Source organism: Chiloscyllium punctatum, chromosome 23 (genome assembly GCF_047496795.1).
Source record: "Chiloscyllium punctatum isolate Juve2018m chromosome 23, sChiPun1.3, whole genome shotgun sequence".
In the NCBI taxonomy this organism is placed as follows: Eukaryota; Metazoa; Chordata; class Chondrichthyes; order Orectolobiformes; family Hemiscylliidae; genus Chiloscyllium; species Chiloscyllium punctatum.
Window position 1 is genome coordinate 23,543,557 of NC_092761.1, and position 144,179 is coordinate 23,687,735.

A 144,179-nucleotide genomic window follows, 5' to 3' on the forward strand; every position below is an offset into this window, starting at 1 on the left:
TAAATCTCTGTTTTTGGTGCACCATGCTGGTGAGAAAGGCCAAATGGATATTCTCCATGAAGAGCTTACGACGACCCAACAGACCCGGGCGGGGGGTGGGGGAGGAGTTTGGGGGTTTTGGGGGGGGGGGGGGTGGTGATTCAGACATCCAACACAACAGAATGCTTTTCCTAGCACAGAAACTAAGGATATTCTTTCACTTGTGCATCTGTGTAAAGTACCCTGGGCAGGCCCAGGAAAAGAGAAACCAGGTCCATCTCCAATTCAGTCCCCTCGACCCACTCTATCACACCTGATACAATGCTCCAATATATATGAAGCCTGCAGCAGGACCACATGCAATGAGTAAGAGTGCCTGTATAGTCATTCTGCATTTCGGACATGCTGAAGATAATCCCATTTTGAATTTTGGGAGGTAATCTAGGGTCAGATAGCCCATATGAAAAATTTCCAACTGCATGGAAAGGGTCCTATTACAGATGAAATTCTTCGAGCATTTTCACAAATATCCTCCTATGGCTCCGAAGTGTTCTGAACACCCAACTCTCTCTCGCAGACATCACAAAGCTGCACAGTCTCGTCTGAGGGGACACTCTCCAACTAATGATGAAGGGTACTGTGGGAGAGTGTATTCTAAGCAATAAGCACCCTCTTCTCTCTATTGGATCTGTAAGAGTCTGGTAAAAGTGTGTTTTTTTTAATCAAATCTCTGATCTGGAAAAGAAAGAGAAGAGGTCTCTACTAGCCAGTCCATACGTACGAGTTATTTGATCAAATGACATCATTGTTTCTCCCTCAAAAAGCACGAGGTGCCTCAGTAGTGAGCATTGCTGCCTCACAGCACCAGGGTTCCGAATTTGGTTCCGGCATTGGGTGCCTGGCTGTGTGGAGTTAACATATTCGAGGCCTGTCTGTGTGGGTTTCCTCCCACAGTCCAAAGATGTGTTGATTAGATGAATTGATTACTGATAAATCACCCATAGTGTTCAGTGATGAGTAGGTTGGGTCATTATTCAGGGGAAATATAGGATGGTACGGGAATGGGTCTGGGTGGGCTACTCTTCAAAGGGTCACAGTGGACTTGCTGGGCCCAAGGGCTTTTATCCACACTGTAAGGATTCTACTAATTCTAAATCACTCAAGTAAGACACACCCCTTGTTGCCCACAGTTTAAACCTGGAATCCATTATCCCAGCATGACAACCCGGCATACCAATTATAGGCGTAAGAAACATGGTTTTGACTGTATTGCCCTCAATCTGACGCATTGTCATTCATGCTTTAACAGTATTGATAATTATTGGGTTATTACAATACTCCATAAATATTCTCATTTTGTCTATATCAAGCAGACCAATAAGGGTTCACTTTGTCTGAGAGGGTTCAATATCTAATCCTATTGACGCCGAGTCCTCAGCGGCCCAGGCACTAACATAGGATAAAAAAGACCTGAATTCATAGCTTTTAATCTGGGAGATCTACTCCCCACAATGTGGGGTAGTTAAAATTTGGTTAGCTTGATATAGAGTCGCTTATGGTTCCCAAATGTCTGTCTGGGAAACATCAAAGGAAGCTTTCACACGGGTTACAGTAAATGAGGAAGAACATTCATTTTAAGAACAGCTATCCGACCGAGCCAGGATATTGGAGGTGCCTCCCTTCTTTAAAGGTCTTGTTAAATTTTTCAAACAAATAGACATAGTTCCTGTTAAATAAATGATCAAAAACGGATGTAATGAATATACTGAAATAGAGAAGCCTCCCTCCCCCCACCCACCCCCGTCCATTTAAAAGGAAGACAGGATTTCCCCTCAAAATCTGGTATTTCCCTGAGGCCTCCCATAGGCATGGCCTCCAACTTTGTAAAATTAATCTTAAAGCCCAAAAAGGTGACGAGCGAATTAATGCATTGCATCACATGAGCTGCCGAAATTGCGGGATTTGACAAAAATATAAGACATTCATCTGCAAACAACATAATCTTATGTGACTTCTATCCCATTTCTGGAGCAAGTATGTTGGGGTAATATTCCCAATTGTGCAGGATGCCAGCGAACCTAAGATTGTTTCAGGGATGGGGAAGAGATCAACCCTCGTGTGCCACTTATGCAGGTTCAAGAAGAAAATAAAATCTCTACTTGTGAAGTAGAACTGCCTCTAGACATCCACCAGCTCTGATTCTGCACACAAATCCACTAATTACGTACATTATAACGAGGGTATTGGGGACCTTTGGACATTCTGTCCACCGTTGAAATATCCTCTACAATAACGTGCCACGATGCAAGATAACTTAATTTGGGAAATGCATCTACCAGGATTTTAAGCGGGTGCACTGGGTGGCAATTCAAAACACTGTATTAATTCCCATAGTTCAAGGCTTTGAGGATTATGATCCTTCCATGAGTGCTTAATACAATCTAGTGATTTAAATGGAAGATTCTTACTATCCATTCTGACTTTTCCCCTACTCGTAGTAATAAAAGACGCGAAATAAACCCGATCAACGCCGCCCTGCTGGAACATCAAATGTTCCTTGTCATCACGGTGCATCTCCTGCAATAGAACAACGTCCACCCTCTTTGATTTTAAGACGAGAAATTACATTTTTCCTCTTGACTGGCAGATCACTGCCCTTAATGTTTCAGGTACACCATTTAACCACATAATAATCCATAACACATTGCAGCAACATTTGAATTCGAGAGAGTTTCACATCGAATTACACATCGCTGAGCATTAATGATAAAACACTCAGCGACCCTAAAAATGATACAAACTATTACTACTACAACTAACAAGCTCGCAAAACTTTCCAAAGCTAAACACATAAAAAAAACAATGAACAAAACAAAATCCCAAGTGCCAATGACACTTTATATGGAAATTTACCCCGCCCATTGGGGGCACTTACATATCCCAAAACTTTATCTTCTCCCCCCTACCAATATGGCATTCAGGGCAATTGATAACAAAAAACAGGCTTCAACCGTCCTTAGGTCAGCAGTTTGTCATCACAACTACTTTTGTAACTCCCTCCAGCTTGAGCCACACCTCCGACACAAGCAAAGGAAGAGAAAACAAGTAGTAATCCTAATGAAGAAGTTAAAAGTGTGCACTCTACCCATCCCCGACTATAATTTAACACTGGTTAATACCAGAAAAATCCAACAAAATTTCTTTAAGGGAGAAACATGATTATCTAAACATCCAGCTTTCTTTAAAATATCCACAAAGTTTTCCCTTTCTCTGGAGAATGAGACGAGTTCATTGACCCATTCAAAACAATACAGAGCACTGCTGGGAACATAAGGAATACTGAATCCCGAGTTCCCTTACTCTTCTCTTGATATCATCAAAAGATTTTCTTTCCTGAATCACCGATGCTGAAAAGTCATAAAAGAACATAATCCTGGAGCTCTCGTGAATTAAAGCCATCAGAAACCACACTGATCTTCCATCAGTCTTTGTTTATCCCTGTAACTATGTAACCGCACATGATAGGGCAAAGGCGTTGGTCTGAGTCTTACCACCGTGCCGTAACCCAATGAACTTCAGCTTCGAAGTGAAGGAATCACAGCAGCCAGATCAAAGCTGACCACCTGCCGTCTGGCCCAGCAGATCGACGATGCGAACATTCTTCGTCCTCTCCCTGTTCTCGAGGTGGTCATCTTGTTCAGTTAAGGTATGGACCTGTATTTCAAGGGGGATGATCCTCTCCCGAGAGGAATTGATCGCAGTCTCTGTCAATGCAGTTCGGCACTTGACATTGTATGTTCTGTTTCCAAGGCTGTCTTGTTGCTGCTCATGTTTTTGGAGCACGTCTGAGAGCGGTTCTAGCCACAGCTGGACTTCTGTTCAGTCATGCCTTCAATCATTTCACATACTTGGTGAACTCAGTGATGTGCGAGATAAGTGGCTGTCCGGCCCCATCTACGGCACTTTTATTTCCCTTCCCAGGAACAAAGACACGGAGGAGTCTGTCCAAAACTTTTTCAGTCAACTTTGCAAAGTCGGGTGTTGTTCCCAAAGGTACACACACACAAGCATAGTAATCTCCAGCATTATATACATGTATATGTGGGCTGGGTCTACTACTGCTGTCTTGACCAACGAGTGCTCGGATTCCCCACTGTTTTCCTTATTTGGGTTCTGGTGCCTGCGATTAGTTTATCATTCACTTGGCCAATCAGTGTTCGAGCTTCACATTCTTCCCTTATATGGATGATGTTGTACAACTGTGGTTAATGGCGGTCTCTCAACTATCGAGGAAAGCTGTTACAACTATTTCATTCATGTAAACATGGGGGAGGTCCGGCAACAGTTTCGAGTGTCTGCTTGTGTTTACTATAAGGTAGAAAAGACTAAAAGGCAGCTAACCGTTTAAAAATTACACTACCCCCTACAAATCCCCCGTGTCTTTTCTTACGGCCTGTAATTTTTCAACCGTAAGTTTCTTCTCCAGGGCATTTAATAACTCCCGAGCTTGTTCATCAAACTGCCCGTCTCTAATACTATCCCCGCCCAAGAGGGATTCACGTTGTTCCATCTCGAGATTTATTCGTTCAACCTGCCCATAGGGAACATCCCTCTTAGTAAGGGCGGTTTCGATCAGTCGTTGAGTTAATCCCCGGACACAGGGAATAACGCAACACCCAAGGGCAGTGAGTACCCCTGCCACCACTATACATGAGACAAGAAAGGGAACGACCACCCCCGTCTATTTACCGAACCAAGCTTCCAACCAGTCCGTGAGGCCAGAGTCGATGCCCGAGTTTTCGGCCAGTTCGTCCACCAATGTGGTGAGTCCATCCAGGGCGCGGGTGATGGACCCATCAGGGGCTGTGTTGTTGGGGATGAAAGTGCAGCACTGAGTGCCTATCATGACACAAACACCCCCCTTCTCTGCCAACATCTTGTATAAGGCCAACCTATTTTCCCACGCCATCCTACTAGTGGCGTCCAGTTGTTCTGCTATTCCTTTCACTGCATCCCGGGTATAATTAATGAACCTCTGCTGATTGTAGTAAATATAATTAATCCAATCCACGTTCTTATTGATGGTCACCCACCAAAACAGTGACGACTCAAAACCCGCCGCTATCTGGTTCCTAGCCTTGTATTCGTCAGGAACACCCCTGGGGACCCCGATGGCATCTAAATATATGTTATCATCGAAAGAGGTCTCCAAAGCTCTCTCAGTTCTTCCACTAGAACGGGGTCGCTCTTGTTTTTCGAATACCAGAGTGAATGGGATGGCCAATTGAACGATTGCACAAGTGCCCGTCCATTTTTGGGGCAGGGTCGGTCGCAGAACCCTACCACCACAGTACGACCAGAGGTCTGCCCTAGGCACATGAATGTGGGAGTAATTCCCGCCCCCGGTAGTTTCATTGACCAGCCGAATTGATCCGCTGCACTTGTCAAATGTCCCCACATCGTCGTCCCACTGTAGTCCCGTCCGAGAGACGCAGGCCTGGTGCGTACCCGTTACCCCTGAGAATGATGGCGGGCGGGGCGCCCCCTCAGACCTGACGGGGGGAAACTTCAAACTCAAGGGTCGACAAGTGGGGTCGTTCCAGGCCTCTCGGTCCTGGTACAGCCTTATCATGCAGTCCATGGCTCGTGGGTGTTTCTCCCATCCCAGCGGGAATGGGACCACCTGAGGGTTAGGGCGGGCACTCGTGCATGCGTAGCAATCACTCTTTTTCATGCTCCTCACAGTATATTTGACCCATTCCATCCAGGCATTCGCCTCCCCGTATCCCGTTTCTATTTCAAAGGTCTTTTCCAAATCCGTCACCTCAATTATTCTAATCTTTTCCTGCTTATCAGTGGTGGATGAGACCTAGACTCAGCTTCAATGACCGTGATATACGTGCAGCACAGCTGCATCCCCCCCCATCTCGCCTGGCCCCCAACTCTAATACCCAGTATTGTTCTATTAAGGTTCGCCCCCTTCTTTTCCAAGTTCTTTATGGTCAGATCGAGCGGATTGCACTTATTCTGCCCACAATCTCGTCCAGGGGTGATGGGATCACGGACAACTGACACCATAGCCTGGACCCCGGGGGCTGGAGGCCTATTTATGCCTTCCCTACCATGCAATTGTAATACTAACGTCTGACCCTGGAATCCCCTTTCTCTCTCCAGGTTCCGCTTAGTTTGATTCCGTTCACTTTTAGTCCTACAGGGCACCAACTCACATAGGTCTAAGCTAAATGTCTGTGTTGATTGGTTGGCAAGCACGGAGATGGAGAACCACTGACGGTCCTCTGCTTGTTTTATCCGGAGGCCAAATTGGGTAACACGCACACTATGACCCAGCCCAAGGATAATGGCATAGCAAGTTCACAATACGATTGACCGCATTTTGTCGCGACACCCGTAGCCCGAGGGCACAGTTCCTTTCGACTCGCCAAAGTCCGATTAGTTCGTTCTCAGGGTCTCTGTTCCTTAGATGCCTTTGTCAGAGAGGTTCGTTCGTCCTCCGTCGGTTGTGGCACTGGTCCCTTGACTCGAGTGTAATGTGTCTAGCCCTTTTCGGCCGTACGACAGCCGTTTCGGTCGTCAAAAGTACCAGGAAGGGACCGTCCCAAGTTGGTTCGAGGGTACGTTGCTTCCAGCTTTTAATCAGGACCCACTGACCCGGCTTGACGGTGTGCACCGCAAACTCGAGGGGCGGCGTCTGTGCCAAAAGTCGCTGTTGGGGTAAAAGAGATAGAGCAGACCCCAGAGCCACCACATATTTTTGCACAAACATATCCCGAGACTCGAATGCAGGAGGTTCCCCCTTCGGCCCATGGAACGGGAGGCCAAACAGCATTTCGAAAGGGGAGACGCCCAAATCCCGCCTTGGCTGGGTGCGAATTTGCAATAGGGCAAGGGGTAGGCATTTGGTCCAAGGCAGGCCAATTTCACTAGTGAGTTTGGTTAGCTGCTTTTTGATGGTCTGGTTCATTCTTTCGACCTTGCCCGAGGAGGGGGGATGCCAGGGGGTGTGGAAATCCAAGTCAATCCCCATTGCTTGCACTACATTCGGAAGGACGGTCGAGGTGAAGTGGCTTCCCTGGTCAGAGTCAATAGCGCGGGGTAGCCCAAATCGTGGGATGATTTGCTCGAGTAGAATCTTGCTAACCTGAGTTGTCGTTGCCGTGGTAGTGGGGAAAGCTTCCACCCATCCTGTCAGGTGATCTACTACTACTAATAGATACTTCAGGCGACCTATGGGGGGGAGCTCAGTGTAATCTACCTGGACATACTCAAACGGCCTATAGGCCGGACTCCTACCCCCTTGTCTTGCATGCTGCCGCAGCCCCCTTTTGTTAATCTTTCGACATGTTATGCAATCTCCTGTGACCTGCTTAGCTACCGTGTAGAGACCAGTGTGAGCATATCGGCGCAGGAAGGCATCACACAGTGCCTGGGCGCCCCAGTGACCACCCTGGTGTAGACGGGCAATAATGTCCCGCGTCAATGGTCGATTTCGTAGCTGGCGGCCATCGGGTAAGGTCCACTTGCCTTCCCTATCCTTTGTACCCCCCAGAGACGCAAGAAGACTTCCTTCTTTGTCAGTAAACGTGGGCACTTCGGTAATTTCGGATATCTGGGGAATCCTTACCAGGCAGTTTATTACTTCCTTCCCCATCCCGGCCAATTTTGCCTGTTCATCTGCCAATTGATTCCCCAGGGTCTCTATTTTATCGTCTTTCTGGTGCCCTTTCACATGTACTACAGCAATCTCTTGTGGCAGCAACAAATCCTCCAAGATCATGGCTACTAGTTCCTCGTGGACCAACTCCTTTCCTCGACTATTTATCATTCCCCTTTCTTTCCAGATCTTCCCAAAGGTGTGTACTACCCCAAAGGCATACTTAGAGTCACTGTAGATTGTCCCGGCTATTCCCTTTAAATTCCTCAGGGTCCGGTGCAAGGCGTGCAATTCGCACGTTTGTGCGGACCAGGCATTCGGTAGCCGTCCACTTTCCACTAATTCCCAACCAGTCTCACTAATGACTGCATACCCGTTGTGTCTCTTCCCATCTATCACTCGAGAGGACCCGTCAATGTACCACCGCCTTCCTGCATGTAAGGGGGTATCCCTCAGATCTTCCCTCACTTTACTCTGGTACTCTATTATGTCTGAACAGCAGTGTTCCAGTTCCTCCTCCCCTTCCCCTTTCCAAAGAAAGTCCGCCGGGTTCTGGCAGCCCCCGACTTCTATTCGGAGGTCTTCTCGGTCTAACAATATGGCTTCATATTTCAGAATCCTTGAGTCAGTCAGCCACCTCCCGGCCTTCTGATTCAGGATAGTTCTAACCTGGTGGGGAGTAGTGACTGTCAAGGGGGCCCCGAAAGTCAGCTTCCTGCTTTCCTCTACCAGCTTTGCCGTGGCTGCCACCGCTTGGACACACTCCGGCCACCCTCGGGAGACTGGATCCAGAATTTTTGACAGGAAAGCCACGGGCTTCCTTTTCCCCCCCCAATCCTGGGTCAATACTCCAAGAGCGGTTCCCTTTCTGGAGTTCACAAAGAGACGAAATGTCTTACTAAAATCCGGCAAGCTTAAAACAGGTGCAGCCATCAATTTTCCTTTTAGGATTTCAATTAACTTTTTCTCCTCTTCCTCCCATCTTATTCTGTTGGGTGCCTCCTCAATGAGTTTTAGGTACAAGTCTTTAGTAAGGGGGGCATAGTCGTCTATCCATAACCGACAATAGCCTAAGAGTCCCAAGAACTTCCGCAACTCCCTTTTGGTCGTTAGGAGGCCTAGTTCGATTATTGCCCGCACTCTTTCCGGACTTATTCGTTTCTGTCCATGGCTTATCAAGTGTCCCAGGTACTTAACCTCTTTATCGACATATTGGAGCTTCTTCTGACTCACTCTTAACCCCTTCTCAGCTAGGTAATTTAACAGGGCATTAGTCCCAAGTAGGACGTCCTCCTCCGCGGGTCCGGATAAAAGGAGATCGTCCACGTATTGTATAAGCTTAAGGGCCGGGGACAAGGTTAGTCCCTCCAATAATTGTTCCAGAATCTGCCCGAACAGAGTCGGGGACTCAGTGAATCCTTGGGGGAGCACGGTCCACCTGTACTGCTGTTTTCTGCTAGTATCAGGATCCTCCCATTCAAAAGCAAAAAGATCCCTACTGTCCTTGTCCAGGGGACACGCCCAGAAGGCATCCTTTAAGTCTATAACACGAAACCAGCCGTGGTCCGGGGGTATTCGCCCCAGAATAGTCTATGGGTTCGGTACCACAGGGTGCCGTACTTGGACAATTTTATTTACTTCCCTTAGGTCTTGGACCATTCGGTAGCTCCCGTCCGACTTCCGGACCAGCAGGATGGGGGAATTGTATCGTGACATACATGGCTCTACCAATCCATCTTTTATTAGGTCTTCCATAACTGTCTTCAGGCCCTGCCTCCCTTCCCAAGAGATGGGGTATTGGCGCACTCTGACGTCGGGGCTCTGGGGCTTTAATTTTACCTCCACAGGTCGAATTGCGAGTCCTTCCCGGTTCCCTTTGGCGACCCAAACCCTAGGGTCTATCTCTGTCAATCGGGACTCACTAAGGTATGACATGGTAACGGCTAATTCTTCCTCTTCTCCCACTTCTATTCGCAATCCGAAACGGACGATCAAATCCCGTCCCAACAACCCATAGGGAAGATGGGCGAGGTGAAGGAGTTCCACCTGGAGCTCCTCCTCCTCCAGCCGCAAGGGTTGTGGTTCGAATATTTTCGCACTAAAAACCCCACCCTTAACTCCTGAAATGTTTAATGTTTTAGCTTGGAAGCCAACCCCCCTAGGATGGAGGGGAATTGAGGACCTGCCGGCGCCTGTGTCAACTAAGAAGGTAACATCTTGTCTAAATGGGCCCACCCGTAAATTTACCAGGGATTCTTGGTAGGCCCGTGTTCCGATCCTCCCCTGACTTCCCTAATCCATTTGTTCACACTCCATTTCATACATCCCTTCTCTTTCCCTTTTAAACTCGGGACAATCCCTTTTGAAGTGTCCCAGTTTCCCACAATGGTAACATCCGGCCTTCTGAGGGCGCTCAATTCCATAAGATCATCCTCTCTCACTTCTGCCCCGTCTCGCTTCTCTCCCTCTCCAACTTTTCTTCGACGTTCCTCTTCTCACCCCATAACCTCCCTCCCCCATTCCGGTGGACTTACAAGCTTCCCGTACGGCTGCCACCATCATTTTTGTCTTATGTTTCTCCCTTATTACATCCCTCTGAACGTACATCTTCTGTGCTTCCCGTAATAATTCTGCAACATCCTTTTCAGCCCAATCCTCCACTTTCTGTAATTTCTTCTGAATGTCAGGCCATGACTTAGTCACAAAGTGCACCTTAAGCATGCCCTTGCCTATTTCCCCATCGGGGTCTAAACCTGAATACTTTCGCATGGACTCCCGCAAACGGTCTAAAAACTCACTCAGGGATTCATCCTTTTTCTGTCCAACTTCGAATGCTTTCGCTAAATTCCGCTGTTTGGGCACGCAGGTTTGGATCCCCCTGATTATAGGGCTTCTGAAGTCTGTCATATTGGCTCGTCCCCCCGCGTCGTTATGATCCCACCGGGGGTCCTCTAAGGGGTATTTCTGCTCTCCACGCTGAGGGCCGTCCTGATGCTCCCTATCCCAAATGGCCATTGCACTATTCCGGATCATAACAATTGCATCGTAATTAAATAGTATTCTCATCATGGCCTGCAGTTCAGCCCATGTGTATATACTGGGCCCCAGAAATTGGTCCAGTTGTATTCCCACACTGACGGGGTCGTCCAGTAGACGGGGTAGTTCATTACGGAGTTGCCGAATATCCCCAGAATTTAAAGGTTGTACTACAAAACCGGTCCGTTCGTTCCCAAACGGCACCTCTCGTAAGGGGTTCAGCTGTTCAATATTGTCACTCCTCCCAGCTCTCAATCTCTCTTCTCGACCTTTCCGCATCTCGAGTCGGACTGATTTCCTAGTGCCTGGGGTGATTTCTGCGCCCCCTCCTGTGCCCCCCCCAGCAGTCCCTTCCTCACTGGTCGTAGCCTGCTGGGACTCGGAATTATCTGTCGCAGGAGGGAGGTCCGCGCTGGACGCCTGGTCGTGCGCGGGTGGTATATACGGGGGCGGGGCAGACGGTGGCAAACCGTCGGTGAGGATGTCCCAAGACTTCTGGGGCTTCCTCGGGTCTGTTTGGGGAATCAGAGGATAGAGACGCGTGGGACTCTTGCCGTCGCCCGCCAACCAGGCGGCGGCGTATTTGCTCTCCTCTGGGTCAAACGGTTGTTTTCTGTTAACATATACATTTAGGATTTGGCACACCCAGTCTTCATCAGACCCATACTCGGGCCAAACTACCGAGGGGGCGCGGATAGGTTCTTTGGTCCATATAAAACAACAATATTTTATCATGGTCTCTTTCTTTAAGCCCTTCGTTCTGCTACTGTCCGTCCATAGACTTAACTTCCGACCTAATGGACTATCGGGGGGTACTTCTTTCCCATTTGCAGTCTTCCCTGACTTTTCCTTAGTAAATCTAGAAGTCTGATTTCCCGTGGTCTATCTTCGGTCCTGGTCTTAAACGCCCAAAGCGTTTTCACAGATGACCGTCAAAACCACAATTTCCCGTGGTTTATCTTCGGTCCTGGTCTTAAACGCCCAAAGCGTTTTCACAGATGACCGTCAAAACCACGCGGCCAACAAGGAAGAACAAAAGAATCTCTTACCTTGATCCGTGCACGGAGTTGTCTGGCCTTTTTAAATGTGTGTACCCCCGTGTATAGTCACTAACCGGTCGCCCCAGCACTCGTCCGTGTGTTCCTTTTCCAGGATTCAAAATTATTTTTAAATGAGCCGGGTCACATCCTCTCTTGGCCGACGGCCGACGGACCAAGCTGATCAGTGAGAAGTATAAATATATACTAGACGCGTCTTTGTTGTAATCAGGCTTGATCCGTGAGCCGAAGAGACTGCCCCCCCCGGCAATAATTCTTTCATCCCGGAGGAGCCCCCAATTGTGCGAGATAGGTGGCTGTCCGGCCCCATCTACGGCACTTTTATTTCCCTTCCCAGGAACAAAGACACGGAGGAGTCTGTCCAAAACTTTTTCATTCAACTTTGCAAAGTCGGGTGTTGTTCCCAAAGGTACACACACACAAGCATAGTAATCTCCAGCATTATATACATGTATGTGTGGGCTGGGTCTACTACTGCTGTCTTGACCAACGAGTGCTCGGATTCCCCACTGTTTTCCTTATTTGGGTTCTGGTGCCTGGGATTAGTTTATCATTCACTTGGCCAATCAGTGTTTGAGCTTCCCGTTCTTTCCTTATATGGATGATGTTGTACAACTGTGATTAACGGCGGTCTCTCAACTATCGAGGAAAGCTGTTACAACTATTTCATTCATATAAACATGGGGGAGGTCCGGCAACAGTTTCGAGTGTCTGCGTGTGTTTACTATAAGGTAGAAAAGACTAAAAGGCAGCTAACCATTTAAAAATTACACTACCCCCTACAGTGACCAAGGCCTGGTGAGTAACTGGGTCCATGGAACGAGCAGAGTGGGTTGTAGCTACAGCCTCAGGCCTGCTCGATGCTTCTGACGGGTGCACTGTGTGTTGGGACTTGATCGATCCTTTCCCATGTTTTGTCATTTCCACTTGACGAAACGGGATTAGTAAAGATTCTATTGCTCTTTTTAGTGTTGAATGTTAAGTAACTGGCTGGGATGGGGTCGGTTAGAGAACCACTTTGCCTGTGCTCTGATGCAGACCCCATTAAAACAGACCTTCCAGATCGCCACCATCTGGGCTTCCCCCTTAACATTTTATCGATATTACCATTTCGTTTTAAATTATATTCCTCGATGTTCTGGAGCAGTGTCATTTGGTACCACTGTCTACATTTACCCCCATACCGCATATTACTGCCAATCCCTGATAATCCTCGACACCGTTGTTATTTATGAACCTTCTGTCTGTTCCTCAAAATTATTCAATATCTCTGCCTCCAATGCTCTGTGGGGAAAAGAGTTACAAAGAACCACAACACTGAGAGAAAAAAAAATAAAACTCAAGATCTGAGTATGAGATTATTTTTTCTTTGTCTCCTTCTCTGAGAAAGAATATAATTACGTTAGAAGCAGTTCGGCGATGTTTCACTTCACGCATTCCAGGAATGAGTACCTTATATTATGAAGGATTTAACAGGTCACACTTGGAAAGAGAGATGATCTTATTGAAACGTTCAAGACCGAGATGAGAGTGGATCAGATAGATACCCACTGGGTATAGACCAAATTTCTTGCCATTTTCACAGAATCTCTACAGTGTGGAAGCAGGGCATCCCATTCATCAACTCCACACTGACCCTCCAAACAGCATCCACCGGACCTGCCCCCCTACCCTATCCAAGTAATCCTGCATTTCCCATGACTAACCTACCTAACCTACACATCCCTGGGCATGAAGGGCAATTTAGCATGGCCAATCCACTCTAAGCTGCGGATCTTTGGACTGTTGGAGCATTGGGAGGAAACCCACACAGAAATCTGCAGAGAGAATGCTCAAACTCCACACATAGCGTCGCCTGAGGTTATATTGAACGCAGCTCCTTGATGATGGGAGGGAGCAGTGCTAACCAGATATCCACCATGCACATCCGTCAGTTCTATTAGTTATTTGTGGCTGACTAAAGAAATCTGCCTGACTTGTTCCTGTCACTGAACCTGATGCAGTCTGAGAACTTTATGATCGGCCATATCACCAACCTGGTTACATTTAAAGTTTGCTAGGAGAATAGTTCATCAAATTTGCTAACACCTTCCACCCGACCTCAAATTTACCTGGACAGTCTCAGACACCTCTCTCCCCTTCCTAGACCTCTCCATTTCTATCTCAGACGACCGACTCAACACGAATGTTTACTATAAACCGAATGACACCCACAGCTACCTAGATTACACCTCCTCCCACCCTGCCCCCTGTAAAAATGCCATCGCATGTTCCTAATTCCTTTCCCTCCGCTGCATTTGCTCCCAGGGAGACCAATTCCAATACTGAACAACCCAGATGGCCTCCTTCTTCAAAGACCGCAATTTCCCCTCAGACGTGGTTGGCGATGCTCTCCACCGCATCTCCTCCACATCCCGCTCCTCCGCCCGTGAACCCCGTCGCTCCAATCACCAAAAGGACAGAACCCCACTGGTCCTCACCTACCACCCCACCAACCTCCATGTCCAACGTATCATCCTTCGTCATTTCCGCCACCTCCAAACAGACCCCACCACCAAGGATATATTTCCTTCCCCACTCCTGTCAGTGTTGTGGAAAGACCACTCCCTCCGCGACTCCCTCGTCAGATCCACACCACCGGCACCTTCCCGTGTAACTGCAAGAAATGCAAAACATGCGCACACACCTCCCCCCTCACTTCCCTCCAAGGCCCCAAGGGATCCTTCCATATCCATCAGAAATTCACCTGCACCTCCACACACATCATTTCCTGCATCTGCTGCACCCAATATGGCCTCCTCTAAATTGGGGAGACAGGCCGCCAACTTGCAGAACGTTTCAGAGAAAACTTCTGGGACACCTGCACCAACCAACCCAACCGCAGTGTGGCTGAACACTTTAAATACCCCTTTCACTCTGCCAAAGACATGCAGGTCCTTGGCGTCCTCCATCACAAGACGGTGGCAACACGACGCCTGGAGGAAGAGCACCTCATCTTCCGCCTAGGAACCTTCCAACCACAAGCGATGAATGCAGATTTCTCCAGCTTCTTCATTTCCCCTCTCCCCACCTTTTCCCAGTCCCTCAGACTCAGCACCGCCTTCTTGAGCTACAATCATCTTCCCGACCTCTCCACCCCACCCCTCTCCGGCCTATCACCTTCACTTTAACTTCCTTCCAGCTATCGAATTCCCAAAGCCCCTCCCCAAAAGTCCCTCCTCCCTACCTTTTATCGTAGCCTGCTTGGCACACCCTCCTCATTGCTGAAGCAGGGCATATGATCGAAATGTTCATTATCCTGCTCCTTTGATGCTGCCTGGCCTGCTGCGCTTTTCCAGCAACACATTTTTAAGCTAAATTTTAAATTTGTTGGGAGCAGTGGAGGAGTGGGATAAAAATGAAACAGTGACACCCTCCAACCTCAGTCAGAGCAGGAATTCGGGGAAATTCACCAAGTGGGAATTTATTCCAGTGGAAATTCTCTTTCCCGGAAGTTTGGGATGGCTTAATCTTTATACTATATCGAGGCTGGCTTCGATATAATATAAAATGATTTTCCGCAAACAGGTGCATCAGGGATAGTGGTGCATCGGGAGCAAAGTGCAGCTGGGAACACAATGAGATGAACCACAATCTTCTTTCCTGGTGGAGTAGTGTCAATTGGCTGAATGGCCCACTCAGGTCCCTCAGCGCCATGTTCTGATGTTACGTTCAACCCTTCGGACCTGCTACACAAAGGCACATCGAGGCCACTCCGATGGTGAGGTGTAGTTTCGGAAAACTACTTGCAAAATCCAGGCTGGGTCAGGAGCCCACCGCCACCCCCAAGCTTTCTTTTAGGCTTCCCCACTCTGTAACCTCTGCTCCAGATGTGGGTCATGTTACAGACTTAGATACGCTGGGTATACAGCCCCTATACCCCACCTACAGTTAACTGAAACAAATCATCTGTTGTCCCTGAATGCAACATTTTGCAACATGACTTCCAGGAAAATAACCTGTTAGTTTCCAATAGCGTAACATGTGAAATTAATAAATATGAACAGAAGTAGGTCATTCGCCCCCTCAAGCTAGCCCTGTCATAAAATAATAACGTGGCTGATCTACTCCAGGGCTCAACTCCACTTTCATGCTGACTCCTGTATCTCTCCACACCTCTCTGGGTTATGGAATTCCAGATATTCACTACCTTCTGAGAGAAGGCATCACTTTGCATCTCAGATTGAAATCAATGTTCCTTATTCGGTATCTATATCCTCGAGTTCGACATTCTGCCCAGGAATGGGAGCAACTTCTCAACATCTACCTTCTCAAGCCCGCTTTGTATCTTGTATATTTCAACAGTATCACTCTTAATTCATTTAAACCCCAATGAATAATCACCTCACCATTATAGAGATTCTGAATAACTCAACCCTTTCATCTCTGGAAGCCGGTTAATGATCCACCCTAGTTCCTTGCTGCATCAGCATGCTGACGTTATGTTTTATACTCAGGAAGACTCCAATCACTTTGTACTCCAAATTTTCTGGAAGTCCTCTCCATTAAATAACAGCCAGCCTTTTGGTTCTCAGTGTTTTACTGGTGGAGTAGTGTCAATGGGCTGAATGGAAGGGTTGCCGCATCAGAAACCAGAGTAGGTCACTGAATACAGGGCTGATGGGTGAATGGGTCTCGGTGTGAACTGGGGGACAGTCAGTAGAATTGAACTTTAGATATTGCAGCTAACTTGGATGTATATTGCACTCAGCTCCCTCCTTCAGGCTGTCAGTATAGATTGCAATAATTGATGCCATCGGACTGATATGTGTGGTGCTCCAGCAGATACACCTTTGTCATAAAGATCCATTAATCCTGACTCTCCGATTTCTATGTGTTAACCAGTCATCATCGTATGTTAATACATTATCCGTCATCCTACAAGCTTCTGGCTTGAGTAAGATCTTTTATTTTGTAATACCCTACGGAAAATCTCTGAAAAGCCTCTTTCTACTAGATCCCCTTTATCAAGTCCGCTTGTTATATTTTCAGGCATCTCCAGAAATCTTTGCATGATCTTACAGGGCAAAATATAATTTCTTTTTCACAAACCCACATTTACACTGCGTGAAGCTTTTCTTAATGTCCATGCTGGCCAGGTTTTCCAATCTAAACTAGCCCCATCTGCTTTCATTTGGCCCATAGGCCTCCAAATGTTTCCCATTTGTATGTTTGTCCAAATGAGTTTTAAATCTTATAGCTGTACTGGCATCGACCACTCTTCCTCTGAAAGCTCATTCTATACCCGTACCACTCTGTATAAAAACACTGCCACTGCGTCCCTTTTAAATCTTCCCCCTTTCACCTTAAACCTATGCCTTCTATGGTTGAACTCTCCCCTCCTGTAGAAAAGCCCTTGGCTATTCACCCGATGCGTACCTCTCTTGATTTCATAAACTTCTATAATGTCAGCCCACAACCTTCTACACTCCATCTGATACTAACTTCAAGAACAAGCATTTAAAGATAAGCGCTGCAAATTTGAAACGATATTAAACATGACAGTAAAACAATACTCAGTCAAAACTTCATACTATTATTTGTTTTTCTCCTTATTACAATACTGAGGCAGCATGAAACGCTTATTTAGTGCCAATAACAAGTCACGCACCTGAATTTATTTGTCTAACGGGGGTGATGATCTCGACAATGAAAACGTATCTATGGCCAGATCGATATAATAAAACATAGTCAACATTCCCCCTCCTGGCCTCCCAATGACCTTGTGTGCTTGTGTCTTCCTTATCTTGCACTCAATAGAGAGAACCCCTTTCCCCATCGCATCTTAATTTAAACTCATTTCAGAGAATCTTCTTTTATCTTTTGCCACACCCTCTTTCCCCTGTCACCCATTCCCCAACTCTGGTTAGGGATTAAAAGCACATTTTCCAATCATTTTGAGTTCTGAAGAAGTGTCACCCTAGACTTGAAACACTAATCCTGTTTCTCTGTCCCTGCAGATGCTGACAGACCTGCTGAGTTTCTCCAGAAATGAATAGTGGCACAGAACATATTTTCAATTACAAAATAACGATCGATACTGGAAATAAAAATATCAAAAATTGCTAGAGATTCCGGGAGCTTTTTAGAAGGTTCACTGGACCTGAAAGTTTATATCTGCATTCACTTCATAAAATGCTGCAACATCTTCAGCAATTTCTTCAGCAATTTCTGTTTTTGAACAATTTCCAACGACATATTGTCAAAGATGCTCAAACATCCTGTCCAACATGGAGCGCCGTACACTGGGAACTGAACGATAACACATGGTGACAAGTTCCTTAACTCTGGAACTGCATAAGGCTGGCATCACTGACACTGCAGTGCTCTGAATTATTGTCAGGGAGAAAAACAGAAGGAAACACATTCACTTCAAATACAGAAGATGGCATTACTGAAAGGAAAAGATTTAGATTAGTACCTAAAATTGATTGAGTTAAAGTAACAAATTGGAGGCGTGACACCAAGGAAAGAATTACTGCAGAATGAGAATATGAAAATGGAAGGGTTGCCGCATCAGAAACCAGAGTAGGTCACTGAATACAGTGCTGATTGGTGAATGGGTCTCGGTGTGAACTGGGGGACAGTCAGTAGAATTGAATTGTAGATATTGCAGCTAAAACTGGGTTATCATCTGATGCTGTAGGTCACAGCAGCAACAGCAGAAGCAGAATTGTATTCAATGACAATCTGTAACCTTTCCCTCAGGATAATGTCTCAGTCCACCATTACCCTCAAGCCGATCTATAGTTCAGTGACGAGTGTGGGTGAACATGCCAGGGTCAATACCATGTGTACCTTTATATGATGAAAACCCATTAAAGCTACCGCAATTGGCTGGTTTCTCTCAAAACAGCAGAACTAACATCTGGTACAGAGGCAGAAATTATACCACGAGTAACAAATCAGATCGAAGCACTGTCATCCTGCCAAATCCAAGCATAAATGTCGATGGACCATTAAACAACTTACTGGGGGAGAGGACTCCACAAATATCCCCATCCTAAATAATGGAACAGTCCTGTACATCAGTGTAAAAGTCAAGTATGTGGTGTCTGCACTATCCTCAACCAGACGTGTTGAGTGGATGATCCAACTTACCCTATCATGATGCCCACAGGATCACAGATGGCAGTCTTCAACCAATTCGATCCGCTGCACGTGACATGAAGAAACCGCTGAACACAGTAGATACAACAAAGGCAATGGGCCCTGACCCCATTCCTGCAATGGGACTGAAGACTTGTGCGGTACAATAAGCCGTGTCACTGGGGAAGCTGTTTCATTCCAGCTCCAACTCTGACATCTCCCTGGCAACGTGGAAAATTACTCAGCTATGTCCAGTTTCCTAAGAGGGGAATAAATACAATCTGACCAATTACCACCCCATCAGTCCCATCACGACAGTCAAATTGGTGGGGCTTCTATTTGACAGAGCTGTCAAGTAGCACAGAAATAACCAGCTCAGTGTGGTTTCAGATAGGTCTCCATGTGGAGATGATGCGGTCTTGGAATTGTCATTGGATTACTAATACAGACCAGGCTCATGCTTGGGCAGCTGGGGGAAGATAAAAACAATTATTAACATATCAAGATCTAAAATCTGGTGTCAGTAACAGTGATCTTGTGTCCAATGTTGATTGTAAACATCGATTTCCTTCCCCAATGTACTTTCAGGAAGTGAATCTCCCGTGTTTTCCTGGTCTGGCCTAAAAGTGACTCCAGACACACAGCCATGTGATAAACTCTTCAATAGTCCCTGAAACGGCCAAGCAAGACACTCAATTGTATCAACTGCTCCGAACTCTTAAACAATATACCCGGAGAGAACACCTGGCTCCAACTTTGGTGTCGGAAAAGGGAACGGGAAACATAGTCCTGTTGACCCTGCAGAGACCTCCTTCCTAATGTCTGACGGTTTGTGACAACACTTACTGAGCTTTCCCACAAACTGTACAGGAACTTCGGGAAATGAGTACGTCACACAACACATCGAGCTTTCTCTGTGCAAGTTAATGGTCGAACATCTCCTTAATGCAGTTTTACCCATACAATATTCATATCCCTTAATATGTTTAAACATTGTGAAATATAAAGTGAGAACTGCTGTAGTCCCTTCAGCCCATCAATTTTGCTCCTCTATTCAATATACAGGCAGTTCTCAGATAACGCGTGCTGATTAAATACAATTTGGCTGCAATGTGATTCATGAACCTTTTTCCATAAAGTGAATTCCCGTTCATTGTGACGCAATTCCTTGCCGGGAACCAACTGAACAGCAAAGCCCAGCCTCAGGATCCTCTGTCTGCAAAATGGACAACAATGTGTTCAGCTAAAACAGGAATGTAATCCGCTCGGGAAGCCTTGAAAATGAGCCTGAAACGGGGAATTGCAGTATTCATTTCGAAAGAACTTTATTTCAAACTGTGGGGAGATTCTTGAGGAGAACTGGAATCTCCCCATCGACATGACGTGGTCAGTCAGCCTCACGCGCTTTCTGGTGAAGAGTGTGGTGAAAGGTACACTGCTGTAGTCAGTGACCTGTATTTTGAAAGTGTTACATTTACAGCACTGTTCTATTACAATATGGGACTAGTATGTGTGTTAGACGAAATTAAATTTTTGGCTTTACTAATATTTTTGGGGGTTCGCCCCTTACCCTCTTTTTCCCATAGACCCCATTATTAATATTGCACGATTTTGCACAACATGGTGTTGCACAGGAACACAGCGACTGAGTTATTGGAGAACAACCTGGATTGATAGCTGATCTTCTATCTTCACACGATACTCCGCTCTCTCCCTATCCTTTTAATTTCCAGAAATCCTTATTTATATTCAGTGCCTAGGTTTCCACAGCCCGAGCTGGGAGATAGTACTCCTGGTTCGCCAGTCTCTGAGTGAAGACATATATTCTCATCTCAATGCAAAGTGGCCTGTCTGTACTTAATGCTGTGGCCCCTTGTTTCAGGCGTCCAAGCCAACTTCCAATCTGTCTCGCCCTGTCAGAGTTTTATATATTTCACCCTGATCACCACTCATTTTCCTAAATCCCATGGAATACAGGTCCAGTCGCCCAAAACTCTGCTCCCACAACAAGCCCGTCATCCCAGAGATCAGTCTGGTCATCCTTCCCTGCTCTCCCTCAATGTCAGGTTTGTCCTTTACTGGGTAAGGAGACCATAACTGCACACAATACTGTACAATGTTCGAGATGGGGTCTCACCAAGGCCCTGTACAGCTGCAGTAGGATACTCTTACTCCTGCACTCAATTCCCCTGAAATGAAGGTTGCATCATTTATCTGTCTAAATGTTTACTGCTCCTACAATATTGCTTTAGTGACTGGTGTACAAGGTGATCCAGATTCTTTTCAATGTTACAGCTCCCCACTTTCTGGGTCTATATACACTGGTCAGCGTGTCAATGCCATTCCCAGTATTGACTTATGGCTTAAGAATCACTGTCACATGTTCTCAGAGGGCTGCACGGCAATAAACGAAAATGCAGCTGAAGTTCCTTTATTGAACAACATGTTTCAAACATTCCCTTTTCAAATGAGAGGCTGCCATTCTATTGTTTCCATTAAAGTACACAACATCTCATCTCTCCCATTAATCTCCATCTGCCACGTATTTTCCAAGTAATTTCCCTTGTTTCAGTCACTTTGTAGCTTTTTTACATCTTCCTCACAACTCACATGGTGATATCGTTTAGTGCTGTCAGCAGACTTGGGAATATTGCATTTGAGCCCGTCAACCAAATATATGATGTGTATTGGGAATAGCTGGGGCCCAGGACACGATCCTTGCTATATCCTCCTCGACTTCCATTTAAAAAATATGTTGTTATATTCCTGTGCACTGTTTCCTGCCAGCTCTCCCATTCTAAAACCATGACCATACGTCAGACCGAGTCCCTCAGGATTCGAATTCGCACAATATGCTTGGGGCTTTATCAAAAATCTTTCTGAGATTCCCCTCGTATTACATTGATACCTTCTCCATAATGTTGCTAAGAGCCAGTTTCTCAAATATGATTCCCATTTCATAAATCTCTGTTGACTTTGTCTATGTACATTAATTACATTCCGATACTTTCTCTAAACTGTTTTGTTGTTAATTTCATTCTATTCCCTTTTTCTCACCAGACTAAAGATCCCTAGTATTGCTAGGAAGTTTTCTTTTTTATTTTGTTTTCCTCTGTGAACGCATAACTGAAACATTTGTTCCATTGTTCGACCATTTCCCGGTCCTCAATTATCTGACATCAAACTGTAAGAAAGCTGCACATTTCTTTCTCTTAATTTTGCCATTAACATATTTTCAGAAAATATCACAAGTTCTGTCTTATAAACTTTGTTAAGATATTCTTCAGAAACCTATCAAATCCTATTTTAAGGTCCTCACTGAATGGCCTTCTACAGCCATACAATCACAGAAGCAAAGACTCTGTACTATCAGAAATACGGCATGGTCTACATAAGGCCCACTTTCCGACACAATACGCCGAGCCGTGAATCTTAAGGCATTTCAAGAGCACGACCGTGTATTTTCTAATAATTTTGACTTTGCCATGATATCTCCCCTCTCAAGACGTGTACTTCAGACTCCAATACACACTGGCTGAAAAGCAATCCTCAAATCCTCACTAAACCGCAAACCCTTCACTTTAAAAGTGTGCCCCCTTGACTAAAAGGAATAACTGCTGCCCATCCACCCTGTCCTTGCTCCTCGTAATCCTATCCTTCAGAATCACGTCCCCCTCAGCCTCCTCTCCTCCAAACTAAACAACTCAAGCTTATCCAGCCTCTCTCCATAGCTGATATGCTCCATCCCAGGGAACATTCTGGTGAATCCCCTCTGCAAAACCTCCCATGCAGTCACATCCTTCCTGTAATATGTTCCCCGGAACTATACACAGTATTCCATCTTGGCCTCACCAAAGTTCCGCATAGCTCTTATAATCTGCGCCTCAATGTTTACAGTCCCTTATACTTTCCCAAATTGTGTATGGACCTGTCCACTCACATTCAGGGATGTGTGGAGAAGCACCCTCTGACCTTCCTAGTGTGCTACCATTCATTGAGTCCTCTCCTGTCTGGTTCCTTCTTCCAAAGTGTATCCCCTCCTATTTATCAGGGTTACATTCCATCAGTCATTGATCTTCCCAGATGACCATTCCATCTGTATCTTCCCGTAACTTAAGGCCGTCCTCCTCAATGCCAGCCAACAGCCAATCTGTGTATCAAACAGAAACTTACTTCTCACACTCCCCACCTCTCATCCATATTCACAGCTTCATCATTTATGATTACCACAAATATTCAAGTTGAACATCACACAACATCATGTTACAGTCCAACAGGTTTATTCAGAGGCACTAGCTTTTGAAGCACTACTTCTTCATCAGGTGATTGTGCGCTTTGATGAAGAAGCAGCACTTCGAAAGCTAGTGCCGCTGAATAAACCTGTTGGATTTAACCTGGTGTTATGAGATTTACAGCATTGTCCACCCAGTCCAACACCAGCACCTCCGAATCACAAACAATAAGAGATACAGCACTGATCCCTGTGGTTTACCATTGGACACTGGCCTCCAGTCACACAAGCAGTCAACCACCACCTTGTGTCTCCTACCACTAAACTTCATTTGGATGCAATTTGGCAAGTCACTAATGAGACCTACATGTTCCCTGGTTATTGTGTTCCGCTGGACACACTTGTAGAATATCTGGGAATTCTCCCTAATCTTGCCCTGTCAGCAGGTTTCCATGCCCCTGTGTTAGTTAGTCCCCAACACGTGCAGAATTCCCTCCTTATTGCAGCCTTAAATGGTCTGTCCTTTATCCTGCCATTATTTCCCTTGATTGTGTATTAGGCAGCCGGAGAAACATCCTGTTAATTTCCAACTTGTCACATATTTTGTGAATTTTATGCATTTCACAGTGACCCTTCTCTAATTCTTTGAAACTCTAGAGAACACAGGCCGAGTTTCCTCATCACACAAACTCACCAATTGAGGGATTAATCTGGAGAATGTCCATTGAACTTCCTCTGGGGTCGGTATATTCTTTCTCAGATTTGGTGACCAAAAGTGTACTCAATATTCCAGGTACAGAACTCACCAACACGCTGTTAAACTGCTCCAAAATGTCTTTACATCTATATTCTGACTCCCTTAAAGCAAGGCAATCCAAACTTTAACTTACCACTTGCATATATTCCTCCAAATGCCCTTCACATTCATTGCATTTATGAACTCATTGCGTGAGTTCTTACAGAAAGCCTTCTGATAATCTAAAATACGCCAATTGTACTGGTTCCCCATTATCGATGCTGTAAGAATCAACTTCAAACAATTCCAAAGCTTGTCAAGTATGATTTCCCTTTCAGAAATGCAGACTGATTCTCTCCAATGTTGCTGTTAATTTCTAAAAAACGAATATCACATCCTATATGATAGATTCCAACAGATTCCCCACAAATGTCAAGTTAATTGGTCTGTAGTTCTCCACACGATCTCTTCTTCCCTTTGTAGATGCTTGGATCACTACCGTACATCTATAGTGCTTGGATCACGTTTACTAATGTCCATTTATCTGCAACGGCTTCCAGACGATGCAGAATGCACTGGGTAAAAGAACACAGTCATCGACAATGCAACTAATACTTCTATTAGTGGTTTAGTTCTGAAGATTTCGGTATGAAGTACATCTGGTTTGTCAAGGTTAGCAATACTCAATCCAGCTGCATGTTCAAGTAGAGCCTTGATACTGATATAAATTGACTTTTTGTCTTTTGATCCATAAGTCCTAAATAATGACATTGTAATTCTGGGTGATTTTCTGGATCTTCCTCCATGAAGACAGATGCGAGGTAACTGGTTATTTGCTTGGCCATTTCCCAGTTATCCATAATAAGCTCGTCTCTCCTGATTGCAGATTTCCACATTTGACTATGCTTCTCTCTTTCCTTTGAAATATAGACCATAGATTTATGCAGTCTTTGTGTTCCTGTTTGTTTGCATGCATGTGCCCTTTTTGATTTCCTTACCCGTTTCATGGCACTGCTTTTCTGGATCGTAAATTTCTGAGAATTCTCAGGATTCCACAATGTGTGGAATTCTTCTGAAGTCACTTCCTGTGATTAATATAATCTTAATTTATTATGCTAATCATTGTTAACTCACTTTCTCACTCTTGGGTGTTTTACCTGAAATAAATAAAGATATTTTTCAGACTTCGTAGTATTTCTATAAATCTCCTGGTACTGACCAGATATATTCAGGAACACTGCAGGAAGACAGGAAAGAAATAGCGGGGGCCGTGGATGGTACTTTTGCATCATCAGTAGCCAACGGGTGAAGTCCTGGAGGACTGGAAGGTAGTGAATGCTGTGCCCTTATTCAAGAAGGGCTACAAAGAAAAAACCGGGGAACTATAGACCAGTAAACCTAAAATCTGTAGCAGGTAAGTTACTTGAGGAGATTCTGAGGGAGAAGATATACATGCATTTGGAAAGACAGGGCCTTGTGAATGGGGGATTATGGCTCACACATTTGCTAGAGCGCTTTGATGAAGTGACCAGTAACTTGGGTAAGGGCATGGTTGTATATATAGTCTATATGGATTGCAGTAAAGCCTTCAATAAGGTTCCCCATGGTACGCTGCTCTGGAAGGTTAGATCATATGGAATTGAGGGGGAGCTGGCAAATTAGGTCGAAAATTGGATTGATGATAGGAGGAAGAGTGTAATCGTGGAAGGATGCTTGTCAGACTGGAGGCCTGTGATGAGTGGAATGCCTCAGGGGTCGGTGCTGCGACCATATATTCATATATTACATATATCTATGATTTAGATGAGAATGTACAGGCATGATTTGTAAGTTTCAAGGTGACACTAAAATAGGTGGTATAGTGGACAGCGAGGAAGGTTATCAGAAATTTCAGAAATTACAGCAGTACCTTTATCAGGTGGGGAATTGGGCCGAGAAATGGCAAATGGAATTTAATTCAGATAAGTGTAAGTTCTTGCATTTTAGAAAATCAAATCAAGGCAGGAGTTTCATGGTGAATGGCAGGGCCTTAAGGATTGTAGTGGAACAGAGTGACGTTGGAATTCAGGTGCACCGTTTTCTGTAAGTGGAGTCCTAGGTAGACAAGGCACTGAAAAAGGCTTTTGACTCACTGGCCTTCATCAGTTACAGCACTGAGTATCGAAATTAGGGAGTTATGTTGCAGTTATACAAGATGTTGGCGAGTCCACACTTGTAGCGTCATGTTCAGTTTTGTTCACTTTGCTCGAGGAAGGATGTTATTAAACTGGAAAGAGTGCAGAAGAAATTTACAAGGATGTTGCCAAGACTCAATGGTCTGAGTTATAGTGAGAGGTTGAACAAGCTAGGATTTTTTTAACTTTAGAATGCATGAGGCTGAGGGGGATCTGATAGTAGTGTATAAGATCATGGGTGGCATCGATTCACTCAGTCTTTTTTTCCCTAGGATTGGGCAATCACGGTCTAGAGGGCATCAATTTAACGTCAGAGGGGAAAGAGTAAAAGGGAACCTGAGGGGCAATTTCTTTTAAACACAGGGTGGTATGCATATGGGATGAGCTGCCAGCAGAAGTGTTTGAGACGGGTACATTCACAAAATTTAAAATACATTTGGACAAATACACAGGTAGAAAAGGATTAGAAGGATACAGGGAAATGGCAGGGAAATGGGGTTAGTGTGAATGGACATTTTGTTTGGAATGGACCAGTTTGGGCCGAATGACCTGTCGCCGTACTATAAGACTATATGGGTCTAACAACCATTGTTCTCCTACTGAATGTTATATTGTATTTTCCCAATTCACTGGAGCGAACTTGACACTCTAACCTCTGGGCTTCCATGATGTTTGACCAGAATGTTCAAACATTGCACATTGAATGCAGACGCCGTGTAAAATACAACATATTAATGTCACTATTCCTCCAAAGCTGCTTCAGAGCAAGGTTAGTAATTAGTCCTTCCGACTACACAATAGACAAGAGACAAGAGACAATAGGTGCAGGAGTACGTCATTCTGGCCTTCGAGCTTGCACCACCATTCAATATGATCATGGCTGATCATCCTTAATCAGTATCCCACAACACCAAATCCGAAATGATCTGCTCTCTAGTTTGGTTCACAACATACTCTTCAACCTATCTGATATTCACTTATGGAATTTATTTTTCACAACATTAGCAGTCACTTAGTTAATTCAGTTTCGATGCAACTTGACACCATCCATTATTACTGCAGAACCCACGAGTATTTGTTACTCATTCACAGGATGAGGGCTTAGCTGGATACCTAGCATTTACTGGCCATACCAGACGGCAGTTATGAGTCAACAGCGTTGCCTTGGATCTGGAGTGACATGCAGGCCAGACCAGATAAGAACAGCCGTTTCCTTCCCTAAAGGACATTAGTGAACCAGATGAGTTTTTCCAACAATCAGGAATGGATTCCTGATCATCATAAACCCTTGATTGCAGATACTTATTGAACTCAAATTTCACAATCTGCCATGGCAGGATTTGAGACCATGTCCCCAGAACATTACCTGGGTCTCTGGGTTAAGAGCCCAACGATAATATCAGTATGTCATAGCTTCCCTTTGCATATAGTTGCATATATAATTTCCAGAGCATATGATGTAAAAAATTTGCACGTCAGTTTTGGTTCAGATATATAACACATCAAGTTTGTTTCTCCTTGCTATTTGTAAGACCCACCCAAACTGATTCTGTGGAATCTGAGGGACAGAGCCTGTGTCATTATTAGTGATAGACTTGAATAAGACATTCGGGGATGCTGAGATTATGTGAAGACATGTCCGGCAATACAGGACAAGCATCAATATCCACCCCGCTCTGTCAGGATAAGTGTCACCGTATATTCTCACTGCTCCCTCACAATCACTGTATGTCTCTTACAGCACCTATCCTTGACCAAGGCTCACACTCTATCTCCAGGTAAGGCTCAAGCACGACCACACTCACTGTTGAATTCAGCACCTTCCCTCCCACACATTTTCTGCCCCTGATGCAATAGCCCCGCACACTAATAGCACGAGATGGATACAACAATATGGACAGACTCCCTCCGGCCACCTCACCATGTCACACCTCACCTAGTCCAGCACTAACAACAGGGCCATCCACTCCCACCCTCACTCATTCCCTCCCTTCCTCCCATTCCAGGAGAAGCAGTCTGGAATAGGAGAGAAAGGGCCAACCCGTGTGGTGGAGGGCCGGATATCCGTTCCCTCATCCCCCTATCCTGGTATGTGGAGAGGATCCTGGAGAGCTCCGGAGAGCACCAGGAGGCCTTGTGTGGAGATTCTGAAACATCCACGTCCCACCAACCGAATAAGGAGCAGTGTTTAGTAAAGATGAGGATTCATAGGAATCTCTGTACAGCTCGAAGCAAAGGGAATTCAGACAAATCCAAATCCAACTGTTCCGGGAAGAAATCTGCATTCACAGACATTAGTGTGAGCAGAATAAATTCAAAGTCAGAAACATATTTGAGACACTCTATCATTTTACCATTTGTTCACAGTTCAACTTTCTGTGTCTCAGATTTTTCTAGAAAATTACCCAGTCCGATACCTATATCATTGGGCACAGCACTCAACTGGTTACATTTAAAATTTGCTTTCACCAATAGAGGAGTGGGAAAAGACATGAGTGACCCTCCAACATTGGTCAGAATAAGAACAAGCGATTCTCAAAAGGTTTTTAAGGTGTGAATTCCCTTCCACAGAAGATTGTGATGCTTGGATATTTCCATTTGTTCAAAATTGTCTATGTAAGACATTTGAAAGACAAATGAATGTAGGGAAATGGTACTGACAGTAAAGTGCTGCTGAGACCTTAATCAGATCATAGTGCATGGTAGAGCCGTGACAAAGTGTCTGATGACCCACTCTTGCTCCACTGTCCCGTGTTACCATGGTGCATTCAGCCTCTCACAGCTCCTGCAAGGTGCAGATGGGGGCCAATGCTCCACAGTAACACAGGATTTCATTTAATCCCTCACAACTGTCACACTCAGATTGGGATGGATTGGAAAATGTTATTTAGAAATCCAGGTTGGTTTTGAAAGACGCCTCTGGTATGTTTATAGAGCGCCCCCTCTCTACACCTTGTGCTTCATTTATTGGACTTGGTCTAGACCAGGATTCGTTATGAATAAAGCTCCATACCTCACTCAGAGATGACTCAAAAATGCTTTGCTCTCTCTGATTACAACATACAAATATAGTACATCCAGGAAAATTACAGCCGTTTACTTTGAAATTACAGAAAATGAAAACATAGGGAACAGGAATAGGTAATTCGGATGGTCAAGCCATTGTATATGATCATGGCTGATCTACTGTTAGCATTAACTCCTCCATAATGCCCAGTTCTTCACATATAAACAGCTCTCTGACAGGTCAAAGATTCATGTACCACCTCTTTAAATACCTTCAGTGATGTAGCTCCCCTAACTCTCTAGTCCAGATAATTCCTGACATTGATTACCCTCTGTGAGAGGAAAACACTCTCTACACATACACCGTCACCTATTGATTTGAACAAGAGGTGAACACAGGGGCTCAGGAAAGAGTGAATGGCCTTGATATCAAGGCAGTAGTTGACTGAGGATGTCATCGGGACCACCTACTTCTTTGAGCTTAATGAGAATCAGGTCTAACCTCCTCACTGGTTGGGGTCTTTCAGAGCACAAAGGAAGATGTTTGTGGTCGGTGGCCAACAATCCTCTCAGTCCCGGGACATCTCTTCAGGAGATCCTCAGATTAACTTCCTCGGCACAAACATCTTCAGCTCCTTCGTCAACGTCTATGTGCCCCCATTCCCGTCGCCCCTCATCTATCCCAAGATCAGAAGTGGAGTGATCACTGAAGATCACACAATATTCAGAACATTTTGTCCCCACTCAGCTCCTGAACAGGTCTGTGTCCATATTCAGCAAGACCCAAACAACATTCACGTTTGTGCTGTTAAAGTGTCGGTAACATTCATGTAACAGAACGGCCAGGCACTGCACATTTCCACAGTTAAAAGAGGAGCTCATTCAGCACCTCAAGCTGGTTACACCCGGATATGTGGAAGCTATTCAGCCCATCGAAATGACTGATCAAGAAGAGGGACAGCCCATTCAATCCTCCTGCCTGTTCCACAGGAAGAGGAGGCGTCTGGTCAGTACATTGAACTGTTAAACAGGAACAGGCAGAGTTCAGTAAGACCCCTAAACCTGTTCTATGGAACCAGGAGGAGACCATTCACCCCTCGAGACACTTATACAGGAATAGGAGGGTGTCATTGATGCTCCAACCTGGAAAACGAATAGAGCATAGACTGCACTCATAGACTGCTCACATTGCTCCTCGTGGCTCCATTGCCTGTGGAACAAATGATACTTTAACGTGTATTTCCGGCAGTGAGGAAGGAAGCTAAATGTTTTGTGCAAAGCCTCAAGGAGGCATCTTCCATCTCCAAGAAGACAGACTCGTGTTCTCCGTGGGGGTCAGAAGCTGGTGGGGACAGTTAACTGTTTTAGAATGAAGGTGTTTTGGCTCCTGTCGCGATGGAGGATAATGTGAAGTTCTATGTATGATCACACACCAAATGCACTGGATTAATGTTGGAAGAGTTTGGTTAAAGATTGGCTCTCTCTCTCTCAATCGAAATGGGGAGTGGCGTGGAGTGAGAGGAACATTCTCAGAGTCTTTTAAGCCATTGAGAATTATGTAAACCAATTTAAAAAAAACATGGAAGTTATCACCGTATTAGTTCTGTTTGGAATATAATGAGTGACTGTCCATCACCTTAAGTTTCAATGCAATCACCTCTTATTCTTCAAAGCGCTACAGATCCTCATGCACTCCTGATGGTACAATCATCCCAATAATTAGTCTGGTAAAACTCCTTTATTCTCTTTCTGCCAAGAGGATTATTCCTTACAAAGGAGAGAAAATCTATGCACAATACCCCAAATACTATCTCAACAAAACTCTAAGGTTGATCACAGCAATTCTGTTCCCTCACTTAGCTGTCTCAGCTTCTTTCCTGTGGTATAAAAAGCCATTCCTTCTCTCTGCACTGCGAATGATGTGGAATTTTGAAGTTTCTTACATCTGTACGTCAGTCATCACCAGAGGTGTCGATGGAGTCAGAGGTGTCAATGAATATCACGTTCAGAGGGAGACTCAATCAGAAAGAATTCAATTGAAACAGGGAATGGTCACCTACCTGAATGGAAATGACTTGCAGGAAAATGGAAATCAGGCAGAGAAAGGGAGTTTTCTTTCCTTTTGTTCTTCCCTCACGGGATGTGTGCAGCCTTGGGCAGGCCAGCATGTTATGCTGATCTTGAACTGAGTGGCTGATTCAGCTGTTGTACAGGATAATAAAGAGTAAACCACATTGCTGCTGGTTTGCAGTCACACAGAGACCTGATCATGAAAGGATAACCCATTGCCTTCTCTAAAGGACATGAGGCAAACAGATATGCTCCTGTTTAAAACTAGTGGTGATGATTTCATTTGCATTCCATCAACTTCCTTCATGAGACACCAAAAGATTGTTATTCTGTACCGCTTGATTATGAGTAAATGACTTGACCGCCATGCACTGCCTGTCCATCTGACAGATTCTGTGGAGAGGACAAATTAACCAGCTCAAGTGACGTAAGCATAGTTAGAAGGGACTTGAAACGGTTATATCTGAATTTACCAAAGGAACAAACGATGGATTATTCAGCAGCTGCATTGAGGCGGAGAAGGTGACTGAAATATCCTGATAGTGGTCTTGGGCAGGTTTGGTGAATGGGGAGAATATGTAGAAATGTAAATATGAATGAAGAAAAAAATATAATGGAAATTAGGAACAGTCTGGCTTCTCCTCGCGTATTGTTGCGTAAGCTGTGAATCGTAGTTTGCTAGTTATAATCAGTAAGGAATAAAATTTTTGACTGGACCTGAAAATGATGGCTTGCAAATTTTAAAATTTGAATATGAACAGTAATTCAGTACAACTCAGCTTAATGGTCAGATGGAATGACTTACCAGGAACACCAACTATAGCAAGGATGGGATAATAACCACCTTGAATAATCCAAAGGATATCTTCGATCCGTGAGGCTAATGATATCCAAGGCTGAGAAAGGTAGAAAAGACCCAAGGATAAACTCCTGTCTGTTGTAATATTCCAGTCTAATGTTCTCAGATTCTTATCTATCCTCCCCTGTCTCTCGAGCTGCTGATCCCTGTTAGTCCACTCATTGATGCTCCCGCCCAGACTGGGATAACACATTGAACCGAGTCCTTAATTAATAGAAGAGGCAAACCCTCCAGTGACACATCTCAGATCCACGGAGACTGACATCAATCACAGTCACTGAACAAATAGCTCCAGCCAACGCCTTTCAATTCAATATTGTTTTATTCAAATTCAAAACAATGATTCAAACTGTCATTTTCTGGATGGGATATGTGAGGGTGACTGATGGAACAAATCTTGAGGCCGGTAGATCAATTGAGTGTAACCATTCAATCTTTCTTGGATGCAGGAGTAATGCCATAAGTTTATCAGAAATTAAACACGTGTCTCTGATTATAAATGGAAACATACATCCTGGAACTATTGATCAAGCATCATAATTTCAATTAAACATTGAAACATTTTTTATAATTCATGATCTGAGGCGAATGCGTGTCTGAGAAACGTGGGATTGTAACAGACAAATGGCATGGATATGTTAACAGAGAATTGAACGTGGCGAATACAATTCAGATTGTTATTCCAGGTTTAGGGAGATGCAGATGAGGCCTGTGCTATTGATGTTATCGATGTTAGTTAACTGTGATGAAATGTTATTTACTGGACTTCAATTACAGTGTGATTATGGTATTGTGGAGGAGACAGAAAACAGAGAATTGTGGGACATGGCAGTTCAGACTGGAGGGAGGGACAATAATATTCCTCAGTCATCAGTATTGGAATGTTACTCTTTATAACTCATATGAAGAACAGATTCAAGGATATATCTAAAGTGAGGAATGAGGAGTAAAATTTGTTTATTGAACACAAAATACGGTGACAAAATAATTTTCTGTCCGTACTAAACTATGGGAAGTACAAAGAAATAAGATACACTCATGATATTGAGTTTCATAAATTGAAATGTGTATTAAAAAGCCACGGAAGTGGTGTGTAATCTTTGTCAATCATTATTTGGCTCACAGCTGAGATGCTGATTTCCCCTCTGTCAGTGATCCACCTCATTGAGATTCTCTGGTGCAGTATCTCAGTATCGAGTACGATTCTCAGTTCCTCCTGCTGTTCACCCAGTCTATTTATATTACATCACCTTCTCACTATAGAGAAAAAAAAAATCACTCGGCATTTTGGACTCTGTTTAACTGTCAGCAACTCAGCTCTGTGATATTACCGGCGATAAATGCTCTGGGACCATAGCCAGTATCCGCACAGTGCTCAAACGGTATGGCAATAGATAAAGACCTTGCCATCCGTGAGAATTTCTAAATAAAACTTCCATTTTCTGTCCGTTCCTGTCTATCACCCCTCATGCTGTTTCTGATCTATCTAACTCACCCTCTTTTAACATCCCTCCAATCACTCCCTGTTTCCAAATTGTGCGGTTGTACATCTTGATGTTTTGGCCATTTTGGAGAAATGGACAGATCAGGGACAGGACTGATTGTTGTAGGGTCCGCGGTTTAGATGCTTTAATAAGAACAAGGAAGGTACTAACTGTGGGGCGGGAGTGGGGTTGGGGTGGGGAGGGTGAGGTGTCATTAAAAATCAAAGACAGCATTACGTTGGTAGAAAGGATGCTTGATAAGGACTCGTCTAGTGAGGTCGTATGGGAAGAGGTGAGATACAAACACGGAGAGGTCTCTGCTGAAAGTTCTCTATTGCCGTCTGAAAAGTTCCAGCGATGTGGAGGAAAGGATTACAAAGATGATACTGGATAGGAGCGAAAAGAACAGAGTAGTTGTTATGTAAGAGTTTAACCTTCCAAATATTGACTCGAAATGCTGCAGCTGAATTACTTTATATGGGTCAGTTTTTGTCCAATGTGTGCAGAATAGTTTCCTGACACAGTATGCAGATAGGCCAACAAGGACCGAGGCCAAATTGGATTTGGTACTGAGTAATGAACCAGACCAGGTGTTAGATTTGGAGGTAGGTGAACACTTTGCTGATAGTGACCACAATTCCGTTATGTTTACCTTAGCGATGGAAAGGGACAGGTGTATACTGAAGGGCAAGAGTTTTGGTTGGGGAAAAGGCAATTATGATGCGATTAGGAAAGGTTTTAGGATACATAGGATGGGGAAGAAAACTGCAGAGGATGGGTACAATTTAAGAGTGGAGCTTTTTCAAACAACAGCTACTGTGTGTCCTTGATAAGTTTATACCTGTCAGGAAAGGAGCAAGTGGTAGAGTGAGGCTGCTGTGGTTTACTGAAGCAGTTGAATCGCTTGTCAAGAGGAAGAAGGAGGCTTATTTTAAGATGAAACGTGAAGGCTCAGTTCGGATGCTTGAGAGTTACAAGTTAGCCTGGAAGGTCTTTAAAAAAGAGCTAAGATAGCCAGGAGAGAGCATGAGAAGTCTTTGGCAAGTAGGATCGCGGAAAACCCTCAAGCTTTCTATCAGTACGTCATGAATAATAGAATGAACAAATGAAGATTAATGGCAATCAAGGACAGTAGTGTTAAGTTGCGTGTGGAGTCTGAGGAGATAGGACAGGCTGTATATTAATATTTGAATCAGTATTCACAATGGAAAAAGAAAATGCTGTCGAGGCCAATACTGAGATACAGGCTATTAGACTAGACGGGATTGAAGTTTGTAACGTGGAGATGTTAGCAGTTCTGGAGAGTGTGAAAATAGATAAGTCCCCTGGGCCAGATGGGATTTATCCTAGGATTCTCTGAGAAGCTAGGGAGGAGTTTATACAAACATCTGTTCGGATTTTCACATCGCCATTGTCTACAGGAATAGCGCCAGAAGACTGGAGCAAACGTTGTCCCCTTGCTCAAGAAATGGAGAAGGGACAACCCTGTTAATTAGATACCAGGCTTACTTTGGTTGTGGGTAAGGTGTTGGAAAGGATTATAAGAGATAGGATTTACTATCGTCTAGAAAGGAATCATTTGATTAGGAATAGTGAACAAGGTTTTGTGAAAGGTATGTCATGCCTCACAAATCTCACCGAGTTCATTGAGAAGGTGACCAAACAGGTGGGTGAGGGTAAAGTGAGGTATGTGGATTTTAGTGAAGCGTTTGATAAGGTCCCTCATGGTAGGCTATTGAAGAAAATATGAAGAGCGTGGTGTTGGAAAAGCCGAACAGATGAGGCAGCGTCCAAGATGCATGCAAGTTGATGTTTCTCTTGTAAGCCTTTCATCAGGAATAAGTTTTCTGGTCTGCAGCATCTGCAGTCTTCATTTTCTCCTCGCTCCTCGGATATTGCCTGACCCGCTGTGCTTTTCCAGCACTACACTCTCGACTCTGATCTCAAATATCAGCAGTCTTTACTTTCTCCCAGAAAATATGGAGACGTGGAATTGTGAGTAATTTACCGTTTGGATCACAAATCGGCTAGCTGAAAGCAGACAGAAGGTGATAGTTGATGGGGAATGATTATCCTGGAGTTTAGTTGCTCGGGGTATACTGCAAGGATCTGCTTTAGAGTGACTGTTGTTTGTACTTTTGAAAATGACCTTAATGAGGGGACAGAAGGATGAGTTAGTAAATTTACGGTTGACAGTAAAGTCGGTGGATCTGTCGACAGTGCTGAAGGATGTTGTAGGAACTTAGCTGTAATGTTCTATGTGCAGAGACGTACAATGGGCTAAGTAGCTTTCTTCTGTGATGTAACGATTCTGAGGTACTCTGGTCCACAATAAAAGCTTTCGGTGCCTGGAGAGACAAGCTGGTCCAGTAAAGGACACACACTGCCATCCATCATCTCTTCCTGTTCTCTGATATACAGCGGCCTCAAAATATCAGTCCACACAAATAGATTGATTCACATTCAAGCAGTCAGCAGGACGTTCACCCGAGGGGATTACCGTCAGAGGATTCAATGAATAATAAGGTTTCAGAATAACACAAAAGATAAAGCTATATCACAGCAGCATAATAATTGGCAGCAGAGTGAAACATATAGTTACAAATATTTCCCAGTTCAGCATTGTGTTCAGTTTTGGTCACCTTGCTATAGGAAGGATGGTATTAAACTGAAACTTTACAAGGATGTTGCCAGGCCTCAAGGGTCTGCGTCATACGGAGAGGTTGGATAAGCTGGGACATGTCTTTTTAGAGCGCAGGAGACTGAGGGAGGCATGAAGTGCTTCAAGAAGCTCGTCATGGTCCACATCAGTTCCAGTCTCCCAGCCTGCCTCGATCCCCTACAATTTTCCTACCAGTGGAATGGGTCCATAGCGGTGCCATATCCCTGGAACATCTGGACAACAAGGACACCCACTTCAGATTCCTGCTCATTGACTATAGGTTCACCTTCAACACCGTTATTCCCTTCAGACTGATCACCAAACTCCCTGACCTTAGTCTTGGCTCCGCCCTCTGAATTTGGATCCTCAGCTTTCTGACCTACAGTGCACAGTGAGTGAAAATAAGTAAGTGTGTCTCTTCCATGATAACATTCTATACTGAAATCCCAAAGGATGTGTCCTCAGCCCCCTAGTATACTCCCTTTTCAACCACGACTGTATTGCCAAATTTTGAACAAATGCCATCTACGTGTTCACTGATGACATCATCATAGTAGGACAGGTATTTAATGATAACAAGTCAAAATACAGAACGGAAATAGAGGACTTGGTGATGTGCTGCACTGAGACCATCCTCTCTTTCAACGTCGGCAGAACTAACCAACTGATCAATGACTTCAGAAAGAAAGGAGGAGAACATGCCCCCATCTGCATCAATGGAACTGAAGTTGAAAGAGTGGAAAGCATTAAGTTTCTTGGAGTGACGATAACAGATCTCCCGTGTAGATATGACAGCCGAGATGGCACAAGAAAAGCCTCTTCTTTCTCTGGCAGCTCAGGACATTTGACATGTCCACAAGGACCCTCACCAATGTCTACAAGTGCACCACTGACAGCAAACTATCTGTGTGCACAATGACCTGGTGTGACCACAGCCCTGTCCAGGACAGTAAGTGAAATGACAGAAGGTTGTGTGCACAGCCCATGCCATCACGGAAACCAACGTCCTATCCATTGTCTCCATTTACACAGCTCACTGCTGCAGAAAGGCTGATAACATTATCAAAGACACATCGCACCCTGGATCTCCTGCAATCTCTTCCACCATGCAGACAATACAGAAGCTTGAACACACAAACCAGCAGCTCCTGGACAGCCTCTTCCCAGCCATTATTAAACTGAGGAATGGATTCTCTTACTTCAAATAATGCTGATCTTGCTCACATTGATGTTGCCTATTGCTTGCCCTTTCTGGTGTAGCCTGTATGTCTCAGTCTAAGTATTTCCTTTTCCCTATGATCTGTATGTCCTTGCTTATTGTAGGAGGGAGATTGCCCAGCTAGGGACAAAGACTCTGGAGGCAGACAGGACACAGGCACGGAATGGACTTTAATTCAAGCAAAACCTGGTTAATGCTGGGAGAATACCAAAGGATCTTCCTCGAATCTGACTTTGACATGAGAAAACAATCGTTTCCTTAATCTCTAGCTCAGATCAGACGGCAAATCAATGACACACTTCGAGTTTACAGTAAAAATACAGTATTTTTATACGTTCTGTGCTGCAATGATCATAAACAACTTTGTCAGTGTACCCTCCACTCCCCTTCTGCAGAACCAAACTTGTTAAACAACTGATCATTGATGGACACTCCCAGGGACAGCCCGAGTTTCTTATTTGTTTCGGAAGTTTAACGATTGTTGGTATCTCTAGGCCTTGGGATCTTTCTATAATGTATTCCCAAAGTTCGGGGCTCTGCTCTTTTCAGTCATATCCCCCATTGTTTATCTTGAAGGATTGCATAAATTCTATTCTCCAATGGGCAGGCTATCTCTTATCAAATTCCGAAATCACATTTTACATTAAAAAGTTGATTCTGTTACAAAATTCGTATTGTTATTATTATTTCTACTGTTAATTTTTTTTCTTAGTGAATTAGACAAGACATGCCAGGCATCTCTTTAAGCTTTTAGAATTACGTTGAAAGCTCTGTCCACGATTATTTACCAAATATTTAACTCGGACTTATTATAATTGTAAATAGTTTCAAAGGCGCAGATAGCTTCTGAAAGATAACTTGAGTTGCTGTTTTTGTTTATGAAAAAAATCCTTACTGAGATGAGAATAAGTTACCTTTTGTAATGATTCTTCAAAGTTTTTGTGCTACAATTTCATTATTTCATCTGTGTTCTGTTAAAAATAATCGATTCATTAAAAAATAACTTTCTTTATCACTATGTTGGCATGTTTCAGAATCTTATGAATCAGATTATCCTTTATTTTGCTTTGGAATAATTCCCTTCTCAAAGGCCCTTTTTTCACTGATGCTGAAGCAACCTATTTTAATTTCTGGCTATTTTGTGGCTCTTCAAAAACAGACAGTTGAAGTAGACTTTTAAATTTTGGCCACTCCATGTCTCTAAAAAATGGCAGCTCCAACTCTCACTATGATCTGCCAGAACTGTGTATAAACAAAGAGTTTCACTCCACTTAGATACATACGACAATGACTCCTATCAAATCAAATCAACCCAAATCTAATGATAGAGAGAGAGAAATTGTCACAAGATCAATACACCCAGATCGAACTCTGCAGTCTGCCACATCCGGCCAAAAATCTTGATAGACGATTAAACAACTGACTGATGGAGAGGGCTCCACAATTATTCCCATTCTATCAATGGATCAGCTCTGCACATCAGTGTAAAAAACAAGGAAATAGTATCTGTACCATCCTAGCCAGGGGTGTTGAGTCGATGATTCAACTCACCGTCATCATGATGCCCACAGAATCACAGATCAGTCTTCAACCAATTCGATTTGCTGCACGTGACATGAAGAAACAGCTGAACACAGTAGAGACGGCAAAGGCAATGGGCCCTGACACCATTCCTGCAATAGGACTGAAGACTTGTGCTGTACAACAAGCCGTGCCCCTGGGGAAGCGGTTTCCTTCCAGCTCCAACTCTGACATCTCCCTGGCAATGTGGAAAATTACTCAGTGTCGGGGAATAATTACAATCTGACCAATTACAACCCTCTCAGTCTCATCACGATACTCAAATTGGGAGTTCGTTTTGATAGAGCTGTCAAGCAGCACAGACATAAACTTGCTCAGTGTGGTTTCCGATCAGTCCCCATGTGGAGATGGTGCTGTTTTGGAAAAGACACTGGATGAATAATCCAGACCAGGCTAATGCTCTGGCAGCTGGTGGAAGTTAAAAACAATTAATAAAATATCGAGATCTCAAATCTGGTGTCAGTAACAGTGGCCTTGAAGTCAATGTCGATTGTAAACACCAATTTGTTTTTCCAATGAACTTTCAGGAATTGATTCTCCCGTGCTTTCCTGGTTTGGCCTAAATCTGACTCCAGACACACAGACATGTATCAACTCTTCAATGGTCTCTGAAAAAGCCAAGCAAGACATTCTATTGTATCAAACTGCTCCAAGGTCTTAAAGGATAAAACCGGACAGAACACCCAGCCTCAGCCTCAGTATGGGAAAGGGAACTGGAAAGAAAGTCCTGTTGACCCTGCAGAGACCCCCTTCCTAACATCTGCGAACTTGTGACAACATTTACAGAGCTTTCCTACAGACCGCACAGAAACATCGGGAGTGGAATAGGCCACACAGCACATTGAGCCTGCCCCATTCCAGTTAATGTCTGAACATCTCCTCAATGCACTTTCCCCACACACTGTACACATCCCTTAATGTGATTAATCTTGTGAAGCTATAAAATAGGAACTGCAGTTGTCCCCTTGGTCTGTCGAGTTTGCTATCCAATTCAATATAATGATGGCTGACCCTTTATTTCTACGACATACTCCTGCTCTCTCCCCCATCCTTTCGGTGTCTAGACATCCTTATTAATCTTTAGTGCCTTGTCTTCCACAGCCTTATGTGAGAGAGAATTCCCAGGTTCACCAGTCTCTGAGTGCAGACATTTATTCGTATCTAAATGCAATGTGACCCATCTGTATTTAATACTGTGGCCTCTTGTTTTAGACTTCCCAGCCAAGGGAATTATCAACACTGCTTCCAATCTACCTAACCCTGTCAGTTTTTTATATATCTCACTGAGATCTCCACTCATTTTCCTAAACCCCATGGAATACAGGCTCAGTTGTCCCAAACTCTGCTCCACAAAAGGTCTGCCATCCCAGAGATCAGTCTGTTCATCCTTCACTGCTCTCCCTCAATGTCAGGTTTGTCCTTTATTAGGTACGGAGACCAAAACTGCACACAATACTGTACAATGTTCGAGTTAAGGTCTAACCAAGGGCCTGTACAGCTGCACTGAGACACCCTTACTCCTGGACTCAAGCCAACCTGAAATAAGGGTCAACACCTCATTTATCTTCCTGACTGCTTTCTGCTCCTGCAATATTGCTTTCAGTGACTGGTGTACAGGGAAATCCCAGAATCTTTTCAATGTTAAAGCTCCCCACATGATGGGTCTGTGTAAACTGGTCTGTGTGCCAATGTATTCCCTGTATTGGCTTCTGTCTTCAGAACTCACTGCCCTGCATGGAACTCAGATGTCTGTCCAAACAATAACAGAAGAAAAGTGCAATTCCCTTCATAGATGGACATTTCTCAACCACTCCCTTTTCCAATGGTTGTCTGGAATTTAAGTGTTTCCCAACAAAGTAGACAACATCACATCTATCCACACTGCTCTTCATCTGCCACATGTTTACTCATTCACTCCATTTGTTTCAATCACCTTTAAGTTTTTTTTCACATCCTCCTCACTTTCAAAATCCTAGTTCCGTCAGCAGACTTGGAAACTTGACATTTGTTTCCCTCAACGAGATGTTTGAGATGTATTGAGAATATCTGGTGCCCCGGCACCAATCCTTGCGATGCCCCATGAGCCTTCCAAACTGAAAACCATCCATTTATTCCTCCTCATTGTTTCCTGTCAACACTCCCATTTTAACACCATGTTCATATATTATCCCCCATCCCATGTGCTTTTACTTTGCAAACTAGGCTTGGGACTCTATTAAAATTCTTGCTGAAAATCCAAGTTCAATGCCTCTATTGTATTTTCTGTAATTGATCTACCAGTCAGTTTCTCAAATATGTTTCCCATTTCATCAATCTGTGTTGTTTTTTTTTCTATGCCCATTATTTTCAGTTCCAATACTTTCTCCAAATTAGTTTATTTACTAGTTTCATTCTACATAATTTTCTCATCAGACTCAGATTTTCTCCTATTGCTGGGAAGGCTTTGTTTATGTATTTTTCTGTGAAGACAGAAGTGAAGTAGCTGTGTCATGTTTCTCTGTTCTCCATTCTCCATTCCCTGGTTTCACTCTGTAAGGAAGCTGAAACTTTGACTAAAAAGAACAGCTGTTGTCTATTCACTCTGTCCATGCCCCTTGTAATCTTAAACCTGAATGACTTATCCGCTCAACTTCCTCTGCTCCAAAATAAATAACTCGAGCTTACCCGGCCTCTCTCCACAGCTCATATGGTCCATCCCAGGGATCATCCTGGTGAATCTCTTCTGCACCTCATCCAGTACAATCACATCCTTCCTGTAATGCGGCTCCCAGAACTGCACACAATATCTCATTTGGCCTTCCCGAAGTGCTATATAAAACTCGGATAATCTTTGGGTCAATAAATAAAGGCTTTACCTACAGTCATGCTGAACTCATCAATTATCATATGCAGTCACATTCAGGAATGTGTGGAGAAGCACGCTCTGAGCTTCCTAGTGTGATGCCATTCTTTGAGTACTCCCCTTGTCTGGTTCCTTCTTCCAAACTTTATCCCATATTTATCAGGGTTACATTCCATCTGCCATTGTTCTGTCCATCTGACCATTCTATCTGTATCTTCCTGTAACATAAGACCTCCCTCCTCACTGCCAACCACCCGGCCAATCTTTGTGTCAAACACAAACGTACTTATCACACTCCCCTTACCCACTTCACATTCACATCACTTATGAATACCACAAATAATGCGGAACACAGCACTGATCTCTACCGGGTGCACCGGGGAAATTGGGCTCCAGTCACACAAACACCCTTCTACCATGAAGTTGAGTTTGGATACAACTTGCCAAGTCACTAATAGGCCCTACATGTTCCCTGGTTGTTCTGTTCCACCTGATATACGTGAAGAATATCTGGGATTCTCCTTAATCTTGCCCTGCCAACAGGCTTCCACGCCCCTGTGTTAGTCAGTCCCCTCCAAGGGAAGAATGTCCTCCTTATTACGGTCTTAAATGGCATATCCCTTATCCTGTCATTATTTGCCTTAAATATAGAGTAGACAGCTAGAGAAACATCCTGTTTATTTCCACCACATCACATGAATCATAGATTTTTGAAATTTCACTGCGATCACCTCTCTTGCTTTGAAACTGGAGAGGTCGCAAGACAAATCTCCCCATCAGAAACTCTTGTCATCTCAGGAATTAATCTGGAGAATGTCCATTGCACGTCCTCTGTGATCAGTGTAATCTTTCTTGGATTAGATCACCAACGCTGCACTCAATACCTCAGGTACACTCTCACCAACATTCTATGCCACTGCTTCATGATGCCTTTACCTCTATATTTCAATTCCCTTGAACAATCTCCAACCTAACTTTAACTTTCCAACTACATGTATTCCTCCAAATACCATTCACACTAATTGCATTTACAAACTCACTGTATGAGTTAAAAAGGCATAGAGATGTACAGCATGGAAACAGACCCTTCAGTCCAACCCGTCCATGTCGAGCAGATATCCCAACACTATCTAGTCTCACCTGCCTGCACCCGGACCATATCCCTCCAAACCCTTCCTATTCATATAACCATCCAAAAGTCTTTTAAATGCTGCAATTGTACCAGCCTCCACCACATCCTCTGGCAGCTCATTCCATACACGTACCACTGTCTGTGTGAAAAAGTTGCCCCTTAGGTCCTTTACGTTTAATTACTTACAGTGTGGGAACAAGTCCACACCAACCCGCCGAAGCACAACCCCCCCAGACCCATTCCCCTACATTCATCCCTTCACCTAACACCACAGGCAATTTAGTATGGCTAATTCACCTAGCCTGCACATTTTTGGATTGTGGGAGGAAACTCACGCAGACACAGGGAGAATGTGCAAACTCCACACAGAAAATCCACACAGCCTGAGGCAGGAATTGAACCTGAGTCTCTAGCATTATGCAGCAGCATTGCTAACCACTGTGTCACCGTGCCACCCAACACCTTCTGCCTCTCACCCTAAACCTATGCCCTTTAGTTCTGGACTCCATGACCCCAGGGAAAAGACTTTGTCCATTTATCCTCTCCTTACCCTTCATAATTTTATACATCTCTATAAGGTCACCCCTCAGCCTCCAGCGCTCAATGAAAAACAGCCCCAGCCTGTACAGCCTCTCCCTGTAGCTCAAATGCTCCAAACCCATCAACGTTCTTGTAAATTTTTCCTGAACCCTTTCAATTTTCACAACATACTTCCAATAGGAAGGAGACCAGAATTCCATGCAATATTCCAACAGTGGCCGAACCAGTGTCCCGTATAGCCCCAACATGACCTCCCAACTCCAATACTCAGTACTCTAACCAATAAAGGAAAGCATGCCAAACGCCGCCTTAACTATCCTATCTACCTGCCACTCCACTTTCAAGGAGCTATAAACCTGCACTCCAAGCTCTCTTTATTTAGCAACACTCCCCAGGACATTGCCATTAAGTGTATAAGTCCTGCTAAAATTTGCTTTCCCAAAATGCAGCACCTCGCATTTATCTGAATTAAACTCCATGAAGTAAACTGAATTAAACTTCTCAGACCATTGGCCCATCTGATCAAGATCCTGTTGTACTCTGAGGTAACCTTCTTCGCTGTCCACTGCACGCCAATTTTGTTGTCATCTGCGAACTTACTAACGATACCTCTTAGGCTCGCATCCAAATCATTTATGTAAATGACAAAAAATAGAGGACCCAGCACTGATCCTTGTGGTACTCCACTGGTCACAGGCCTCCAGTCTGAAAAACAACCGTCCACTTCCACCCTCTGTCTTCAACTTTGAGCCAGTTCTGTATCCAAATGGCTCGTTGTCTCCGTATTCCATGCGATCTAAACTTGCTAACCAGTCTCCCATAGAGAATCTTGTCGAACACGTCCATACAGATCACATCTACCGCTCTGCCCTCTTCGTTACTTCTTCAAAAAACTCTGGCAGGATTGTGAGATATGATTTCCATGCACAAAGCCATGTTGACTATCCATAATCAGTTCTTGTCTTTCCAAATGCATGTACATCCTGTCCTTCAGGATTCTTTCCAATAACTTGCCCCCCACCGACGTCAGGCTCACTGGTCAATAGTTCCCTGGCTTGTCCGTACCACCCTTCTTAAACAGTGGCACCACGTTAGCCAACCTCCAGTCTTCTGCCAGTGCACCTGTGACTATCGATGATACAAATATCTCAGCAAGAGGCCCAGCAATCACATCTGTAGCTTTCCACAGAGTTCTCGGATGCACCTGATCAGGTCCTGGAGATTTGTCCACCTTTAACCATTTCAAGACATCCAGCACTTCCTCCTCTGTAATATGGACATTTTTCAACACGTAACCATCTATTTCCTGACATTCTATGTCTTCCATATCCTTTTCCACAGTAAATACTGATGCAAAATACTCGTTTAGTATCTCCCCCATTTTCTGTGGCTCCACACAAACGCTGCCTTGCTGAACTTTGCGGGGCCTTATTCTCTCCCTAGTTATGATTTTGTCCTTAATGTATTTGTAAAGAAAAACCCTTTGGATTCTCCTTAGTTCTACTTGGTAAAGCTATCTCATGTCCCCATTTTGCCCTCCTGACTTCCCTCTTAAAAGTATACTCCTACTGCCTTTATACCCTTCTAAGGATTCACTCGATCTATCCTGTCTATACCTGACAGATGCTTCCTTCTTTTTATTAATCAAACCCCCTAGTTAGCCAGCAATCCCTATACCTACCAGCCTTTCCTTTCATTCTAACAGGAATATACTTTCACTGGATTATTGTTATCTCATTTCTGAAGGCTTCCCATTTTCCAGCCATCTGTGAATATCTGCCCCCAATCAGGTTTTGAACGTTCTTACCAAATACCGTCAAAATTGACCGTTCTCCAATTTAGAACTTGAACTTTTAGATCTGGTCTATCCTTTTCCATCATGATTTTAAATCTAATAGAATTACGGTAGCTGGCCCCATAGTGCATCTCCACTGACTTATTTCCCCAAAGTGGGTCAAGTTTTGTACCTTCTCTTGTAGGGTCATTCACATACTGAATCAGAAAATTTTCTTGTACACACTTAACAAATTCCTCTCCATCTAGACCCATAAAGCTATGGCAACCCCAGTCTATGTTTGGAAAGTTAAAATCTCCGACCAAATCACCCTACTTTCTGACACCCTAGCTGAGATCTGCTTACAAGTTTGTTTCTCAATTTCCCTCTGACTATTAGGGGGTCCATAATACGAGCCCAATAAGGTGATCATCCCGTTCTTATTTCTCAGTTCTACTCAAATAACTTCCCTGGATATATTTCCGGGAATATCCTCCCTCAGTACAGCTGTAATGCTATCCCTAATCAAAATCGCCACACCCACTCCTCTTCTGCCTCCCTTTCTATCTTTACTGTATCATTTGTATCCTAGAACATTTAGCTGCCTGTCCTGCCCATCTCTGAGCCATGTTTCTGCAATTGCTATGATATCCCAGTCCCATGTTCCTAACCATGCCCTGAGTTCATCTGCCTTCCCTGTTAGGTCCCTTGCATTGAAATAAATGCAGTTTACTTTATTAGTCCTACCTTGTCCCTGTCTGCCCTGACTATTTGACTTGTTTCTTTTCTCAATTGTACCAATTTCAGATTGATCTGGTTCCTCACTATCTCTCTGCCCACTCCCCCCTCCCCCGCTTTAATAGTTTAAATCCACTCGAGCAGCTGGAGAAAATCTCCCTGTCAGTATATTCGTCCCCTTCCAATTTAGGTGCAATCCGTCCTTCTGGTATAGGTCCCTTCCACCCCAAAAGAGATTCCAGTGATCCAAAAATGTGAATACTTCTCCCATACACCAGCTCCACAGCCATGCCTTCATCTGCTCTATCCCTCTATTCCTGTTCTCACTAGCTCGTAGCACCAAGAGTAATCCAGATATTACTACTCTCGAGAACCTCCTTTTAATATTTCTGCCTAACACCCTGCAATATCCGTCCAGAATCTCAAACTTTTCCCTTCCTAAGTCGTTGGTTCCAATTTGGACAATGACCTCTTGCTGGCCCCTCTCCCCCGTGAGAACATTCTACACCCTTTCTGAGACATCATTGATCCTGGCACCAGGGAAGCAACATACCATCCACCATTTTTTTCTTTGATGGCCACAGAACCGTCTGTCTGTTCCTCAGACTAGGGAGTCCCCTAACACAATTGACCTCGTGGAATCCGACGTATCCCTTGTTGCAGTCGAGCCAATCTCAATACCAGACACTTGCCTGTTCGTGCTACATTCCCCTGTGAATCCATCACCCGCTACATTTTCCAAAACAGCATATTTGTTTGAAATGGGGACAGTCGCAGAAGACTCCGGCACTACCTGCTTAACTGTTTTTACTTACTTGGAGTTAACCCATCTATGTGACTGTATCTGAGACCTCCCCCCTTCCTATAACTGCTATCCATCACATACTGTTGCTGTTACGAATTCTTCATTGTCTTTAACTATCTCTCAAAACGATACATTCGATCTGACAGAATTCCCAACCAGAAGCATTTATTGCCGATATAATCTGGAGTAACCCTTAAATCCTCTTTAAACTCCCACATTTGACAAGAAGCGCATGTGATTCTACTAAGGCTATTTGTGCTGTTTCACAATCTACTGACCCAGAAAAACAAAACTGTCTTATTCCTCTACAAAACACTGCTCAAAGTAAAATTAATATTTATGGCTTATATTTTAAGATTAATCAAGAGACATATCTCACAAACATATAATTAAGGAAGAACCCACTCGGCTTACTGCTGCAGACTTTCTGTAGGACACAGATAAAACAATTCACTTATCTGGCTGGGAACCTTGCCCAAACAGTTCCTCCAAACCAGTTGTAAATTTCACTGTTTGTTAAATTTCCTAGACGCACTCCGATATCCAGCGATACATGAATTCAAATACAAAAGGCAGTAACTCAGCAGGTACGCTGTCCTATCAGTTTCTTCCCCTCACCATGTGCTTCCTTTGTCTGTCCTTTTCCCTCTTAAAGCTGCTGTTGCTTTGACTTTTTTTTTTCCCCCAAAGTTCCAAAATAATGCAACAGCATACAAAACAGTAATTGCTGCTTCTGGAATTCGAGGAAATCAACTCCAACACCTAAAATACCTCAAAAAAGGAGCAGCTGTTACAGCTAGGAATTTTTCCTGCCCTGACTTCTGAAAATCCAAATACATTACTTCCACTGGCTGTCCGTGGTCTATGCTGCAAGAAAGAACTTCAAATAATTCCGAAGTTTGTCAGGCAAGATTTCTCTGACAGCAATGCATTGTGATTCTCTGCAATTTTGCTGTTCATTTCTACATACCCTATATCACTTCTTATATAATGGATTCCAACTGTTTCCCTACATATGTCAAATGAATTGGTCTGCAGTCCTCCACATTATCTCTTCTTCCCCGTGTACATAGATGGATCATGTTTACTACCTTTCAGTTATCTACAATGTCTATGGCCTTTGCAGAGTCTGCAAGTAAATAAAATACAGTCACCGACAGTTCAATTAATATGCTGTTTTACTTTTGACATTTTGATGTGAAGTATATTTGGCCCATCAGACTTAGCAATGATCAATCTAGCTCAATTTTCAAGGACTACCTTGGTGCTGATATGAATGGACTTTCTGTCTTTAGTTCCACAAGTCCCATGTGATCACTTGCTTTACACATAGATTGCCTGGCGCTTTCTCCATGAAGACAGATGCAAAGTAGCTGGTTATTTTCTCTGCCATTTCCTTGTTCCCCATAAATAAATTCTTCTATACCTTACAAATTTCTACATTTTACCTTGCTTTTGTTTTCTTTGGTATATGGATTGTAGATTTAAGCAGTCTGTGTGTTTCCTGTTTGTTTGTTTTCATGTTCTTTTTGATTTCCTTAACACTTTCTTCATCCTTATTATCGGAAAAGTAAATCTTTCAGAATGTTCAGGTTTGCACAATATCTGGAATTCTTCTGAAGCTGCTTCCTTAGATTTAATGCAATCTTTGCTTTCTTACGTAAACCATTGATGAGTCACCTTCCCTTTCGTTGGTGTTTGTAACTTAGTGATATGTATGTATTTTTCAGACTTTACAGTATTTCTATCACTAAATGCCATTGTTTGTCTCACATTAAATGTCATATTGTATTTTTCCAATTCACTTGACCCTCTCGCATTCGGGTTTCCATGATATTGAGTGTAATGTTAAAAAATTCTATATTGCTTGCAGGCGCCGTGTAAAATTCAACATATTAATGCGATTGCCCAAAAGCTACCTCAGAGCACGGTAATTAGTCCTTCTGACCACACAACACCACACCCGAAATACCCTGCTATCTACTTTGGTTCACAACACACTCTTCAACCTACCTCATATACACATGAAATAGATTTTTCACAGCATTAGCAATCATTTAGTTAACGCAGTTTAGATGCAAATTTAGATCATCCAGTATTACCGCATCACTCAAGATATTTACATATCTAACTTCCAGATAATCGGATGCGCAAAGTTGCACAACAGTTTTGGTTTAGATATGTAAGGCACCAATGAGTGTTCTTCCTTGTTGTTTGCAAGATCCATGCAAGCATATTCTGAAGAAGCTATGGGATGTGCTCTGTGCTGTTATTAGTGATAGACGTGGACAAGACATTGGTGAGGCTCACCCCGATGCTGAGATGATCTGAAGAAATGCCCATCAATACAGGACAAGCATCAATAACCTTCCCCGTTCAGCCAGGACAAAGGTCTTCCTATTCTCTCTACTCCCTCACACTCTCTGTATATCTGTTACAGCACCTATCCCCGAACAAGGCTCTTGTTCCACTACTCTCACTATTGCATGCAACACTCTCTTTCCTCTACTCTCTCTGTCACTGAAAGCAAATCGAGATTAAATTTATTGTTTTGCCAACATTGAAACAGTGAGATAGTTTGATGCTGGGGACATAAAATGCAGACATTTTGAAAATTGGGGAGCGAACAGATGCCATCGAGACGGAAGAAGCCTGGGATCAATCATCTTGCTCCGCAAGAAATTAGGAAATACTCACTGTCATATATATTTTTTCATATGAAACATATTCACAGTAAACAGAAATACGACGACCCAGGGAATTCATCAGCCAGGAGAGTAACATCACGGAGGACGGCAGTGGCTGTGTGGTTTTGAAATTAAGTTGATGTAATCTTTATAAGTGTCTGATTGAAACAGCATATTGTTCGGGATTTGGGGGCAGTTGTGGGGGGTGGGTTGGTTAAAGTTGTAAATAGTTGTGGCATAATGTTCACTTTTACAGTTAAAAATAAATTGGCGTTATTTTCTTTAAATAGTGGAATTTGGGAGTTCTCTGTCACTCATATTCTAATAGATTACGAGGTGAGTTGAGCTCTCCTGGGTGTTTGGTTTCATTAACAGAGGCGTTCACCCCCACATCGTAACACTTGCAAAGACCAACAGAGAGAAAAAAAAATAAGGAGTGAGAAAGTTAAATATGAGTATAAGCAAGCCAGTTATGTAAAGAAAGACTGTAAGAGCTTCTTTCGAGACATAAAGGGCAAAAGGGAGGCAAAATTGGGCATCTGATCGCTAGAAATTGACACAGGAGAGATAGTAACGTGGAACAAGGAAATGACTGAGGAGCTAAAAAATTATTTTGTGTCAGTCTTCACGGTTGAAAACACGAGTAATATCCCAAATATTGAAAAGACTTAGTGGACAAACCTGAGTAAGGTGGTCATCACCTCGGAGAAGGTGTTGGGAAAACTGAATGGCCTGAAGGTAAGTAAATCACCTGGACCAGATGGACTCCACTCCAGATTTCTAAGGCAGCTAGCTGATGAGACAGGGGAGGCGTTGGTTGAGATCTTTCAGGAATCTCTCGAATCAGGGAGATTCCCAGAGGACTGGAAAATCGCTAGCGTGATACCACCGTTTAAAAAAGTAAACAAAAAAACGGAAAATTACAAAGTGACTAATCTAAACTTGGCTGTACGTAAGATCCTGGAATCCATTGTGTTGGATTAAATTTCTGAATACTTGGATGTGGATGGTAAAGTAGGACAAAGTCAGCATGGTTTCATCAAGGGGAGGTCATGCCTGGAAAATCTGCTAGAAAACCTTGAGGATGTAACAATCAGCTTAGAACAAGGAGAGCCAATGGATGTCATCGACCAGAACTTCCAGAAGATCTTTGACAGGAGGCTACTGAGTAAGGCAAGGGCCCATGGTGTTAGAGGCAAGGTGCTAACATGGATAGAAGTTTGGCTGTCTGGCAGGAAGCAAACAGTGTCGATACAAGTGTCCCTCTCCGGTTGACAGTCGGTGACAAGTGGTGTTCCATAAGGCTCAATGTTGGGATCATAACTTCTCACTTTATACATTAACGATCCAGATGAAGGATCTGAAGGCATTCTATCTACGTTTGAAGATGAAGCAAAAATAGGTATATGGACAGGTAACGTCAAAGAGGCAGGGAGGCTCACGAAGGATTTGTATAGGTTAGGATAATAAACAAAGAAATGGCAGATGGAGTACAACGTGGGAAAGTGTGGGAACATGCACTTTGTTAGGAAGAATCAAAAACATGGACTACCGAGAAAATTCAGATGTCTGACGTGCAAAGGGACTTGGGAATTCTACTCCAGGATTGTCTCAATGTAAACTTGCAGGTTGTGTCAGTAGTTAGGAAGGCAAATGCAGTGATGGAATTTATTTTGAAAGGGTGAATGTAAAAGCAGGGACGTACTTCTGAGGCTCTATAAGGCTCTTGTCTGACTATATTTGGAGTAGTGTGCGTTGTTCTGAGCCCCATATCTCAGGAAGGATGTGCTGACCTTGGAATGGGTTCACAGGACGTACACGGGAATGTTCCCAGCAATGAAAAGCTTAACATATGAGAATGTTTGAACATGCTGGGTCTGTTCTTGATGGAGTTCAGAGGGATGTGGGGGGATCTAATTGAAACATACAGAATACTAAATGGCCTGGACAGTACGGATGGTGAGAAGACTTCCATTGGTAGGAGACTATAGGACCCAAGGATACAACCTTAGAGCCAAGGGAAATTCTTTAAGAACGGAAGTAAGGAGAAACGTTTTCAGCCAGAGAGTGGAAAATGAATGGAATTCATTTTCACAGAAGGCAGTGGAGGTCAGTTCATTGTGTATATTTAAGATAGAGGTCGTTAGCTTCTTGAGTATCAAAGGGTTCAAGGGTTACAGGGAGAGAGAAACTTGTCAGCCGTAATTGAATAGTGGATCAGACTCGATGGGCTGAATGGCCTAATTTCTGTTCCTGTATCCGATGATCTTATGGTCGTTACCCACTGTCTATTGCCCACTCTCTCTCACTTTGCCCCGTCTGTCCGAAAAATGTGAGAGTAAAAATCCCTGAGTCATCTTCACCAAACTTGGAGCATTCCTGTTGAGGATTCATGGGAATTGCTCCACTGATTGAAGGAAAGGAAATTCTGCCAAATCCAACTGTTCCAGGAAGAAACCTCATACCAGCAGCTTGTTTGAGTAGAATACCGTTGGAGACAGTGTATCAGTTGGGATGCATTATATCTTTTCCATTTGAAATGAGTTCAACTATTATGAAACTCTGGAAACCTTTTCCTATTCATTTTCGTCTTCAGACATGTGCGATTGTGTATGTGTCTGTACGTGTGTGACTCTGTGTATTCACATTTTTTGAGAGACTGAGCTAGGTTACACTTCAAACCTGTTGTAACCAGTGGAGAAGTGGGGCTGGAAAAGGACACAGTGACCCTCCAACATTTGTCGGAGCAGAAATGAGAAATTCGCACGGGCTGTTCAAATGGGAATTCTCTTCCCCAGAGGTTTCAGCTCAAGATGGCAGCTCAACACCACCACTTCCAGCGTAATTAGACATGGTCCATAAATGTTGGCCGATCAACAACACCCACATTCCATGAACAAATCTAAAATTATAAACTGCAACAGCATTAATTGAATGGGAACAAGACTGATAGATAAATGCCTGTTGCCTTCCAGAATTGTGCTGCCTGTGTACTTTGACTTTGTGCGGTTCCCTAGTATTGTGCCTGGATGCTTGCATTTATTCAAAGTTGTGTTTTGGAACATTTGACAGACATGTGAATGGAGGAAAATTGTGGACAGACAGAAAAGTGCTGCGCAGACCACTCTCAGATCAGCCATGATCTTACTGTCTGTTCGAGCAATGACAAAGTGTCTAATGACCCACTCCTGCTCTTCAGTTCTCTCTTCCTATGTTCCATTCAGTCCTTAAAACCACTTGTATAGGAGCAGATGGAGACCGCTTGCTGCAAATACCTGGTTCACAGTATTACAGGAAATCATTAAGTCCCTCAACACTGTGTGGTTTGCTGTGAGTTGGAAAATGTGATGGGAAATTCAAGCTTGTATGAAAGTGGTCTCCCACCTCTTTAAAGAGTGTCTCCTCTCTGCAAATGGTGTTTCATTTGTTGGTCATGTTGTAGACGCAGATTCATGTGAATATCCAGCCCATACCTCTCCCAGAGATGGCTCATAAAGTTCTTTTCTCTCATTGTCCTCAACATTCAATAGGAAACTTTCCAGGAAAATTAAAACCATTAACATTCCAAAGACAGAATATGAGAACATAAGAAACAGGAAGAGGTAATTTGGATGCTCATACCATTGTATGCTATCATGGCTAACCTACCGTTGGCATTAACTCTTCTTTAATGCGCAATTCTTCACACCCCTCAGCTCTATATCAGGTCAAAAATCTATCTGCCTCCTTTTTAAATACTTGGAGTGATATAGCTCCCCTAACTTTCTAGACCGAGAATTCCTAACATTCACTACCCTCTATGAGAAGAAAATACTCTCCACACAGACACCATCACGTATTAACATTAACAAAAGTGTTTAACTGACCTGCTCAGGTAAGAGGGATTGACCCTAATATCAAGGCTGGATATGACTGAAGATTTTATCGACAGAGGCGCTTAAATACCCAGAATCATGCATCCCGAGTAAAAAGTAAAAATACAAGCCATGGAATTAATCACCTTCTCTGTGTCTGTGTAGAATATAACGAGTGATTGTCCATCACCATCAAGTTTCAATGCAATGACCTCTTATTCGTTGACTGTGCTACAGATTAACCTTCACTCACTCGTCTTTTACCACCAGCCCAGGGATTAGTCTCATAAAATTCCTTTGTACAACCTCTATTGTAATGAGATAATTCCTTTTAAAGGAGAAAAATCTGTCCATAATACCCCGAATATGGCCTCAACTACACTCTCAGTGATGATCACAATACTTCCTTTCCCTCACTTACTGGTCTCCGTATCTTTATTATGACAAAAAAAACCCATTCCTTCTCTATGCACTGCCACTGTTGGGGAATTTAAAAGTTCCTTACATCTGTCTGTCAGCATCAGTAAAGCCAGCACCAGAGGTGCCCGTGGAAATGAACATCACTCTTGGGGAGAGACTCGGTCAGAAAGATTGCACTTGAAATAGGGAATGGTCACCTACCTGAATGGAAATGAAGTGTAGGAATAAGGAAAACAGGCAGAGGAAGGGAGCTAACTTTACTTTTGTTCGTCTCTCACGGGATGTGTGCAGCCATGGTCAGGCCAGAATGTTATGCTGAGCTTGAATTGAGTGACTGGTTCAGCTGTTCCACAGGACAGACAAGAGTAAAACATATTGCTGTGGGTTTGCCCAGACATGACTGGGGAAGGATAACGCATTGGCTTCTCTGAAGGACATGAAGCAAGCAGATGGGCCTTTTCTCACAAATGATAATAGTTTCAGTCCAATAACATCAATTTCGTTCATGAGATATCAACAGATTATTATTCTGTGCCTCTAGATTATGAGTCAATGACTTAAGCAGCATGCAGCATCTGCCCGTCTGACAGAATCTGTGCAGTAAACAAGTTCAACATACTCAAGAGCAATTATTCTGTAATTGACATGTGGTTAAAAGGGGCTTGATAAATTGTATCCTGATTTAACAAAGGCACAATTGATGGTTTATTCAGAAGATGCACTGAGGCAGAGGAGGAGTCGGGGATATCATGATGGTGGTATTGGACAGGATTAGTGAGTGGGAGGATATAGAAATGTAGATCTGTGCAGGGCTAGAAGGATTATGGAGTTTGAGAACAATCTGGTTCTCCTCACAATTTGGTGAGTAATTTGTCATGAGTAATTTGCTCGATACAATTTGTGAGGAATGGAATATTTCATTGGAATTGAAAATGTTGACATCCACCTTTCTAAAATTTAAATAATATGTGCAGCAATTCAGTCCAACCTGGCTTAATGAACAGATAGAATGAATTACCAGGAACACCAAATTAGCGAGGATGGGATAGTAACCAGCTTGAATAACCATCAGTACATCATAGATCCGCAAAACTAATGAGATCCAAGGACGAGAAAGACAGTAAAGACCCTCGGATAAACTCCTGTCCATTGCTGGAACATTTCAGGCTCATGGTCTCAGATTCTGATCCATTGTTGGAACATTCCAGTCTAATGTTCTCAGATTCTGATCTCTCCTCCCCCTCTCTCTGGATCTGCTGATGCCTGTTACTGCTGTCGGTGATGCTCCCACTGATACTATGAGATAACACATTGAACCGAGTCCCTAATTAATAGAAGAGGAAAGTCCTCCAGTGACATATTTAGGATGCACGGGGACTGACATCAATCATAGTCACTGAACAAATACCTCCCGTTAACCCATTTCACTTAAATGTCTTTTATTAAAATTCCAAATTATGATTAAAAATTTACATATTCTAGATGATATATGTGGGGGTGACTGAGGGAACAAATGTTGGGTCTGGTAGATCAATCATGTGTAAGCATTCAATCTGCCTTGGATATGGGAGCGATGCCAAAGGTTTATCAGAATATAAGCGTGCTTCTTCATTTATGAATTGAAACATACGTTCTGTATCTACTGATCAGGCACTGCAATATCAGGAAGACATTGAGAGAACTTTTATCGTCCATGATCTGAGAGGAAAATATCCCTAAGATTACATGCGGTTATAACAGACTGCGACATGGCTATGTTAAAAGGGAATTGTACCTAAGAGATAATGGTGACTGCAGATATTGGATAATTCAGTGCAGGTAAAGCATGGCGGTGGAAAATGCACAGTAAGCCAGGCAACATCCAAGGAGCAAGGAAGTCGACGTTTCAGGCAGGACCTTTCTTCAGGACTGGGGAGGGAGAAGGGGCTAACAGAAAATGGGTGATGGGGTGATGCTGGGGGAAAGATCAGTGATAGGTGAGTGAAGATAGGAGGTGATAGTGATTGATCGGTGGGGAGTGTGGAGCAGATGGTGGGAAGGAAGATGGACATTAAGTCTCCTCGAGAGGGCAGATGTGAGTCCGGGGGTTGGATCTGGGATCTGGGTTTGCCAGGGGAGATTTGTAAACCAGTGAATCCAATGTTCATGCCGTGTTTTGGGGGCTTCCGAGGCAGAAGATGAGGTGTTACTGGTAACATCCTGGTAATCTCTTCTCAACCATCTCCGGCTTAATAATCTCCTTCCTATAACAGAACTGCACACAGTACTTCAGAAGAGGCTGTATCAATATCCTGCACAATCTCAGCATGACTTCCCAACTTCTAACCTCAAAGGTATGAGCAATGAAGTAACCTTAAACACCCTACGCCACAACTTCAAAGAATTATACCTGCGCCCCTGGGTCCCTCTTTTCTATGTAACTACCAAAGCCCAGCATTAATTGTATAAGTCCTCCCCTTGTTTGTTTTTTCAAAATGCAATGCCTCACATGTATCCATGTTAAACTCCATCTGCCACACCTCGGCCCAGTGAGTGATATTACTGCCCCCTCACACTCCCCCTTTGGATTAAACGACAATCCCCTCTCCAGAAGGCCTACAGACACCAACCTTGAGTTTCCCAAAGACCCAGTGCTTGGTTTGCCTTGTACAGGCAGAGTGAGGAGTCCATAACCAAAAGCTGGAAAGGAAACAGTTGCCTTGTATCAATGAATGATTTTAGGACGAGGGAAGCCAAATGATTGAGATTTGAAATAGTGACAAGTATTTTGGGCCCAGAATTGTGCTCCTTTCTCCTCTCTGGTGTTCAGTATTGATATCTACTCGAGATCATTAATAGTGCAGAGTGTGTCTGCAGGATTTCGTTCCCTAATATAGCAGACTACTGGCAATAACCATTTAAACAAGAAATCATAGCCAAGCAATTGAAGATGTTCATTCGTTATCTCAATGACACAGCGAATGCACTCAACATCCTTTAGTTGAGGCGAATAACTTGTACTTTTTTTTTCAATTAGAAATGTCCCCTGTATAATTTTGTAATGTTAACCAGAATTTAATAAATCCACACACTTCAAATATGACCCGAAATCTGGGCATGATTTAGGCCTTGTTTAATGGATGGTGCCCACGTTTCTGCGCCGGAGCTCTGGATTCGATTCCAGTCCATGACTGTCTGATAGTGCCCCTATCTCTGGAGAAGGTGGAGTGGAGTCATGTCCTGTGGAGGTGTGTCACAGCATGTTACAACAGGCTGATGAACAACATACAAGAGCATCATGTTGCAGCTTTAGGGGCTAATGCTGAATGATGGTAGTGTCCCTATCACTGCGCCGAAAAATCTAGTTCCAACTCCCACAGAGCTGTTTCGTAATATATCTGAACAAGTTGATGAAACTTTTTTGGAATCGTGCCTTGATGGAGAAGGAAGAGGTACCACGACTGAATTTGAGACTATAGACCCAGGACGACTGAAAGCACAGGCAACCCTCTTGATTGGAGTCACATTTACACTTTCTAGAGGTTTATAAAATTATGAAGGGCATGGATAGCCCCCCTCCCCCCCCCCCCCCCCCCCCACAAGGTAGGAGAGTCTAAAACTAGAAGGCATAGGTTTAAGGTGGGAAGAGAAATATTTGAAAGACAATGAAGAACCACTTTTTTTCCTGCAGAGGGTGGTGCTTCTATGGAATAAACTGCCAGAGAAACTGGTGGAGGCTGGAACAATTATAACATTTAAAAGGCAACTGGATGGCCTTATGATTAGTGGGACATGGGCCAAATGCTGGCAAATGTGAGTGGATCAATTTAGAATAATCGGATGGCATGAACAAGTTGAAGGTTCTGTTTCCCTGTTGTACATCTCTATGAATCATTGATTTAATTAGTGAAGGTCTCTTTGTAATCTTCAGCTGTTCACCATTATACAAACACTGTTCACTGTACACCAAAACTTGATGTCATTCGCAAATTTGCGAAATATACCTTCTATAACTCTCATCTAAATCATATATATAAATGACAAACAAAAGTGGACCCAACAATTTTGCCTCTGTATCATCGCTGCTCACAGGCTTCCTGTTCAAAAACAACCATCCACCACCACCCTGTCTCCTGCCATTAAACAGATATACACAGAAACACACACGCAATCACACACACATACAGAGACACCGACGCAACTATGTCTTTAAGACAAAGGTTAAATTAAAACAACGATCGAGAGTTACAGTGAGAAGGCAGGAAAGATGTGTGGAGAAACACACCCGACAGGATCAAATAGCAAAGTAGACTTGATGGGCCAAATGGCCTAATTCCAATTTCATATGCTCTGTGGCCTTAAGGTGTCAGGATTATTTTCCAAGGGTGCAGTAGAAGCTAAGTTTGATAAATACTTGACTGAACAGTCAATTTGACTGTGGGATAGGTTTGAGGGGCTGAATGGTATATGTTTGTTCCTATTTGCTGTGCCCTTGTTTCTGAAAAGAGTAGGTGACTTGCTGTGAGGTTAACACGCTTTAATATAAAAGGAGTCTCCCATTTCCATTTGGGATTACTTTGCTCCTTTCCCCTTTGGATTGTGCGATCTGTGGCGTTCTCATCCCCCGAGAACAGTGAAGTCTGGGTCATTGAGGATATTCAAGGTTGACCTTGACTGATCATTGATGGCCAGGAGGGTCAACATTTATTGGGAACAGACAGAAAAGGGGTATTCAGTTACAATCAGACCAGCCATGATGTTTCTAAACTGAGCAGCAAGTTGGAGAGGGGACGAATGGCCAACTGCTGCTCCTACCTCACCCGTTGTTCTGTCAATTCACCTCCAAGGCTGTTACAGAGGGAGAGAAAGATCCCATTCAGCCAGTCAGCATCGTAACAATACAGCAGGTGGAGGCCATAATGCACCTCTATGGGGTTAGACAGGAATAGAATGAAGTATTCAAATCATTTCAGTAAATTACATAGCACAGTAGGACGCCATATAACCATCCCAGGCTGTTACGCAGGAGCAGGGGCGCCTTGAGCAGCATCAGGAAATACAGAGAAGAGATCATTACTGATTTTGTTTTTGGCAAGCTGTAACTAGTGGAATTCTTCAGGAATCTGTGTGAGGTCATCAACAAATTAGAATCCACACCAATGAGTTGGATGGAAAGGATTTATCTCAGTTTGCTCATACATCAGGATAGTCAATCAATAAGATGTCAAAGGAAGACAGAGCGTCTCCAATGAAATACAGATAGGGAGGGCAGACCGTCTACAATAGGATACAACGGGGGAGCGGGGGGGTTCAGAGCGTCTGCAATGGGATAGAGACAGAGGAAGGGCAAAGCATCTGTAATGGGATACAGACAGGGGAGGGAAGAGCGTCTGCAATGGGATAGAGACAGGGGGAGGGACAGAGAATCAAGCGATGGGATACAGACAGGAGAGGGCAGAGCGTCTGCAATGGGATACAGACAGGGGACAGTTTTGAGCAAACCTTCAGCAGAAAAAAGTACAACATTTCTGTGATGGGAATTTTCTGTTTTGGAGAAAAGACAAAACAGCAGAAAATTATTTAAATGCAAGGAGAATGCAGAACAGAGTGGTACAGAGGGATCTGTGTGTCTTAGTACATGAATCACATCAAATTACTCTGAAGATGCAGCTGGTGATTTGATAATAAATGGAATTATTCTGTTCCGTGTAAGGGGTGTTGTGTTTGATCTTAGCGATGATTTTTGCATCAGTACAGGGCATTGTTGAGATCACATCTGATGTATTATGTGTCGTTATAATTGCCTTAACTGATAAATACAAAATTGCTTTCGAAAGGTTTCAAAGATTTTTCTCTTTACTCATTCTTGGGATGAAGGCATTACGTTACAAAGAAGGAACAGTTCGACCTGAGAATGAGAGATGTTTTATTGACCGTATAACATCTTGAGAAGAGTGTAGTTGGTAAATACCGGATGGATAGTTTTTCTTATTTGGGAGAATAAAATTGCGGAAATAATTTAAGAATAAGCCAGGTTCAAAGGAAAGGTCATTGGACCGAAAAATTGAACTCTGATTTCTCTTCATATCTGATGCCAGACAGGCTGAGCTTTTCCATAAATTTCTGTATTTGTTTAAGAATAAAACATATTCATCTTAACACAGACATTGTGAAGTCATCAAACGCTTATGTTTACACTATGCAGGCACATATCAACACATCAACAAACAACTGATTGACTGCTTTCCATTTCAGGGCTATATACAGTGCAGCCCTCCTGAGCAAGTACCATTCAAATTTCCCATGGAATGGAAAAAATGTGAATGCACCAATGTCTTCCTGATGAAGGGACTGTGCTCAAAGTTTTCACTCTCCTGCTCCTCCGATGCTGCCTGACTCGCTGCGACATACCAGCACCATACTTTGCGACTCTGATCTCCAGCATCTGCAGTCCTCACTTTTTCCATTACTGAGGGCTGACCCCTCTACACACTAAGCAAAGTAAGGTATTTGGAGCTGACTGTTCAGTTCTGGAACGTTGCATTTGATTAACACATAAATTAAAAAAGAAATTACAATTCAACAATTATTCATTCCGTCCCAGAGTTACAGTTTTAGTTCATGGAAAGGCAGTTTGATAACAAACAGTAAATGACTGAAGAACTGCGAGGTACAGAGTATTCCGTATTCTATATTCCAGGCTGGATGTCCTTTACCTTAATGTTGGCAATATTATCGGACCGACAGGTGTGATAAGGGAATGAGATGACATTTTTGCAGTGTGACATTTTTGTCATCACAGAGATGTGTTTGAGGGTGGTCAGTGCTGACAACTCAATATTCTGTGGTACAAGAACTATGGGCAGCATAGGAGAAGGGTAAAAGAGAAGGTGGCGTTGCCTTATTAATTATGGAGTCAATGACTGCAGTTAGCTAGCATCATATCTTGGAAGGGTATTCAAATGACGCTTTGTGGGTTGAGGTTAGGATCAAAACGATGACAGATGCACTGCTGGGGATATATTACCGACTCTCAGATAAAAGAAAATACAGCAGCAGATATATAACCAATTCACTGAGGTGTGTAAAAACAATAACAGAATTATTATATTTAGACATTTCAATTCCAAATATTCATTAGGACAGTGATTTTTTTTAAAGAGGTGAAGATGACTTGACATTTATTCCAGAGAGACTCTTATATCAACATGGAGCAGATACAACGATGGGCGGGGCAGTGCATAGGCGTGACTGTGGGGAGCGAAGCCAGTCAGGTGCCAGGCAGGTTGGGGAGAGCATTGCAGGACCAGTGACCGAGACTCAACCATTTTTAGCTTGTTAAGGAAAAGACCAAAAGAAAAAGGTTTGAAAATTAAAAATAATTTGGATGATGGAGGCAGATCTTACCAAGAGAAAGATAGGATCTGGCCACAGTACAGTTACTTCCAAACTGTAACAGAAAGCGTATAGGTGGGTGGTGGGGGGTGGGGATCACATGCTTACAATGGAATTGATGAGAATGTCACCACAACATGTTACACCAAAGATGAAATTTAGGAAAACCCGCCCGGAGAGCCTGGGATATTTACACATTTCAGAATGGAATTAACAATGAAAGAGAAGCTTAAAACAGACATAAAGGGAGCAGGTCAATGGAGGTCCCAGAAGAGGAGAGAACGTGAAGGTCTAAACTCAAGAAAGTAAGTAAAAGAGCAAAAATAGGGTGGGGGTGCAGCAGTGATAAAAATATTAGTGGGCAGTATTTTCAAGACTCCAAAGACATTTTATCGGTTTATTAAGGGTAAGAGGGATAATTAGAGAAAGAATAGGGAGTATTAGGATCCGAGGAGGCAACCTGTGCATCGAGCCAGAGAATATGTCAAAGACCTATTACATATTGGTCTTCAATTTGGAGGAGCAGTTACTGTATTCAATGTCTGTTCCTGACAGTGTGACCTTGAGCAAATTGACACAGAAGCTGAGGAAGAATTGGAAGTTGGTGTATGATAAAATGTGGCCAAATCCCTTGATCCGGATGAACTGTATCTTAGACTGATGTGGAAGATGAGGGAGGAGATTACAGGTTCTTAAACGTTGTGTTTCGTTTTTTTTTTAGTTTTGCCTGTGGCCACAAAGTTGGTATGATCGAACATGATAACATCTAATGTAGGTTTAACTTCCACACAGAGTGCTGGAAAAAAAAGCCATGGGATTTAAGACCACCAAGTCTCACATCAGTGGGAGGGAAACAATTGTAGAAAATTGATATAGCTGTTGAGGAATGATCACTAAATATGTTCAAGGCTGAGATGGACAGAGTTTTAAACAAGGGTTGCAGGGAAAATGCTGGAAAATGGAATTGAAGGTTATCAGAATAAATGTACCCTAATTGAAGGTTATCAGAGTCAGCGAGCGGATGGGCATTATATCGCTCATATGTCTAATGGCAAACTTTTTCAAATAGCCTGTATTCACTGGAACACCAGCATCTCTCCCTCCAGAATGAGACACAGTTTGGAAAGCAATCAATAGATTCAAAGAATTCACAAATGCAGTACTAATAGACAGAAAAGATCAGAGGACTGCGACAACGTGGATTGGCTGTCAGGGTGAATATTTGCATCTGTGCAGTCACCACGACGAGAAAGAAAACCTCAGCAAGACACTCTCCAAGTCCAAGTATGGGTCTGGTGTCAAGGGGTGCTTAAGTCCCAAAGAATGCATCACTGCCGTGTTTCCCTCCTGCCTGAACCAAAACTAAATGTGGAGTGTTCTATTGACGTGCTGTTAGTGGCAGAATAGGTCGTAATGCTTTGGTTCCAGAGGCTTTGGTGAGCAGAGGCTCAGCAAAAGGTACAGGTTAGCTCACGTAAAGTCTTTTTAATGCTAGTTTGACAACAGTTGAGATGGCAGTTAGGGCAGTTGCACGTTCCACCTGCGGGATGTGGAGCTCAGGGAGATTTCCACTGTCCCTGATGACTACACGTGTGGGCAGTGCAACCAGCTGCAGCTCCTGGGAGACAGTGTTCAGGATCTGGAGTTGGCTGTTCTCCGGATCATCCAGATACAGAGTACTTCAGAGGTAAGAGCTTTAGTGAGGTGGTCACACCCAAGTCCCTCCCTTAGCCGTGTTTCTTTAAAGACTGTCATATCCCAGTCCCATGTAAAGATCTAATTCATGAGTTCGTCATCGCTACCTGTCAGCCGTGTTGCATTTAAATAAATGCAATTTAATCCAACAGGCGTTCCTTGCTTCCTGTCGTGTTCCAGGCAGAGAGTAGCTGGATGACAACCAGGAATGGGGAAGGGAGTAGGCAGAGAGTGCAGGAATCCCCTGTGGAATTCCTCTCGAAAACAAGTATACCATTTTTGATACTGACTTTGTGGTGTTGAGAAATGGGTGTTAGGAAATGACCGTTTAGGGGAAAGCAGCAGTAGCCAGCTTAGTTGCATTACGACTGGGGATGGGGAGCAATGGGAAAGGATAAACAGTGTCTTAGAGATAGGAGATTCTGTGGCCTCAAACGGCAAACCAGGATGGTGTGTTGCCTCTCAGTTGTCAGTGTCCAGGATGTCTCTGAGTGTCTGTTGGAGTTGGGGGTGGGGGGTGTGGGGGGTGGGGGGAGGTGTGAACTGTTAGAAGTCATTGTGCACGTTGGCACAAATGACACAGGTAGACATAGGAATATGGTCCTTCAGAGTAATAACTGAGAGCTCGAAGAAAAGTTAAAAAATAGGACCTTGACAGTCACCTGATGACTTCCATTGTCATGAGCTAGTGTAGGTAAGAACAGGAAGATATGGCGGATAAGTATGTGACTAAAGAATTGGTGCAGGGGGTGGGATTCATATTTTTAGATCATTGGGAGGTTTTCTGGGACAGAGCTGACCTGTTCAAGAGGGACTGGTTGCACATGCACTGGACGGGGGACCAATATCTTCGCAGCCAGTTTTGATCGTGCTACAAGGGCGTGTTTAAACGAGATTGGCAGGAGGTGGTATCCTCAAGAGCAGGGAGGCAAATGTGAGGCTGGAAGGAAATACAGTATTCAGAAATAGTACGCTGAAAAGACAGACCAGGCTGGAACATGATAGGGAGGAAGGAATTTCCTGTTGATTAAATTGCATTTATTTCAATGTGAAAGGGTTGACAGGTAAGGCCAATGAATTCAGGGTATGGATAGATAATCGGCACTGGATAGTCGAGCAATTACAGAAACATAGCTGAGGGATGGATAGGACTGACCTTTAATGTAAAAGGATAAATGCATTAGGAGAGAGATGGTGGAAAGTGGGAGGGGAGTAGCATTTCTAATCAAGGGGAGTAGAAAGCACTGATCAGAGATAAAATAGCTGATGAATCATCCAGTGAGGCTTTGTGGGTGGAACTAAGAAATAAGAAGCGGATGGTTACGTTATTGGGGTGGTACTATAGACCCCCTAACAGTCAATAGGAATTACAGGAACAAAAATATCTAGAGAGTTTAGGGAACTTGCAGGGAACATTCGGGTTGTCATAATAGGGGTTTTAACTTTTATAACACAGACTGGAACTGCCAGAGCATTAAGGGATTTGATGGGATGGAATCAATTAAGTGCGTCAGGAAAGTTTCCTCCAGCAGTATATAGAGGGTCCTAATCGGGAAGGGGCAATATTTGACCTACTCACGAAATATATCAGTATAGGTGAGTGAGGTGACAGTAAATGTGCACTTTGGGAGCAGTGACCATAGTTCTGTTAATTTGAAAATAGTTATGGAGAGGGAAGAAATTGGTCCACAGATTCAAGTTCTAAATTGGGGCAAGGTTAATTTTGATAGACTCAGAGAGGCGTTTGCAGGGGTTGATCGAAGTAGTCTGTTTGCAAACAAAGGGACCTCCAGCAAGTGAGAGCTTAAGATCTATATGTTCCTGTGAGGATGAAAGGAACGTTGACAGGATTGAGGAACACTGGATAACAAGAAATATTTAGGCTTTGACCAAACAAAATGTGGAGGCGTGGCTCAGGTAGAGGCAGCTTGGATCACGGAAATCCCTGGAGGTGTACAGGGGATATCGGAGTTTACTGAACAAGGAAATCAGGAGGGCGAAAAGGGGGTATGAGATAACCTTGACTGAGAAAATCAGGGTGAATCCAAAGAGTCACTTTAAGTATATTAAAGGAAAATCATTAACTAAAGAGAGAATAAGACCCCTCAAAGACCAAAGTGGACATGCATGTGTAGTAGTACCATAAGAGATAGGCAATGTTCTAAACAAATATTTCTCCTCTATATTTACAGTGGAGAAAGATATGAATATATGGGAATTTGGGGAAATTAATGGTGATATCTTAGGGACAGTCTGTATCACAGTAGAGGAGGAAATTGATGTACTAGAATCTTTGAAGTTGGAGAAATCTCATGGTCCTTACCAGATATATCCAAGAACACTGAAAGGGGCTAGAGAAGAATTTGCCGGGGCCGTGGCTGATAATTTTGATCATCAGTTACCACAGGTGAGATCCCAGAAGACTGAAGTTTAACAAATGTGCACTTAATCAAGAAGGACTGAAAAAATAAAGCCTGGGAAATACAGACCAGTCAGCTTAACATCTGTGGTAGGTAAATTACTTGAGAAGATTCTGAAGCATAAGTTTTACATGCATTCGGAAAACAGGGTTTGATTAGGAATAGTAAGCATGGCTTTTTGAGTGGAAGTTCATGCCTGAAGAATTTGTTAAATTACTTTGATGATGTGACCAGGAAGTTTGACTAGGGCGGGCCAGTAGACGTCCAAATGTGTGGTGCTGGACAAGAACAGCGGGTCAGGCAGCATTGGAGGGGAAGGAAAATCGACGTTTTGGGCATATGCCTATCATCAGGAATGTCCAAGATTTCGATACTCCTGCTTCTTGAATGCTGCCTGACCAGCTAGGCATTTCCAGGGCCACACTTTGCAACTCTGATCTCCAGCATCTGCAGTGTTCACTTTCTCCGAGGGTGGTAGATCTGGACTATATGGATTTCAGTTACACCAGAACAGGATAAGGCTTTTCAGCCCCTGGAGTATGATATACAGTTACAGGAGGAGGCCAATCAGCCCTCAAGGCAATAGAACTAGACCCATTCTAGATCATGTGCTGATCAGGGTATTCAGCTACTTGAAGTCAATAACACAGGAAATGGAAGAGGCAACAAAATGACTGGCCTATGGGGTACATTGGAATAACACCAGGCTATATAGCCTGTAAAGCCTGCCCTTCCCTTCAATAAGGTCAGGGCTGATCTCTTCCGGCATTAATTTCTCTTCTCTGCCCAATTCTTTGTAGCCCTCAACTCCCTGATGTGTCAAGATCCACTAACACCACCCTGCTCCCCCAAACAGTTCAGAGATGTAGCTGTCTGAGATAGAGAGGCCAGAATAGTCACTACCCTCTGAGAGAAGGAAACAGTCCCCACGGATTTACCTTGACCTTTGACATGAACAAAATATATGAGCATAGTATCAGAGTGACTGACCCTGACATCACGGCAGGGCGTGACTGAGGAATGTGTCAAGTAAACTGAATAATTTTGAACCTAATGGGAATCAGTTGTAAACTCCCAAGTGGTTGGGCCATTCAGGACACCATGTGGCTGGTGCAGATCAATCGTCTCAGTCCCTAGATATCTATGTTGGCGACCTTTAGGGTAGCTTCCTCGGCACAAACATCTTCAGCTGGTTCATCAACGTCTTACCCTCCGTCATTAGATCAGAAGTGAGGATGCTCAGAAAATATCGCATAAAGCATCAAAACATGGTCGACATTCCAGCTCATGCTGTTAACATCTAGGTAACATTCATGTAACAGTACTACTGGACCCTGAACATTTCCAAAGAACTAAAAAAGAGCAGCTCATTCTGTATCCCAAGGTGGTGTCACAGAAATGTGAAAACGCCATTCAGCCCATTGAAGCTATTGGATAAGAAGAGGCACAGCCCATTTACTATCTCTTACTTATTGCACAAGAAGAGTTTTTTAAAAAATACAAATGTTGGAATGCAGGAGATTGGAAGAACACAACAGGCCAGGCAGCATCAAGAGAAGAAGTCCACTCCTTGGGCATAAGCTTTCTTCATGACTGGGGGTGGGGTAATGGTGTATACAGATAAAGAGTCGAGGTGCAAGAGTAGGAGGAGGCGGTGTGGTGAGGTGGGGAACACAGGTAGAGTGTACCACCGGGTTGGTCAATGGGAGGAATGAATCCAGTTGACAGGTGGAAGATGGGTTGATCAGAGGAAAGGAAGGAGGAGAGGCTGGGAAGGGAGTCGGTGTATTGGAATGGAGGTTACTAGAAATTGGAAAACTCAATGTTGAGTCCCCCGGGCTGTAGGCTGCACCGGTGGAATATGAAGTGTTGTTCCTCCAGTTTGTGCTTTGGTTCGTTGTGGCATTGGAGGAGGTCAAGGATGACCATGTCGGAAATGGAGTGGGAGGGGGAATTGAAATCGGAGGTGATTGGGAGGTCAAATCAGCCCTTTCAGGTCCAGCTGAGATGCTCAGCAAAGCATTCCATTTAGTTTACATTTGGTCTCCCTGATATAGAGAAGACCACATCAGTGGCACCAGATACAGTTAACGAGGTTGGATCCCATCACCTGACACATCTTCCACAAGGACCAATCACTTCACTAATTTTGGTTCGTGCCACACTCCCTACCAAACCCGCCAATCCCCACTGGCAACTGACCCTGCAGATGAAAAAAAATGCATAACCTGCTGGCACACCACCTTCCTCATCTCATCCAAGGCCCCAAACAGTCCTTCGACGTGAAACAGAGGTCACCTGCCTCTCCATCAACCTAGTTTACTGCATCAGGTGCACCTGGTGTGGTCTTCTCTACATCGGGGAGAGCAACGTAAACTAAGGGCTCATTTCGCCGAGCATCAAGTCCGGGCCCACAGCGGCCGACCTGAACTCCCAGTCACCACCCATTTCAATTCCCCTTCCCAAATCCTTTCCAACATGACCTCCTTGGCCTCCTCTGTCGCCACAGTGAGTCAGACCGCAAATTGGACGAACAACATCTTACCTTCTGCCTGGTTAGCCTACAACCTGGAGGACTCAACATTGAGTTCTCCAGTTTTAAATAACCTTCCCAGCCATGGCCCTACTCCCTTTCCAGCCCCACCTCCTCCCTCCCATTCCACCAAATGACCCCGCCTTCTAGCTCCCAACCGGATTCATCCCTCCCATCGACCAACCAGGTTGCACCCACCACTTGTGTCCACCTATCTGCTACCTCACCATCCTGCTGCTCTCCCCACCCCAACCCTCTTTATCTGCAGTTCCCCCGACCCCCACCCGCAGTCCTGAAGAACGGGTATACTTGAAGTGTTGACTTCTCCACCTCCTGATGCTGCCTGACTTGCTGTTTCTTCCATCCTCCTGTTTGTCTAATGTTACACAGGAAGATAAGGAATCTAGTCAGCACAACACGCAGGTAAGCAGCTACCACCGGTCACCCAATAATGAACCTCTTCCCTGGAACGAGGAAGAGGACATTCCGCCACCCGAGACATTGACACATGAACAGAAGAGGCCATTCAGACCGTCCAAACAGTTACACTGAAATTGGAGGATGTAATTGATGCTGCAACACTACAAACTAATGAAGCAGAGGCTGCACAGACAGATTGCTCCATGTTGTGCCTCCTGGCTCCTTTGCTAATGTTTCACACGTGTTACATTAACATGGTTTGCTGATGGTAAGGAGGCACACCGGATGGTTTGTGGCACATCTCAAGGAGGCATCTTCCATCTCCGAGAAGACAGGGCTAGTCTTGTGTATGGATGTCAGAAGCTTTTGAGAATGACCAAACCTGTCAGAATGTGGCTGCTGACAAGTTTGTGAACAACATGATGCTCAGTGCAGGGTCTCAGTCCAACCGTGCGTTGAGACGGAGAGAGTTTGGTCAGAGCCTGGAGCTGTCTCTCAACCAACATGGGGGCTCCACAGAGACATGTAAACTATCACAGAGTCATAGAGTTCAACAGGACCTTTAGCCCAAACTGGACCATTCAGACTAAAATGTCCATCCATGCTAACTCCATTTTCCTGGACTTGGCCCATGTCCTTCTTAACATTCCCTATCATATATTTGTCCAAATGAGAAAACATAAATTGCGGGAAACACGTAATATTTAACGGTATCAATGCTTATTTTTGAAAATAATGAATATTGGTCTATAACGCTCAAGTTTTATTGCAATCACTTTTTATTCTTTTTACGCATTACAGATTAAGCACTTATTTCCTTCACACTCTCCTCGTGGTACCTTCAACGCAGGGATTACTCTGGCGCATTGCCTGTATTCTGTCTCATTGTGGCAAGGAGATCATTCCTCATAAAGGAGAGAAAATCTGTTCACAGCGTCCCAAGTACTGTTTCAATATCACTTTACAAATTCAGTAAGGTGTCTTCATACTTAAATTTCCATCATTTTGCAATGAAGGACACTATACATTTACTGTGCTGATTACCTACTGCTCCGTATGAATTCTATCAGTGTCTCATGACCAAGGACATCCACCTCCTTTTCACCAAGAACACTTCCCATCATCTCACCTTCGCATAAATACAAACTGAGAAGGATGATTGGAGATGGTTGCAGATGCTGCGGAGGTGATGGCCTAGCTGTATTTTCTCTGGAATAATAACGCAGAGACCCAGGTGATAACCGAGACCCCGGTTCCGAATCCCACCACGGCAAATGTTGGAATTTGCAATCAATCAAATATCAGGAATTGAGAATCTAATGAAACCATTGTGTTTGTCCTACCTGGAACACTAATGCACTTCAGAGAAGGAAATCTACTGTCTTCACCCGGTCGGACTTACATGTGACTCCAGACCACAGCACTGTGGTTAACACACAGTTGTAGTTTGAAATGGCCAAGCCAGCCGCTCCGTTATATCACTCACTAAAATTTTCAAATAAATGAAACCGGGCAGACCACAACACTGACTACTTACAGCCCACAGGCTGCAGTGGGTCAGGGAGGCGGCTCACCAACACCTTCTCAAGACCAATGAGGAAAGGGAATTATATACTGGCCCAGCATCCCATTACTGAATAAAAGAAGATGATCACACTCAAGGAAGAGAGACAAAGGGACATAACTCACTTCAAACTGGGACTTTGATGTACACCTCACATGGGAATGCATTTCAGTAATATGGGAACAGGAGAAAAATAAATAAGATTAGTCTGGACTATTATTTCCACTCCAGCTAATCATCAACAGTCCCTCTGTTTGTTTCTTTCTCTCTACCTCTCTCTTTCTCTATCTATTCAACTCACTCCTTCTCCCTTTCACAACAGCCATCCCTGTCATCAACATCAAACAGAGCTGCATTCAGTTCTGCTGTATGGTGATTGGACGCAAAACTTCACTTCTATTTTTCTCTCGACCTGAGGCTGTCAAATCTGTTCAGTTTCTCTGGGACTTACTCGTTCCTTTTGTTTCTGATCTCTCGAGGCATTTATTTTCCTCTACCTTTCATGGGATGTCTGCATCATTGACAGGGCAGCATTTGTGGACCTCACTAAATGCCTTTTACTGTGAGGCCATACCTTAAGGTATTGGGTCTGACGTCAGTCTTAATTCAGATCAGGCAATAACGTGAGATTTAATCACCAAAAGACAACAATGAAATAGATAAACTTATTGACAAAGTGCTGGTGGAATTATACTAGTAAAATTCACTTTTATTTCCAGTTCCTGTCATTTGAATTTAAGTTCTGTCATCATCTGTGATAGGATTTAAAACAGTGTCCACAGTGTAGTTACCTGGGCCACTGAATTACGTGGCCAGCGACATTACTACTCTGACACCGTGTCCCTGTCATGAATTTACTTTACAGACAAGAACAAGATTTTGATGGAAACATTTGTAACGGAAAGAGTGATTAGAAGACAACAGGAGCCATAAAGTCTGACTTTTACCAAGGTATAGATAATGGTTTATTTAGCACTCGCACTGACGTCAAGATGGCGTCTGGCGATACCATGGAGCTGGGAGAGGGTAGCTTTGGTGATGGAGAGAATACCAAGACATAAATCAATTCGGGGAAAATAGGTACTTTGTTATTGTGAACAGTCTTGTTTTCACATGTTTGTGTGTGCGGGGGTGTGGGCGGTTCTGAAATGTGTGGGTAATGAATGCATTTGCATTTGAAACTGAAGACAATAGTTTCAGTATTTACTAAATATAGATAACAGAAATAGCACTGAAGTTCACCATGGGATTAATAAATCGATAGTGATGGGGAGACTTACCAGGAACACCAACAATAGCGAGCATGGGATAGTAACCAGCCTGAATAATCAGCAGTACACCTAATATCCGAACTGGTAATATGTGCCAATACCAGGAAAGATACAAAAGACCCCAAGATAAACTCCTGTCCATTGTTGCAGCATTCCAGTCTATTGTTCTTAGATTCTGAACCATTGATGCGTCATTCCAGTCGACTGTTCTCAGATTCTGATCCATTGTTGTCATATTCCAGTCTAACGCTCTCAGATTCTGATCCACTGTTGAAACATTCCATCTACTGTTCTCAGATTCTGGCCCATTGTTGGAACATTCCAGCCTATGGTTCTCAGATTCTGATCTCTCCTTTCCCTGTCGCTGCAACTGCTGATCCTTGTCAGTGTTGCTGGTGATTCATCTGCATCAATAATGGGATAAAGCATTGGAAGAAGCCCCGTACAAATAGAAGAGCAAAACCATCCAGTGACATAATTAGGATCCATGGAGAGTGACATCAATCACAGTCATTGAACAAACAGATCCAGATAACTCCTTTTGGAATACGACCTTCAGTTCAAAATAACAACTGGATCGAATTGAATGTTGACATCGCTGGCTAATGGTCACATCTCCCATTTCCATTTGTTCTCGTGAAGTTAATTGTGAGGGAGAATTATTGACGTTTTCTTAATGCGGGTTAGATGATTCTGCTGTGTTATTCATTTGCAATACTGTAACCACCTGAACGCTCCACCATGACCATCCACAACAAAAAAATCACAATGTAGATGTGGTTTCCATGCTGGTCTCTACTTGACTAGAACAGGCGACAAGCAACAGATTCTCAGTGGATATATTTGCCCTGACCATACACAGGAAGTATGGATATGTCTGGACATTCCACTCGTGACAATGCTGAATCTTCGACACACAATATGATTGAGCACTGTTTTATGTAAACTAACAAACACCTTAATACATTGTATTGGCTTCAAATCGGTAAGACTTACATTTTTGGCATTCAGTCCAAAGCCAAATGTGGCATGTTCTCACAAAGCCAGTCCTTTTACAGGGTTATGTTGTCCTTGGTTTTTTTGAAAGAGGGTCTAAAGGACCCAAGATTCCAATATGTCAGAATTTTGACAGGTTCGTTGGGGTCCTTTTGTTTATACCTAACAGAACATGCCTCATCCAAGAAGCCTTGTAAGTCTCTAAAAAGTACCCTGTATAATCAAGAGGACCTGTCCAGCTCCCTAGCTGTACAGGTTGGATCAGTTCGGGGTTAGTTGAGTCAGAGTCACTGGACGCTCTCTGCCTCCTTCTGCCCTTCCGACATTATAACCAGTAAGCAGTTGTGTCAGTTTTATTCTTGGTGCTTAGGGGTTTTGTTTATTGGGATTGTTGCAAGTATATTGGAACATCATCTTTAAATCGGTATAGCCTGTCAGGTTCGGATACGATACGTTATTCAGGTATTCTGTTTTCGGTTCCTTATGTTTCATTTGGTAATTTGGCAAATAAATGTCATTTGTTTAAAACTCGGCAGTCTGACCAGCTAATTCACTCTGGGAATATCAGCTATACACTAACCTTCAACAAGTAGCAAATTTATCGTCCGTCTACCTGCTTAAAATGTTTTGAGTGTTCGGGTCTGGTCCATAACAGATGAGGGGCCTTCGCGGAATTTAGACTGCGAGTGGCAGGTGATATTGTCTCTTATTTCGTGTGTTGATTTGGTGAGTAAACAGAGCTTCAGATAGCAATGGTTCCTGCAGGAACAAAGCTTGTTTTGGAGGTGGAGAAAGTGACCTTGGGGGTTTTACAAAATGCACGTAAGTCCAAGCTGCAGGAATTAGTAGACAAAGGGAGTTAAAGCTACCGTCTGATGTGAGGAAAGATGAGATGGTTACAGCAGTAGCTCAGCATTCCAATTTGCTGGAAACTCCATCAGGATCTGTGGAGATGACTAAACTTCAATCGCAAAAGAGGCAGCTTGAGTTGGAACCAGAGGTGAAGCAGTTTGAGCTACGACTACAAAAAGAAGAGGAAGAAAGATAACGAATAGGTTTAACAGAGGAAAGAGAAAAAAATAAATAGCTTCAGCAGGAGAGAAAGAAAAAGAGGGAGCATTTGAGCTTCAGAGGTGGACACTTAGAATGGAAAGTCAGCTGAAAAGGATGAGGATGAAGACTGAAGGTCAGCTTAGTGAGGTACAGACTGAAGATGGGTAAACCCGTGGTGAGTCCAAAGCCTGGTGAGAAATGTGTTTCAGTATATTCACAGCTTGCCTAGATTAATGAGGAGGAAAGTGGCTAAAGAATTTCAGTGGGCAGTGACCATGTAGGTTTTGTTGAGCCAAACAAAACTTGTAGGTAGAGCTAGTGAGGTATGTACAACACTATCAGAGGAGGGATCTGGGGAGTATGAGGAGAGGAAAATATACATATGAGCATGTGCCAAAAGCCTACAGACAACGTGAGGAATTTAAGGAAGGATCCTGGTCGAACGCATATTGAGTTGGAAAGAATCAAACAAAGTAATTTTGATAGATGGATAAGAGCTTTAAAAAGAGAGCAAACCTACGATGCTCTGAGAGAGACAATTACTTTGGAGGAGTTTCAGCATTCACATAGTGCAAACTCATTTGGAAGATACTAGAGTAATAAAGGCAAGGCTGGCAGCTGAAGTGGCTGATGATTATGACTGGTGATTATTGTTATAAAACTTGTTTTGGCTTCCAGAGTCAATTTCAGTCCATGATGGATAAAAATTGGGGCAAAGAGAAATCCCCACGTAGAAAGGGAGACGTAGATCTCGGTGAAGGCAATACTTGAAGGAGGCAGAGAAGATTTTTTTTTAAACTCCAGTGTTTTCATTGTAACAAATTAGGGCACATGAAATCATTGTTTTGGTGGATTCAGAAAAAAACACAGACGTAGGAAAAAGGAATAAATCTGGGAGTTTTGATGGAGTGGTAACAGAAAGCACAGTGGAAACTAGAAAGCTGCATCAGAGCGTATAATCTGATTGGAGGTTTGTTACGGAGGGAGTACCAGATCTGCTTATAAAATATACCTGCAAAGGGAAAGTTTATTCACATAGGGCAGGTAAAGAGAATGCAATATTAAGAGACACCGGATCCTCTGTGAATAGATAAGGAGATATGTACTCCTGAAGGTATATTTCCAGAAAAGGTACAGCGAAAGGCAATTCAACATGAGACAAAAGGTGCAAAATCATGTAATGTGAGCATAGCGTCTCCAGAAAAGTGTGGGGAAACTGTGGTAGAGGTATTGGACAAACTCTCAGCTCCAGGAATACAATTTGTTCTTGCGGAAAATATAGCTGATTCAGTGGTAGGATTACTGCTACTCTAGTTGAAAAGCCAGTGGATATGCAGGCAACTGAATCAATGTAGGAGTCTTATCCTTGAAATTTTCCTGATTGTGGGTCACAAAGTCCCAATGTCACGAGTTGAAACAGAAAATACCAAAAGTGTAAAGATAAGGAAGCTTCAGTGGCATGAACAGATACATTGTTCCATCAGAAAGTTGAGACAAAACAGGAGCAAATAGGTGATCATGTAAATATTTTTTGCTCAGCTAAACTAATTGAGTCACAGCAGAAAGATAAAAGTTTAAAGCAGTTGTATCAAAAAGCACATACGTTAGGAATTTTGAATGTATCCCTGAGCTTTATTACCTTAAAAATGATGTCCAAATGAGGAAATGGAGACTATCATATATTCAAGGAGATGAGAAATGAGAAGAGATTCATCAAGTCATATTGCCAATGTGGTACAAAAACGAGGTGATGCGAATGGTGGATGATTTACCACCGAGAAGTCAGTTCGGAGTGAGGAAAAAAAACAGACTGAATACAGAGACATTTAACTGGCCTGGACTGCAACAGGATGTAGTTGAATTTTGCCAGATGCATCATACATGTCAGGTAGTTGGAAAAACACAAGCGATAATAAATCCTGCACCTTTCATAACTACTCCGGCATTTGAGGAACCTTTTACAGGAGTCTTAATTGATTGGCTAGGTCCCAGACCACAATCAAAAGAGTGGGCATCAGTATTTTTTTTGACAATAATGGATGCATCGACTAGATTTCCAGAGGCCATCCCAAGGTGCAGTATCACAGCTAAAAGAATTGCAAAGGAATTACTCTTTCTTAAAAAAAATAGATACGGACTACCAATGAAGATACAGTGAGATAAAGGTTCAAAGTTCACATCTAATTAATCACGATAATGTCTTAGGAATGAAGCAATTCAAATCTACTGCAAACCATCCACAATTGCAGGGAGCCCTAGAAATGTGACATTAAACATTAAAGACCATGTTGAGGGCTTATAATCAGGATTATCCAGATGATTAGGGTTAGGGAATTCCATTTGTATTTTTTGTGATCAGGGATGCCCCAAATTAACTGAGCAAATTCGTTCCATTGGAATTATTTTTGGAGCATTAAGTGAGAGGACCATTAAAATTGATTAAGGAGAAAATAGTAAATCAGAGTTCAAAGGCCACACATTTGGACTCGGTCTCAAAATTTAAGGAACGATTAATAGCGATGGGGAGTTGGCTAGACAGCATTTAAAAGAAATGCAACATGCAATAAAACAGGAAGCAGATAGGAAATTTTAAAAAATGCAATTTTGTTATCGGGGATAAGATATTACTGTTAGTTCCAGTTATAGGTGAAACTTGAAAAGCAAGGTTTAGTAGACCTTATCAAACACAACGGATATTGAGTGAGAGTAACTACTTGATAGGGACTCCAGAAAGAAAGAAATCTCACTGCGTATGTCATGTGAATATGCTCAAAATGAACTTTGACAGGTAAGGACAGCCAGAGAACTAGGTGTTAATGATTACGGCACAGAAGGAAAAAACAACTTCAGAGGATTCTGATTCGGACATTCCTCAAATTAAAGTGGACAATGAGGTAGTTGTTTAAAAATGTGTTGCTGGAAAAGCGCAGCAGGTCAGGCAGCATCAAAGGAGAAGAAGAATCAACGTTCCGGGCATAATCCCTTGTTCAGGATTGAGGAGGGTGTGCCAAGCAGGCTAAGATAAAAGGTAGGGAGGAGGGACTTGGGAGAGGGGCATTGGGAATGCGATAGGTGGAAGGAGGTTCAGGTGAGGGTGATAGGCCGGAGAGGGGGTGGGGGGGGGAGAGGTCGAGAAGAAGATTGCAAGTCAAGAAAGCGGTGCTGACTCTGAGGGTTTGGACTGAGAAAAGGTTGGTGGAGGGGAAATGAGGAAGCTGGAGAAATCTGCATTCATCCCTTGTGGTTGGAGGGTTCCTAGGCAGAAGGTGAGTCGCTCTTCCTCCAGGCGTCGTGTTGCCATGGTCTGGTGATGGAGGAGTCCAAGGACCTGCATGTCCTTGGCGGAGTGGGAGGGGGAGTTAAAGTGTTCAGCCACGGTGCAGTTCGGTTGGTTGGTGCTGGTGTCCCAGAGGTGATGTCTGAAACGTTCTGCAAGTAGGCGGCCTGTCTCCCCAATGTATAGGAGGCCACATCGGGTGCATTGGATGCACTAAATGATGTGTGTGGAGGTGCAGGTGAATTTCTGATGGATATTGAAGGATCCCTTGGGGCCTTGGAGGGAAGTGAGGGGGGAGGTGTGGGCGCAAGTTTTTCATTTTTTGCAGTTGCAGGGGAAGGTGCCGGGAGCGGAGGTTGCATTGGTGGAGTGTGTGGATCTGACAAGGGAGTCATGGAAGGAGTGGTCTTTCCGAAACGCTGATAGGGGTGGGGAGAGAAATATATCCTTGGTGGTGGGGTCCGTTTGGAGGTGGCAGAAATGACGAAGGATGAACCGATGTTACTGGAGGTTGAAGGGTGGTAGGTGAGGACTAGTGGGGTTCTGTCCTGGTGGTGATTGGAGGGGCGGGAAGTTTAGGAGATGCGGTGGAGAGCATCGTCAACCACGAATGGGGGGAAATTGCGGTGTTTGAAGAAGGAGGCCAGTGGATTGTTCGGTATTGGAATTGGTCCTCCTGGGAGCAGATGCGGTGAAGGCGAAGGAATTGGGAATATAACCCCACCTTTTCCTCCACTACATTGATGACTGTATCGGCGCTACCTCGTGCTCCCACGAGGAGATTGAACAGTTCATCCACTTTACGAACACCTTCCACCCAGACTCAAATTTACCTGGAGAGTCTCAGACTCCTCCCTCCCCTTCCGAGACCTCTCCATCTCTATCTCGGGCGACCGACTCAATACGGACGTATACTATAAACCGACTGACTCCCACAGCTACCTAGATTAAACCTCTTCCCACCCTGCCCCCTGTGAAAAAGCCATCCCACGTTTCATTCCAGCTCCAACTCTGACATGTCCCTGTAGATGAGGAAAACTACTGAACTATATCCAGTCCCTGAATAGGAGAATAATTACAATCTGATCAATTACCACACCCTCAGTCCCATCTCGACAGACAAATTGGTGGGAATACGTTTCGATAAAGCTGTCAAGTAGCAACGAAATAATCAGGTCAGTGTGGTTTCTGATAGGTCCCCATGTGGAGATCGTGCTGCAGTGGGCATATCATTGGTTTACGAATCCAGTCCAGGCCAATGATCTGGCAGCTGTTGGAAGTTAAAAATAATTAATAAAATATCGATATCTAAAATCTGGTGTCGGTAATAGTGTCCAATATTGATTGTAAACATCAGTCTCCTTCCCCAAGTGATCTCCCGTGCCTTCTTGGCCTAAAAGTGACTCCAGACACACAAACATGGTCTCTGAATCGGCCAAGTGAGACACTCAATTGTATCAAACTACTCTGAGGTCTTAAAGGATAAAACCTGACAGAACATCTAGCATCAACCTCGTTATCAGAAAAGGGAGTGAGAAACACAGTTCTGTCGACCCTGCATAGACATCCTTCCTAACATTTGAGAGCTTATGACAACATTTACAGAGCTTTCCCACAGACTGAACAGAAACATCTGGAGAGGAGGAAGTCATTCAGCACATTGAGCTTTCCGCATACTATTTCATGGCCGAACATCTCCTCAAAGCAGTTTTCCCCACACAATGTTCATATCCCAAAATATGTTTAAACATTGTGAAATATAGTGCCTTCGGCCCATCAATATATAGGGAGTTCTCTGATAACACATGTTTAGTAAGTATGATTTGACTGCAATGTGATTCGTGAACCATTTTCTAGAAAGTGAACTAACATCCCTGCTTCCAATCTGTCACACCCTGTCAGAGTTTATATATCTCACTGATATCTCCACTCATTTTCCTAAAGCCCATGGAATATAGGCCCAGTCACCCCAAACTCTGCTCCCACAACTAACTGTCATCCCAGAGATCAGTCTGTCATCCTTCACTGCACTCCCTCAATGTCAGATTTGCCCTTTATTAGGTAAGGACACCAAAACTGCACACAATACTGCCCAATGTTCGAGATGGGGTCCCACCAAGGCCCTGTACAGTTGCAGTAAATGACCCTTACTCCTGTATTCTAAATCACCCTGAAATGAAGGTGAATAAACCATTTATCTTGCTACCTGCTTTCTGCTCCTGCAATATTTCTTTCAGTGACTAGTGTACAGGGAGATCCAGATTCTTTTCAATGTTACATCTCCCTACTTGCTGAGTCTACATACACTGTATACAGCGCGCCAATGCCATTCCCAGTATTGACTTCCGTGTTCAGAACTCACTGCCGTACATGGACTCGGAATGCTGCGCAGAAATAAACAAAAATGCAACTTAAGATTATTTATATATCAACAAATTTCAACCAATCCCTTTTCAAATGATAGGCTGCCATTCAATTGATCCCATCAATGTACACAACCTCTCATCTCTGCCATTGCTCTCCATCTGCCAGGTACTTGCCCAGTCACTCCACTTGTCTCAATCAATTTGGAGCCTTTTTTACATCCTCCTCATCCACTCACAAGCTGACATCGTTTAGAGCTGTCAGCAGTCTTGGGAATATTGCAATTGAGCCCCTCAACCAAAGATATGATGTGTATTGGGAATAGTTGGATGCCAAATCTCGACCCTTGTTATATCCTCCAAGCCTTCCATTCAAAAAACATGGTTTTATTCCTACTCACTGTTTCCTGCCAACTCTCCCATTCTAAAACCATGACCATACATTAGCCCCAGTCCCAAAGGATTCGAATTTGCACAATAGGCTTGGGGCTTTATCAAAAATCTTTCTGAAAATCCAATCGTATTGCGTTGATACCTTCTCCATAATTTTGCTAAAAGCCATTTTCCCAAACATGATTCCTATTTCATAAACCTCTGTTGACTTTGCCTATGCCCATTAATTTCAGTCCAATATTTTCTCTAAAACATTTTAGTTACTAATTTCATTCTATTCCCTTTTTCTCACCAGACTAAAGTTCCCGAGTATTGCGAGGAAATGTTATTTTTGTTTTTTCTTCTTCTGTGAAGGCATAACCGAAGTATTTGCTCCATTGATCTGCTATTTACCTGTCCTCAATTAGCTGCTATCAGACTGTAAGGAAGCTGCACCTTTTTCTCTTAATTTTGCCATTGGCGCATTTTCAGAAGATATTACAAGTTCACTCATATACACTGTGATAAGATATTCTTCAGAAAACCATCAATTCCTATCTTAAGCTGCTGAATGATTGACCTTCCACAGCCATATAATCACAGAAGCACAGACTCTGTACTATCAGAAATACAGCACGGTCGACATTAGTCCCACTTTCCAACACAAAACCTGTCGCCGTGAATCTTATGGCATTTGAAGTGCACAACCATGTATTTTCTAATGGTTTTGAGGTTACCATGACAATTCCCTCTCACGAAGTGCATCCCAGACCCAAACACACTTTGCATCAAAAACAGTCCTCAAATCCTCACTAAGCTTCAAACCCTTCACTTCAAAAGTGTGTCCTTTTGATTAAAAGGACCAGCTGCTGTCTATCCACCCCATCCATATCCCTCGTAATCTTATCCTCCTGATTCAGGTCCCCCTTAGCCTTCTCTGCACCAAAGTAAACAATTCGAGCTTATCCAGGCTCTATCCATAGCTGATACGCTCCATCCCAGGGAGCATCCTGGTGAATCTCCTCTGCAACCCCTCCAGTACCATCACATCCTTCCTGTAATGTAGCTCCCAGAATTGCACACAGTATTCCATCTTGGCTAATGAAAGTTCCACATAGCTCTTATAATCTATGCTTCGATATGTGAAGGCTATGTTTACGCTCCCGTACGCTTTCTCAAATTGTGTGTTACCCTGTCCAGCCACATTCAGAGATGTGTGGAGAAGCACCCTCTCAGCTTCCTAGTGTGTTGCCATTCATTGAGTCCTTGCCTGTCTGGTTCCTTCTTCCAAAGTGCATCACCTCATATTTATCAGGGTTACATTCCATCTGCCATTGATCCACCCATCTGACCATTCCATCTGTATCTTCCTGCAACGTAAGCCCTTCCTCTTCACTGCCAACTACCCGGCCAATCTTTGTATCAAACACAAACTTACTTAAGACACTCCCCACCCCTCGTCCATATTCACAGCTGCATCCTTCATGATAAAGTTTAAAATCAGAAAACATCAGGTTGTAGTCCAACAGGTTTATTTGGAGGCACGAGCTTTCAAAACGCTGCTTCTTCATCAGGTGGTTGTACGCTTTGATGAAGCACTTCAAAAGCTATTCCCACCGAATATACCTTTTGGAGTATAACCTGGTGTTATGCAATTTTTAGCTTTGTCCACCGCAATCCAACACCAACACCTCCGAATCACAAATATTAAGAGACACAGCACTGATCCCCGTGGTGCACCATTGGACACTAGCCTCCAATCACACAGACAGCCCTCTACCACCACCCTCTGTCTCCTAACAATTAGGTTAATTTGGTTGCAACTTGGCAAGTCACTAATGAGTCCTACCTGTTCCCTAGTTAGAACATAGAACATAGAACATAGAAGAATACAGCGCAGTACAGGCCCTTCGGCCCTCGATGTTGCGCCGATCAAAGCCCACCTAACCTACACTAACCCACTATCCTCCATATACCTATCCAATGCCCGCTTAAATACCCATAAAAAGGGAGAGTCCACCACTGCTACTGGCAGGGCATTCCATGAACTTACGACTCGCTGTGTGAAGAACCTACCCCTAACATCAGTCCTATATCTACCCCCCCTTAATTTAAAGCTTTGCCCCCTTGTAATAGCTGACTCCATACGTGGAAAAAGTTCTCACTGTCAACCCTATCTAACCCCCTAATCATCTTGTACACCTCTATCAAATCACCCCTAAACCTTCTTTTCTCCAATGAAAACAACCCCAAGTGCCTCAGCCTTTCCTCATAGGATCTTCCTACCATACCAGGCAACATCCTGGCAAACTTCCTCTGCACCCGTTCCAGTGCCTCCACATCCTTCCTATAGTATGGCGACCAAAACTGCACACAATATTCCAGATGCGGCCGCACCAGAGTCTTATACAACTGCAGCATGACCTTAGGACTCCGGAACTAAATTCCTCTACCAATAAGAGCCAGTACGCCATATGCCTTCTTCACTGCACTATTTACCTGGGTGGCAACTTTCAGAGATCTGTGTACATGGACACCAAGATCCCTCTTCTCTTCTACACTACCAAGTATCCGACCATTAGCCCAGTACCCCATCTTTTTGTTACTCTTACCAAAGTGAATCACCTCACACTTAGCTACATTGAACTCCATTTGCCACCTTTCTGCCAAGCTCTGCAGCTTCTCTATATCCCGCTGTAGCCTGCCACATCCTTCCTCACTGTCTACAACTCCTCCGACTTTTGTATCATCCGCAAACTTGCTCACCCAACCTTCTAACCCTTCCTCCATTTAATTTATAAAAATGACAAACAGCAATGGTCCCAAAACAGATCCTTGCGGAACACCGCTAGTGACTGCATTCCAAGATGAACCTTTGCCATCAACTACTACCCTCTGTCTTCTTCCAGCCAGCCAATTCCTAATCCAAACCTCCAACTCACCCTCAATGCCATATCTCTGTATTTTCTGCAGTAGCCTACCATGGGGGACCTTATCAAACGCCTTACTAAAAGCCATATATACCACATCTACCGCTTTCCCCTCATCCACCTCCTTTGTCACCTTCTCAAAGAATTCAATAAGGTTTGTGAGGCAAAACCTGCCCTTCACAAAACCATGCTGACTATCCTTGATCACATTATTCTTATCTAGATGTGCATAAATCCTATCCCTTGCAATTCTCTCTAAGACTTTGCCCACAACAGAAGTGAGACTCACTGGCCTATAGTTACTAGGATTATCCCTACTCCCCTTCTTGAACAAGGGAACCACGTTTGCTAGCCTCCAGTCCTCTGGCACTACTCCTGTAGACAAAGAAGACACAAAAATCAAGGCCAATGGCTCTGCAATCTCCTCCCTTGCTTCCCAGAGAATCCTAGGATAAATGCCATCAGGCCCAGGGGACTTATCTATTTTCACCCTTGCCAGAATTTCCAACACCTCTTCTCTACATATCTCAAAGCCATTCGTGCCTCAGTATTCATATCGACAACAATGTCCTGTTCCTGAGTGAATACTGACGAAATGTATTCATTCAGTGCCTCCCCAATCTCTTCAGCCTCCACACGGAACTTCACATTACTATCCTTGATTGGACCTATTCCTACCCTAGTCATTCTTTTATTCCTAACATACCTATAGAAAGCCTTAGGTTTTTCCCTAATCCTACCAACTAAGGACCTTTCATGTCCCCTCCTTGCTGCTCTTCGCTCTCTCTTCAGGTCCTTCCGGGCTACCTTATAACTCTCAATCGCCCCTATTGAACCTTCACGCCTCATCTTTACAAAGGCCGCCCTCTTCCATTGAACAAGGGATTCCAATTCCTTATTAAACCACGGCTCCCTCATACGACCCTTTCCTCCCTGCCTGCTAGGTACGTACTTATCAAGGACACTCAATAGCTGCTCCTTGAACAAGTTCCGCATATCAATTACGCTCTTGCCTTGGAATCTACTTTTCCAATCCACACATCCTAAGTCATGCCTCACCGCATCATAATTTCCCTGCCCCCAGCTATAACTCTTGCCCTGTAGTACACACTTATCCCTCTCCATCACTAGAGTAAAAATCACCGAATTGTGGTCACTGTCCCCAAAGTGCTCACCTACCTCTAGTTCTAATACCTGGCCTGGTTCGTTACCCAGAACCAAATCCAGTATGGCCTCACCTGTTGTTGGCTTATCTACATATTGTGTCAGGAAACTCTCCTGCACACATTGGACAAACACTGACCCATCTAACGAACTTGAGCTATAGCTTTCCCAATCAATATCAGGAAAGTTAAAGTCCCCCAGAACAACCACCCTATTACTGTCACTCTTCTCCTGAATCATCTTCGCAATCCTTTCTTCAACGATTCTAGGACTATTAGGAGGCCTGTAAAAGACTCCTAACATTGTGACCTTACCTCTCCTATTCCTAACCAGTTATTCTGTTCTGCTGGAGACACTTGTAGAATATCTGGTGATTCTCCCGAATCTTTCCTACCAGTAGGTTTCCATGCCCCTGTATTAGTCACTCCCATCCAAATGATGAATTTCCTCCTTATTGCAGTCTTAACTGGCCTGTCCCAGATCCTGCCATTATTTGCCTTGAATGTGGAATAGACAGCGAGGGAAACGTTCTGTTAATTTCCAACTTGTCAAATGTTTTGTGAATTATCTAAATTTCACTGTGACCCACCTCTCATTCTTTGAAACTCTCGAGAACACAGGCCGAGTTTCCTCATCAGGCAATCTCACCATCTGAGGGATTAATCTGGAGAATGCCCACTGCACTTCCGCTCAGGTCAGTATATTCTTTCCGTGATTCGGTCACCAAAACTGTGCACAATACTCCAGCTACAGTCCTACCAACACGCTGTGAAACTGTTTCAACATGTCTTTACATCAATGTTCTGACTCCCTTAAATGAAGGCGAACCAAACTTTAACTTTCCACTTCCATATATTCCTCCAAATACCCTTCACATTCATTGCATTTACGAACTCACTGAGATCTTATAGAAACCCTTCCGAAAATCCAATATATGCCACTTCTACTCTTTCCCCATTATCTATGCTGTAAGAAACAACTTCAAGCAATTCCGAAGTTTATCAAGTATGATGTCTCTTTCAGAAATGCATGCTGATTCTCTCCATTGTTGCTGCTAATTTCTAAATAGCAAAAATGTCATCCTGTGTGATAGATTCCAACAGTTTCCCTACAAATGTCACGTTACCTGGTCTACAGTTCTCCACACTATGTCTTTTTCCCTTTGTAGCTGATTGGATCCCTTCCATTCACCTATAGTTTATCCACAATAGTTTCCGGTCTCTGCAGAATGTATAGGAAAATAAAACACAGTCATCGACAGTGCAATTAATACTACTATTGGTATTTATTTCTGGCATTTTGATATGAAGTACATCTGTTTCAGCAGACTTAGCAATGCTCAATCCAGCTACATGTTCAAGTACTACCTTGTTACTGATATGAATTGAGTTTGTCTTTAGCTCCAGGAGTCCGATACGATAACTTGGCATTACTGGGTGATTTTCTGAATCTTCCTCCATGAAGACAGATGCAATGTAACTGGTTATTTTGTTGGACATTTCCCTGTTCTGCACAAGGACCTCTCCTCTCCCGATTACAAATTTCCACATTTGACTTTGCTTTTATTTTGTTTCTTTTGAAATGTAGATTGCAGATTGATGTAGTCTTTGTGGTCCTGTTTGTTAGCAGGTATGTTCTCTTTTTGATTTCCTTTTCAGTTTCATGGCCTTCCATTTTTGTAACGTTAATTGCTGAGAATTCTCAGGTTTTCACAATAGCTGGAATTCTTCTGAAGTCACTTCCTACGATTAATATATTTTCTAATTTGTTATGTTAACCATCACTGAGTCACTTTCTCACTCTTTGGTGTTTGCACCTGAAATAAATAGATGTAATTTTCAGACTTTGCAGTATTTCTAAAAACTCCTGGTCCTGACCAGTTATATTCAGGAACACAGCAGGAGGATAGGGGGATAGAGAAAATATTGCGGGAGCACTGTTTGACTCTTTTCTATCATCACTGGCCAACGAGTGCCGTCCTGGACGACTGGAGTATAGCGAATACTGAGCCCGTATTCAAGAAATGCTACAAAGATAAACCTGGGAACTAAAGACCAGTAATCCTAAAATCTAGTGGGTAGGTTACTTTAGAAGGTTTAGAGAGATTGGATATACATGCATTTGGAAAGGCAGGGTATGGTTCGGAGTAAGATTAGAATGGTGCTGGAAAAGCAGAGCAGGTCAGGAAACATCCGAGGAGCAAAAAAATCGATGTTTCTGGCAAAAGCCCTTCATCAAATTCAGCACACGAGTTTGTGCAAGAGAGATCGTGACTCACAATTTTGTGGAGTTCTTTGATAAAGTGCCCAGCAACGTTGAGGAGGTATGGGTGGTATACGTAGTCTAGGTTGATTCCAGTAAGGCCTTCAGTAAGTTTCCACATGGTACTTTGCTCTGGAAGGTTAGATCGCATGGAATTGAGGGGGAGCTGGCAAATTAGCTACAAAATTGCCTTGATGGTAGGAAGGAGAGATTAATACTGGAAACATGCTGGTCAGACTGGCGGCCTGTGAATAGTGGAATGCCTCTGGGGTTGATGCTAGGACCATTACATATTACATATATCTATGATTTACATGAGAATGTACAGGCATGATTTGTAAGTTTGAAGACGGCACTAAAACAAGCGGCATCATGGAGAGTGAGGAAGGTTATCAGAAATTTCAGAAATTACAGCAGTACTTTGATCAGCTGGAGAAGTGGCTGAGAAATGGCAAATGGATTTTAATATAGATCAGTGTAAGTTCTTGCATTTTAGAAAGTCAAATCAAGTTTGGGGTTTCTTGGTGAATGGTTGGGTCCTAAGGAGTGTAGTGGAACAGAGGGACCTTGGAATTCAGGTACATGGTTCTCTGGAAGTTGATTCAGACGTAGACAGTGAAGAAAGCTTTTGGCACACTGGCCTTAATCGGTTTATATCACTGAGTATCGAAATTAGAAAGTTATGATGCAGTTATACAGAATGATAGTGAGGCCATATTGGTAGCGTTATGTTCAGTTTTGTTCACATTGCTATAGGAAGGATGTTATTAAACTGGAAAGAGTGCAGAAAACATTTACAAGGATATTGCCCAGATCTCAATGTTCTGCGTTATAGAAAGAGGTTGGACAAATTAGGACTTTTTACTTTTGTGTGCATGAGGCTGAGGGAGGATCATATTGAAGTTTATAAGATCATGACAGGCATGGATAGAGTGAATGCACACAGTCTTTTTTTCCCAGGGTTGGGCAATCACAGATTAGAGGGCATCAGTTTAAGGTCAGAGGGGAAAGAATTAAAGGGAACTTGAGGAATAACTTTTTAACACAGGGGCTGTTACACATATGGAATGAGAAGTGGTTGAGACGGATACATTAACAATATTTCAAAGGCATTTGAACAAATACACGGATTGTAAAGGATTAGAAAGATACGGGACAATGACAGGGAAATGGGTTTAGCGTGGATGGGCATTTTGGTTGCAATTGACCCATTTGGGCTGAAAGGCCTGTCTCCGTGCTGTCTGTCTCTATGACTCTAACAAACATTGCTTGTCTCCCACTGAATGTTACATTGTACTTTCCAAATTTATGAAGATATCTTGACATTCTAGCCTCCAGTCTTCCGCGATGTTTGACTAGAATATTCAAGCATTCTATATTGTATGCAGACCCCTTGTAAAGTGTACCTTATAAATGCCATTATTCCTTAAAGGCTGCTTCAGACCAAGGTTAATAATTCGTCTTTCTGACCACACCACATCAAATCCGAAATAACCTGCTCTCTAGTTTGATTCACAACATACTCTTCAACCCACCTCATATACACTTACGGAACTTATTTTTCACAGCTTCAGCAGTCACTTAGTTAACACTGTTAACCATTCAATAAGACTGCGGTATCCAGAATACTTGCCTATCTAATTTCCAGAGCATATGTTGCTCCGGTTTTCTGCTACCGTTTTGTTTTCGATATATAACACACCAATATTTGCTTCTCCTTGCTATCTGTAAACTCTACCTAAACTGATGCAGTGGAAGCTGAGGGACAGGTCTGTGTCGTTATTCGTGATAGACCTGGACAAGACATTTAGGGAAGCTCACCACGACGCTGAGATGATGTGAAGAAATGTCCCACAGTATTGGACAAGCAACAATATCCTCCTCGCTCTGTTACCATATACTCTTTGCTCCCTCACACTCACTGTATATCTGTTATAGCACCTAACCCCGAACAAGGTTCACGCTCTGTCTCCAAATAATGCTCAGGCACTCCCACTCTCACTATTGAAATCAGCAAATAATAACACTATATGGATTCAAAACTGTCGACTGACTCATTCCAGACACCTCACAACTCCCCCCACCTACACCAGCACAAACAGCAGGGTCACCCATTCACAATCTCCCTCCATCCCTTTCTCCCATTCCAGGAGAAACCGCCTGGAATAGTATAGAAAGGTCCAAGCCTAGTCGTGGAGTGCCTGATATCCGTTCCCTCACTCCCCTCACCCCGCCATGTGGGGAGGACTCTTAAGGAGCTGGAGTGGATCAGGACGCCTCGTGTGGATAATCTGAAACATCCACGTCCTACTGACCAGTTAAGGAGCAATGTTCAGTGAAAGACAATTCTCAGTTTAACCCCACTGGCAGCTCCCACAACAGTCACAACAGTCCTTTCATTTCCATAAAAAACAGCCACAGATACCTCACTTCACAGAGACGCAGACACAGAAATACACAGACGAACACACACAATACTTACAAGGAGATAGGCATACACACACGTATAAACAGACTGAGACATATATAGTCACATACAAATAGACATAAATACAGATAGCAACACAGGCTGCAACACAGACAGACAGATGTAGACACGGAAACACACAGATAACAAGCACACAGACACACACACACAGGCACACACACACACACACACACACGCACGTACAGACACACAAACAGAGGCACAGACACACACACACATACAGATACACGCACAAACACTTACTCACATACAGACACACAGGGGCACAGACAATAGTGTCATTAAGACACAAATCGATATGTTTTTGATTTGTAAGGGGTTCAAGGATTCCAGGGAGAAGGCAGAAGAATGAGGTCGAGGTACTAATAAGACATTATTGAACGGAATTTCAGACTCGATGGGCTGAATAGCCTCAATCTGCTCATTTCCTTAATGCTCCTGCAGTATTATGCTATCAGGCATTCTCTTCCTGAGACAGCAGCAGAGGATCGGCGTGATAAATATTTCATTGGAAAGGGTCAGTGGGAATGTGGGATAGGTTTGGAGTCCATAGTGGTTCATCTTTATTCCTAATTATTCTGTACTTATGTCTGAAAAGAGGTGGTGATTTGATGTTCAGTTAACACAGTTTTAAAATAACAGTTGTCCCACAATGAAATAAGGATGTCCCTTTCACTTTAGTCTTGTGCTACCTGTGGTGTCCTCATCGTCAGGGAGCAGTGAAGACTCGGTTATGGAAGATATTCCAGACTGAGATCTTTACTGGACAGAAGGGTCAGTGTTTATTGGGAACAGACAGGAAATGGATGGTCAGGCACACTCGGACCAGCCATGAGCATTCTGAATGGTGCAGCGGAATGGGCAACTTCTGCCCCTACCCCATGTGTTCCCTCATTCCACCACTCGAGGCTGTTACAGAGATATACTGCTGTCCCTACCCCATGTGTTGTTCCCTCAATCCACCCCTCGATGCTGTTACAGGGTAGGGGACCACTCCATTAAGTCAGACAGGATCGTTACAATGAGACAGGAGGAGGCCATTATGCGCCTCTAAGGAATTACACAGGAATATAGAATGAAGTAATTCAGCTCGTTCAGTGCACTACACAGTCTAGGAGGAGGCCTTTAAACCCACCTGAGCTGCTACACAGGAACAGGGAAGCTGTCGCCAACAGGAAAAAGAGAGTAGAGACAAATGTTTATTTTCAGGCTGCAAAGCTGTAACTGATGGAGTGCCTCAGAGATCACTGTGGGGTCATCAATGATCAATAATCTTTATCAAAGATCTGGAGGAAGGGGAGGGATTGGCTTGGAGCTCAATTAGCTCGTACACCAAGATGGCCATTCAATGTGTCGTCAAATGGAGGTATGAGAGCTGCAAAGTGATACAGGCAGGGACGGTTAGTGAGAAAACCTTCAGCAGAAATAACATAAGGTAAGTTATTTATTTTGGCATGAAAGATGAAACAATGGTAAACAATTTAAATGGAGAGAGATTGCAGAACTCTGTGATACAGGAGGTTTCCATGTTCTTGCGACATGAATCATATGAAGTCAGATGTAGCAAGTGATTTGGAAGGTAAGTGGAATAATGCTGTTTTTGTCAAAAAAAAGCATCGGGTTTAATTGCAGGAATGTTTTACTGCATCTGTACCTGGTATTTCTGAGACCACACCTAATACACTGTGTGCAGGTTTGATCCCCTAAACTAAAATAAAAAGATATAATTCTTTTCGAAGAATTACTCATTCCTGGAAAGCACGTCTTTTGTTATGGGGGATTATCAGTTTTGATCTTAGCTGAGAAATAGTATTGAACCATCCATGTCTTTATGAAAAGTGTATAAACTGGATTCATATTATCTCCTGTCAGGGAGACTAAAGCTAGAGAATAAATTTTAAGGAAAAGATACATTGATATTAACACACATACTATGAAGACACCTACCAATATTTACAAATTACACAGACACATATAAGCATGCCATCAAATTATAAAGTGGGAATTTTTTGGGACTGGAAGGAATTGTGCACAACAAGAGCAATGACGCACTTGCATATAATCCATAATCAGGTTTTACAGAGAATGTTCCAGGAGATCGCACATGGTCCAGTTTGGTGGTCAGTTGACATAATTGTTTGTTCCAACACAGAAAGGGAGAAAAATGTTCCCTGCCTGAGAAGAAGCAGCCGATTGATCCCTCTCTCGTTTTTTTGTTCCGTCAGATAGCAAAGTGTGAGACCAGCCAATCCCTGAGTTATCTTTACCACATGTGAAGGATTCCTGGTGAGGATTCATTGGAATCTCTTCGCTGCCTGAAACGAAGGGAATTCAGCCAAATCCAACTGTTCCAGAAAGAAATCTCGCTAGCAGTAGCTTGTGTGAGCAGAGTAACTTCAAAGGCAGAATAACATTTGGGGCACTCTGTCATTTTACCATTTGTTATGAGTTCAACTTCCTGTGTCTCACATTTTTTCTCGAAAATGATCTACTCTGAGATCTATATCATTGGCCACATCACTGAACTGGTTGCATTTAAGATTGGTGCAACCAGTGGAGGAGTGGGACTGGAAAAGGACATAGTGACCTTTCAACATTTGTTGGAACACAAATGAGAAATTCTCAAAGAGCTGTTCAAGTGGAAATTCTCTTCCCCAGAGGATTCTGGTTTCTGGATGTTTGCATTTATTCAAAGTTGTTTTTTGTATGTAGTAAAATGGCATACAGACAGAAACGTGCTGCTGAGACCAAAAGCACATGGAACGGTGATAAAGTATCTAATGGATACACCTGCTGCTCAGTCCTATGTTTCTGTGTTCTATTCAACCCGTCACAGCTCCTGCAGGGAGCAGATGGAGGCCACTTGTCCCAGATACCTGGGCAACAGTAACACAGGATCTCATCCAGTCCCTCAAGACTGTCACACATGGTTTGGTGTAGGTTGGAAAATGTTATTTGGTTCAAAAGACGCCTCTGGTCCCATTACAGAGTGTTTCCTCTCTGCAACTTGTGATTTATTTGTTGGTCATATTATAGACCCAGATTCACTGTGAATACAGTCCCCATACCTCAACCAGAGATGAGTTACAAAATACTTCACTCTCTCTGATTGCAAAGTTCAATAAAAGAATATTCAGGAAAATTACAAAACATTAACTTTGCAATTACTGAATAGGAGGACAAAAGGAATAGGATCAGGTAATTCGGATGATCAAGCCATTGTATACCATCATGGCTGATCTACTGTTGGCATTAACTCCTCTTTAATGCCCAATTCGTCACCCCTTAGCTCTCTGACAGGTCAAAAATCCATCTACCTCCTCCTTAAATGCTTTCAGTAATGTAGCTCCCCTCGCTCTCTAGCCCAGATAATTTCTAACAGTGATTACCTTCTGTGAGAGGAAAACACTCCCTACACATACATTGTCACCTATTGATATGAGCAAGAGGCGAACACAGGGTCTCAGGAAACAGTGAATGGCTATGATACCAATGCAGTATTTGACTGAGGATGCCATTGAGACCACCTATGTAATTGAGCTGAATGGGAATCAGGTGCAACTTTCCCACTGGACGGGGTCTTTCAGAACACAATAAGGTTTGGGGTCAGTCGCCAACAATCCTCTCAGTCCCGGGACATCTCTGCCGGAGATCCTCACGTTAGCATCCTCAGCACAAACATCTTCAGTTGCTCCATCAATGTATTTTCCCATCATAAGATCGGAAGTGGGACTGAAGATCACACAATGTTCAGAACATTTTGTCCCCCATCAGCTCCTGAACCATTCTGTGCAGCAAGATCCGGTTTGTGCTGTTAAAGTGTCGGTAACATTTATGTACGGCCAGACACTGCCCATTTCGGCAGTTAAAAGAGGAGCTCATTCAGCATTTCAATGTGGTTGCACACGGGTATGAGCTAGCATTCAGGAACAGGAAAAGTGACAGCACATGCAATACTCCTGTCTGTTACACAGGAAGAAGATTGGTCTGTTCAGTGCATCGAGCTGTTAGACAGGAGCAGGTAGAGCACAATCAGACCCTTAAATCTGTTCCATGAGATCAGGAGGAGGCTATTCATCCCCACGAGACAGTTATACAGGAACATGAGGGGGTCATTGATATTCCAACATGACAAACCAAAGAAACCGGGACTGCACTGATAGAGGATTCCATGATGTTAATCATGTTTCCATTGTTTGTAGAACGTGTGCTGCTTTAACAAAGTTTGCTGGCAATGAGGAGGGAAGCCCAATGATTTGTGCCAAGTCTCAAGGAGGCATTTTCCATCACCGAGAAGACACACCCATGTACTCCGTGGGGGTCAGAATCTGGTGGAGTAGTTAACAGTTTTAGCCTGAAGGTATTGTGGCTGCTGTAGGGATTGCGGATAACGAGACTTTCAGTGCAGGACTACACAACGAATGCACCATCTTGATGTGGGGAGGGTTTATTCAAAGACTGGTCCTCTGTCTCTCTCATACAAAATGGGGATTGGGTGTGGCGTGAGGGGAATATTCTCAGATGGTCTTAAACTATTGACAGTCATGTAACCCGAGTAAAAAAGAAGCCATGGAATTTTCACCGTCTCAGTGTCTATTTAGAATATCGTGAGTGGCTGTCCCTTCCCCCAAGGTTCAATGCAATCGCCTCTCATTCTCTCACATAGCTGGAGATTAATTATCATTCTCTCCTCATGGCACCACCATCCCAGGGATTAATCTGGTGAAACCCAATTGCACTCTCTCTGTGGCAAGGCGATCATTCCTGAAAAAGGAGAGAAAGTCTGTCCACAATATCCCAAATGCTGCCTCAACAACACTCTCAGCAATGATCACAATAACTCTTTTTCATCTTAGATATCTCTGTTTCTTTCCTGTAGCGTAAAAAGACTTTCCTTCTCTCGACACTGCTGGAAAGAGTTAACTCTTTTATAATGACGGTATTGTTGTTGCAGTCGGGATTATGGATAACATGACGTTCATTGCAGGATCACGCATCAATTGAACTGTATTAATGTTGGGAGAGTTTATTCAAAAGCCTGAACCCCTCTCTCTCCCTCTCTCTCTCTCTCTCCTCTCTTTCTCCTCTCTTTCTCAGTCGAAATAGGGAGTGGGGGTGGTTAGGTGGAAAGGTCTCAGAGGCTCTTAAACTATCGAGAATCATGTAATCTGACTGAAAAAAAGCCTTGGAATTTATCACCGCATCAGTGTCTGTATACGAGATCATGAGTGATTGTCCATCCCGCTTAAGGTTCAATGCAATCACCTCTTATTCTCTCACTGAACTTCACTTACTGTTCATGGTGCCATCATCCCAGGGATTAGTCTGGTGAAACTTGGGAGAAAGTCTTTCCACAGTACCCCAAATACTGCCTCAACAGCACTCTCAGGGATGATCACAAAGCACCTTTTCTCTCACTTAGACATCACCATTTCTTTCCTGTGCCACAGAAAGCCATTCCTTCTCTATGCACTACGACTGACATGGAAAATTATAATTCCCTTACATCTGTACGTCAGCATCAATAAAGCTAGCACCAGAGATACCTATGGAGCTTTGCATCACATTCGGGGAGAATTTCACTGAGATTGAATACACCTAAAATAGGTGATGATCACGGACCTGAATGGAAATGAGATGGAGCAATACAGAAAACAGGCAGAGAAAGGGAGCGACCTTTACTTCTGTTCTTCTCTCACAGGATGTATGAAGCCCTGGTCAGGGCAGCATGTTATGCAGATCTTGAACTGAGTTCAGCTGTTCCACAGTACCATAAAGAGTAAATCGCATAGCTGTGGGTTTGTAGTGTTACAACACAGGATAAATCTTCCTGCTTAATTAAAACCAGCAACAGAGAAAAGATTTATCCAATGCAGTAATCTGTCATAATTCTCGAGACGAAATCTATTTAAAGTATTATTAACAACTTTATTTCTTAAAGTATAACAGAGAATAATAAACGAATGACGATTTACAACTTCTTCCTCTAACCTGTCATTTACCTTCCCCCTCCACAATACTAGTCCTATAAGACTCCTAATTAAGATTTACACATCAAAACGTCTTATCTCAAAATCAGGAAGCTTTCGGTTCTTCTCCATATTCCTGTCTTTTTTTCTTCTTGGGGACTCTGCTTCACCAGTTACTAATCAATAAAAGTGCCAATAGGAGAGCTATTTTTCAGGAAGTCTTTGCATGCTGGTATCTTGGCAGTTCTCCTCTCAACTGTTCAATTTTCCATGGTCTTGTTCCGCCAAATTATTGGGGACTGTATCATTGGCTTTTAAGATTGTCAATATAATAAATTCATACTTGTTTGAAGGTGGGCATTTTGCTCTATGATTTTAAATGTTGTGCTGAATTTGTTTTTGTTTCGAGACAATGAGCTAATCGGGTTGTTCGACTAAATGTAACATTATATCAATTTTTCAGAACACTTGGTGCTGTCAGATAGTTATTGCGGGCTTTTAATTCTCTCAATGGTACAGTACACCCACGTGTTCATCACAGAAGTCACACCGAAAACTGACGAAGGAAGCATGACACATTGACTTCACTAAAGGTCTTGAGGCAAGCAGATTGGTTTTTATAACAAATGATAATGGTTGCTTTTAAACACCCCAATTTCCTTCATGAGATATCAACAGACCATTATCCTGTGGCTCTAGATTATCAGTCAATGGCTTGACCACCATAAACTGTCTTCCCATACGTGCAGATAACAAGTTAAACATTCTCAAGAGCAATTATTTAGTGACGGACATGTGGTTAGAAGGAACGTGAAACTATGGCATTCGGATTGAACAAAGGCACAAATGGTTTATTCAGATATTGCACTGAGACTGAGGACGAGACTGGGATATCATGATGGTGGTATTGGACAGGATGGTGAGTAGGGAGGACATGGAGATGTAAATCTGTGAAGGACAAAATGGATTATGGAGTTTGAGAACAGTCTGGTTACTTTTCGCATATCAGTGAGTAATTTATAAATAATAGTTTGATATTTATAATATATAAGGAAAGGAATTTTTGTTTGGAACTGAAGGCGTTGAAATGCCCTTTCCAAAATTTATATATAATGAGCAGAAATTCAAGCCAACCCGGTTTAGTAGACAAATATAATGACTTGAAAGCTGAAAAATGTGTTGCAGGAAAAGCGCAGCAGGTCAGGCAGCATCCAAGGACCAGGCCAATCGACTTTTCGGACAAAAGCCCTTCTTCAGGAATTTATGCCCCAAACATCGATTGTGCTGCTCCTTGGATGCTGCCTGACCTGCTGCGCTTTTCCAGCAACACATTTTTCAGCTCTGATCTCCAGCATCTGCAGTCCTCACTTTCTCCTATTAAATATAATGACTTACCAGGAACACCAACTATAGCGAGGATGGGATAGTAACCAACTTGAATAATCCAAAGGGTATCCTGGATCCGCCATGCTAATTGTATCCAAGTCCGAGAGAGCCAGTAAAGACCCGAGGATAAGCTCCTGTCCATTGTTGGAACATTCCAGTCTAATGTTCTCAGATTCTGATCTCTCCTCCCCGTCTCTCTCTCTTTCGATCTGCTGATCCCTGTTAGTGCTGTCAGTGATGCTCCTCCTCATACTATGGGATAGCACATTGAACAAAGCCCATTTAGCTTTCAACAATGAAAACTCTCCATTGTGATAATTAGGATCCGCGGAGATTGACATTAATCACAGTCACTGAACAAATAGCTTCAGTTAACCCCTTTGACTTCAATATTGATTTTATTAAAATTCAAAAAAAAGTTTAAAGTTACACATTTGGCATGGGATATGTGTGGGGTGGGGATGACCAGAGGGAAGAAATATTTGAGATGGTAGATTGATTGTATGTAATCATTCAATCTGCCTTAGATATGCGAGTAATGTCAAAGGATTGTCAGAACTTAAAAACGTTTCTCCGTTTATAAATCGAAACATGTAGTCTGTAACTACTGATCAGTGATTATAATGTCAGTAAAATATGGAGAGAAATTTCTAGTCCATAATCTGACAGGAAAATGTGCATACAACAACATGAGTGATAACAGACAAACGGCATGGATATGTTACCATAGAATATGATGTGACACACAATTCAGATGGTTATTCGAGGATCATAGAGGGCAGGTAAGGGTCATGCTGTTCATGTTATCGATGTCAATCAACTATGATGAAGTAAATTTCACTGGATTTCTATTGCAGTGTGATTATGATACTGGGGACATGATTGCTGAGTCTGGAGGGAGGGAATATGATATTTCCCAGCCATCAGCATTGGAATTTTATTCTTCATATATCATATGAAGATCAAATTTCGGGATACAACTCCAATGAGGAATGAGAAGAGCCAATATTAACCATGCAACCAGAAGACATTAGAGCAGAAATTTGGCCATTAGGCCCATTTAGTCTGCTCCGCCATTCAATGATGGCTGTAAAGCTTCTCAACCGCATTCTCCCACTTTCTAAGTGTAACCCTTGATCCCCTTGACAATCAAGAACCTATCTGTCTCACTCTTAAATATACTCAATGACCTGGCTTCGACAGCCTTCTGTGGCGGTGAATTCCATAGATTCACCACTCTATGGCTGAAGAGGATCGTGCATATCTCGTTCTGAAAGGTCTTCTCTTTACTCTGTCCTTTCGGGTCCTAGTCTCTCCTACCATTAGTAATACCTACCCAAACTCCACTCTGTCCAGGCCATTCAGTATCCTATAAGTTTCGGGTAGACCTCCTAACATCTTCTGAATTCTATCATATATAGACCCAGAGCCCTCAAATGTTCTTCATATGTTAAGCTTTTCATTTCTGGGACCATTCTCGTGAATGTCCTTGGAAAACGCTCCAGGGCCAGTACATCCTTCCTGAGATATGGGACCCGAAACTATGCACAATAATCCAAATGTGACCTGACCAAAGCCTTATACAGCCTCAGAAGTACATCCCTGCTTTTTTATTCAAGCCCTCTTGAAATAAATGCCATCATTGTATTTGCCTTCCTAAATATTGACAACCTGCAAGATTACCTTTTGAGACTCCTGGACTGGAACTCCCTCGGTTTTTTGCACTTTTGACTTCAGAACCTGCTCGCTATGTAGAAAATAGTCCATGTCTGTATTCTTCCTGGCAAAGTGCATGATGTCACACTTGGCCACGTTATACTCCATTTGCCACATCTTTGCTCACTCCCCTAACCTGTACAAATCCTTCAGTAGGAGAAAGTGAAGACAGCAGATGCTGGAGATCAGAGTCAAAACGTGTGATGCTAGAAAAGCACAGTCAGTCAGGCGGCATTCGAGGAGCCGGAGATACAATGTTTCAGGCATAAAGTTTCATCAGGAACGAGGGGGTTCGGCGGAAGGGGGCTGAGAGATAAATGGGAGGGGCTGGGGCTGGGAGGAAGCTAGCTTGGACAGCGATAGCTCGATGAAGGTGAGTGGTGATAGTGAAAGTTCAGAGTGGAAGGTGGAGTGGATACATGGGAAGGAAGATGGACAGGTTGGACAGTTCAAGAGGGCGGTACTGAACTAGAGGGTTGGATCTGGGATAAGGTGGTGGGAGGGGAGATGAGGAAATTGGCGAAATTGCCTTTGATACCGTTTGGTTGCAGGGTCCCTCGGTGGAAGATGATGCGTTCTTTCTCCAGACGACTGCTGGCTAGAAATTGGCCATGGAGGAGGCCAAAAACTTGCATGTCCTTGTTGTAGTGGGAGGGAGAGTTGAAGTATTCAAGGATAGGGAAGTGGGGTTGTTGGGTGTGTGTGTCCGAGTGTGTTAACTGAGCCGTTCTGCAAGTTGATGTCCTGTCTTGCCAGTGGAGAGGAGATCCAGTGCAATGAACTGAGTAGATGTGGTGTTTGGATGCACAGGATGTTCTTTGCCTGATGTGGAAGGATCATTTGGGGTCTTGCATGGAGGTGAGGAGGGAGTGTTGACATAAGTTTCATTCCTCTGGTAGTGACAAAGAAGGTGTCAGGAGTGGAAAGTGGCTGGGTGGGGTTGGGGGGCTTGAACCTCACGAGGGAGATGTGAAGTGAATGCTCTCTGTTATTATGCGTGTGGAGGGAATTATACCTCAGGTGGTGGGGTCTGACTGTTGGTGGCTGAAATGGCGGAGGATGATGCATTGTATCCTGTGGTTGGTGGGATGGAAGGCTGAACCAGAGGGGTTCTCTCCTTGTTGTAGTTGGAAGGGTGGAGATCAAGGGCGGAGGTGCGGGAAATTGAGCAGCAGAGCTGGAGCACCCTCCTGCAGCCGAACCACCTCTTTAATGCTACCTGCCCCTCTATCTAGTTTTGCACTGTTTGCAAACCTAGCCAGAATCCTCTCAGTTCCTTCATGCAAATCATTAATGCATAAAGGGAAAGGTTGAGGTCCCAAAATTGAGTCTTGTGGAACACCACTTGTCCCTGGCTGCCATCTTGACTCTTTTATCCCAACTCTCTGCTTTCTGTCAGACAGCCATGCTACTATCAATGTTCGCACGTTGCTTCTAACACCATGGGCCCTTATCTTTCTCAATAGCTCCTGTGTGGCACCTTGTCAAAGGATTCTTGAGGAGCAAGCGGATAACATCTATTGTTCTTCTTGGTCTTATCTGCTCGTTACTCCCTCAATGAATTCTAACAGGTTTGTCAGGCCTGACGTCCTCTTGATGAAACCATGTTGACTCTATTCTATTTTACCAAAGACCTTCAAGTATTCAGAAATCCCATCCTTCACGATGGATTCCAGGTTGTTACCCACAACTAAGGTGAGGCTAATCAGTCTGTAATTTTCCATTTTCTGTTTAACTCCCTTATTAAACGGGGTGTGACATTAGCAATTTCCAGCCTCTTGTCCCTTTCCTGATTTTAGTCATTCCTGAAAGATTACTACTTATACCTGCACTACCTCTTCAGCTATCTCCATTCCAAGGCTGGGGGTGTAGTCCATCTGGTCCAGGTGATTTATCCACATTCAGGCCATTCAGTTTTCTAACATGTTATTCTTGATGATGGCCACCATACTCAGCTCTGCCCTCTCACTCTCTTCAACATTTGTGAAATTATTCATGTCTTCCACCATGAAGACTGACACCAAGTTCCTCATTCATTTCTTTGTTTCCCATTACTGTCTCTCCAGCAGCATTTTCCAATGTCCAATATTACTTTTACCTCTCTTTTGCACTTTATATATCTAAAGAACCTCTTACAGTCTCCTCTATATTGCTGGTTCGCTTACCCCTATATTTAATCTACTCCTTCCTTATTTTTTTTCCCTCTGTTGGTCTTTATAAGTTTTCCAATTCTCTCGTTTCCCACTGCCCTTCACCACATTATATGCTTGCTCATTTGCTTGTATGCAATCCCTGACTTCCCTCGTCAGCCCTGGTTGCCTTATCCTCCCTGTATCATGCCTCTATTCCTCAGCATGAATCTCTGCAGTGTCTCCTGAATTAATCTTGGAATCACCTGCCATTGCTGTTCCACTGTCTTTCCTGCTAAACCCCTCTCCACATATCAGAGATTGCCGCAAGTTCAGGTCCATCCAGTCCTCCTTGTTTAGGTCCTACCAACTCCGCAATCCTAATGATCCACATATCAGAAGTGCTGCCTCCCCTGCCAGCTATTTGGCCATGTATTTAACTTTGCTACCTTCCTATTCCTAACCTCACTCGCACGTGACATATTCTAGTGTCTCCAAAATTCAAATATCCTTTCAACAGAACTCTCGCAAGGCCTTTTCTTTAAAGTGGATAGTCTTGATAATAAAAACTTAAGTGTGACCTCAGGAAAGTGGAGTCCACTGAATCAGTCCAATGCCCAGAGGATCCGATATCTATCCCCGCCACTAAACCTGTTTGACAAGGTATACATATGGATTAGTGGTGCTGGAAGAGCACCACTGAACTGCTGTACTCTTCCAACACCACTAATCCAGAATCTGGTTTCCAGCATCTGCAGTCATTGTTTTTACCAAGGTATACATATGAACCATATATTTGCAGATGGACGAGGATAAACAGAAAACTAGAAAATGTCAGAGCAGATGGATGTCATGCAGCTTGTTTATTCTACTTTGCTATTCAATTGGACTTCAGTTATTCTGTTCCTTTCAATGGCAGAATCTTTACCCAGCATCCCCAGTGGGTCAGAAAGTGCTCAGTGTCGTTGTGTGCACAGTCCTGCGAAGGGAGTGTCCAGTGCCAGGCAATGGGGTGTGGGGAGTCCCAGGGGTGGCACAAGAAAAGGCTGAATGTAGTGACGATTGACTGAGGGACTGAAAGGGATGGAATGGGTATCCAGGGACACTGCAAACACGGAAGGGGCCGGGCAAGATTCCTAAACAACCAGGGAACTCGCGATGCACGGCTGCTTTTACGAAAACCTGTCACATTGGCTAGATTTCTCTGTCTAACCAAAGCAAAAATACTGTAGATGGTAGAAACCCGAAGCAAACACAGAGACATACTGTGGAGAAATGAAAGAGTTAATGTTCCCAATGTAGATACAGGAAGAATTTACAAAGTCCACATACACAGGATCCAGAGATTGGAATTGAACCCCAGTCCCTCGCACTTTGAAGCAGCAGTGTTGTGACACCATGCCGCCCAATGGTGTATAATCGGAGTTAGAGACAGAGCTACTGTTCTCTATGATTGGGATTGAGAGACCTGAATGATGTGTTGCCTACCTGGTACTTGGGTTTGGGATATATCATCTGGGCTACAGAAGAACTTGGATTGGGCGGGGAATGATCCAGTGGTCAGGGTCCGTGTAGGTACCAACGGCTAGACAAACAAATGACAGTGAAAAGAGCGACGGATAATACAGGACTAAACTATCATATCGAAATGCTTGCAGCAGAAGGAATAAGGTAAATATGCTTGTGACTCATTCACAAATTGGCAGGTACGACATGGGCATTACAGTGATATCACTGCAAGAGGATCAGGATTCGGAGCGGAATATTCAAGGATATTCATCCTGTCGAAAAGATAGGCAGGTGGGCAGAGAGATAGAGCTGTTTCATTATTAAGAATAGAATTGAATCAATAATCAATAATCGGAAATGAAGTAGGGTCAGATCGTGTCGAATCTGTGTCGGTAGAATTGAGGAATCAAAAAGGTGAAAAAATGCAGTTAGAGTTATGTACAGGGAGCTGGGGTGCAAGATACACCAGGAGCTAGAAAGTTCTGTAGGAAAGTCAAAATTACAATGATCATGTGGGATTTCATTCTGCAGGTGGACTGGGAATTCACGTTGGTAGTGGTTTGCAAGGAAAGGAATTTGTGGAAAGTCTATGAGATGGCTTTTTGGAGCAGCTTGTACAAGCGAAATAGATGAAGGAGCTTAAGGTGAAGGAATTCTTAGCAGGCAGTGATCATAATATGATTTAACTTACTCTGCAGTTTCAGATGGAGAAGGTAGAATCAGGAGTAACGGTATTACAGCTGAATAAAGGCAATTACAGATTCATGAGGGAGGAGCTGGTTGGAATTGACTGGGAGACGGGCCCAGCAGGAAAGACAGTGCAACAGCAATGGCAGGAGATTTTTGGAGTAATTCAGGATACAGCAGAGATTTATCCTGAGGAAAAAGAGGCTTGTATAGGGAGGATGAGGCAACCATAGCTGACTAGGGAAGTCAGGTATAGCATAAAAGCAAAAGAGAAAGGATATAATGTGGCAAAGTGCGGAGGGAAATCTGAGAATTGGGAAGCTTACCAAGATAAAACTGAGGGCAAACAAACTAAAATAAGGAGGGAGATGATTAAGTCTGGGGTAATGTAAAGGAAGACTGTTACAGTTTCTGTCGATATATAAAGTACAAATGAGCGGCAAATGTGAACATTGGATTGCTGGAAAATGATACTGGAGAGATAGTAGTGGGGAACGAGAAAATAGCCAAGGAACTGAAGAATTACTTCGCATCAACTTTAGCGATGGAAGACACGAGTCATACATTAAACATTCAAGCGACTGAGAGGCCAGAGCTGAGTATGTTGGCCACCACCATGGAGAACATGCTAGAAAAGAATTGAAGGTAGTTAAATAACCTTGACCAGATGAACTACATCCCAGCGTTATAAGGGAGATAGCGGAACAGAGAAGGGAGGCGATCGTGGTGATCTTTCAGGAATCACTAGAGTAATGAATAATCTCAGAACACTGGAAACCCACTAACGTGGCACCCCTTTTTAACGAGGGAGTAAGGAAAACGACAAAAGATCCACAATGAATAGCTTAAACTCGGTCGTGGGTAAGATCCTGGAATCCATTGTGAAGGATGAGATTTCTGAATACTTGGAAGTGTTTGGTAAAATAGGGCAAAGTCACTACAGTTTCATCAAGGGAAGGTAATGCTTGATAAATCTGTTGAAATCCTTTAAAGACGAAATGAGTAGGCTCGACCAAACACAGTTATCCACCTTGTCTTCAAGAAGGTCTTGGACAAGGTTTCACACAAGAGATGACTGAGTACGATAAGGATTCATGGTGTTCGAGGCAAAGTAGTGGCATCGGTAGAAGTTTGGCTGTCTGGGAGAAAGCAGAGAGTGGGGATGAAATGGTCCTTATCAGGAAGGCAGTCAGTGACAAGTGGTGTTCCATGAAGCTCAGTTTTGGAATCATAATTTTTAATCGTAACGTTTACAGTCTAGATTTGGGAATTGACGGCACTATGGCTACGTTTGCAGACGATACAAAGATAGGCAAATGGACAGGACATATTGAGGAGGTGGAGAGGCTGAAGAAGGAGTTGGACAGGTAAAGAGATCGGCAGCTGCATTCCAACGTCGCAAAGTGTGAGGTCATGCACTTTGGCACGAAGAATAGAGGCATGGTCTATTTTTTTAAATCGGGAGAAAATTCAGAAATCTGAAGTGCAAAGGGAATTGGGAGTTCTAGTGCACGGTTCTGTCTAGGTAAGCTTGCAGGTTGAGGCAATTGTTAGGAGTACAATTGCATTTATTATTGATGGCATTTATTACGAGAGGAATTGAATACGGTTGCATTCGGCTCTGAATAGACCACATTTTGGGTATTGTGCGTAATTTTGAGACCCATATCTCAGGTAGGATGTACTGGCCCTGGGGTATATTCACAAGAATGGTCGTAGGAATGAAAAGCTTATCGTATGAGGCATGTTTGAGGACTCTGTGTCTATACATGATAAAGTTTAGAAGGATGAGAGGGATTGTAATGGAAGTATGCAGAATACTGAATGACCTGGACGGAGTGGATGTTGGTAAGATGTTTCCATTAGACGAGAAGCAGAGAGCACAGCCTTAGATGAAAGGGAGCACCTTTTAGAACAGTGATATGGAGAAATGTCTTTAACCAGAGAATGGCAAACCTTTGAAATTTGTTGCCACAGAAGGCTGTGGGGGCCACGTCATTGAGTATCTTTGGGACGGAGACAGATAAGCTTTTGATTATCCAGGGGATCAAGGGTTACAAGGAGAAGGTCGGAGAATGAGATTGAGAAACCTTTCAGCGATGATTGAATGGTGGTGCGGACTCAATGGGCTAAATGGCCCAATTTCTGCTCCTATGTCTTATCGTCTTATGGTTTAAACCTCAAGGAGGCAGCTTGCATCTCCGAGAAGATGGATTCACGTTCTTTATGAAGGTCAGAAGCTGGAGGGAATAGTTAACTGTTTTAGAATGAAGGCAGTGTGGTTGCTGTCAGGTTGGTAGATAATATGACATTCAGTGCAGGATCACACACTAATTTCACTGATTTAATGTGGGGAGAGTTTATTCAAAACCTGGACCTCTCCTTCTCTGTCAATTACTGTGGGGAGTTGGAGTTGGGGTGGGAGGACGTAACGTCCTCAGAGCACTTAAACTATCCAGAATTATGCAGCCTGAGTGAAACAACAGTCATGGAATCTATCATCTTCCCATTGTTTGTTTAGAATATAATGAGTGATTGCCCAACCACCCCACCACCACCCCCACACATCCCCCCCCACCAGGGTTCAATGTAATCACCTCGAATTCTCTCACAGCGCTACAGATCAACCTTCACTCACTGCTCATGGTGTCATTATCCCAGAGATTAATCTGGTGGAACTCCTTTTCACATTCTCTGTGGTAAGATCACTTCTTATAAAGGAGAGAAAATCTGTCCATAATGCCCCAAATACGGCCTTAACTACACTCTCAGGTTTGATCGCAAACATTCCTTTCCCTCACTTAGCTGGCTCCGTTCCTTTTGTGTGAAATAGGAAACTATTCATTTACGATGCACTGTCACTGATTTGGAATTTAAAACATCCTTACATCTGTAGGTCAGCATCAATAAAGCCAGCACCGGAGGTGCCTATTCAGATGGACATCACTCTAGGGGAGAGACTCAATCACAAAGAATCCATCTAAAACAGTGAATGGCCACCTACCTGAATGGAAATGAACTGCTGGAATATGGGATACAGGAAGAGGAAGGGAGCTATCTTTCCTTTTGATCTACCCTTGCGGGATCTGCGCAGACCTGGTCAGGCCAGCATCTTATGGCGACCTTGAACTGAGTGGCTAGTGCAGCCTTTCCACAGGACATAAAAGGGTAAAACACAGTACTGTGGGTTTGCAGTCACACAGAAACCTGACTAGGGAAGGATGACCCACTGCTTTCTGTAATGGGCATGAGGCAAACCGATAACAATAAATTATAATTCTGTGGCTCTAGATTATGAACCAATGATGTGACCACCATACACTGTCATCCCATCTTTCAGATTCTGTGCAGAGAACAAGTTAAACATCTCAAGTGCAATTGTTTTGCAATGGACACGTGGTAGAAGGGACATGAAGCAGCTGTATCCGGAATTAACAAAGGCACAAACAAAGGTTTATTCAGGAATTGCATGAGGCTGAGGAGGACACTGGATGTCACAACGGTGGTACTGGAAAGGATTGGTGAGAGGGGAAGATATGGAGATGTAAACTGGGCAGGGGAAAATGAATCAAGGAGGTTGAGGACAGTCTGTTCCATCCTCGCATATTGGTGAGCAAATGGTATTGAGTAATTTGTTCGTTATAATTTCTAAGGAATGGAATCTTTGATTGAAAATGGAAACGTTGACTTGCACCTTTCCAAAATTTACATATAATGAGCATAAATTCAGTTCAGACTGTTTCACTAGACAGCTCGAGAGACTTACCAGGAGTACCAACTATAGCAAGGATAGGATAGTAACCAGATTGAATAACCATCAGTACATCTTCAATCCACGATACTGATGATATCCAAGGCTGGGAAAGCCAGTAAAGACCATAGGATAAATTCCTGTCCATTGTTGGAATATTCCAGTCTACTGCTATCTGTTTCTGATCTCTCCCCACCCTCGCTTTGAAGCTGCGGATACCTGTTACTGGTGCGGGTGATGCCCCTGATCATACGATGGGATACAATACTGAAAACATTCCCTTATTCATAGAAGAGGGAATTTCTCTCCGAACGCATAGGATCCATGGAGACTGACATAATCACAATCGCTGAATAAACAGCTCAGTTAATCCCTTTCAATTGAATACTATTTCATTAAAATTCAAAATAACTTTGCACATTCCTGCATTCTGGGTGTGATATGTGAGTGTGACTGAAGGAAGGAATGTTGAAGATGGAAGATTGATTGTGTGTAATCATTCAGTCTGCCTTCGGTATGGAAATAATGCCAGAGGTTTAACAGACTATAAACATGCTTCTCTGCTCATACATGGAGAAACAAATCCTGTAACTACAGATCAGTCATTGCAATATCAGTAAAACATTGAGAGAACATCTTTCATCCATGATCTGATGGCCAAATGTGCCAGAGAAAATGTGGTTTTATAACAAACAAACGGCAATGATATGTTAATGCAGAATTGTACATGGCAAACACAATTGAGATTGTTATTCCAGAATCAGAGAGGGCAGGTGTGGGTCATGTTGTTGATGTTATCGATGCTAAGGAACTGTGATGAAGTATCATTTACTGGACTTCATTTACATTGTGATTATGACATTGGGGAAAAGAGAGAAGATGGCGAGGACTCGGGGACATGACTGTTCAGTCTGGGTGGAGGGACAGTGATGTTCCCCAATCACTTGCATTGGAACGTTACTCTTTATAACTCATATGAAGAACAGATTCAAGGGTACATCTGCAATGAGGAGTTAGCAGAGACAATATTAATGAAATGCATTTATGCAATACAAAATACAGGGAAAAGTGATTTTCTGTACAGACGGAAATATGCAAACTACAAAGAGATAAGATTGTTAAAATGTGCTCCTGATATGGAGCTAAATAAATTGAAAAGTGGATTACAGACTATGGAAGTGGTGTGTGATATTTATCAATCATTATTTGATCCACAGCTGAGATCCTGATTTCTACTCTGTCAGTGTAATGGAAAATTAACAAACTTAACATTTTCTGTGAAACCTGAAAGAGAATGCTATGCTAATTCAAAAACTTTTCTGAACGTTGCAAACACTTTGCTGAATTCTGCAGTTGAAGAGACAGCTTGTCTTTACTGAACTTTGTATACATTCAACCTGACCTGGCGAGCAGGCGAATTCAGCAGAAAAGCTAAGGAAAACATAAAGACAGTTCTGTCCACGGCAAGGGGATCAGAAAATAAGAACTCAAATGTTTCCCAACTCTTGTCATTGAGCGTGTGATAAGAAGGACATAAAAGGAATATGTTAATAATGTTCAGGGCCCTTACACAAGGTGTGTTTGCCAAGTGTATTGGCTCCCTGCAGTGGTTAAAAATAAAGCTTTTCCTTTGCTCTTGCTCACATCTGAGTCCAGTCAGATTAATTTCCACGACAGTCAGCGATCCACCTGACTGAGATTCTCTGGACCAGTCTCTCACACAGTGGGGGTTATCATTTCCTGCTGTTCCTGGCATAGTCTATTTTTTTAAAAACCCACCTTCTCCATGGTACTAATCTATTGGCCGAATGGATTTTGTTAGCTGTCAGTAACCTAGCTCTATGACATTATTGGGAATAAGTGATCTGGGATGTCAGCCAGTATCAGCACACTGCTCACAGTGTATGACACCCAGACAAAGGGCTTGCAATCCAGAGGAATTTCTAAATAAAACTTCTTACTTCTGTTTGTCCATATCTATCCATCTCATTACAGCCTTGGTTCAAACATAGAAAAAGGAGCTGAATTCCAGCCCTTGACATCATGCTACATTCTTTCAAATGTGGCATCATGGAACCCGAGCAAAAAGGGCATTGCGGGCATATACTCCATTATTGATGTCATACCTGACAGATAGGTAGATGGTCATTGTTGTTGGAGGTCAGTCATCTCTGCTCCAGAACATTTCTGCAGCAGTCTGTCAGGATAATGTGAATGTAGTTTTGCTCGCTGAGTTGGAAAGTTCATTACCAGACGTTTCATCACCATACTAGGTAATATCTTCAGTGACACTTCAGATAAAGCCTCGATCGAAGCATCTTCAGCTGCTTCATCAATGCCCTTCCCTCCATCATAAGGTCAGACATGGGGATATTTGTCAATGACTGCACAATGTTCAGCACCAATCGCAAATGCTCAGATATGGAAGTAGTCCATGCCCAAATGCAACAAGATCTGGACCCTCACCAGGTTTGGGCTGATAAGTGGCAAGTAACATTCAAACCACACAGATGCCAGACAATGACCATCACCAATAAGAAACAATATAACAACTTGGTATTCAGCAGCATTACCATTACTAAATTCCCCACTATCAATATCCTGGGAGTTATCATTGACCAGAAACTCAACTGGACTCGCAACTAAATATAAGCAGATCAGAGTCTAGGAATATTGGGCGAGTAACTCATCTCCTGACTAACCAAAGCCTGTCGATCATCTACTCGGCACAAGTCAGGAATGAGATGGAATTCTCTCACTTGCCTGAATGAGTGCAGGCCCAACAACACCAAGAAGTTTGATACCATCCTGGACAAAACAGTCCATTTGATTGGCATCACATCCACAAGCATTCACTCCCTCCACCACCGTCTCTCAGTAGTTGAAGAGTGTACTATCTACTAGACACAATGCAGAAATTCCCCAAAGATCCTCAGACAGCATCTTCCAATCCCACGAACACTTTCGTCTAGAATGACAAGGGCTGCAGACTTATGGGAATACCACCACTTACAAATTCCCTTCCAAACCAGTCAACATCCTGATGTGGAAATATATCGCCGTTCCTTCACTGTTGCTATGTAAAAATGCTGGAATAATCTCCTTAATAGCATTGCGGGCCAACACACAGCAGGTTGACTGCAGCGGTTCACGAAGGCAGCTCAGCGTCACTTTCTCAAGGGGGCAACGAGGGACGGACAAGAAATGGTGGGCCCATTCAGCAATGCCCGCATTCAAAAAAAGATTTTTTAAAAATAGTTCCAAGTTGAGCATCTCAATGGGAAAGGGTATCTGATTTGAACATGAACAGGAAAGCAGTGTTTCTTATACAGAACATTGTAGACTTTTTGTTATTAGAAGGGTGTTCAGTGTTCGATGACTTATTGTTGCTGAGTGCTGTGATAAATTGCATCTGTTTTGTTTAATTCAACAATACTGGCGTAACAGGATCAATCCTTCGAAAATACCAAACTGAAAATGACAATCATCGGAGAGACAATGTACTCCCGCCAGATGAGACTCACAGATCACTGTTTATATTCAACGTTTAATGGACTACTGACTGACACTGAATACTCCAACCATCCATATCATAGGGGTTACCATTGAACAGAACGTGAAGTAAAATCACCATACAAATACAAGGCTTACAAAAGCAGGTCACAGACTTACAATTCTGCACTGAATAATAGACCCTACTACCTAAAGAGCATGAGATATAGTAATAGATTTAGGCCATTCCGCCTATTCTTTCACTCTGAAACTGTCATTTTGTCATTGTCTGTATGACTAGTGGAACTATCCTCTACACACTGACTGTATCAATCTTTGCAGTGATCAATGAGTTTCTATCGCATATCTCACCTCCCATTCTTCTAAATTCCATCGAGTACACATACGGCCGCCCATAAGACAAATCACCATCCCCAGGATGGATCACCTCCAACACCAGCAGATCTTCCCCCAGAGATAGCGCCCAAAACAACTTCCAAATGCTGTCTGAACATAGCCCATTACATTCTCAGCAGTATGTATCCTCTCTTGTATTCTAGATCCCTTGAAATGAATGCTAACATTGCATTTGGTTTCCTACCTGTCAACTGAACCTGCACATTATCCAAAAAGAGAGGATGAGTGCTTCAAAATCCTTTTGTGCTTCAGATTCAATGGATCCTATTAGAACATAGTGTCTGCCTCTATTCCGCCTATCAAAGTGCATAATCTCACACGATCCTATATTGTGTTCCATCAGCCACGTGTTTGCCCACAGCCCTAAACTTTCCAAGCTTTAATGCAGCCTCCCCACTTCATGAATATCCCCTGCCAATCCAACGATCACTGTATCATCTCCAAACTGAGCAAAACTGCCCTCAGGTCCTTTGTTCAGGTGATTCATGTAAATGGCACTTCCTGACTCCCTAAGAACTGCCCACCATTGAAAAGACACAGCACTCAAGGTGGTTGACTACATTCAGGTTAAATCAGTGGCTTGACTGGAATTATACCGGTAACATCTTCACTCCCTAGACCACTGACGCCCAGTAGGAGCACACCCTGCCCCCGAATTGTTATGAATTTACCCCGTTATGGTGACACAAGACTTGATGCTGCACAATCCCAATCTAATGATATCACTCTGTCTCAACACTAACTGTGTGTTGCTCACAACAACCAATGTCACTGTGTGTTGATGATGATGGAGAGAGCTGGGGGAGGGAATGTCTATGATGAATGACTGTGTGACTGTCAGTGTGAAACCTGCTCTGACAGCATCAGATGTACCTGTGCCTGATGTCACCACAGCAGACATGATCAGTCTTCCTGCAGGTCAAATCAAAGAAAATGACAGGCCTGCAGAGTATTCCTGGCTGAGCACTCAGATCCTGTGAGGACCAACTGACAGAGGTATTTAAAAACAACTTCAACTTCTCCCTCCTGAAGCCGAAATCCCAACCCACTTCAAGAAGACCACAATCATCCTTGTAAGTGAGAAATCACATGCAACATTCCTTAATGACTCCCCCACAGTGGCTCTGACTTAAATCAACATAAAGTGCTTTGAGACGCTGGTTATGGCCCACAACACCTTCAGTCTCCCAGCCTGACCTGCTGTCCTATAATGTGCCGACTGTTCTAACGGGTCCACAACAGATGCCATATACCTGCCCTGCCCTCATCCATGGAACACCTGGACTACAAGGACGCCTACACCAGCCTCCTGGTCATTGACTACAACTCCACCTTCAATATCGTTATCCCCTCCAGACTCATCTCAATACTCTGTGACCTTGATCACGGCTCCACCCTCTGCAACTGGATAACCTGGTTTTGGACACACAGACCACAATCTGTGAAGATAGGTGTCTGCACATTCTCCACAATAGAACTCAACACTGGAACTCCTGGAGGATGAGTTCTCAGCCCCCTGTTGTACTCTCCGTGCACCCACAGCAATGTCCTCAGCCCCCTACTGTACTCCCTGTATATCCACAGCTGTGCCCTCAGCCCCCTACTGTACACCTTGTACACACCTGGCTGCGCCCTCAGCCCCCAACTGGACTCCCTGCACTCCCATGGCTGTGTCCTCATCCCAGACTCTGCTCCCTCTACTCCCAAGGCTGTGTCCTCAGCCCCATATCCTACTCCCTCTACTCCCATATCTCTGTCTTCACCCCCTACTGTACGCCCTGTACACACGCGGCTGTGTTGACAAATTCCAAACAACGCCAGCTACAAGTTCGGTTATAACATTACCAAATAAGGAGGGAAATCAAACAACGATGAGTCAGAATATAGAAAGGAGATTGAGGGCTTAGTGGCATGGTGTAATGATAATAACCTCTCTCAAATTCGGCAATAGTAAGGAACTGATCATTGAGTTCAGAAAGAAAGGAGAGGAACACACCGTCATCTACATCAGTGGTTGAGGAAGTACAGAGCATCAACTCCCTTGGAGTGACGATAACTGACAACCTACCCTGGTCTTCTTGCATAGGTGTGACAGTCCAGAAGGTTCAATAACGCCTCTTCTTCCTCAGGAGGCTCAGTAAATTCAGCATGTACTACTTCGACAGATACACCACTGAGAGCATACTGTCTGGGTGTGTCACGGCTTCATACAGCAACGCTCTGCCCAGGAACATAGGAAACTACAGAAGGTTAGGTTCACAGCCAATCTCCCATCCATTGACTCTACTTACACGGCTCGCTGCCGCAGAAAGGCTACCATCATCTAGAGCAAAGAACATAGAACAGTACAGCACAGAACAGGCCCTTCAGGCCACGATGTTGTGCCGACCATTGATCCTCATGTATGGACCCTCAAATTTCTGTGACCATATGCATGTCCAGCAGTCTCTTAAATGTCCCCAATGACCTTGCTTCCACAACTGTTGCTGGCAACGCATTCCATGCTCTCACAACTCTCTGTGTAAAGAACCCGCCTCTGACATCCCCTCTATAGTTTCCTCCTACCAGCTTAAAACTATGACCCCTCGTGTTAGCCATCTCTGCCCTGGGAAATAGTCTCTGGTTATCGACTCTATCTTTGCCTCTTATTATCTTGTATAATCAGTCAGGTCCCATCTCCTCCTCCTTTTCTCCAATGAACAAAGTCGAGCTCAGTCAACCTCTCTTCATAAGATAAGCCCTCCAGTCCAGGCAGCATCCTGGTAAACGTCCTCTGAACCCTCTCCAAAACACTAACATATTTCCTATAATAGGGCGACCAGAACTGGACGCAGTATTCCAAGTGCAGTCAAACCAAAGTTTTATAGAGCTGCAACAAGATCTCAGGACTCTTAAACTCAATCCCCCTGTTAATGAAAGCCAAAACACTATATGCTTTCTAAACAACTCTGTCCACTTCAGTGGCCATGTTAAGGGGACTATATACCTGCACACCAACATCCCTCTGTTGCTCCACACGGCCAAGAATCCTATCCTTAATCCTGTACTCAGTTTTCAAATTCGACCTTCCAAAATTCATCGCCTCGCATTTGTCCAGGTTGAACTCCATCTGCCACCTCTCAGCCCATCTCTGCATCCTGTCAATGTCCCGCTGCAGGCTACAACAGCCCTCTATACTGTCAACGACACCTTCAACCTTTGTGTCATCTGCAAACTTCCTGACCAATCCTTCAATCCCCTCATCCAAGTCATTAATAAAAATTGCAAACAGTTGAGGCCCAAGGAGAAAGCCCTGTGGAACACCAATCACCACTGACTTCTAGGCAGAATATTTTAATTCTACTGCCACTCGCTGTCTTCTGTTGGCCAGCTAATTCTGTATCCAGACAGCTAAGTTCCCCTGTATCCCATTCCTCCGGATCTTCTGAATGAGCCGACCATGGGGAACCTTATCAAATGCCTTGCTGAAGTCGATATACACCATATCCACAGCTCGATCCACATCAAAGTTTATAGTCACATCCTCAAAGAACTCGATAAGGTTTGTGAGGCATGACCTGCCTCTCACAAAGCCGTGTTGACTGCATTTAATCAAGCCATGCTCTTCCAGATGGTCATAAATCCTATCCCTCAGATTCCTTTCTGACACCTTGCAGAAGACAGACATGAGACTTACTGGTACACAATTGCAGAGGATTTCCCTATTTCCTTTCTTGAAGAGAGGAATTACATTTGCCTCTCTCCAGTCCTCAGGTACGACTCTGGTGGAGAGCGAGGATGAAAAGATCTTCGCAAGTGGCGAAGCAATTGCATTTCTCGTTTCCCAAAGCAGCCGTAGACAAATCTGGTCTGGGCCTGACGACTTGTCAATCTTAATGGTTGACAAAATTTTCAGCACATCAGCTTCCTCTATGTCTATCCATTCCAATATACACACCTGCTCTTCAATGGTTTCATTCACTACAAAGTTCGTTTCTTTCGTAAAGACAGAAGCAAAAAACACATTTAGGGCTTCGCTTATCTCCTCAGACTCCATTCAGAAGTTTCCTATGCTATCCCTGATCGGCGGTACTCTTTCTTTGACCATTCTCTTATTCCTCACAGAAGTGTAAAATGCCTTTGTGTTCTCCCTAATCCATTCTGCCAAGCCTTTCTCGTGCCCCTTCCTGGCTCTCATAAGACAATTTTTGAGCTCCTTCCTCGCCTGCCTGTAATCCTCAAGAGCTGAGCTTGACCCTAGCTTCCTCCACCTTATGTAAGCTGCCTTCTTCCTTTTGACGAGAAGCTCCACCGCTATCGCAGATTCCTGAGGGAAGGGAGACAGGAAATAGCTGGGGCAGTAATAGATATCTTTGTAGCATCCTTGAACACAACTGAGGTCCCGGAGGACTGGAAAGTTGTTGTTTAAGAAGGGTAGCATGAATAATCCACTTAATTATATACCAGTGAGCCTGTCATCAGGGGTAGGGGAGCTGCTAGAAAAGATTTTGAGGGATAGGGTCTTTTCTCATTTGGATGAAAATGGTCTTATCAGTGATAGACAAGATGGTTATGTGCAGGGAAGGTCATGTCTTACCAACTTAATAGAATTCTTTGAGAAAGTGACAAAGTTCATTGATGAGGGAGGGACTGTAGATGTCATGTACATGGACTTCAGGAAGGCGTTTGGTAAGTTTTTCCATGATCGGATTATGGAGAAAGTGAAGTCACATGGTGTCCAGGGTGTGCTAGCGACATGGATAAAGAACTGGCTGGGCAACAGGGTACAGAGCGTAGTAGACGAAGGCAGTTTCTCAAAATGGAGAACTTTGACCAGTGGTGCTCCATTTAAGATGTTTCCAGAAAGGTGCATGAATGGACAGGAAGCAAATGGATAAAGACCCTGAGAAAATATACGACGGAATTAGATAGAGGATATGGATCGGCGCAGAATTTGACCGACGAATGGCCTGTTGTACTGGAATTTTCTTAGTTCTAACATTACCAAAGACCCATCACATGCCTGTAAAGATCTCCCACAATCTTTTCCATCAGGCTAAAACATACAGAAGCTTGAAAACACAGATCAGCTGGTTCAGTAACGGCTTCTTCCTGACTGTTATTAGACTGATGAATGGACTCTGTAATCTCAGATAATGCTGATCTTGTTCATGTTGATCTCACCTAGGGCATGCTCTGTCCAGCGTAACCTCCATGCCTCTCAGAAATGTTTTACAGCCATCGTTCTGTACATCCTTGCATACTATGATCTGCTGGGACATCTTGGTACAGGTCAAAATAAATCCTCACCCCCACCCCCTCCCATCTCCCTCCAGTGCTCACTCCAAGCTCTCTCCGGTCCTCACCCCCAGCTTCTCCCATACACCACAGCTCTCTGTAACCCCATCCCCAGCGCCCCGTTCCCTTTGTCTCTCACTGAGTCTCTCACACTGTCTGTTTCCCTCTGTTTTCCTTTTCCCTGCCTTCTGTTTCTTTCCCTGAACTTATTATCTTCCCTGCTCCCTCTCCTTGTTTCCTTGTTTTGTTTCCGTTCTCTCTTTGACTGACTGTCCATCTCGTTCCCACGCTGTAATCTCTCTCTTCTTCCCTTCGTATCTGTCTCTTTCTCCCTCGTTGTGATGGTGATGCCTTCTCTATTCGTTTGAAGCCGGTGATGGCTCATTGCTTCGATGCTGGCAATATAATTAACTCAACTGGGTTTTGATATCGAAGACATAATTTAAATTATCGGTTAAATTTCAATTGTTGTCAAAACAGCAACCAGAACATGGGTACCCATTTCACAGCCAATTGTTACATCTGACTATTATAGAACAACCCGTCTCCCAATGTTCCGTACACTGGCAACTGAAAACATTCTAGTCACGTACATAATGATCTGACATGGTAGCTGCTCTGCCCAGGACCATAAGAAACTACAGACGGCTGTGCCGCAGAAAGGCTGGCAACATCAAAGATCACTCCCAAACCAGTCATGATATCCTACAACCTCTTCCAACAGGGAGGAGACACAGAGGCTTGAAAACATGGACCAGCATGCTCAGGAACACTTCCTTCCCTACTATTATTAGATTGATGAATTGACATCTCTATCTTTTCAAATAATATTAATCTTGCTAATTTCGATTTTGCTTTGCTCACCTCTTGTGAAGCTGTAACCATGTATGCCTCACTCTGTGTAAGCACCCCACGATCTCTGTTTTCTTGTTTACTATGATGTGCCTGCACTACTCGCAAACCAAACCTTTCCATTGTTCATTTGACTAAAATAAATCAAATCAATTCAGATAAATCACGTGAACTGCATTGGCTAAAGGTCTTCTCAAGGGCAACTGTGAAAGTGAACTAATGCTGGCCCAGTGAGAGATACCCATATCCCGTTAACAAATATAAGAAGATGACCACACTCAGGGAATACTGACAAGGGGAATCAGATCGCTTAAAACATGGTCGTGGAAAAATACAGGTTTTCCTCGCTATCTGAAAGAAACCGTCGGCTAGCTGATATGGTGTAAAGTGCAGTAGCACTAATTTATATGGGAAAAGCTTCGCCTTTCTTCGTAAAAGTGAAAATCCTCTTCGGATTTCTTTTGGTTAGCGAAACAAGGCCCTAATGTAAGTCATTCAGGAAGGGAAGTGGCGAAAAGCGAACTTTTGAAAAGCGGGGAATACCTGCATGTACATGGGCATGATATTCAGGAAGATGGGAATGGCGCAAAACAAAAATGAGGTGAATCTCACATTTGATTTCCAGCCCAGCTAATCATCATTCTCTTTGTTTCCTCTTTTTCTTCTATATCCCTCTTTCTCTATTGTTTGCTCCTTCTCTTCAAAGCAAACCTCCCTGTCAATGGTATTAATCACACTCCTTTCCAGATGCTTTCAGTTCAGGAAAGTTCCCCAGCACTTTCTGTTCGTTTCTTTGCATTGCCTTGTATAATTTCAGATTTTCAGCATCCTCCTTTATTTGATTTCACCTTCAATTTTGTTAGTTCGTGGGACGTTGGCATCTCTGCCAAGGGCAGCATTTGGTGACCATCACTAATTGGCCTGACTCTGAGGCCATTCCACTAGCCAATATAAAGTAAAGCACATTGTCATGGGTGTGAAGTCTCACTTAACCCAGACCGGGTAATAACATTAGCTTTCTTTACCGAAGGTGATCAGTGAAACAGGAAGGCTTTCAGCCAAAATGTTGCTTTTATGGTTGTCATTGTGAAATTCACTTCTATTCCAATTCTTATCAGTTTTATTGAAGTTCTGTCATCAGCTGTGGTGGAACTGAAACAAATTACTTGAAACAATATCTTTCATTCAATAAGCTTTGCTTCTGAATAACATCCAGCGACATTCCTATATTCATATATTGTGCTATTCATGAAGTAACGTCTGAGACAAGAACATTTTTCTGTTTGAAATATTTGTAATCGGAAAAGTGGTCAGATGAGAGCTTGAAACATTAAGTCTGAATTTTACCAATGTGTAGGCAATGGATTGTTCAGCAACAACACTGATGCAGAGATGAAGATTGCGGATATTAGGAGCTGGTAGTGGACAGGTTTGGTGACAGAGATAACAGGAGACATAAATCAGTTCAGGGCAAAAATGGGATCCCGGGGTTGTGCACAGTCTTGTTCACAGATGTTGTGAGTGAGTGGTCTTCAATTCACGGATAATGAATGGAGACTGCAAGCGAAACTGAAGACAATAGTTTCTTTCTCTAACAAATATAGACAACTGAAATTGCAACGAAGTTCAAACTTGTTTATGGGATTAATGAATGGTCAGATGCAGAGAACACCAACAATAGCGAGAATATTTAGTAGCACACCCTCCACCCCGCCCAGAATAATCATCAGCACTGCTGATATCTGATATGGTAGAAATTCCCAGCGGGGGAAATCATGAAAAGACGCAAGAGAAACCTCCTCTCCATTGTTGTAATGTTCGAGTCCACTATTCTCAGATTCAGATCTGCCCTCTCTCTGTCTACACAGCTGTTGATCCCTGTTACTGTTGGAATTGATGCATCTGCTCTTACACTGGGATAGCGCACTGAATGAAGCCCTTCACCAATAGGAGAGGGACACCTTCCAGTGACACAGTTGCATTGCATGGAGACTGATATTAATCATAGTCACTGAGCAACCAATCCCAGCTTTCAATACAGCACATTTAGTTCACAATATAACTCGAATGGACTACGTGTTGACATCGCTGGCTATTGGTCAAATCTCCCATCACCAATTCTCTAGTGAAGTCAGTTGTGAGGGAGAATGATGGATGTTATCTTTTCGTAGGCTAGATGATCCTGCTCGGTTGTCCGTTTACTATGCTGTAACCATCTCTCCCCGAATCCCTCCACCCCCACAAAAGAATCACAATCAGGATGTTGTTACTCTGCTAATCTCTCCTCCACGGGAACAAACGCTAGCAAACAGACTGTCATTGGGCACAGTTGCCCTGAACATAGACAGGAAGTGTGGACTTCTCTAAATGTAACTCTCACTGCTGTAATAGGGCAACTTTGGAACTTCCATAGGGAATATGCTTCTGTAATTTATTTATACAAATTGACAAACTTCTAAATGCAGTTTTATTTTCTGTAAAACCGTATTTTTTACGCAATTTGGCCTCAGTCCAAAACCAACAGTGATATTTACAATGAACTTATTCATTAAGACTAATGAATTAATGAGTCAGGTCCGAATGAACATGACATTGGCTGGGAGATAGGACAGAATGGGGATAGTGGCTGTGGAGACTGCAATGTTATTCCCCAGTCATCATCACTCTTTCTGACAAACAGAATTAAATCTAATGCACAACAAGGAAACAGCCAACATTTGGGAGATGCAATGCTGAATGACAATGTGAACTAAACAGGATAATTTTTAATGTGATAAAGTGAACTATATTTTATATACACACCATTTAATCATTGGGAATACAGTTCGATTAGGATCACTGGACCAGAACATTAACTTTGATTTCTCTTCACAGATACTGCCAGACCTGCTGAGCTTGCCCTCTAAGTTCTGTTGTTTTTTTTTGTTTGAGATTGATTATATTGTTCAAATCTGCCAGGATACTTAAATTTAAAAGCAGATACTAATAACAAAATATGAGGCTATGGAGACAGTACAGCAGACTAAAGTAGAGAGACAGTCGTTCCAAGCTGGAAGAGAAAATGGGCTGAGTTGCCCACACTTTTGCTGTAAATAATTCTGTGATATGTAATCACAGCCTTTGGAGAGGGGGTAGACATGCTAGTTCAACGAAGGACATGTCGTGCTCCACCATCAATAATTTATTCCTGTTATCTCATGAAATTTCAGCTGCCTCTGAAATGTCTTTTCAAACAAAGTGGAGTTCCTGACATTTACAGGATATTCAGAAAAATATTCTTTTTTCCTTTGAATCTTAAAGAAGAAACAGATTTCGGCCGTAACACAGGTGTCACAGACACACCAACTATAATAGGAAAGGAATCCATTGTCCATATATAACCAAATTCAGCATGGAACCCTATTAAGAAACATGAAATATAGTGAGGTGGAAGCATGAAACACAAATAAAAATGATGGAGAAGCACAACAGATGAGGAAGTAAACGCAGAGAGAAACAGAGTTAACATATCGAATATGATGTGATACTGTTCTGAAAAAGTCATATTGGAATCAAATGTTAATTCGGTGTATCTTTGCTCAGAGGGTGCCAGACCTGCTGAGGTTCCCTCTATCGATTTTTTTTTCGTTCTGAACTGTGACAAATTGACTGGTCTGAACGATATAAGCAAAGCTGCTGTCTGAGTTGAATCTCGAGTAATTTATAACCAAAAGAGAAAGTGCTGGAAAATCTCAGTAGGTCTGGCAGCATCTGTAAGGAGAGAAAAGAGCTGACGTTTTGAGTCTAAATGTCTCTGTGCAGAGAAATCAGAATTAAAGTTTCTAGTTCAATGGCCCTTCCTCAGAACGGATGGTAGCCCTTAAAATGTTGATTTCTATACAGAAGACGCTGAATTGCTTTTAATGTAGACTAATAGTAGCTAACAATAGAGGGTGAGTAATGGAAGGCTAAGTGATTACTAGGCCTGGTGGTATGGGTAGGCGGCATTGAGGAGTTCAGTCCCGAAAATTATTGAATTTTTTTTGAGTGTGAAGAGCTACAGGGTCCGCCCACGGAAAATGGGGTGTTGTTCTTCCAGCTTGCGTTGAAATGTCCTGGAACACTGCAGCAAGCCTGACACAGAGATATTGGGCAGGGAGCAGGATGGGGTATTAAACTGGCAGGCAAATGGAAACTCAGGGTCTTTTGCATAGTTACAGCTTGTCTATACTGTGAAGTATTCACCCAGTCTACCTTTAGTTTCCCCAATGTAGAGCAGACCACAATGTGAGCAGCGAATGTAGTAGACCGGATTGTGGGAAATGTTGATAGGATGCTACTTCACCTGGGAGGTATGTTTGGCCCTTGGATAGTGAGGAGAGACGAGATAAATGGGAAAGTGCTACACCTCCGGCAGGACAAAGTGTAGTGGACCCGTGGTGGGGGGTGGGGGAGGTGGGGGAGGTGTGGGCAATGAATAACGCGCGGACCAGGGTGTCCTGGAGGAAATGGTCACTTCAGAAGGCGGAAAAGGGAGAGGAGGCCAATATGTCTCTGGTGGTGGCATCTCGCAGGAGATGGGGGAATGCAGACGGATGATCTTCTGCATGTGAATGTTGGTGGGATGGTAGGTAAGGACAGGGAGAACTCTAACCCTTTTGCACGAGGTAGGAGAGAGAGTGAGGGTAGAAGCGCAGCAGTTGGTTCAGAACTGGTTGAGAGCCCTGTCGACAAAAGTGCTGGGAAATTCTCCGTTGAGGAAGAAGGTGGACATTTCAGAGGAAACATTTTTGAAGTTGACATCATCAGAAGCAATGCAGTTGAGAGGGTGGAACTGAGGGAATGTAATGGAGTCTTTGCAGGAAACAGGGTGAGAGGGTGCATACTCCAGGTAGCTGTGGGAGTCGGTGCTTTAATAGTGGATATCAGTGACCCGTCTATAGCCAGAAATAGAAACAGAGGTGCCGAGGAAAGAAAGGGAGGAGTCAGAGATAGACCAGGTGAAAGTGAGGGAGGAATGCAAATTGGAAACGATGAACTTTTCCAATTCTGGACAAGAGAGAGGAGGAGCAGCTATGATATCATCTATGTATTGGATAAACAGTTGTGGATGGGCGCTGGAATAGAACTGGAACAAGGAATGGTCTACGCATCCCATGAAGGAACAGGTATAACTTGGGCCCACGTGTGCATCCATGCACCCCCTCTGTATGGCAGGAGCAGACTGAAACAATGGGTCTGCCCGGGCAGTTCTGTTTGTGGATTTTCAGGAGGACATAAAAGCGAGCTCTGCTTTCAGAGGGCGATCAGCTTCGGGACTGTTACGTAGGGGTGAGTGGGTGGGAATCTCCAGATGAAATGTTGTCAGATTTAGTTAATAACATGGACATGGCCTGATGTGCCATGGCAGGGTTATGGAACAGCATGTGATATATGAAGGTATCTGAGAGCTGGCACTCAGCCTCTGAAATGGAGAGGTGAGTCCACCAGACTACAGCAGCAACACCCTTATCGGCACAGACTGAATACCACAGTCAGGGTTGGATCCATGCGTACAGCGTACAGTCTGCTTAGAGGGTGATAGGTTGGATAGGGTGACAGGGATGCAGAGAAATTACAACAACCAGTATCACATTGAAAGTTCTCAAAGAACAAATTGAGTAAACGCCAGAGGAATGGGTCTAGGTGGAGGGAGAGTGTGGGAGCTGGGGGAAGGGTATATGGGATGAGGAATGGACTCTTGCCCAAAGAAATGGACACTGAGGGGTAGACGGTGGAAGAGGAATTCAACATTATGTCGTTCCTGAAATTCATTAAAGTGGGGCACAGAGGGATAAAGCTGAGACCTTTGCTGAGTACAGAACATTCAGTATTAGAGCGTGGAAGTTTCAGGAGACTCAACCAGCAAGGTCTTACTTTTCTGAGACTTTAGACCAAATGGTGAAAACAAATGATGTTATTAATAAGACAAGTCCATCCATAGTTTTGGAAGGTACTAGCAAAGGCAGAGTTTAGTTGTCATTCCCAATAACTGTAGGGAAGATGTTCATTGAGGAAATTACCAGCCCAGAATTTTACCTGATTCCCGTTAACCACAGTTTGCTGAGGGTTAATGATGCTACATGAGTCAAATATTACTTTGATGCAAGGGAAGTTACTCTGATCTCATCTCTAATGACATTGGAAAATCAGTTAAAATGGTAAAGAGCAAAATGATAGAACACGGCTTATTTGAACAATGTGGTCACTGTCCTCACAACGTTTCAGGAAAAACTGATGCATGGACGTCTGATTCTGAGGAGAGGTTTGTCCTATTTGTGATGAGGCTGTTTGGTTAAGCGTTGAGACACAGAGACAGAAAAATGTTCCACTCTCTATGGGGAACAAAACCACCCTGTTCACGGTGCATTGGATAGTGACACACACACACACACACACAATTGTCTGTTCCGATTGGACATTGATCATCTCAATGTCATCATTCAACGATGACCAATCGCAGCACAGAAGCCAGCAGTTTTCATCACCCCAGTTGGAAAGCAAACAGGGAAAGGAATGGCCAGTGGAAGTGGGGGTAACTAGGGAACTGGTGTAACTTACAGTGGGAGTGGGAGAAGAAAGATGCGAAGAGATATCATCAGTGGAAGAGTATGTAGCAGCTGAAAGGGTAGTGCAAGGTAAGTAGGAGTGTAAAAAAAGAGTAGGAAGGCGGAGGAAGAATGGCTAATGAAGTTTTAGTGACTGGGAAAAACTTGCTTTAGCAAAAGTGAGATTGGGTGAAAAACATGACTATTGAGGAAAATTGGGATCTGGTTCCACTGAAAATTAAAATTTGATGTACTTCATTTTCCAGCATCTGATTCTTGTTCAGATTGCACATTCACTCTGTATTTCTGTATGTCCATCAATTGCGGATGACTTTTTTTTAGCCGGTATGGTGTCTCAACATTTTTGAATTTTTTAACATGCTAAATTGCCCGTAGTATTAGGTAAGGGGTAGATGTAGATGTAGGGGTATGAGTGGGTTACGCTTCGGCGGGGCGGTGTGGACTTGTTGGGCCGAAGGGCCTGTTTCCACACTGTAAGTAATCTAATCTAATCTAATCTATTCTAATCTAAATCTAATCTAAGTAATCTAATCTAATCTAATGTATTTGCTTCGAATTCAATGTAGACATGAGCAGTAGATTTGATCGCCGGCAGTTTGTCCATAACGTAGAATTTAATTGAGTATTCATCCTCATCACATTTACTGCTTCAAGCAATGAGTCTGTGTCCATCCTGCAGATGAAAAGTTTCTTCAGCACTGACTATTGTTACGAAGAACAGTGCCAGACAAAAGGTTCCAGTGCAATGTGCCAAACCCTAGTTCATCCTAAATTAGGTACAGGCTTTATGAATAAGACATGCTGAGTGGTAAAGTGTAAAAGGTGAATTCAAATCTCTGTCGAAAATGCTATTTGCAGCCCCCTCATAATAGGTGTGAACTACATCACTCTGTAAATGCCCCAAAATAACAAAAGCAAGAGCCTGGAATTCTTAATTCCTCTTCTCTGAATAACATCCGGAGAACAGGAAGGAAATCAAGGTTTGTTTGTGATATTCATAAATGATGATGGTGAGAATGTGGAAGATGGACGGCAGTGGAATGGTAACTAATATTGGGGATGACACAAAGATTAAATGGGTGGTTCACGATGAGGAGGAAATTGTTAGCCTAAGGACGATATTAACAGATGATTTCTATACCCAGATTATTGGCCGATGAAGTTTAACACATCGATGTGAGATGATGCACATCTGAATTAACAAGACAAGTGAGTACTCAAACTGTGAAGTGTGAGGGCTAAATTTGCTCCTTTTTTCATTGCAGCAGGGAAGGTTGAGGAGGAAACCTGGTCCAGTTCTACAAAAGCATCAGGGGAATGGAGAGGATGAACAGACGGCAGCTGTTTACCTTACTCAAAGGATCAAAAACAAAGGGATACATACTTTAAGTGAAAAGCAGGGGATTGAGAGAGGATTTGTGAGTAAATTTTGAACTGAGAGGGTGGCACAGACATGGAATATAAAATTCCTACAGTGTGGAAATAGGCTCTTTGGCCCAACAAATCCACACTGACCCTCCAAAGAATAACCCACACAAACAAGTTCCTCCTATATTTACCCCTGACTAATGCACCTAACCTACACATCCCTGAACACCAGGGGGAATTAAGCATGGCCAATTCACCTAACCTGCACATCTTTGGATTGTGGGAGGAAACCGGAATACCTAGCATAAACCACGCAGACACGGAGAGAATGTGCAAAATGCATACAGGCAGTTATCCAAGGCTGGAATCAATCCTGGGTTCCCGCTTGTCTCTGTTTGGCCTGTCCTAGAATGGATATGCAGACCGAGTCAAAGTGACGTACTTCCTCATCAGTACGTAAGAAATTAGCGTTTGTGTCAAGTATTTTGTGGCTAATTGATGTTCATATATCCTGGTGACTAGTTTTCTGCTTGTTTTTCCGTTGTAGGGTTTGTTACAGTTCTTGCAAGGCTTATTGTTCCTGAAGCAGAACGGAGAAAGATTTGAATTTATTGTGGTGCTCAATAGTATGAATAAACAGTCAGAGTGAAAAATAATGTTCTATTAGTTGGCATTACAGCATCAAAGAATTCTAATTTCAAGGTTGTCAGCAAAAGAGCTCGGAGTGAAATAAGGAAAAACGTCTTTATTTAGCGAGTTGTTACGAACTGGAATTGACTGGCTGGGGAAGTTGTGGATGAAGAGTCAAAAGAGAACTGTGTATATATTTGGAAATTATTAATTTAACGGGCAACAGAGAGAGGGCTGGCAAATGGGAGGTGCTTAGGAGACAGTTTTGGAACTGATTCATACATAATGGCCAATGGCCTACTCCTGTACTTTAAAGTCTTTTACTCTATCATGTGTCAGCTGTGAATAAAAGTCAGTGTCCAATTATTTCACAGTGTAAATGCTCGCAAATACCTGATTATTTGGTGCAGCATAAGCATTTAAAATGCAAGTATTGCAAGGTCAGCTTCATTATGAAGTCTAATTATTACTCAAAACATGAATATTTTACATTTTGTATTCCAATTGCTAAAGCAAATATATCATTGCTTTGGCACAAAACCCTTTGGAAAGCTCTGACTTCTCACTAACGCGATATTATGTTCGTTGTTTTTTTTCACTATCCACATTTCATATTAAATATCATTCATTCTAAAAATTGGAAGTTTTCAAGTTATTGTTCATTGAAATTTGATAACAAAAATAATTTCTTTAGTTTAATATTCACAGTCCATGTTGAATTATTGCCATTTTAAAATTGTGGCAAATAGCTGAAGATCGTACATTTCAGTGAGAAATTAAACTGATTGATATATATAAATGTATAAGAACGCTAATTCTATTTGTATGTTCAATCTTCTGCTCACTCTGAATATGCAATCACTCAGAAGCCAATCACTTCAAAAATATTGGAGTGGCAAAACATTGCTTTGAATCCTGACATTGAATATCTAATTTTGATAACTACAAGAGTTATGTTCTTTCTTCGATAAAATAAAATGTACATGCTTTATTTCTGTGTTAGAAAATATTGACAGGAGTTTATATTTTCGTTCCATAAATATAGAATCAACAGAATTGATTGAAGAGATTATAATTCAGTTGAATGGTTATCGTTCACATCTTATTGTGGCCCAATTCATGATATATAGCAAACATCCGATTATTGTTCTGGTCAGTAAAGTCAACACCTTGCAATGAGCAACGCTGAAAATTGCTTCCAATTTATCTGAAATCATTTACCGTGTTATTGGACCTCACAGCTGCCTGAGACACAGAGAGACTCAGTGGCCTGTTCCAAAATCTGTGCATTGGGCTTCTAACGTGGTTCAGGGCAGTCAGTCAAACATTACTTCAAAACAAATAATTTGGAATCCTCCTTGGGCAGGGGGATAACCCGCCAACAGACTATCACTGGTCTCAGTGTAGGTACAAATATTGTCCAGGTTAAATACTAATGGCTGACCAGCAACTAGGTTTTGAAATTCATCTTCAGTCAGAGCCTGGACCAGAGAGCAGACGTGTTGACATGGAGAGCCAGAATCACTCCATACAAGTTACCTGTGGTGATGAAATCTGACCTGTCTCCCAGACTCCATATACCTGCACCCCGGACCAGACATGGGTGAAGACGTTAACAAGTTGACAATCTATTGCAGTGCCTTGTGTCTCACAAAGAAACGTCTAAAGCCATGTTCAATACATGTCACCTTCACATTCTCCAGTATCAAAGTAAAATTGTACATCTCTATGAATGGTCAGAGATTACTACATGGATCACACAGTAGAACGTAAGTAAAGTAACCAGCAGCAAACGGCAATCCACAAATCACATTAATAACTGAACTTGGCGGATTCTGTCTGGTCGAAGTAACCACACAGATTATACTGGCTTTCAGTAACTGTGACAATGCACACCAAAACTGGATGTTTTGGCCTTACACCTCTCCAAAGCTTCGTGATCTCACACACATCACTCCCTCACACATTCAACAGTTGATGAAAATCCACAAGCTGGGTGAAACTGGAAACAGAGAACAGTGCAGCACTGTACAGGCCCTTCGGCCTTTGACGTTCTGTCGACCTTTTATCCTATTCTAAAATCAGACTAAACTACATAACTTTCATTATACTATCATTCATGTGCCTATCCATTTAAATATCCATAATATAGCTGATTTTACTACAACTATTGGCTGTTCATTGCACACACCCACGACTGTCTGTGTAAGGAACTTACCTCTGACATCTCCCCTAAACCTTCCTCCAATTACCTTAAAATCATACCCCATCGAGATAGCCATTTCCACCCTGGGAGAAAGTCTCTGGCTATCCACTCTATCTATGCCTCTCATCATCTTGCATACCACTGTCAAGTCAAGTTCCATTCTTCTTCGTTCCAAAGAGGAAAACAACCTAGCTCCCTCACATTTTCTTTGCACGACATGTCCTTCAGTCCAGGCAGCATCTTGATAAATTTCCTCAGCATTCTCATCAAAGCTTCCACATGTTTTCCATAACGAGGCAACCAGAATTGATCACAATATTCTAAGTGTGGTCTCACAAGAGCTCCATATAGTTGGAGCATAACGTTCCAGCTCTTAAACTCAATCCCTCGGCTAATGAACACATCAAACACCTTCTTAACAACCGTATTAACCTGGGTAGAAACTTTGTGGGAGCTTTGCTATGGCCCATATAATCCTCCATTCCTCCACAATGTAAGAATCCTGCCTCTAACCCTGTATTCTGCATTCAAATTCGACCTTCCAAAATGAATCGTATCCCGCTTTTCCATCTTGAGCACCATCTGCCAGTTAGCAGCCGAGTCCTGCATCCTGTCAATGTCCTGTTGCAAACGACAACAGCCCTCCACACTATCCACAATTCCACCAACCTGTGTTACATCATCAAACTTACTAACCTACCCTTCCACTTTGTCATCCAAGTCATTTATCAAAATCACCAACAGCAGAGGTCCCAGAACCGATCCTTACAGAACACCACTGGTCACCAAGTTCCACACTAAATACTACCCATTTACCACCACCCGCTGTCTTCTATGGGCTTGCCAATTCTGTATCCAGACAGATAGGTCTCCCTGTATGCCATGCTTCCTTACTTTCTGAATGAAACTACCACGGGGAAATTTATCAAACACCTTGTAAAAATGCATGCACTCCGCATTCACTGCTCTACCTTCTTAAGTGCGATTAATCCAATCCTCAAAGAATCCAATAAGAGTTGTGAGGTATGACCTGCCCCTCACAAAGCCATGCTGACTATTTTAAATCAAACTATGATTTTTCAGAATCCTCTCCAATACTTTGGTCAATACTGATGCAAGACTGACTGGTCTGTCATTCTCAGGACCATCCCTGTTCCCTTGCCTGAACAAGGGAGTAACGTTTGCCACCCTCCAATCAACCGACGCTACTCAAATGGAGAGTGAAGACGCAAAGACCATCGCCAAAAGCACAGAAAGCTCTTCCCTCTCTTCCTGTAGTAACCTAGGGTGTTTCCTGTCTGGCCGAGGGATTTATCTATCCTTATGTTTGTACTTCAATCAGTCTGTATTTCACCTCAACTTGTTTACTCCCTGTCCAACCAACTGATTGACTGCTTTCCATTTCAGGGCTCTGTACAGTGCTGCCTTCCTGAGCAAGTATGGTTCCCAATATCCTGTGTATTATGTAATGGAAAACATGGGAATGCCTTTCTCATGAAGGACAGATGCCAAAACTTTGACTCTGCTGTTCTTCTGATGCTGCCTGAATGGCTGTGCTTTGCCAGCGCCACACTTTTCGACTCTGATCACCAGGATCTGCAGTACTCACGATCTCCATTACTGAGGGCTGTCCTCTCTGCACACTGAGAAGGCAATTAATCAACAGAAACCAGTTGTATTTAGAACTGACTGTTCAGTTCTGGAAAGCTGCATTTGACGAACACTTTTACTAAAAACGAAATTACAATTCAAAAAATTTTCATTCAGTCCCAGAGTTACAGTTTTGGTTCATGAATTGGACAGCTTGATAACTAGCAGTGAATGACTGAAGAACTCCGAGGTACAGAGTATTCCAGGCGATATATTTCATGTTGGATGTGCTTTACTTTAATGCTGCTAATATTATCAGGCAGACGAATAAGACAAGGAAACGAGGTGACATGTGGAAGTGTGGCACTTTTGCCATTACAGAGATGTGTTTGAGGGAGGTCATGGCTAACAACTCAATATTCTGTGGTACCAGAACTTTTGTCAGGACACGAAAGGGGGTAAAAGAGGAGGTAGTGGTGCCTTATTAATTATGGAGTCAGTTACTGGCGTAAGAAGGGACGATATCTTGAAAGGATCTTCTACTGAGGCTTGGTGGTTAAAGGTCAGTCTCAAAACCATGACAGAAACACTGTTTGGGATATATTGTAGACCCCCAGATAAAGGAAAGAACGGGAGCAGGTATATAACCAAGTTATTTGGATGTGTAAAAACAATAATACGATCATTATATTCAGGTATTTTAATTCCAAACATTAGTTCGGTCAGTGATAACTTTTTAAGCGGGGGCAGGTGCTTTGAAATTTATTCCAAACAGCTTCTTATATCAACATAGAGCAGATACAACAATGGGCAGTGCAGTGCTCGGCCTCACTGTGGGGAACGAAGCCACTCAGGTGTTTCAGGCAGAAGTGGGAGACCATTATAGGACCAGTGACCGTGATATCGCACATTTTGACTTTGCTAAGCAAAAGACCCCAAAACTGTTTGAAATATAAAAGCTTTTTGGATTGGGTATACAGATTTTATGAAAAAAAATGACAGGATCTGGGCAAAGTGCAGTTGCTTCTGGGTGAAATCGTAGCAGAACAAGGTGGGGCGAAGGTTGAGGGATCACTTGATTAAAATGGAATTGATGACAGTGTCGGCCCCGCATGTTACACCGAAGATAAAATTTAGGAAAACAAGCCCAGAGAACCTCAGATATCGACGCAAATTCCGAACAGGATGAAAAAAGGAAGAGAAGCTTAACGCAGATACCAAGTGAGCGGGCCAATGACGGTCCTAAAAGAATATAGCAAGTGGAGGGCTAAACTTAAAAACTCAGTAGAAGAGCAGAAGAAGGGTTGATAAAACTTTAGCATGTAAGATTAGCAAGAATCCAAAGTCTTTTTTTTTTGGTTTATTAAGGGGAAGACGATAATGTGGGAAAGAATGAGAGTGTTAGGGTCTAAGAGGACAGCCTGTTCACAGAGCCAGAGAATATGTTAAATACATTCTACGAATCGGTCTTCAGTTTGGAGAAGCTGTTTCTGGATTCAGGGAGATTGACCGTTTGACCCTTGAGCAAATTGACACAGGTGCTGAGTAAGAATTGGAAGTTGATGCAAGATAGAGTGGGCAAATAACCAGATTAAAGACCACCAAGTCTCACATCAGTGAGGGGGAAACAATTGTAGAAAATTCGGAGGGCTGTTAAGGCTGGATCATTAAATTTCTTCAAGGCTGAGACAGACAGATTTTTATACAAGTGTTACAGGAAATCATAGGAAAGTGGAATGGGGATTGGCAAAATAAATATAACCTAATCGAAGGAAAAGCAGACTCAGTGAGAGGATAGATATATTGTTTCCCCTTTGTTTAATGGAGTTCTTTTCCAATAGCCCTGTATTCACAAGAACATCAACCTCTCTCACTATGGAGTGAGACTCAGTTTGGAATGCAATTGAGGGATTCAAGGAATTCATAAACGCGATACTAATAGACAGAAAGTACGAGAGGTCTGCAATAACACGGATTGCCTGTCGGGGTGAGGATTTGCATCGACACTGGCACCACTACCAGAAGGAAGACCTCAGCAAGACACCCTCCAAGGCTAAGCAGAGACCTGCACTGGAGAACAGGTAGTCAGGGGCCAGGTGTCAAGGAGTGCTGAAGGCCTAAAGACTATGAAACTATCGTGTCTCCTTCCTTCCCTTCCCTGACCAAAACTATGTGTGGAGGGGTAGAGAGACATGCCGTTGTAGCAGTAGGGCTTTGACATGAAGGGCTTCGGACAGCTCCAGCTCAGCAAAATGTACAGGGAAACTGAAATAAAGTCCTTTTAACTTTATTGCTACAGCAGTCGAGATGGCAGTTAGGGCAGTCTCACTTTCCTCGTGTGGGATGTGGGAGCTCACGGAGATTTTCACTGTCCCTGATGGCTACACGTGTGTCTGTGCACCCAGCTTCAGCTCCTGGGAGACCGTGTTAGGGCGCTGGAGCTGGATGGCACGGTGGCTCAGTGGTTAGCACTGCTGCCTCATAGCACTAAGGGACCAGGGTTCAAATCCTGGCTCAGGCAACTGTCTGCATTGAGTTTGCACGTTTTGCCCATGTCTGCATGTATTTCCTCTGGGTGCTCCGGTTTCCTCCCATAGTTTCAAAGATGTGCAGGTTAGGTGCATTGGTCATGCTAAATTTTCCCGTAGTGTTAGGTGTAGGGTAGTGGGTCTGGGTGGGCTGCTCTTCGATGGGTCGGTGTAGATTTGTTGGGCCGAAGGGCCTGTTTACACGCCGTAGGTAATCTAACTTAGGATGCACTCAGAGTCATCTGAGATACTGAGAACTTCATAGATAAGTGCTTTAGTGTAGTGGCCACGCCCAAGACACGCCCCTAGTTATGTCCCCCCAGTTATGTAATATTCCAGTCCAATGTTCATCGCCCTCAGTTCATTAGCTTTACCTGTCAGTCCTGTTGTAGTTAAATAAACACACTTTATTCCAACAGGCATACCTTGCTTCCTGTCATATTCTAGGTAGAGAGTGGCTGTGCGACCACAAGGAATGGCAAAGGGAGTAGGCAGAGAGTACAGAAATCTCGTGTGGCCATTCCTCTCGATAACAAGTAGACCATTTTGGATTGTTGGGGGCGATGACCGTTCAGAGGAAACCAGCAGTAGCCAAGTTGGTGGTACTACCACTGGCTCTGGGGCACAGCGGGAAAGCGGAAAGGTAAACAGGACGTTAAAGATAGGAGGGTCGATTGTTAGAGAGACAGATCAGAGATTCTGTGGCCACAAACGGGAATCCAGGATGGTGGGTTACCTCCCAGGTGCTAGGGTCCAGGATGTCTCCAAGTGGCTGCAGAACATTCTCAACAGGTTGAGTGAGCATCCAGAAATCATTATGCACGTTGGCACAAATGGTACCCGTAGCAACAGGGACGAGTTCCTGCAGCGTGATTGCAGAGAGCTAGGAGAAATATTTAAAAAGAAACCTTGACAGTGGTAATCTCATGAGATGGAGATTACCATCAGAGACTTGTACTAGAGGGGGCACCAATATCTTGGCGGCCAGTTTTTATAGTGTTACAAGGGTGGGTCTAAACTGGATTGGCAGGGGGTGATATCCTCAAGAGCAGGGAGGCAAGTGCGAGGCTGGAAGGAGATATAGTAATCAGAAATAGTAAGATTAGGCTGGAAAACGACAGAGAAATGCCTTTTGGATTAAATTGCATCTATGTCAATGCAAGAAGGCCTACAGGTAAGGCCAATGAACTCAGGGAGTGGATTCGTCGGTGGGACTGGGATATTATAGCCATTACAGAAATATGGCTAAGTGATGGAAAGGACTGACAGCTTAATGTGCCAGGGTACACGTGCTTTGGGTGAGACAGAGATGGCGGAAAGAGGGGAGGGCAGTTGCATTTCTGATTAAGGGGAGTTCCACAGCAGTAATCAGAGACAAAATAACTGATGGATCACCCAGTGAGGCTTTGTGGGTGGAGTTAAGAAATAGGAAGGTGTTGGTGAGGTGATTGGGGATGTATTATAGGCCCCGAAATAGTCTACAGGGATGAGAGTAACAAAAATGCAGGGAGAGAGGGGAGACCTGCAGGAGCAATAGGGTTATCATAATAGGAAATATAATTTTTAAAATACAGACTGGAATGGACAGAGCTAAGGGATTTGATGGGATAGAATCGGATAAAAGCGTCATGGAAGTTTCTTCAAGCAGTATACAGAGTGTCCTACTCGGGAAGGGGCAAAACTCGAAATTTTCTTCGGAAATAGGGCAGGAAAAGTGACTGAGTTAACAGTGGGGGAGCACTTTGTGACCAGTAAGCGTAGTTCTATTAATTTTCAAATAGTTATGTAGAGGGGCAAAACTGGTCCTCAGGTTCATGTTCGAACTTGGGGCGTGGCTCAGGTCCAGGCAGCTGGGATCAAGGTAATCCCTGGAGGTATATAAGAGATAACGGAGTTTACTGAAGAAGGAAATCAGAAGGGTGAAAAGGGGACAAGAAAGAGCCTTGGCTGAGAAGATTAAGATGAATCCAAAAAGCTACTTTAAATATGTTAAAAGAAAACTCAATAACTGGATAGAAAATAGGACCCATCAGAGACCAATGTGGACAAGTATGTGTGGAACTATAAGTGAAGTCCTCAACGAATATTTCTACTCTATGTTTACCGTGGAGAAAGACATGTTCACTTGAGAACTTGAGGAAGTTAGTGGTGATATCTTAGGGACAATCCATATCATAGTAGAGGAGATTTTGGACGTACTGGAATGTTTGAAAGTGGATAAATCTCACGGTCCTTACCCGATATATCCAAGAACACCTCAAGGGGCTCCAGAAGAGTTTGCGGGGACACTGGCCTATGATGTTGATCATCATTGACCACAGTGACTTCCCGGAAGACTGGAGGATAGCAAATGTTGTGCCCTTATTCAAGAAGAACTGAACACAAAAAACCTTGGAACTAAAGACCAGTAAATTTCTGAGGGATAAGATTTACTTGCATTTAGAAAGACAGGCTTTGATTAGGAATAGTAAGTGTGGCTTTGTGTGAGGAAGTTTGTACCTGACAATTCTCTTAAAGTTATTGGATGATGTGACTAGGAAAATTGACTTAAGTGGGGCAGTAGATTTCAAAACATGTGGTGTTGAAAAAGCACAGCAGGTCAGGCAGTATTCATCAGGAACGTCCAAACCATCGATTCTCCTGTTCCTCTGATGCTGCCTGACCTGCCGTGTTTTTCCAGTGCCACACTTTTCGACACTGATCTCCAACAACTGTCGTGCTCACTTTCTCCATGGACGGTAGATTTAGTCAATATGGATTTCAATTACACCAGAAAAGAATGAGGCTTTTCATCCCCTGGAGCCTGATATACAATTACAGGAGGAGGCAAATAAGCCCCTAGGGCCTATAAAACTGCAACCAGATCATGCAGCACCAGTATCCAGTTGCACAGGATCAATCTATTCAGCTACTTGAATCAGTAACACAAGAAATGGAAGAGGCCACAAAGTGACTGGACTATGGGGTATGCTGGTTTAAAACCAGGCCATATAGCCGCTCAGACCTGCCCTTCCATTCAGTAAGTCAGGGCTGATTTGCACTCGGCCGCAATTTCTCTTTAATGCCCAATTCTTTGTAGCCCTCGACTCTCTCTCGGGTCAAAACCCATTGAAACCCACTCACACCCCCCAAACATTTCAGAGATGTAGCCTCCCCTAACTGTCTGGTCCCAACTATCACTACTCCCTGAGAGAAGGAAACACTCCCCACACATATACCTTGGCCTACTGACATGGATAGAAGATATGAACACAGCGTAAAATGACTGGCCCTGATAACACGGCAGTATTTGATTGAGCGAGATGTCAAAGAGACTGAACAAAATTGAACTTGATGAGAATCAGTTGTAAACTCCCCACTGGTTGAATCATTCAGAGCACAATGGGGCTGGTGGACATAAATCCTCAGTCCCTGGATATCTCTGTGGGCAATCCTCAGGGTAGCTTCTTCGGCACAAACATCTTCAGCTGCTTCCTCAATGTCTTTCGTTCTGTCACACAATCAGAGATGGGGATGTTCTTTGAAGATTATACAATGTTCAGAACAATAAGTAAACTCCTAAGGTACTAAAGTATCAAATCTGGACAACATTCAAGCTTGTGCTGTTAATGTATAGGTAACATGAATCAAAAGCTCTGCTGGGCACTAAACATTTCCACGGTTAAAAGAAAGAGGAACCCCTTCAGCAACTCTAGCTGGTTTCCTAGTAATATAAGAAAGCCATTCAGCCCATCAGATCTATTGGATAACAAGAGGCACAATGCATTCACTCACTCCTGCCTATTATACAAGAAGACAATTTAAAATAAAAGCAGATGTTGGAATCCAAAATACACACGCAGGAATCTGGAAGAACAGAATAAGCAAGGTAGCATCAAGACTTTGAGAAGTGAACGCCTTGGATATAACCCTTCGTCAGGACTGTGGATGGGAGTAAGGGGGTATATAGATAAAGTGGCGGGTGAGGGAGGAGGAGGCAGAGTGGCGAGGTGGGGATAAGTAAACACAGGTAAAGGGTATCAGCGAGTTGTTGATGGGAGCGCTGAATCCAGTTGGTAGCTGGGCAAAAGGTTGCTCAGAGGAATGGAAGGCAGGGGAGGGCTTGGGAAGGGAGTCGGGGATTGGAAGGGAGGTTAATTGAAATTGGAGAATTCAATGTTGCGTCTCCAGGGTATAGGCTGCACAGGTGACAGGTGAAATCTTGTTCCACCAGATTATGGTTTGGTTCATTGTTGCAATGGAGGAGGCCAAGGATGGCCATGTTGGAAAGGGATTGGGGAAGAGACTTGAAATAGGACGTGACTGGGATGTCTTCCATTCCACCTAACGGCCCTAACTTTCAGCTCCCAATGGGATTCATCCCCCCATCGCCCAACCATTTTGTACCCACCACTTGTGTCCACATAGCCGTAACTCACCATCCCCCTGATCTCGCCACCCCAAACCACTCCCTTCCCTCTTTATCTGCAGCTCCCCCTACCCCCCCAACCCAGTTCTGAAGAATGGTTTATACCTGAAATGTTGACTTTCCCAGCTCATGGTGCTGCCTGGCTTGCTGTGTTCTTCCTGCCTTCTGTTTGTCTCCTATAACCCAGGAAGATAAGAGTCTAGTCAGCACAGCGTGCTGGTTGGCAGAAACCACGGGTTGCTCACTGAAGTCTTTGAACCTCTGTCTTCGGGCAAGGAGGAAGATATTCAGTTCCTTGAGACACTGACACATGAACAGAAGAGGCCATTCAGCCCCTCCAAACTGTTAGACTTAAATAGGAGGATGTCATTGTTGCTGCAACACGACAAACCAATGAGGCATAGACTGCACAGACAGACTGCTCCATGTTGTTCCTCCTGGCTCCATTGCTAATGGTACACACGTGCTATGTTAACGTGGTTTGCCGATCATGAGGATGGAAAGTGATTGGTTTGTGCCAAGTCCCAAGGATGCATCTTCTATCTCCGAGATGTTATGGACCAGGCTAGACCACTCAAAACACTTTTAAGCAGGCAGCCCAGCGCATGCCTTTGCAATTTGTTTCGGTAAGTGTACAATGAAAATTAGTCGGAGTAATTTAGATAGGTTGACTACTAGATTTCAAAACAGACATAAACTTTATTCATAAAATTACACAATGAAACACAAAGAACAGAATAAAGAATCACGACAGATTTCAACCTATTCAGGTAGACTTAATTATGCTATTCCGGATATACACAACTGTCCCAATAGGCAAACTCCCAATAAAAACCAATATAAATGGAACACAAACTTCCAGATTGAAGTTGAAGTTCAGAAAAGAGAGAGAGTTTCCACACAGCTCTCAGTTGAACTTCCCAGTTCAAGACTCAACTGAAAACTGCTCAGGTAAGCTATTTCAACTAAAATAGCTCACCACTCTCCGTTCATTATACTGGTCACTTATAAAGCATGACCACTTTGGCCTGAAGTCTCATCTGTTTCCAAGTAAACAAAAGGCCTCTGAAAATACTTTTCATCTCTGTACCAAACCAGACTGGTCAGAGCTTGGCCCCGTTTTATTGTACCTCTGAAAAAAATCAAGGACAAAGTCTCCTTGAGCCAAGGAACAGCTTTTAGACAAAAAATGGACTTGCTTTGTGACATGTCTCTCCCACCCCTTAAAAAAAAGAACCACCAATACTAAAAGGTGGCTGCATTTTCAACCCTTCCAAACCCAGTTAGTAGTCTCAAAACTGACAGATACACTATATTAATTGTAAACATTGAAACACGCACAAACCCATGCAAATTCAGGCCGCAGTATACCCACTACCGAACACCTCCGTATCTCATTCGAGTCTCAATAACTCATCAGCTTTCACGTTTTCGTGACCTGCCACATACACAATTGTCAGATCGAATGGCTGCAACAACAAACTCTATGTAAACAGTCTGGCATTTTTGTCTTTAAGTTTTTCCACAAATGTCAATGGGTTGTGATCAGTGTATACGATTGTCTCAGATGAATTGCTGATAATATAAACACAGTTATGGTGTAATGCCAACAACAAATTTAAAGTCTTTTTCTCCACCGTTGAAGATTTCTGTTGATGAATGTTCGACTTCCCAGAAAAATACCCGATGGGTCTTTCTATTCCCTCATCATCCTCCTGCACCAACACCGGACCGACACCCACATCACTGGCAACGATAGCCACCTTGAAAGGCTTCATGTAATACAGTGTAGCTAATACTGGGGGCAGTGGCTAACACAGTTTTTAGGCTGCAAAATGCCCTTTGACAGTCCTCTGTCCACTCAGAGTTCTTGCCCTGGACAATTCGGTGAGTGGAGCAGCCACACTGCTTAAAGTTTGGCACAAATTTTCAGTAAAATTCAGTCAATCCCAGGAACCGTAGTATTACATATTTCTTCTTGTCGACAGTGTGGAACATTCCCATAACGACTATAGTTTTTGTATCTCATGGGGCCATTGGTCCATGTCCAATACCGTGACCCAGGAACGTGACTTGGGCTTTTTCAAATTCGCTTTTAGCTAGGTTTACCACCAAGCCTTCCTTCTGAAGCCAATCAAACAAGTCCGTTAAATGCTGTAAATGTTCTTTCCATGAGTGACTAAAAATCACCTGGTCATCAATGTACATCACATGGTTGGGTAATACGGCAATGACCTTATTATCAGTCTCTGAAATGTGGCTGGATCATTTTACATACCAAATGCAACAACTTTGAACTGATATAGTCCATTTGGCGTTATGAAAGCGGAAATTGCCTTTGCTTTCTCTGTCAGAGGTCCTTGCCAGGAGCCTCTGAGCAAGTTCAACTTAGAACTATAAGTATCTTCTCCCACTTTTTCGACACAGTTCTCCAAACATGGAATTGGACATGCATCAGTCTTTGTAACGAAGTTGACTTTGTGAAAGTCCACACATGACCGCTGGGTAACATCTGGCTTTGGCACCATGACTATATATGAGCTCCAATCACTGTAACTCACTTCGATTATGCCATCTTGGAGCGTGTGCTCTATCTTCGTCTGAACCTGTACCAACATTAGAGGGTAATGCCTTTAAGGATGTTGCTTAATCAGAACAACATCTCCTGTGTCTACATCATGCACAATTATGTTCGTACTTCCCAGTTTATTTTAGCATATATCTCCACGGTATTGCAATACCTCTTTCAGGTTACTATGCTTTTCTTGAGGAAGGTAACTCAATAATTTATCACAAGTTTTGACAATTTTCTCATTGTTCAATTTGATTTGAGAAATGTCCAATTCAGAATCCTCCGAACTTGGTTCTTCTTTCTGTGCTGTAATCATTAACACCTTCTCCTCTTGCTTTCGTTCCCTATCAAAATACCTGTTGAGTATATTCACATGGCACACTCTGTGAGATTTCTGCCTGTCTGGAGTCCGTACCAAGTAGTTCACTTCATTCAATTTCTTCCCAATTTGATAAGGGACACTAAAACTTGCTTGTACAGGCTCAACTGTTACTGGAAGTAACACCAATACCGTATTCCCAATTGCAAAATTGCAAATTTGTGATTTATGATCCACTTCCTGTTTCATTGTATGCTGCGATACTTTTAAATGCTGTCTACCCAACTCTCCAGCACTATTTTAGCTGCATTTCGGAATGGCAGGCAGTGTCCAGTGGGGTACCACAGGGATCTGTGCTGGGACCGCAGCTTTTTACAATATATGTTAATGATATAGAAGATGGTATCAGCAATAACATTAGCAAATTTGCTGATGATACAAAGCTGGGTGGCAGAGTGAAATGTGATGAGGATGTTAGGAGATTACAGGGTGACCTGGACAAGTTAGGAGAGTGGGCAGATGCATGGCAGATGCAGTTTAATGTGGATAAATGTATGGTTATCCACTTTGGTGGCAAAACAGGAAGGCAGATTACGACATCAATGGAATCAATTCAGGTAAAGGGGCAATTCAGAGAGATCTGGGTGTTTTTTTACACCAGTCAATGAAGGTAAGCATGCAGGTACAGCAGGTAGTGAAGAAGGCTAATAGCATGCTGGCCTTCATAACAAGAGTGATTGAGTATCGAAGCAAAGAGGTGCTTCTGCAGCTGTACAGGGCCCTGGTGAGACCAGCCATGGAGTACTGTGTGCAGTTCTGGTCTCCAAATTTGAGGAAAAACATTCTGGCTATTGAGGGAGTGCAACGTAGGTTCACCAGGATTATGAAAGGATTGGACACTCTGGCAGCAGGAAACATGTTTCCGCTGATGGGTGAGTGCCGAACCAGAGGACACATTTTAAAAATACAGGGAAGACCATTTAGGACAGAGATGAGGAGAAACTTCTTCAGCCAGAGAGTGGTGGCTGTGTGGAATGCTCTGCCCCAGATGGCAGTGGAGGCTCAGTTTCTGGATTCATTTAAGAAAGAGTTCGATAGAGCTCTCAAAGATAGTGGAATCAAGGGTTATGGAGATAAGCCAGGAAGAGGATACTGATTAGGAATGATCAGCCATGATCATATTGAATGGCGGTGCAGGTTTGACGGCAGAATAGCCTACTCCTGCACTATTGTCTATTGTCTATTGTCTATTTAATCGTTCGCTAAAATTTGACACATCGTCCAAATGGTCTCTGAATTCTGACTTATTAATTTTTCCTTAACTAATGGTAATGGTCCTTACACTTCTTGCCCACAAATTAATTCAAATAGTCTGAATTTGGTCGATTCATTTCGTGCGTCTCTGATCACAAATAGTTCAAAAGGAAATTCCTTATCGCAATCATCTGGATTATCCTGACCATAAACCCTCAACATGGTCTTCCTTGTTTGATGCTCATGCTCACTGTGATTCCGAATACTACATAGTAGATTTGAATTGCTTTATTCCCAAGTAATCAATCACCTGCTTGAATAGTTCGGATGTTAGGCTTGATCTGTCTGGATCTCTATGGGTAGTCCGTACCTAGTTAAAAATAAGTTTTGTTTTCTACAACTGTTTTAGTTGTGATGCTGCATAATGGGTCTGCCTCTGGAAATCGAGTCAACATATCCATTATTGTTAATAAATACTTATTCCAACTTTTTGTTTGAGATAGGGGACCTATAAAATCTGTCAAGACTCTTGTGTAAGGTTCCTCAAATTCTGGAATAGGTATTCAAGTTGTAGGTTTTATTCATGCCCGTGTGACATATTTGAGATGTTCTGGCAATATTCAACTACATCTTTATGTAGTCTAGGCCAGTGAAAATATCTTTGTATTTCAGCCTGTAATGTCCTCACCCCGAAATGATCTCCAAGTGGTAGCTCATGCGCCACTCGCAGCACCTCCTTTCTATACACAACAGGCAAAACAATTTGATGAATTTCTGTCGACGTCTGATCTGCTTTAATGTGTGCTGATCTCCATATCCGCATTAAGACATCATTTGTTAAGTAATAACACACAGGAATGCATTCATTCTCTTTCTTACTAAATATCTTTTGATATAAATTTTGTAACTCCTCATTTTTCAGCTGTAACTCAATCAGCTTATCAGAGCTAAAAATACGCTCATATTTTCCTACTTGTTCCTTCTCTGTTCCACTTATCTGATCAAAAAGAAATTTTCGGATAACTCTACGTCAGCTTCCTTATCTGTGCCTTTATCCTGCTTAGACCTGTGCATCTGTGATCTTCTGGTCATGCAATCAGGGGGAAATTTCTGGACAAACATTCTCCATGTCTTCAGTTGCCTGCATCTCCACTGGCTTTTCAACTAGAATAGGCAGCACGACTACCAAATCAGCTATATTATTTGCAAGGACTGAGAGCTGAGAGTTAGGGGTCCAGTACTCCTACCACACATTCTCCACTCTTCTCTGGACTCCCTAGCCTCACTTTACATAACTGAGCACTTTTTGCCTCACTATGAATTCCTGTTACTAGCACATTTTCTGACAATAGTCTCTCAAGAGTGCATAAACCCTCACCCCTCAGCATTACAGACTAAAAAGATCCTGTGTCAATTAATATCGGAACCTCCTTACCAATTACTCCTGGCCTATGTGAATAAACTCTTCCCTTTCATGTAAGTTTTTATGCAGATTTGACACGTCCACTGATCATCTTGTACACACTGAGGCAGTTGCCTAACTCCCCCTATGCTTTATGTTCCGAGTCCAACAAAACTTCCAGGCTTGTCTGTTATCCTACAGCTGTTTTTCTCCCAGCCCATCAACACTGTGATTTTTTGTGGCCCACTTTATTACAATGAAAACACCATAGTATTTTAACTTCTTTGTCCCCTCAAGGTTTTCTTTATTACTGTCGTACGTTATCCTTATAATCTGCACTGTGATCTACCTTTCCCTTTGCATGTGAGGATATCTCTTTGCTCCAATTTCTGTCCCTCAGGGACTAGAACTGGTTCTGGAAGCCAAACCAAGTTTATGTACCAGTTCATAATCATCAGCTATTTCAACAGCTAAACTTGCTGTTTACATTCTCTGCTCTTCAACCTGAGTTTGCACTACTTCAGGTAGTGAAATTTTGAATTCCTCCAAGTACTAACCTCTCTAAGAGCATGATAGCTTTGCTTGAATTTTAAAGCTCATATCCAACTATCGAAATTAGTCTGTGTGATCGTTAAAAACTCAGTGGTTTGACCAGGATCCCTCATTAGATTCCTGAAAGGTCGCCTATACAGACAAAATGTTTTCTGTAACCTGCTCATACTCCCCAGATACTTCCTCTGATAGGGATGTGAATACCTCACCAGTCCTACCTACAAGTTTCGTTTGGATCAACAAAACCCATATTGCCTCTGGCTACTGCATTTGTTTCGCAAACTTTTCAAATGAGATGAAAAGGGCATCACATTCTTCTCATCAAATTGAGGCAATGCTTGAACATACTCAAACAAATTCTCACTAGGCTTCTGACTACCAGGGGCTCGCTCATCGTCACTCTCATCCTTACTAAGCACATACTCAGCCGTTATCTCCAGCCTTTTACACTGACTTCCCTTTTTATGAGTCAGTTTTTGCTATTCAAAAGCTCTCTCTTTCTCTCTCCCCTGTTGCTCTCTCTTTTGCCATTCTTTCTTTTTACTCTCTGTTCTGCTGCTCTCTCTTTTCCCCCTCTTCTGCATTTTATCAAAAGTCAAATGTTTCATTTTGCTGCCCTTTCCCTACTTCTCGATGTTAACTCAAGATGTTTCATTTGCAACTGAATTCTTGCCATCTCTGATTCTGATGGTTTCTCCAGCAAGTTTAATTGACGAGCTACTGCTGTAATTATCTCTCCTTTCCTCACAGAAGCAGTCAGTTCCAATTCCAGCTTCTCTGCTAATTCTTGCAACTTGGTCTTAGTCACTTTTCGTAAAATTTCCAAAGTCACTGCATGCACACCCAGGAAACTTTTGGCAACTGAAATAGCCATTACTATTCTAAGCTTTGTCAACCCAATCAAACTAATACCCGAAATAAAGACACTAGCATCTCCCACTCGCTGTTAAAAATCCAGCAATGAGCTTACAATCTGTGATGGACGAGGCGCGAACACTCAAAACATTCTTCAGCAAGCAGCCCAGAGAATAACTTTGCAGTTTGTTTTGGTAATTATCCAATGAAAATTACCCGGAGTAATTTAGCTAGGGTGACTACTAGATTTTAAATCAGACAAAAACGTTATTCACAAAGTTACACAATGAAACACAAAGAACAGAATAAAGAGCCCCTACAGAATTCAACCTGTCCAGCAAGACTTAGTTGTGCTATTCCAAATACACAGAATAGTCCTAATAATCAGACTCCCTTGTAAAAACTTTATAATGGAATGCATGCTTGCAGGTAGAAGCTGAAGGGCAGAAAAGAGAGAGTTTCCACACAGCTCCCAGTTGAACTACCCAGTTCAAGACTCAACAGAAAACTGCTCAGCTCCGCTCAACTCAGCTAGCTCAGCTAAAAGAGCTGACAACAACCCGTTCATTATACAGGTCACTTCTAAAGCATGACAACTTTGCCATGTAGTTTAATCTGTTTACATATAAATAAAAGGCCTCTGAAAATCCATTTCGCGTTTGTATCTCACCAGACTGATTGCAGCCTGGCCCCGTTTTATTGACCCTCTGAAAAACATCAAGGACAGAGTCTACTTGAAGCAATGAACAGCTTTTAGCAAGAAAGAAGGATTTGTTTGTGACAGAGAAGACAGGCTAGTTTTCTGTATGGACGTCAGAAACTGGTGGGAATGGCTAATACTATCAGAGTGTGGCTGATGACAGATTTGTGAACAACATGACGTTCAATGCAGGGTCACACACCAACTGTACATCCAGACGGTGAGAGTTCATTCAGAACCTGGAGCTCTCTCTCAAACAACATGGGGGCTTCATAGAGCTTTGTAAACTATCATAGCGTAATAGAATCCTATAGCACAGAGACTGGCCCATTAGCACAAACTGGTTCATGCTGATCAAAATGTCCATCCTTGCTAACCCCATTTCCCTGTGCTTGGTCCATATCCTTCTAAACCTTTCCTATCTATATATTGTTCAAATGTGAAGACACGTACCATGGAAAACATGTTATATCTAATGCTATCCGTGTTTTGTTTTGGAAATAATGAGTGTTGATTCAATACACTCCAGTGTTAATGCAATCACTTTTTTTCTCTTTGTAGCGTTCCAGATTAAACACTCATTTCCTTCACACTCTCCTCATGGTACCATCACCGCAGAGATTAGTCTGCTGAAACTCCGTCACACCATCACTCTTTAGCAAGGAGATGATTGATTATAAATTAAAGAAAATACTGTCTCAAGTACACTCCACAACTGCAGGACGGTGTCTTCACTCTTATACTTTAATCAATTTGTAATGAACGATGCTACTCATTTATTGTGCTGAGTCATAGAGTCATTGAGATGCACAGCATGGAAACAGATCCTTCGGTGGGACCTGTCCGTGCCGACCAGATATCCCAACCCAATCTAGTCCCACCTGCCAGTACCCGACTGCTCTGTAGGAAGTCTGTTAGTGCCTCATGATCAAGTACATCCAGCTCCTTTTCACCAAGAGCACTTCCCATCATCTCGCCTTCTCATAAATACAAAATGAGAAGGATGGCACTTTTTCCAAATCATTTATTGCCTTATGAAGCAAAGTCACACCAAAAACAACATCACTATTGCTGTTGTGGTTCTGTTCGACGAGCTGGGAATTTGTCTTGCAAACGTTTCGTCCCCTGTCTAGGTTGGGAGTCAGTGCTTGGGAGCCTGATGTGAAGCGCTTCTGTGCTGTTTCCTCCTGCATTTATAGTGGCATTGCCATTGCCATTGCCATTGGAATTGATAGGATATACTGAGGAGGCGATGATCTAGCTGTACTATCTATGAATATGAATCCAGGGTATCAGGTAATGATCCAGACACCGAATCCAAATCCCACAATGGCAAATGTTGGAAATTGAATTCCATAAAATATCAGGAATTATGAATCAATTAAACCATTATTGATTGTACTACCTGGCACTCTCATGGCCTTCAGGAAAGGAAATCTACTGTCCTCAGCTGGTCGGGCTTTCATGTAACTCCAGGCCCACAGCAATGTGGTTAACTCTGAGTTGCAGTTTGAAATAGCCAAGCCAGCCACTCAGTTATATCAGTCACTTCAAAGCCTCAAAGAAATGAAACCGTATGGTCCTCAGCACTGACTACTTGCAGCCCACAGACTGCAGTGGGTCAGGAAGGCAGCTCACCAAAACCTTCTTAAAGACAATGGGGAAAGGGGATTAAATGTTGGCCCAGCGTCCCATTAATGAATAAAGAAAGATGTTCCCACTCAGGGAAGAGACATAAATAATTTTAAACAGGGACTTTCACATATACCTTATATGGTCATGATTATCAGTAACATGGGAACAGGAGAAACATAAGCAAGGTTTAATTTTATTTTTTATTTCCATCACAGATGATTATCAGAAATCGCTTTGTTTGCTTCTTTCTCTCTATCTGTCTCTTTCTCCATCTATTCAACTCTGTCCTTCTCCCCTTCATAACAGATGTCGGTGTCACCAACATCAATCACACTATTTCCCAACTGTGTTCCGTTCTGATGTATGGTCATTAGAATCGAATTGCCAATTCTATTTTTCTCCCGACGCGAGGGGGCTGCCAAATCTGTTCAGTTTGTCTCGCACTTTCTCGTTCTTTGTTGTTTCTGATCTGTTGCATCATTCTTTGCTTTATTTAACCTTTAATTTTGTTATTACTTG